Below are 134,596 nucleotides of genomic sequence, written 5' to 3' on the forward strand. Positions count from 1 at the left end.
TGCTAAGAGTGAACATTTACTTCTCCAACTCAGAATCAGCTGTCTCTGAAATTTCCCTAAAATATTTTTGAAATCCTTAGTCCAATATTTTGGGAGCATTTCTGGAAACATTTTGAAGCTTTCATTTGGAATTTTCTTTAACCATCCTATTTGTTGAAACATTTATGGGACAGAATTGTCCATGGAATTATAAGGAATTTTTCCTTGAAGTTTGGGGGAACGTTATGTTGAATTCTGGAAAATTTTCCAGAAACTTTCCAAGTTTTCTTTGTGAATATTCAAAAAATGTTTAGGCAAATGGGATGGATATTTTTCGATGTTTAAAAAAATATTTTCTGGAACATTTTAGCAGAAATGTTCAGACAATTTATACACACACACACACACACACACACACACACACACACACACACACACACACACACACACACACACACACACACTTTAAATAGACACTGGGAGTTTTACACCTTGTGCTATCCTCAATTTGAATTTAAACCAATTCCCTGAAATGTTACATTAAATGTTTCTAGAGGTTTCCTGCTAATTTTCCACGAATAGTGGGGGAATTTTAGGTGAATTCTCCCAGATACTTTCCCCACAAGTTTTCATGTTTTTCATGAACCTTTTCTTGGAAATTTTACCAGAAATTTAGGGGAATTTTCCAATTCTGGAATTTTCAGAAATGATCCTGGACATCTTTGAGTATTTTACTTGAATTTTCTCTGGAATTTCACCAGGATATTTGAGGAAATGTTCTCGAGAATTTCTCCAGAAATGTGAGTCCAGACTGTTTTTCAAGAATATTCGTAGAATTTTCATTATTTTTACTATTTTCTCTCGGGAAGTCCAGCAGTTTTCCTTGGAAATGTTCCTGATATTTATTTCTGCTTCATGACTCTTCCCAGGAAATTCCTAAACTTCAGTTTTCCCAGTTTGTTTTATTTCTAGGGAATTCTTGGGATTTCTCTTACAATAAACTATAGTAACAAGACTACACTTTCAAACAAAATAATCAGTTTTACAGTAACAATATTTATGTTTAAAGCCAAGACAAAAATATTGCTTGAATTTTTACTTTTAATGGTACATTTAGATTTTGATGGAGTTGAATTTAGTGTTAAATTCAAATCCTGATAGTTAAAAAATGTAATTTAATTGTTTAAAACAGTATCCAATAATTGATAAATCATTTCAATTATCATTGACAAGTTGACTATATAGAAAGTTGCAGCCTTTACTAGCACCCATGTAAACCTGCCAGACAGTGGAAGGACTTAAAAAGACCAGAGCATATCAAAAAGCCTTCTTTTAAAGTTATCTAAAGTGAAGTAGTCAGGTACAAAACCGTGCTTCACAAATCAAACATATGAAAAGAAACTGTCAAAAACCATGGAAAACAGATTAGACTATTTGTGCCAAGGCAATCAAAGGAATCAGACAATAAAAAAAAAAAAAAAACTAGGACTCGACTAAAGCAGTTCAAAGAAAGAATATGACACCAAAGATAAAATGCCTGCAAACACCTTTATTTTGAATTTCAAAAGCAGGGATAAATGCTAGCCTTTAATGGATGGATTGCTTTTTCACTTTGAAAACCATTGTGAGGGATTTAGACTAAGAAATAGTCACTTGACTGCTTCTCAGCAGCACTCAATAAGTCACTTGCAAAGACAATATAATTGCATAATGGAAATATTATCAATATCTGCGCCTTTGCTGTGAAAAGAACATTTTCTGGGCTCAGTCAGAGCCGGCAGGATTTAGATTACTCTCCTGTTTCACCAATTCAGTTTAATGGTTCGAACTCAATAGCAGCTGAAGGTAAATGGTATTCCCAACAAAAGAAAACTTCATTTTAGATGGCTATCCTTTTTTTGCTGTACACTCTAATTCTTTACCTGTTTAACATTCTGCATCATTCACCCAAGCAGAAAGGTTTAACCACACAACAATTCTCTCAACTGACGGGGTTGACACAGTAGGGAATTGCTTTAAATTGAGCGTTCACTTGGCTGCATGTCCTGCTGGGGAAATCTGAGTCAAGTTTTGTAGAAATTTGGCAGTGATTGATTAATAGAGCTAAGTCCCTTTTAGTAGGATTCATTTGTTAAAGGACAGCAGGATTATTAAGAAGAGTTATAGAAACATTCCTCTACATTTTTAGATTTCCCACATTACTACTACTCCTGCTTTTGTTCAACTTAAAACATTTTGTCTAGCCTTAACATACAGTATGCCACACAATAGATTGTAATTTAAGAAGTGGAACTGGAGTGTGTTGTGCCTCAAAAATACAACACATTTGAAAAAATAGGCTTGGAGCTGAATAAATCACTCATATGAATACGAATTACAATCTCATTTGCTTAAAGCACAGATTCCTTTTCCGCTACTTTAGTGAAATTTTCCTTGTTAAGTATTAAATATGTATAGTATTGCAATAATATGAATATTTGTTACAAGCCAACTCAACATTTCCGAATGACAGGGCTTAACTGCTAATTGCAGTATAGATGTGTTTTCTCTTTTTTATGTATATTTTTTAATATGCTATGGTCGACAGGAACGGCCCGTTTGGAACAACTGGGAAAAATAAAACACATTTATTTCCAAACCAAAATGTATTACTCACCAACTATGCTTTATGCCACTTAATTTTCCAATAAAGTGAATCCCTTAAAAAAACAATCCTGAAAAGCTGTGACTCATTCAAGCCACAGTGATTATCACTGAAATGAGAAAGATTTATTGAATACTTTATGGAATACCTCTCAGGTAAAGCAGAATGTAGTGCGCAAAATCACAACATATCTTCAAAGATACCAAAGAGACAGACACTTCAGGTAAGTTTCATTATGGGGGTCGAGGTGGGGGTTTCATAAGATACCGACTACTGTACATTGTATAATCTTCAAAAAACAGAACATAAAGTATATGCTCAGCTAAACAAACACGATCCACCAATGTTTATCTTTTGTCTTTTATACCAGCTTACCCTTGTAAACAAAAGTGTCCAATGTCCGTTCTTGCAAAATGTTTCTTTTAGTCACTGGACACATATGGTGGATTAATATAAACATTTGCCCTCATTATTTTATTAGTCTAAACCCAAACAATAGAGCCTGGAGAGGACCTGATTACAAAGCTATATGGGCACAACTGATAAGAACTTCCAGTGTAATGTATATACAAGAAAGTCATAATATCCAGAGTTTCAATAAAAACAAAGTTGTTTAAATGTTTTGTATTTAAAACAATACAGATTAATAGAAGAGTAAAACAGACAGCTATCATCCGTTGAAGCCACTGTGAAGAGAGAAAACCCTCATTATAAAATGTTGAACAGATAAGAGACAGTACTGTTGTTGCAAGAGGATTACTCACCAGCCTGGAAAGTCAGAGAGAGCCCATGAGCTGACCAAACTGTGAGAGTGTAGGTCATTCAGGTTTCCACATACACCACACAATTTTTCTGAGTAGCAGAGAGGAGCCTTCATTGTCACCATGGTAACGCCAATTTCTACATCCAGCTCTTTCTCCATCCCAGCACCCCAGGATCACAGTGACCTCTGACTTGTCCTGGCTCACTCCTGATGTCAGAAAGACCCCAAATGGCAAAATGTGAGGGAGGGACACAAACTGTCTATTCACCGGTGGGGCACAACAGCAGAATAAAAAATTCACATAAACATAGCAGGTTTTGCAAAATGGCTTGAAGTATGTTACCATCAAAACACTTAGCAGAGTTATACCCTCACTGTGACATCCTGAATGGTGATTGATGATCCATGCAGAAGAATTTGAAACACACTGACTGGTCTGGAGCTGCCTTTGCAAGTCCCACAGTAAGACATCACACTGAACCACTGGGTGCTGGCTTCATCACACAGAGACATAAGACTGTAAGCTACCAGGGCTCCAGGATTAGCTGCTGCCCACTGACCGTGGACACCTAAGCTCACAAACTTCAGGTGTATTCTGACAGCTCCAAGAGCCATTCCTAAGAGCTCATTGCTGCCCCGAATCACAACCTGCATCCTCACAAAGCGCCCCACTGAGAGGTTGCCAGGTGTTGTTTTAGTCTAATAGTGGTGCTCAAGGGGGCGATGTCTACTGAATACTACTTAAATGTATGTTTTTAAGTGCAATCTTTCTTAGAAATGTTGGACATATTGAAAACCGTCCTGTAATACAGTAGGTTTTTGTAACACTGTTCTCTTCACAGGGTGACAAAGTTGGGACTTACTGGATGATGGACCTTCATAAGGCTAAGAAGTATTTTACCCTGTCAGTGATGGCTTCATTTCAGCTCTTGTTTACAAGTGCAGTACATCGCTTGAGGGGAATTCTCCAGATAATATCCTGCTGTGATCTCTCATTATCTCACTTTGACTTGCTGCAGAAAAAATATTAGGGGTTTGAAGGAGAAGCACCAGGTGAAGTCCAACTGAAAAATGTGGCCGTTTGCGTTCACACATTCAACTTCTCTGGCAAATATCAGGAGTTTTTCACAGGAGTTTTCTGCAAGTGTGAAAGCCCTGTGTCATGTTCATTGCTTCTTTATCTTTCAATGTTTTATTGAATCTTTGTCTATTGTCAGGATAAGTACATTATGTAAAGCACTTTGTAGCGTTGATTTTTGGTGCTTGTTTTAAAGGAGTGAGGAAGATAATGCTGGAGGAAAATCTCCAGTATGTTCCTGACAGTGAGGTGAGTTCTGTTCTTTCGCTTGAAGCTGGGATTACACATCTGGACAAGTAAATAAACCTTTTTTTTTTCTTGTCTATTCTTCTATTTAAAGATACCCTGAGTCTTTGGGACCTTCACTTCCTTGTCATGATCTCTATTTAACCAACTATATTAGAACCAGCACCAGCTTCAACTCATTTAAAAAACAAAGTATATTTTTCCTGCTTGGCCAATTAAGCAATACTCCATCATAATCATTCTTTGCTAGAAGTGCTTATGTTGTCCTTTTTTCCCTCTTCGTTAATGTTTACTCTTTCTTGTTGTGTTCTTTTACATTTTGAGTACGTTTTCTGGTTAGCTATATATATTTGCTTGGATTAGTTAATTTGTTTCTTTGTTACCCGTTAGGAGAGTCACTCAACAAGCCCTTTCGTGTTTAATTGGGTTCTCCAGCACATTTCTTCAAAACATCCTTTTTTGTATTAACCAATAATACTGTCTGTCATGTACTTTTTTCATTCGAGTTGGTTTGTTTTAAGTGCATTGAATAAATAAATAAATAAATATATTAACTGTAAAAGGGGGATGGGGCTTTTCATCAAAGATGGCATAATTCGGACGGTCAGATTCAGAGTGGGGCGACGGCCCTTATCTGGTTGCCAAGCAGATAAAATCACAGAAGGCACAGGTAAGATTTGTTGTTTTTCATAGAATGTGTTAAAGGGTGGCAGATTGACACACAAATAACAACTTTTTGACGTGTATATTGCCAGCGTAGAGACTTCCCAGGGAAAACTCGAATTCGTGGAAATATAACACGGTCAGTGTCAATCATATCGGGAACAAATTTCGGAAGATCTAAGATTGGAGGGCCGGACTCTTGAATTAGTTGAGAGCCCAGAAGCTTGGCCTTTACTCCTTGATCGGTAATGAATCTTCAAATCTATTGATGAGCCATTATTTGGACTGAATTGATTCACACGTGTATGATCTGTTTTGAACCTCATATAACTTAATAATGGCAGAAAAAGTGATTGAAAAGTGGGAGGATGGAAAGCCCAGCATGGTGGTGTTGGCATTTCTCAACAGGCAATCATGGAAACAGCAAAGATGTAAAATGTTAAGAAATGCTTATACATATTTTGAAAGCATTTTTTGCAATGTTTAAAAAACAATTAAAATATCTTTAAAACGTTAAATTTGTACATTTAAAAGCAATTTTGCACTGTTAAAAACACAAGTAAATTGTAATGAAATCTTTACATTTGCGTAAATATGTTAAAAACGTTTTAACTGTTAAAACAAGCTAAATGTCTTTAAATCTTTATATATGTATAACATTTTAAGAGCATTTTTTGCACTGTTAATATTTTGGTTTAAATTTGGTTAATTTATTTGTGTGCTTTATTTTAATCTACTCAATTTAAACAGGTTATTCTTTAGCAACTGAATTCAGTACTAATGATCAACAGGACATCACAGACCCTGCTGTCATGTGGGGATAGACTGCACTCATTACACTCTCTCTCACAGGTGTCTGTGCAGTGTTCTCCAGGAGCCAACTCTGCCCAGCTTTGCAGGAGCTCTGCAAAGCTGATGATGAGATGGCCATTCCTCAGTTCCATGTCATCATACTCTTCCTCATTGAAGTTCCCACAGAGGCCTGAAGCTAAGCCATCATATACCTGGGGTACAGTTAGCCTGAGGTATTGTGTACAGGACAAAGAGATTTCCAATCCAGATTGTGTTTCTATAATCAATCTGTGGCCTTCCTGATATGTTTAAGTTCACCATTTTCAAAAAGAATGTTGCGCTATTTATTAACCTGAAAGCAAAGCCAAAGGATTTGACATACTTTTCTTGAATAATGAAATTTGTACAACATGCAGAACTTACCTGTTCTTTCCAAAAAATTTCAGGGTCAATAGACGTCTCAAGAGAATACAAATGCTAGTCTGCTTATTGTGAAGTTTCCACTGTTTTCCCTTTCAAAGCTTATTAGAAGAGTATAGTTTGGAGTAGCCTCAGAGGAGAATGACAATAGATATGTGCAAGCTCCATGGTGAAGCAGAACAACACAATTGAATGTAATGTAGCCGAAACCAGCAAACACTTGGCTCACACCATACTGCAAGGCAAGGCCCTCCTCTTCTAAACGGTCCCCGATAGGGATGCAGGTGACTCGTCCTCTTTCACAGTTACATTTTTGGCAGCTTTTCATGAAGAGAAGGGGCCTGCGGGGTGATAGTGTCCCTCATGCATGCAGCCGCAGTCAGAAATCAGCACACACTGGCCATTGCTTAAGACGTAGCCGGGGTCACACTGGCATCCTTCCTCACATCCTCTGTTACAGTTTTCAGAGGACAGTTCTTGGCACACATCAGGACATCGAGGTCCACACAGCTCATAGTGGCTTTTTTTAGGGCATGACATATCTAGAGGGACAGCAAGTAAATAAGTTCACAACTTAACTGAATCACAAGACTTTTGAGGATCTAATGCTTCAAGTATTCAGTTCATACTTGAGCTTAAATATGAATACTACAAAAACTCATTCAACATTCTCTAAATTATCAACACATTGACCTTCAAGGGTATTCATCTTATTCTTGACCTTTTGAAATTAGTATTAAAAAAAAAAAAACTTGGGAAACCTGATTAATTTTTGTTGTTAAGTCCACTTGAGCAAAATGATTTGCCATTTTCTAATCAGCTGTATGGCTTTGTTCTCAAATCAACTGTTAATTTGATTAATGTATTCTAAAAACACACTACTCACAATAAGTTAGAGATATTGTTATTTACATGAGTGCTTTTCCTATTTGGTCTGAATTTTAATGAAATAAGTAATAGTTCCATTTGATATTAGTATTAATAAATGAGAAGAAGCACCATTTTCATTAGTGCAATATTTATTACCCCAACCATTTAGACAATAACAAAGATGGCCCCAAATAACCAAAAATGATCAAAGTCAGAAACGGGTGTTTCCACCATTTGCCGCAATGACAGCGATGTCTCATGCTCCTAACTAGCCTCATGATGTTGTTCTGAGGCAATGCGTTCCACTACTCCACAAGTGCTAAAAGCAGTTCTGCCAGGTTACGTGGAGGTGGAGTACGAGCATCCAGCCGCTGGTATAGCTGGTCCTAAGACGTGCTCTATGGGGTTCACGTCAGGGATGGCATGATGTGGTGGAGCGTTATCATCCATGAACAGACAGTCTGGGGTGTGCTGGTGGAATTGGGGGATAATGATTGGTTCTATGATTTCTCTGAGGTAAAAACGTGCAGTGACCATCTACATCTACAATCACCAAATCTGTTTTGTGCTGACTGGTGATGCCTGCCTAGACCGGACCATGTTGACCTTGGCGTAACGCTCACCTTGCTTTCTCCAGCAACGCTGACAACCAAAATTTCTGTGCAAGGTGACCCGACACCCATCAGGGAACAGGATGGTAAACCACTGATGCATTGTCCAGGTCACATGGTTTTGTACCCACCGCAAACGGTCACAGCGATGTCTTGGTGTCAGTGGAGTAACCAGCAACAGTTGTCTGGCACTCAAACCAAAGCGGTGGAGTAGGTTGAGAATGTTTTTTTCTGGACACGCTAGCAGCCCTCACTTCTCGTAAACAGGCCTGCAGCTGTGTGGCAGTAGCATAACGGTGTCTGAGTGCATAGGTCCTGAGGTATTAGTCATCATCTCTCGTGGGGCTCCACTCCTTGGTCGGTCACGAACACTGCCAGTAGTTCTGTGTCTGGCTGTCTGACACTTTGAGACACACCAAGTTAACGAGTAACATCTGACTGCCTGCTACCGAGTTGAAGGCGCTATGGCCAGGTGGCGCTGCTCGTTTGATAAGTTATGTTGTCTGTTTGTGTGTGTGCTTGAATAATGAACTGGGTATGACTTACTGACAATACTAGTTTTTTATACACCCAGAATGTTTCAATTGATACCACATTGAAATGAGTTGTCTTTTTGTATTTTTTGGTATTGGCCCCAATACTTAAGGCACACTGTAACCATTACATGGGAAACACAAAATGAGGTGCGTGTATCACCCTGATACAATTGCCTCCCTATCCTTAAAATCACTGAAGTGATACAAACACCTTATGTATGAAACCCACTGAGGACCTCACAATATCCTTAACTTATTGTGAGTAGTGTACGTTTGAACAACTGCACAGTACTTTTCTCCTCTTTTTATTCAAAGTATGTGTGTTGCCCTGTTTCAGGTAAGTGCTGCCTTCCTTTCTCTTCATGGCAGGATAAACGAAGGAGACAGCAAGTACCCATCTTGGGAAAGGGGATAAAATCTGACCAGTGACACTGCAGCTATTATTTTATGCCCTGTACTTGGTGCAATTGCCCCTTCCAACTTAACTACCAGGGTGCCTTCCCATCTTAGTTAGAAGTATGGACTATGGTCAATTTGTTGGGATTTTTCCCTGACACAAAGTTCACATGATTACTGCTTGGTATAAAATGTTCATTAAAGCCTCAGTAAACAAGTGAGCTCTCAAGTAATTGCCAATTTCACAGTGGAATAGCCCTGAACATGGACAGACATTTTAAGCATCACACATCAAATGTCTTCAGCCTCAGGCTGGACACTAATCAGTTGTGAGCTGTTAAAGCTAAAATAAAAAAAGTCACAGATGAAGACGCAGATTTAAACTATGTACTTACGACAGAAAGTGTCACTTCTTCAATGCCTTACTGGTAGTCGAGCCATTTGGCAGGCGGCTGCATAAGATGCAATGGAGCTACAGAGTGCAAAGCAGTGTTTGCTATAAGAGCAGACATCTTCTACACAACTGTGGAAGTAATTCTTGGGACTTAACTGAGGAACCGTCTGCAAAGGGCCCAAGCTCATTCAACACCCCACAGAAATCGCTGCCTTCAAACTGCTTCTCTGCCTCAACCGGACAATGCTTCAGTCTGAAGATATTGTCGTCCCTGAAGGCCTCTGCTTCCCGAGACCTCAAGCTGTGGACAAACTTCAGTTTATTTTGGGCTTGTTCTTCATCAGGCATCATCAGGTCATCCATAGGGTCAGAGTTCACATTCCCACAAAGACCAGAGACAGATGAGGCACAGCTTCTGGGAAGAATAACCATTAGAGTGCCGGTGTTTTAGATGACCAGCTGTAAGCCCACATTGCTCTGAATGACGAGCGATGAAGTTGTGTGGTAGGCATTTACATGACCTGAGGGGTGAGAGTATGGCAAGGTCTCATGAAGTCCATCAACCTGCCGATGAAAAAAAACTAAATACATTCAACTTTATATATATTTGTTGATTTGAAAGACTGAACTTAAGAGATCAAACAGTACTCACAAACCTTTCCTAGATTATGATAAATTCAGGGTCACAGAAGCAGCCCATTACACAGGGCTTTGAGACAGGCCGTGGTATTACACTTGCAGGATGGAGGACAGGCTGTGCCACAGGTCTTGTAATGACTGTTTGGTGGACAGTGCACACCTGAAATGACATTGTTTTGTAATTTAGAGATCTTATGATATTCATAATTTACAAAAAACAAAACATTCAAAACAACTACTTTCCAGCTGTCACTTAACTATGGTAGTTATCCCTGAATGCTTCACAAACTATAGAATAGGAATTTATAGCTTGGTCAACAGCTTGCAATGTTCAATGTTGCATAAGGTCGCTTAAACAGTTTTCACAGAAGGAATCAGGGGCCATCAGATTATGGCAGTAAGCCATTGGACCCCTCTTATCCTTAAGTACTTCACACAGTCTGCTGTAACTAGCAGCAATGTCAGAAACATTATCTACAGGGAAGGTGATTCTAGGATCCTGCTTACAGTTAGTGTAACAGGTGTCATCTCCATCAAAGAGCTGATAAGCCTCAGCAAACCCCACACTTAGTTAAACCACCCTTGAGTTAGTAGGAGACGAACTAGGCTTAGTAACAGTCAACTCATTTTTATGATCACCATTAAAGTTGCTACGAATACCATAGACTTGGCCCTTGTAGGCTGGGCTCAGTGTAATCACAACAGTGGAATTCCCATAAATACAACATGCAAGCCTAAGTCAGTCTTCAGCTGAGCTTTACCTTCTTTGTGAGAGACTTCGATCGTACCCTGAAGCAGGTTAATAGGAACGTAAATCAACTGACCGTTTATCTGAAAATAAAAAGTACAATTGTAAGCATTAGAAACAATACTGAGCAACTTTGTCATTCAGAAAGCTACCATTACTTACATTGACGGTACTTTTTTAACTACAAAGCTTGATGCTGAACCCATAAGCTTGAGCTGTGACTCCTCTGTGGAAGGTACAGCACTACTGCTGTTGCAGAGATTCTTCTTGGACACACTAAAGGGAGTCAGTCCACTTGCTTCCCCTTTGTTGGCTGCAAGCAGATATGTGTAACTACCCTCAAAGTTGTAGTTTAGCCAATCAAAGGTGTGGTAGTGCTGGCCTCCCTATGTCCAACACAGCTCCAGAAGGCTCTCACAAACAGGAACACCATTGCTCAGGTAACATTTCTCTTTTTCATCACATCTTTCCTCGCAAGGATCTGAGGTTTGTTCTGTAAAAGGGAAATACATTAACTCAGTATGAGTAATACGTCAAATCCCGCAATTCATCTTTCTGTATTAATAGACTTACCATCTTTGTGGCAACCCAAGACCCCATCTAAAACACCACATTGTGCAGTGGAGGACACGCGTACTGTTCACAAACTAGAGGAGGCCCACAGGTGCAGTTAACAGCACAGTTATGTAGCAGTTTGCTCTCAGCTGCCTGGAATTAAAAACAATGACATGAAAGAAGCCAATTTAAAATACTGGATTGCTACTGAAGAGGCAAAACTTTAAGCTAACTATCAAAAATAGTCCTAAGAAAATGTTAGTTTATCAAGATTTGTAATTTTACTAACTGTCCTGGACATAGAGTATTTGATCACGACCTTACCTTAAACCTCCTCCCCTCCTATATGCATTCACACTGCTCTGTTGATACACAGGTATTGCCATCATAAAGGGTTCCAATATTACACTGGCAACCTTCCTCACAGTCCTTGGGGCACTGAACTCCCTGGCTTATCTCAGGAAACAGTGAGGAGCAGACATTGGCACACTGGCTGTAGTAGCTGAATTGAGGACATTGATGAGCTGTAAAATGAAATGAACAAATTGATCTCAATCACTTTAATAATTTAAAGCACTTTATTACCACAGAAAAGCACAGGGCGGTGGGGTGGGTAGTGGAGGTTGTAGGCTTAGGTAAACAGGTAGGTTTTTAGATGGGATTTGAAGAGGGGTAGGGAGGGTAGTCCAAGGATAGGCTGGGGAGTCATGCTAAGCGAGTAGAATTTCTCTGGGTACACTTAATGCTGACAAGAAGAGAAGAGTCCCTTGGGATGGGTCAGAAGACCGCAGTACAGTTCAGAGGTGTACTCTGGCATAGGTGGCTGACATCGTTGACAGGTGCTGTAACATATGTCGCTGCAGGATGTCTTATTATTAAACAACTTCCATGAGGGCCCAACCACCTCAGGTTCAGAGATCATAGATCCACTGGGCAGCTGCAGGTCATCTGAAGGATTGTAATTATAGTTTCCACCAAGGTCACAGGTTGTCTGGTGGTGAATGTTTGTAATTTTGACCAGAATGTGGTTTTTATGGTCTGATACCATTTCAATTGACTGTGGTATCTTTATGGTTATCCACCCATTTTTTTTGGCTCAGGGTAAAATTGTTTTGGGTGAACGGCAGGTTCTCATCAACTCCATTTACCTAGACGAAATAAATCATTTTTAATCATAATATACAGTACAGTTTGTGTATACTATGAAAAATGACTAAGCAAACAATAAATCATGTTGAAGGCTGTGAAATTATCACATAAATTACCAGAATATTTTCCAGGAAAAGCTGTGGATATCTCAAAATACATTTTATCGACTTGCAAGTCGATTTGCCTCCACTTGCTGTGGTCTTGCTTTGCAGCAATGACAACAGGCTCCACATCCACCTTCTTGAGTGCATGTCTGCACCAGGGTGAAGTTACAAGAACCATGACATTTAAATGCCCGTCCATCAAACGTGGAGTATTGGGACCCATAAACAGAGCAGTGTGCTAGCTTGGGTTTGGGGTAGCAACCTTGAACGTGCCTAAAAAGCTTACACTCCTCATACTTCCTACAAAAAAAAAATATGACAAGTCATGCGTATCCCAGCATTGCATTGACAGCTTTTTTTTCACATGCTGACACCTCCTGTCCTGCCTGGAGGTATTCTCCCTGGTGAAAGCAGCCACAGTTTTTTTGCAGATGCACTGATTGCCACTGTGAACTAAACCTGCTTCACAAAGGCAGTTCTCCCCAGTGTTCGGAGGCACCTCTACCGTGTTATTCTGAAAGCCGAGGCAGAGGTGAACAGAGGCAGAACTCATGCTGCAACTGGTGCTGGAGAGACGGAGAGTCTGTAGAGAAACATAGAGACAGTTACTTAGGAACGGAAGACAGGAAAATACTGTAAAGGTTAATGTTGACCAGTGATGCATTAGTACCATCTAGTGGTCTAACGGCACCTGAAAGGTTGTGGCCTCAATAACAATAAGTCAAAGCATACAGTAGAAATTACAGATAAATCTTTTAGCTTGCAGTAGATACACAGGGAAAATAAACTTTACATTCAGCCCTTACAGGCATTTCAGGCAACTCTAGCCTCTCTTCCCCACGTTACATGATCAATATCAACAATCTAAACATGATGGAATAGCATCTGCAAACTCCACATTTCATTTGGTGTGCAATGATGCTGAACTCCAAACAGCACAGTTACAATTGTAGAGGATATTAATTTAATTCACTAGCACAACAAAGCTTGGAGCACATTAACACTCACAGCAGAATCCAGGACTCCTCCAGGCATAAACTGTAGCTCTGTGGGAGAGGCAGACAGAAGTATACACTGCCAAGGAGTGACACAGTGCAGGCTGGAGACCTCCGTGAAGACACAGGTCACTGACGCAGCGCTTGTAAAAGCTGGAGGGGTTCACTTTGCCATGACAATGTCTAAATGCTCCATTAACTTCAAGAATCTTCCCGCAAGCCTCCGGGTCAGAGAAGAGGGCCAGACGCTCAGTTGAACATTTTGGACAACTTCCTCCTAGACAGCCATCCACACACCAGGGATTCTGCCCACTCCTCCAAGCATTCCCAAACTGCTCATGACTGAGATGCTCTTCTGCACCACTTGCTGTGAGATCATCAGCAGGATCAGAGTTGAAGTTACCACACAGGCAACAACATAGCATTAGCATATTTACTGGACATCTGAATGTTGACTACGCCCTCTGTGCAGAGGCTGAATTCAAAGCCCACATCAGTGTAGATTTAAGTGTGCAACCCCAGAGAGTAGGCCAGCGCAGTAGGGCCCAGGTGATAGGGCATGTTCTTTATGACATCATCAACCTGCAGGGGGTGCCAACATTACATAAGAAACACAGCATAGGGCAACACATTTTCAACAGTAAACTGAAGTGTTGTTTATTTATTCCAACATTCAGTTTATGACTTATAACAGTGTAAAAAAATTAATTAGCATGTATCTGTACGTTCCATGTTTTTGCCGTTTAGCTCTACAAGTACACCGCTCACATTGACCTGAACATGAAGCGCTAACTCCAGGTGTCCGTCTGTCTGCACATGAAGCTGAATGGCATGTATACCCTGCTTGGTTCCACACATGCCAAGAATCTGGTATTGACAGATGACACGCAAATCATAGTCATCCTGGCCAAAGGTCGCTATGGGATGACCACTGAATATGCATGTCAGCTGTGGGTGAGATATGCAGCTTCTGACTCCATTTCCAAGAGTGCAGGATTCATCAGGGCCACAAGAATCCACATGGCACTGTATCCCGTTGGTGTGGGGGTCACAGAAACATTTTTTCAGTGCATCAGTCATCAGCCCAAAAGGTCTCGTTTCTGTGGTAATGATAGCTGTTGTGATTTCAGCCACACTGGGACAATGGGACACAGATGTCACCATCCAGGATGAAGCCTGGGTCACACTGGCAGGTCTCCACACAGGCCAGGGTGCGGACATTTGGACCTAAAGGGGCTTCACAGGTGGCGGGGCAGGCTGTGCCAGAGGACTCAAAATGACTACTTAGAGAGCATGATATGGCTGATGGGAAAGAAAAATCAGTCACCATATAAAGGAAACTGCACAAACAATTCATGACTGCAGCTGATGTAATTTAGTGGCATTTGGCGTACTTTACATGTGCGGTTAGAAACTTTTCATTAAGATTGAGGGTAGTTCTGCACATCACATAAAAGCAAAAACATACAACAAAGCAGGTTATCAGTTAAAGAAAACAAAGCTTACAGCAGTTGGTGCCTTTCTGCCACTCTTCGACCTTAATCTGGGCCTTCTGGCAGGCTGCAGCATATGCCTCCAAGATGTGGCACAGGGTCCTCTGAGGGTCATCACTAGAGTGCAGGTCAAATATGCTCACTGCTGTGAAAATCTTGGCTAACAACTTCTCTGCACAGGTAGAAGGGATTTTTGTGGTGTACAAATGTATTCATGCAAAGAGATCCACTGCCTTGCTACACATTTCTTTTGCAGCTGTTCAGCAGAGCAGCATGGGCACACATCTCCACAGTCTGCTGTACACCAGGCTTCCTTATCAGGAACTCTCCAGTGCCAACCAAAGGTGGTAGCATCCTCAACTTTACTTTGTGGGCTCCTGAGATCATCCTCTTCAATGCCATTATTATTCCCACACAAACCATTGACAGCTGTTTTATTGGGGAGGAGGATAGTGGCAAAATGAGAGCAGTCAGACTTCACTTGAATGCCCAGATTTGTCACATAACAACAAAGAAACCACTCTGGATATTTTTATGGATCCAAACTGTAGAGTCAAGGGTAGTAGTCTTTACTCTCCATTAATCTGTTGAGAGGAAGAACACATTTTGCATACATTCTAGAATGATGCTTTATTCTTTTTGAGGACAAACATTAAGAACGCATCAACTGGCTTCTTTTGTATAAAAACATGTTTATAGCAAAAATCTGACAGGAAGGTAAGGATAATAAGGATGCAAACTTGCACAAGCATGGCCTCTTTCCCCTCTGTAGATTGCAACACTGTTTAGCACACTTTGACATGAACAGCTCTAATAGAGGAGGCGTCTTTCAGGGTCCTGCCTTTTTGTATTCCGACCCAAAGTGCATCATTGCCAGTGGTGTCATTCATAACTTGCATCACAGTGTAGGTACAGTTCCCTTAAAATTCAAACATCTCTCCATCAAAAGTGTTATAGTGAGCACCTCCCAGTACCCAACACTGAGTCTGCACAAGTTGCCTCTGGCCTCCAGAAGTATCTTTCATCCGTATAGATTTGATTATCAATTTTAGCTGGGAAAGAAAGCAAAAGATTAGTCGTAATTTAGCTCAGAGCCACAAAAATCATGCTGATAAAACAGCAGTTAATAAAGTTAGGTACAAAAGGAAATACATCAATACATGACATAAACAAGTCTGATATTTGTATTTAAAAGCTATACATTTCTGAAGTATGGGATTTGAAGGGCATATTATTTGATCATATTACTTATGACTAAAAAGCAGCTAAATTCTGCTAAAACCCCTCAGTAGACAGGAGATTCTTAAGTACATAATCAACTATCCAAAATGGGGTAAGGATTTAACTGCATTTAAGGTAAAATGACAGGACACCAAAAACACCCGTTTAGCTGTCAGGGTTGTTTTACAACCCCATAAATACAAAGTGACACATGCAGTTTGACATGAATTTTCATTTGACATGAACAGATAACCTGTGAGGAAGTGTCACCTGAAGCAGCAGAACCAGCCCAGCCTACCCTTTTCCTTGCACAGCCCCAAGTATTGTTAAGGGTGCAGCTTTTTCCCTAAGGGCACGAGGCTGGCTCACAGGACATGGTGGCAGTGGCAGAGCAGTGACAGTGCTCAGAGCATCCCTCAGCCCACAAGCTTTCTCTGATCTACAGACAAAAAGTGAGTCAGTGTGGTTTGCTATGTTTTTGGGAACAGTTGGGCAACGCACGCAAACAACCCATAGAGACAAAAAGGCATAGGATTTTGTTATTAGTCATGCCATAAGTACAGGTGAGGCATATTCAATTTGCCAACACATCAATGAGTCATGTTTTGAACAGTGCATGGATTACCTTGGGCACGTCGCTCATTAAGCTCGACCGTTGCAACTTGTTTATAACTGAATGAGCACTGGGGTCACATGCAGATTTGTCATTAAAACACACACCCTAACAAACAAGTTTACATGAAGGCAAACAAAGTTCTTTTTCCCAGTGTGATCTCTTACTGAATGGATAGTTTGACTGGATTAAGAAAAATATCTATGTATTTTAAAAGGCATATGTATGAGCAAAATATTTGTTGAAACTCGCCTCATAATATTGCCCATGGTAGAAGCAGCGACATTCCTCAGCTTTAACGCAGCCATTTCCACTTTGCATGTACCCAGAGTCACACTGACATCCCTCATTACAGGCCCAAGGGCAGGGGATATCGGATAACATACCACAGGACTCAGGGCACACACTGACACATATATCGTAGTGAGCGTTTTCGGGGCATAAGAGCGATGTGGGGAGAGAAAAAGAGAAAATTTTTTTTCATATATAAGATTCATATACAGTACAAAGACATTACATCAATCTGGAAACTTCGCCAAATAGAGCCTGCCAGACTTCCAAAAGTTCAACAGAAGCTTCTGTGCAGAATCCTGATGTGCCATTGCATGAAATTCAATAAAAAAAATGACATGTACATGTTTGAGTGTCAAGGTGATATATACTTGCAGCTCTTCTCACTCCTCCATGGTTGAACGTTAGCTCTAGCCTCCTGGCATGCAAACGTGCACTCACTCAAACTATGGCAAAAGATTCCTTCTTTCCCATTTGACATATATAAGTTGTTCACACAGTTCTTAAAGAAGGGCTCTGCGTCCACAGCAGAGTGACACCCACTAAATGATCCTGCAGGAGCCAGCAGCATGCCACAAAAGTTATCAGAGGCAAACTCAGTTGCCTTGCTAGAGTTGCACACAGAACAGAGCTCACACTCTTGAGAGCAATTGGTTCCAGATTGTGAGAGCATCCAGGGTGATGCGAATATGGAAGCATCACTGGCTAGGCTTCCATTAGGGCCGTGTTTGTCATCTGTATCAACAGCATCAACAGCAGGGAGGTTTCCACATAAAGCCACACATTTTTCTATTTGAGGCAGGAATCACTACTTGTATCAGGTTAGGCCCTCCGTACATAATTACAAGTACAGTGTTGACAACCGGACAGGAAGACCTTTCAAAACACCATCAATAGGGAGACAAAAAAAAAGGAAAATGACCCACATTGAGAAACTGTGTTGGGTTTTGTTTTTTGTGTGCGCATGTGTAACCGCTTACCTTTACTTTTACAAAGTACTCCATCTCCAAGGAAATGATCACACTTTGGAAGCTTAGGTACAGATTTCCATGCTGGAAAATTACATCAGGATCAGGCCTTTCCTCATCACAAGCCGGAGACAAAACATAACGGCAGCTTCCCGGGTTAAAGAGAAAGTTACGTCCATCACAGCGCCTGCAGTGTCTGCCACCTAGGACTACACACTGATGAGGCTATGAAGTAAAACATACCCACTGGCCATCTCTGATGCTACATTTGGTTCCCTTTGGACATGTGTGGTTGGTACGCTGCACTTTGACAAGGCCTGCACAGACGGCGCTTCTGGCAGGAGTCATCAGGGTGGAAGTCTTCATGGAGCTCATGGTAAACACCATCATGAACACAGCCACACTCAGAGTTTGGTACACACTTCCCAGCAATGTTAAAAAAAACTCAGGTTTGCAGAAACAGCCCTCATTACAGTTCACTGTCATAAGACTTGGGTTTTCTACGCAGTCAGAGATGAGTTGCACACAGGTGATATTCATTATTAAGACGGGCAGGTGAGATGTAAGACATGAAGGCAAAAATAGGTCATCAGAAATATTCCTTTGCAATACGCGTCAAACATAAAGCTACAAGATTTAAGTATGGTTACTTACTACAAAAAGTCTGAATCCCTCCATTCATCCACCATAGCTCCCATTTCTTGGCACACAGCAACATAACGGGACAGAATCTGACACGGAGTGGTCTGGTTATTATAACAGAAGTCATGAACACAGTTTTCATAGAAATCTCATGGATCAACTGTTTTGTGGCAGCTCTGGAAAGCTCCCTCTCTATCCAGTAACCTTCCACAGAAATCTTTCCCTGCTAAAGACTCCTATCTTGTGAAACGCATCCGTTGGCATCAATAGGCACATCCACACATTCATGTTCACTGCTGACTTTACAGTCTCTCACAGCCTGAAAAATATCTGATTCGTTATCATTTATTAAATCATCTTCTGGATTACCATTGAAGTTCCCACACACTTGCTATGTGGTACACACTTTCTACCACTCAGTTGAAACCCTCCGTTGCATTGGCATGATTCCACACAGGCCAAGGTACAGATACGATGCACGTCTGGATCATCAAAGGTAGCAGGACATGCAGAACCACAGATCTCTTAGTGACTGTTCAGAGGACAGGCCATGACTGTGGAACAAAAACAAAAGAAAACCTAACATGAGGTGCTGAAAAACTAACATTTCCCAATGGACAGCCAATAATACTCAAAATAAAAAAAAATAAAAAATATTTTTATCTCGCAGCACTCTGCCATGGTCCTCCAGTTATGGACCCTTACCCCAAGCCTCTGGCACACAGTAGCATAGGCCGTCAAGATCTTGCACACTGAAGTGGCATCATTATTGATACACAGGTTGTTCACACAACTACGAACAAACGGCTGCAGCAGAGTGCACTCTGTTATGAAGGAGTGGCCTTCAGTGGCAGAAAAAGATTTGGTTTCACTTTGAGTGCACACTGGATATGAGGCACCATCACCAGCACAATTCTCAACACAAACCAGCATCATTGTTCACCACCCATTGGAGGGTTAAATCCACATGTAGGTTCAAGGTTCAAGGTTCAAGGTTCTTTATTTGTCAAATATGCCACATGTTAAACATACAGCACAGATGAAATTGCATTCCCCCCCCCCCAGTGCAAACCTGCAGTGCATAAAAGAGCACTAAAGAAAAAAACTAGCAATACTGTACAACAAATAACTTAACTAAAGACATTTGGACAACAAATAACGAACAACAGACAACAAATAACTTAACTAAAGACATTTGGACAACAAATAACGAACAACAGACAATCGACAGACAAGGCACTTGTGAGTGTTTCGCTTTGAGGTCGAATGTGGATAAGTTACTATGAGGTAGATAAATTACAGTATTAACAATATAAACAGAGTGCAGATTAAAATACGAAGTTAAAAGTGAGGTAGTGTGCAATAGTGCAAATAGCAAATTACTATGAGGTAGATAAATTACAGTATTAACAATATAGACAGAGTGCAGATTAAAAATACAAAGTTAAAGTGAGGTAGTGTGCAATAGTGCAAGTAGCAAAATTACTATGAGGTAGATAAATTACAGTATTAACAATATAAACAGAGTGCAGATTAAAAATACAAAGATGTAGGTCTCCATCAGTGTGATAAGAGGCAATGCTTCCATCTGATGAGCTGTGATTAGCATTTCCACACAAACCACACAGTTTCCCATACAGCTCTGGGTCAACTTCAACCTCGACATGGTGTCTCCAATCATAATGCATGGTCATGCCAAAGGTGGTTTCTAAAACACTGGATCCACTTTGATGAAAGGACAGGGTTTCATCTCCCAGGGTAAAAGGCAGGTTCCTCTTACGTCCGTTAATCTGAAAGTTTAAAAACAAGAACATTCAATAAAAGTCTCCGTCTGCAAAGAGCATATTGATAGCTACATAATGGGTACATTTATTTTTAACGTGTGCAAAACATCAATCAATCAAATTTTATTTGTATAGCACCTTCCAGTACCAAATGGTAAAAACAAGAACAAAAGCAATACTACTAAAACATAATTAAAACACAATGGTGACATGAAAGAGCAGCAGACACAGCTGCACCACAAAAAAGGTGCACAAACTGCATTTAAGTGTAAAAACAAGATTAAAAGCAGGACTACTAAAACATAATTAAAACACAACAGCAAAATGAAAATAAAAATAAAAGTAAAAGGGCAACAGTCCAATTAGTGGCTATGTTTGAAATGCGAGCCTGAATAAATGGGTTTTTAACTCGGACCTAAAAGTTGTGAGCTCGGTGGCGGATTGGATGTGAGCTGGGAGAGCGTCTCACTCGAACATGATTTTTGTCTTCTTTAACCATGGAGATATTAAAGCCCAGGATTCTTATCTCTCCTGAACGGATGTTGGAGTGTCACTGTTCAAATATGCTTGAGCTATATCAATCTGAAGTGGAGTAGAAGCATTTAATCCTGGACAGGTGTCATGAACAGTTTCCCTGTAGGACAAAATCTCTTCCATTAAAAAGGTACGATAATAAGAGTCCCCCCCCCCCCCATGCTGAGCATATTTTAGTTTGCAAAGAACAGACTGGTTTTCTATCTTCCATTGAGCACTCCTCTTTGGGACCACAGTGCACCTCTGCACAAGAAGATGAAGCTGGGATAGAGAGAGAGAATTAGTCCACATTTACATGCAAATGTCACACAATATACAGGCAATGCTGAAATGTAAATGCACAACCAAACATTCTCTCACATAGGTTTAGTATGCATGCAGATGGAATAAAGATACCTCTCATTTAACACTGTACAAATCTCAAACTACAAGAAACCGACCGACTTCGATTATAATAATGCTACACAAATCTATCAAAAAACTGCACTTATGGCTTGATACCTCAGAGATTGTCCCAGCTCTTGACTTGAGGTCAAATCTCAAATACTTTGTCTAAGATTTATATTTTAACCATTGCATCAACCCTAAAAATACTTGTTTCAAAAGTTTTTTATAAAGCTCAACTTTCATCGAGACTTTGATTCTAATAAAGTTTTAATTCCACAAATAGAGAGCAAATTATAAATCCCATTGTGTTACTAATCAAAAAGTCTTAAAACAGCCCTTTTTGACACTGCTGTATAAAGTTGTTGGTCAATGACACCCAGATAGTGTCCCACATCTGTGTCCTTGTGAAGAGAACCAAACTCTGTATTTTCAGAAATCTGAGGATAGTTTGGCCTCTGGGAGACTTTAACACCAGACTTTAAATCTCCTGTGCTGTAACTGTTATCTTGCTGCTCACTCGTATCACCTGAATCAAACCTATGTTCAGTCCTGCCGATATCATCAACAGATGGCAGCACTGTTAAAGTTGAAGGGCGGTGTTTGCTGTAATGCCTGAAGTAAACAAGCTGAAGAGGGCCGTCACTCGTAATCTGGATTTTATCTGATGTATCAACTGCAATGACCGTCATCACACCACCAACAAGAGACATGTTTGTTTCCCTGGTGCTGACGTCAAGTTGCGAGTTGATAGATGCCATTGCCAACAGGGAACTGTAGCTCATTTCAGTGTTTGCCAAAGGTGGCACAATGTAATCAAAACTCCACAGAGACACAGGTTTCAGTTCAGCAAATCCATACAGGCAATGCCCCACTGTGTCTTTATAGCAGGTAAAACCAACCACAACACCTACAGCTTCCTGGGAGTTTAACTCTGAGCCAGAGAGGCAAGAGTTACTCTTGATGTAAACACTCTGCAGCGCACCTAAATGGACATTTAGGACACTTCCCTTGGGATGCACATTGCCTTTGAAGAGCACGTCTCCCGAGAGGAAGACATCAACTGATGTCTCATGGTCTGAGTTTGTGATAACCATTTGACTGACAGCGTTCTCATTGTGGATGTAAGGAGTGCTGGCGAAGTAGTGTGTCCCACAGGAGGACACATCATGAAGAACACGGTCTTGCAGTGTTCTTCATGATGTTCTTCACTGTGATTGGCTTGCAGAGAGGAAGATAAGTTTCATGAAGCTGCTTTTCAAGACCCGGACAATAACGGAGGTCCAAACCCCAGTGGCTGTAATGGTCACTTGATAGGTGAGATTTTATGTTGGGCCATAATGTGGATGAAACCTCATCAAGATCACCTGGCGTGGCCCAAGTTACACATTGAGTTGACTATTGTATGAGGCTCCCACATGATAACAGCAGAAAAAACAAATCAAACATTGGGAGTGAACAATAGCTTGATTGACATAAAGATCGACTTCTCTGCCAACATGAAAAACAACACACCTGCACTGTTGTGATTATATCTTTCTATTGCGAGTACTGGGATAATGCCCCAGTGTGCTCAAGAAGCACTGTTGTGTAACAGATATGATTGGTGGTGTCATATTTCCACAAGCTCAGCAGCCAATGAAGAACTTAGTTCCTGGTTCCAGGCTGAGTTCACCTGTGTTAACTGTGCACCCTTACGCTGGCAGTTTCCAAGATAACAAGGATCTCTGGCGTGGGAGCAACGACATACAAGCAGTGTCCAGAAACAACTCAACAGCTTTTTGAAATGTAAGTGCAGCTTCCAGACACTTTTTTAAATGAGTAAGAAGATACTGACTACTACATTTTATTTCATGTAGCTCAACTCTGTGGTTAAGTTTATGCATGTATTTTTAACAGCAAGTAACAAAGCTAATATGAAAGAGAAAAAAAAAAATCAACATTTATTTTCTTTAAAAAACAAACATTGTAACATAGCAGGTGTGTGGGGAGTTGCTTTTCTTCAAACTCCTGGCTTAAGCATTGCAGCATGAAATTTCAAACTGATGGTTGATGCAGTTTGCTTCCGTTATAGCTTCTAAACGCACCCAAATGTGAAGAAAAAAAAGCAGAAAACGCGATGTCTTAACCCCATAATTCTCTTTAGCAGTACACAGACAAGTATCTCATGTTGTTCTAGGGGCTGACAAACTACCACCACGCCCCATTCATCACTCAAAACTAGACAAATAAAAGTTCTTAAAGTAGACAGCAGAACGGTTGAAACTTGAGTGCTGCAGGTGAAAAGGGAACAACCGCATGCTTTTGCTAAATGTGTTCCAGTTTTGAGACTGGCTGTAGAAAGGACCAGGCTTAGGCTACACACCAGTAAGGTTTGTGCACATAATGACCTTTTAAATCGAATTTACGCTTGTAAAAAAAGAAAGAAAAAAAGTCCAAAAATCAATGCCACTTACCAAGTATCAAGAGGCACACCTGGAGCAGCAGTACTTGCTGCATGATTGTATTGCAAAAAAAACAAAAAAAAAACGAGCACGAATGGAACTATAAGCCTATTTTAATTCTGTTTCCCCGAAATTAAAACATTTTGTGATTGCATGCCTCGGAAAAAAGACACCATCAAATGAGTGAGCTAAAGTGGTCTTCTATCACACCTGTGCCTGATTAAGCACACGAGATCACGTCAATTAACAGCCGGTTAAGTTTTGACGTCATCACTTCGCAACTCTTTTTCTACCTGATGTTAGGTAGCCTATTATTAATAGGCTATTATTAATAGGCTATATAACGTTCAGCGGGGCATTATACTTTAAAAAATATTATTGAAATACTACACATTATATGGCAACTTCTGGTCATTTTCAAATTGAATATTGTCCTCAAATTATTATAATATATATATATATATATTTTTTACGGGAAAGCTTGACATAGGCTACTGCCTACTTGTTATTCATTTGCATTGCATTTGCACAGTCACTACATGCTTTCTTATGCGTGTGAAACTCAGTTTTCAGGAAACTGTTGTCACTGTCACTTCTTAGCAGTGAAACGGGTATTTTCCGCAGCCTGAGTAGCAAAGAGCTGACTGTGAATCCCCTCGTGTTTTTGGTGAGAATAAAGCCCTCACAGAAACAAACTTATTTTCTTGTTAACTTGTCAGCGCTGCAGAGGCACCACTCATCGGCTCTACATTCAACTGTAGTGAGAAGAAACGAAGAAAGACTCTCAAGAAGGGTAGGAAATCATTTCATATTCACTAAAATAGTAAACGTTGTGACAGTAGGCATATTGACACTTTAGTGCTGTCAATACTTTGCTGTATTTAGACAATCAACTTATACGGGCATTTGTTCTAATGAGCATCAGCATGCAGCCTGCAATCTTTGCCTCCTTATTTCATTTTCTTGTATTCCCTGGCTTGCTTACCAAGTTCATGCTAGTTGATTTTTTTTGTTATCACACTTCTAGTGTAACTCATGGAGGAAGTTTTCACCCTTAAACAACCACAGTGGTTTTTTATACAGTGAGTCAATGTGACACTTGATTTCATCCATTCAAATGTGCAGACTCCTTCCTTAAGGAAGCAGGTTACAGAAGGTGTGGGTGTTAAAAAAAAAGAAAAGAAAAGAAAAAGACTAGGCAGCCCTTATCTCACTTCCTGCTTGTGTGTGTGTGTGTGTACAATTGCCATACTATTCAGTGTGCCTTTTCGACCCAAATATTGGCCTGCAAATTACAAAGTGCTCATTTGAATTCAAACTGCCTGCCCAGGCTATGTCAGAGGTGAAGCAGGGGCACCTAATCTCATTTTAGCATTTAATTTTATTTAATTTCTTTTTACCTTCTGCACTTCAGTGACTCTAGAAGTAATGAGGCTGCATGTCAGACAGAGTGCACTGCAAACCCCCTCTATGTGACAGGGATAGGTCTTGTGATAATGTTGTTAACAAAACAGAGAAGAACAGATTTGTCTCCATCTGATAAAAAAAGGATACCACAAGGTGTACATGCCTGAGTCTTGTTTTGCCCGAGTCTGTTTTTTGCTGTCTAAGTCACCCTGAAGAAACATTTGCTCTTGTATGTGTTCCCTGTATTTACAACTTTACACACACTCAGAGAGAGAGAGAGAGAGAGGGGGGGGGGGGGGGGGGGGGGTGCAGGCAAATACAGGATATGCGTCTCTGAGGCATTTGTCACATTCAGCCACGTTCTTACGTCCTCCTTTCTTCACAGTCGGCCTTATTGGCCTGATGCTCAACAAGTCATCCACACTACATTTGCATTGGAAACAACTGACCACTGTATCACTGTATCTTGATGCTGGATGTTTCCCTGTTTTGCTTTGCACCGACTAAGGTAGTGTGGGTTTGGTTAAATTTTCATTTTAACTGTAGCTTCCTTGTTACCTTTTTGTGTTCCAGTGGCAAAGCAGTTTTTATATTAGTGTTAAAGGCAGTGAGAAAACGTAAAAACTGCTCCTGTGCAGATGACAGAGTTAAGTAAACATTCCAGTAAGAATGTTTTCTCTCCTCACTGAAGCATAGTCAGCTCCCACTTTTGTAAAATTGAATGGCAATGACTAAGAAATGATCGAGGGGCATTTTTCCTCTCTTGCTCAGTAACTTGTTGTTGGACTCATTCTTTTTTTTTTTTTCAGCTGGTCAGTTTTAGCTGTGACACATCTCCACAATAATCCAAGTTTTATCTTGGTCTCATCTCTTTTATTTCTCTCTTTTTTCGTACTTATAAATGTTTTACTCTGAACTCTCTGCGGGCCAGAGCAATTCTAATATCTGTGTACGCTAGTTGTTGTTATCACTGGTGTCAAAGTTGTGCACAGTGGTTGAGCAGGGGGGTTGTTATCAGTGAAGGCAGATAAGGAAGAGATATTCTGCATCTCTGCATGTAGTTCAGTTCTTACACATGAACTGAACCTCTGTTTTGTTTGTTTGTCTGTCTGTCTGTGTGTGTTTGTTTTTAGTTTAGATTGCACTGGGTGAGTTGCAAGGAGTGGAAATTGTTCATCAATCAAAATTAAGCCTGGCGAACAAGATTTAAGTGTATCTTGGGCTGGCCTGGACAGACAGGTATGAGGTTCAGAGTTAATCCTGTTAGTGGGAAACCACATTTGGGATGATGGAACAAAAACAAGACAGGTTCACCCTGCAGCTACAGCACAGTGTATGCCTTTATTGCAGCACCACACTCCAGTGTTATGTTATGATTTGTAGATTTTCTACTTTTACCCTCTGTGATCTTTGCATCTCATGCCAGAAGGCAGCCAGCACGTCTGCTTCATAAGCAAGCCACTGGTTATTTTTATATGTTGCAAATTGGGTCTGATATTAAAGAGTAAATTCAATTGGCATTCAAATGTACAAGAATATATTACCCAATTTGAGAAATAATACAGGCGTCAGGACTGGTTTTGATACAGAGGCAGCAGACTGGGTTGATAAATATTTCCAAATTGGATCGGCTTATTATTTCACCCAAAGCGACTTTGAAAAGCAAATTGGATACAGAAGGGGATTTTATTTGCAGCTTCTAAGGTTGTTTGCGTTTGGAGATTTACTGCAACTATTCAAGAGGCCAACAGCCCACACTGCACTCCCTCTCCAATCAGCCTCAGTCGTGTGATTAACATCTTTTTCCAATATAGTCAACAGAAATGGTTCTTAATGCTGTGTTGCTAATTTAGCATGAAGATGATCTTATTGTGGAGCGGCTTGCACACATTTCAATGTGGCCCAACAGGGTGGACATTTATCTCGCATTAAAGAGTTTTTGGATATTAAAGGAGCATTTATGGATGAGATTTTTGGAGTCATTTTTGATGCCGAAGGTCCTTTCTTTAAAATGTCAAAAACCTTTTTTGAAAGAGGAACTGATGCTTAACATCTCCTGTCTCCTCTCTTTATGCCTAGACCTCTTTTCACCTCCGTTTACCATGGACTGTAATGGAGCTACTTGACATTTAGTGAATATTATCCACTTCCTTAAAGTACTTATGAGCAGTAAACCTTAATTTTCTACCTCTGTTTGAGGGTGCATTGTGGGTGCTAAGCACCTTGCTGCTGTTCCTTAGTTTTATAATCTGCATCTTAACAATGCAGGTCATCTCAGTTCTTTCTCCGTATAGTCATTAGTTACAGAGGAAACATGAACACAATAGGCATGACTAACAATGAAGAGGCACCTAAAGTAAAACTTTTGGCACATGGGGCAACACACTGACTGGTTCCTGATCCCATGCCCGCTTCAGTGGCTAAATGCGAGGCTTCATCCGGGAGCTGGACCGGAGAAGAGGTCATTCCCATGCTTTCCTACTTAAAAATATCACCATTCATACTGTATTGTGTTGGATACAGCTGGGGCTTTGTTTGGCAGGCAATGGCCATCTGTGTTTCACATTAGTTTAGTGGTGATGTGATGTGCAGAGGTTGGATTAGGTTTTTTTTGGGGGGGGGGACTTTTTGCCATGAGGAAGTAGAATGAGCTTTCTTCTGAACAATCAAGAACACACACAGGTTTATCACTAAGTTCTTGTGATAAGAGCAAAATGAAAGTCTGTTGTCACTGCATCTTTTTTTTTTACCAACAATTAGAAGAAGACAAATATGGTTTAGCAGGATAAAATGGACAAAAGAAATTGCTATGATTAATTTGATCCCTTCATCTTTTGCCAGTGGAAGTCATCAGACACTTTTTGATGCTTCACACCTGGCATAGCAGCAGGGCTTTTGCAAAGCGAAGGGGAAAATGTCGAATAGACACTTGCCGCAAGCTGACTGTGACAGACTTCTCAGAACACTAGTTTCTGCTGAGCACTATGGGAAATAAGGTTGTCTTCCACTGGCCCTCTTACCAACACCCACCTCAGATTACAATCTAGCTTCGCATGCACAGTTTTAAACTCTGTTGGCTTGGAATTCATGGTTTTCCACTGACGAGCAATATGTGATCCTGAAACTCAAAAACCGCCAGACAAGCTCCAATAATAGACAGCACCACTACTTATCATCACACCCTATCTCTGAACCAAAACACCAAGATTTTTCACACATCAGTGGCAGAATATTAATAGCAGGATAACTTTGTTTCCTCCCCCCTTCCCCTCCGCAGCATTTGAAGATGACGCGATTGCTGTTCCTGTGTCTGCTGCTGCTGCTGCCAGCTGCTTCTGGTACGTTCTCATCATCTGTGACGCTTTCAGGTGATAAACATCTAATCAGGGTCTATGCGTCCCGGAGCCAGCATCTCTTCCCTCACCTACCTACGTATGTGCACGTTAATATATGCAACCCCCGTCTTTGAATTATACAGCTACCTAAAAGAGAAGGGACTTCAGTGGAACAGGAAGTCTCTGCTCATGTAAAAATAACATGAAAGAAACAGTAGAATTAGCAGCAGTATTTTCGTTTCCATTCAGGTTTGGTAGAAAAAGCAGCAGTAGACTCTACTTGAGCAATCCTGACACTGTTTTTGCACCGCAACCGTGTTGAATATTGACCTTTAAAGTCTATGCTGAGTGGTGTGGTTGTATTTTAACTCTGATTTTTTTTCCTTGCAGCTGTTTCAGAAGACATCGAGGGATCAAGCGATGACGGTATGTAAAACAAATAAAAGCCTTTTAACCATGTTAAGATCTCATTAGTCATTTCTTTTAAAAGGACTGATCACACTGATTTATTTCTGTAGTGCTTGCTTGTTTAGACTTGTTTCTTGTACTGTTATCAGTTGTAATATTTCCCCACCGCTCAGCCTCAGCGGCTTCCTTAAGGCAGTGTATGAAGAAATCAACAGCTGTCAACAGTCATATTTGTGACATGAACAAATGTTTCTCTTCAAACTAAATTCAAACTGAAATAGAACATCTTCAAAACATGATGTAGATTAATAATGCAGCCTGCTGGACAAGAACAATGATTTTTGCTGTTTTATCTACTCAGTTCTACTTCTATTAGACAAAACCACAGTTTGGTTTGATGTAACCACCCAATCAAAATGTCCCATTTCTCACGTTGAAGTGTTTTCACATCCTTCTTTTGTGATTTCATATGTACTCACAGGCTAGGTCACATTGTTGTTTGTTTTATGCCGACAACTTTTTGTTTTGTCTTATGTGTGCAATATTTATTCTTTTTTCATGGCTTTATTTTTTAACCCCTGACCTTCTGGGCCTAAACTGACTTCACAAACCCCTCAATCAATAGTGCTGTCGAAAGATTAAAGGTGTTTCCTGTAAGCTGACTATTGTAGAGAAGGTGAACTCTTTCACTGTTATCATTTGAAGATGCCCACACTGAGAAGCATGCATTTCTATATGTTTCTTTACTCTAATCTTCTTCCTCCTTCTTTCTCAGATGTGGATGATGAGGATCTTATTGTGGACACTGGTGAGTTTATTGCTTCGGTTTCCCAGAGTAGATTGGAGGGCAGAAAGGTTTTCTACTTTCTTCTGCTTCACACCCACAAACATTGTAAAGGCAGCCGTGTAGAGGAGAGTATGTGAAGGTTATGGCCTCTTAATTGTTGTCAGTAAGTCAGCATTGTGTACAGGGTGCTCTGGTCCTCTGAGATATGTGAAGGCCTGTGGCCCCTGTTGGCTCTCCCTCTTTCAACCATTACGCCCTGAATGGAATCAATTAGCTCCCTGGAGGGGTCCTTTAGATCCTGCTGAAAGGCCAGCGAACATTTCGACATCTCTGCCATCCTACCGGTCAGCTAATCGACATTGGCATTCTCATTCTCTCTCCACCCCTCCCCCGTCACTCCTCATCTCCACTTTGATGGACGTTTGATAGAATTACAGATCTGTTTAAAACAAAGCTGCAGCTAGCAGCTTTCCTCTGCAAAGACGTACAATTCTTCTGAACCCTCAACCATCTCTCTTTCTTTACAAACATGCTCCTATATGTATCCTGTTTCATTTTGGAATATTTTTTTTATTTTCTTAAGTAAATGCTAAATAAGATAAGCAACCTGCAACCCTCAAGACGTAGGACCACATTTAGACACTCATGGGCTCATTCACGCTCTGGCTTTGCTCTTTAAAAGGATTTTAGAGGATGTGTACAACTTTCATGTATACAGAGTAAATATGAAGCTACAGCCAGAGGCTAGTCAGCATAATTTAGCATTGTGTTTGTTTTATTGATCATATTTGCAAAGTGTAAAAAGTATTGACACAAAAGTGAGTCATTTGTTATAATCATACAGTGACTTATAAATGATAAGATACCTCGGCTTTATCATTTTCACAGCTGCCTCGGTTCTAACTCAGGCCCTTCTTTATGTATCATCCCCTCTCCTAGCACCTGCCTTTCCTGTGACTCTTCAGCTTTACTTTTCTTGGGAAGGCATAAATGCCTTGAAAAAATCTTAAAAATAATAATAATAAGCTGAGATGTTTGTTGGCAGCTTTTGTAACCTTGGGGCAGAGACAGGCTAGCTGTCACCTTCTGCCTCCACTCTTTATGTTAAACTAAGCTACGCTGCTGGCTGTAACTTCTTATTTCCCTTTTAGACATGAGATTACAGTCCTTTTTTTTTAAACTTCTTTTTGGGCCATAAAAAGCAATGATTTATGGTATGGTATGGTATTTTTTACTTCACTCTAAAAAAGAACAACAACGTTTGCAATAGGATGTTTACACGTACAGTTCACCTAAGACCTGCATGACTGGTTATACTTATAATGTCTTATAAGAGGGAAAAAAAAGAAGGTTGTAAAAAAGAAGTTGGTAATTTCATTAACTCTTGTATTGTTCTCTATTTGGTGATTACAGATATTTTGAGCAGACATGCCCCTGACTCAAATGCAGATAAAACTACAGGTGTAGAGGGAAAATCAGAAGACAGTAAGTACAATTCATGGTGAACAGTGGCTGTTCCTTGATGTCATAATTCATTAAAAAAAATGTTTCATAATTTATCCTTCTTTGTAAAATGTGCTTTTATTTTGTGTTCCCTTTAGATAAGCTCACGCTCATCATCGTCATCACAGCTTTGACCGTGTTGACTCTTTCAGTCGCAGCAATAGTCAGTAAGTATTCTGCGTTTTGTTGAGACCAAATGTCATCATATGTGAAATGATGCACATTTCATTTTTACAGTTGACAAACGCACGTCTGTAATGCCTTTCGATGTTGGCCTGAATCACTGTTTTCCCCGTGTGCCTCGTAAAGCTGTTAATACCTCAGTAAATGGAAATGTTTCTCTTGTGTAGCTGTGTGACCTTTCACATTTCTTTTCTTGCAGCCATAATGTTGGTGAGACGCAAAATGCAATATCGGCAGCAAGGGTAAGTTAATTTTCCCTTAGATTTTATGTTTAGATTTAAATATGACCTTTAAAAAAAGTATATTAATAGCTTGTTGGACAGCGATGAAATACAGCCTTACTTTCACATTAAATGAAACTACACCTTTTTCATCGTCCCATGTCCTCTGTACGTACTGCAGCTATGTCTGACAGATGACCTGTTTTAAGATAAGTCAGCATGCAGGTTACAGAACCAGTCTGATGGGTAACAGCTTTTTTCTGCTGCTTTCCCACTTTGTTCTACATCATCAGACTCCTCAAAAGCAAAACTAAAGAAAAACACCCTGTTGACAGAACACTACCAGTATCCACCCATTTTTGCCCGTCTGGACTTGTATAGCAATTAGTATCTCAGCCTGAGGCCTGCCAGCAGCACCTCTGAATACACCCAACCTCTACCCACTTTGTTTCTACATCAAACAATAGCCTTAAGACAGTCAGACAGAGCCACTAAGTTTGTATGACTTCATGCAACAGGACCAAACCTGTACCAAAGCTTACCTCATGAACTGAGGCGTGAATACGCAACTCTACCCAGAAATAACACTATTCTGTAAACATGATCCTGGCGTCATGACAACTATCTGCCAGTAGCAATCAGACGGCAGAACAGCCTTAACCAGTTTTACAGCCACACTTGGCTTATTAACCTCACGTTGCTGTAGGAAGGCTTTCTGCACAGTAATCACTTTCATTTGTTCTGGGGTGCAGTAATACACGACCCGCAGGCTGGGTCAGAAGGGTTACCGAGTTCAAATTAGTCCCCAGAGATCTCTGAGCGGCAGCAGCAGAACTGCTTTCGTGGAGCAGACACCCAAGACAGTCTGCGAGGGTTAAATTCCTCTGCAGGATTACCAGCTGCCTCCTGGGGCTGCAGTCAACTCTGGCAGTGTTTGGTGCTGAGTGATCGCTCTGCTGAAAAGAGGCTTAATCACACAGCAACCTCTAGCTTGTTGGATCAACAGTGCCTTGCCATGTTTATAAGTCCCACCTGGGGATGAGCTGTGTTTTGAGGTGATGCAGTCGCCGTGCACCTGTCAGAGCCCCACAGCATGAGGCAGACATGCTTTTTCCTGGATTCAGACATGTAGGGATGTTACTATTCTTTCTGCTAACAAACTGAGAAGCAACCTAAAAATATCTGAAAGATGACATACTTTTGCTTTTTGCACTGTCTCACCCCCGTACCCCCTCTTCTCCTTTTTGCTGTCCTCCCTCTCTCTCTCTTCAGTATCTACGCCGTGCCTACAGAGCAGGGCCAGAAAGGAGCTGTTCCGTTCCTGGTGGAGTAGCAGTCCTATGAGTCATGAACAAGAAAGCAGCACATCACCAGGCTATGTCACCTCCTACTCTTTGACTCAGGACAGTTTGACTTCTATGCACAACAGCCTGCTTACCATTCCAGTTCACTCTTTACTCCTACACAAACTCCTATGAGTGCATTTGCAATATGTGTTTCACTCTTTACTTCTCTGTCCCTGCCGTTTCTGCTCCACATATACAGTTTAGTCCGGGACATTTGGAAAGCATTCAAACCTTCTAATTGGATTCTATTTGAGGAATCCAAATCAAAGCCAGTGAATATGGCTTAAAGCTTCTTTTGTTAAAAGGGATAATTTAGCACAGCCACAGCTCCCCCTTCTTTTACTACCTGAAACAAGAAATTATTCCCACCAGCTATGCAGTGAATTTGCGTTTGATTTGGTGCGAGTGGAACAAACCTGGGTGTGAAACGGTCGATGAGTGAGACAAATCATGCTAATCCACACACTGAGCCAGCCCAGTACTCACTTCATTCTCCTATTCACTCGTCTGACATCTTCTGTTCCTGGCCCATTAGGACTGACAGGAGGCAGTGTTGTAAGAAGATAAAAAGCCTGTTCCCCCCTCTGCTGAACCTCAGGAAAACTAAGAATGGAGTTGAAATAACCAGTTTGAACATATTCTTGCGAAGCAGCAAATTAATCGACCGCCATGAGTGATGATGTTTTCTTTCCCCCCCCAACCTCTTTTTCGTATTGAAAGGCTTTCACTTAAGTCTCGTAGATTGTAAATAGCTCTCTGAATGCTGTAGCGAGTTAGATTAATGCCTCAGACACTCTTTGAAAGAAGCTGGATAAAATCTCACGAATCAAAATAAGTGTTGGGGATGAATGAGAAAAAAACATGCCTTTTGTTTAATTTGTAAAAGCATGCTGGCTCCTCTGTTTTTATGTCAATGGAAATCAATCAAGTTGTATTGAAGAAAGCTCTCCATCTGAAAACCAAAGGAACCAGTTGCTTTATTTGTTGCAGAGGAAGTTTGTTTGGTAATGGGGAACGGGGAAGAGGACATGCCCCTGTTTGACATGACAGTATTTAATTTGTGACTTTTTGAGCAGCGCTTATAATGGAGTTAGAACTACTGGGAACAGTAACATGGGGTTAAACACTGGATTTGTCATAGCACTATCTCACTTTGCTCTTCCACTAAATCTTGCAGCTAATATTGTCACTGGGGGCAGGCGTTGGCTTCCTTCCAGATAGACTTGAGAGCAAAAAGCGGTTGTGCAGTCTCGTCTTCATCAGGGTGCACAGTGGTTATATGTCAGCGCTTAAGTCTCCAAAAATATGTATTCCAGTTTATTTAGCACAAACACAGTAGCACATGTCATTGTTTGTGTTTTTCCGCTGTTCTATTTGAGCACTGTGTGTACAGTTTGTGTTATTTCTCTTTAAGAGTAATCCTTCAGTGTGCGTCAGCATTTCAAAGTGAGGACAACTGAACCAAAATTGCAGTACAAAACATTTCAGGTTTTTAAAGTCTTTCCTGCCTGAGTTTTTTTTTGTGTGTGTGTATTTAGCTGTATATAGTATTTCTCAAAGACAAACAAACCACAGTGCATGGTAATTTAAACGCCGCAGAATTTTTTTTTTGAACTCTTTGCACAACTTTGTTAACTTTCTACAAAGACAATCATCCCCAGAGAAATCCAAGATGTGGTTATGCTGTTGCTCCAAGCGTAGAGTTAGTGTCAAAATAAGGAACCCAGTGTTAGGGTCATACTTGCAGCCTTAAATTACATTTTTCTTTTCCTCCTGTAACCCTCGTCTGTTTTGACACTACTAATATAAATGGAACCCTCCCCTCCTCAAAGTAATGTATTTGCAACGGTTATTTTAAAACGAGCTGATTCTTTTTTTCTGTCCAGGCTTAAGTATGGTGGCCCCAAAAGCTCAACACACTTCAACTTAAGAAAACATACCAAAAGAGAAAGTCTAATATTATTAAATCCACTATTACAAAAATACTTGGTTTGGTATGGGAATGTGGGATGGAGCCCACAAGATCTGAGGGTTCTGTCTGTTTGAGATATATTATAAAGTTGAAATGTGTTGGGCTTTTAGAGACATGGTCCTAAAGACAATACCTTTTGCAATGATCCTTATTTCTTTTTTTTGGTATTATGAGTTGTATAAAAATGTGTACTGAGCTTTCATGTGCCGTGTCCCTTGTTCATAAAAAAATGTATTTGGCTAAATGTTCTTTTTATATACCTTTTGAATTATAGGGGTGATTTCTTCTCTCCACTGCTCAGTTAAAATATGTAAAATATGTGGTGGGTTGAAGTCATGTTATTTTCAACAATAATGTATCTTCCATAAAAGTATTTTTGCATCTAATTACACCAAATACAAAACAAAAAATCTTGGACCTTGTTTTAAATTCTTGTTTATGTGTATCCAGATTGATTCATACTTTTTTTTTGCCGTGGTATGCATGATTTATTGTTAACATGAGTGTACATCTCACGGGAATATTACTAGCAGGAGGTCCATGTATGTTATGCATTTGATTCTGTCTGCACATTTGCTGTCTCCTGAATTAAAAGTTTCTGCTGTATATTATGTAGGTGTGCTGAACTCTGCATTGTGTTATTTTTTGTCATTCAATCTGTTTCAAAATGTGAATGTTTTCTCCCCGTCTGCTTCATTTAAAAGCCACCTGGATTTAACGCACTAGTGGATCCTGTTTAATGTCTGGGTTTATAAAGTCACATAAAGGATTGTGATTTTTGGCTCAGATCAGATGTTTTGTTTGTTTGGCTGTCCACATAGATTTGTAAATCCGGTATGTATCGGACTTTGGTGTGAATCCTTTTGTGAAAATGGCTCAAATCTGATTTGAAAAGATCATATTTTGTTCACACTGTGGTAAAAAAAACAGAAAAACAGATCTAAGTCTCAGAAAAAAAAAACCCAATTCAAAATCCAATTCAGTTCACTTCTGTCTGCAGTGGGAACGCAGCCGTAGAAGCCACTTACCAAACATTTTATGTTGAGATTGAAATTGTAAAGAGCGGACGGACAGTGTTTATTAGAAAGTGGCGTAACCCAGTTTTACTTTTCAAACAAACAGAACTCAAGTGTTGTGCCAAACAAGTCAATAATCAGATGTTGTTCTTCATAAACTAATAATAATCTGTGGGACATATAGAACGAAGCCTTCCTTTTGGTTATGGATGTGATAAAAATATGAATCATCTCTTCATTATTTGCCAAGACAAATAAGAACTTCACTTCGTCGCTGCACTTTTGCCAAGTATAGAAATAACATTTGACAAAGATGAAGCGGGTCATGGCTCGACTTTCCTCACTTGTCAGCATGATATATGTATTGACACTGTTCCTAGGCAGCTGACAGTCTTAGAGTCCACACACACGCACACAGCCAGGTGCTGCTCCATTGTTTTTCTCTTGACTCCTGGTTGCTTCCTTGCAGCGCTGTCTTTTTACCAATGTGCACACACTCGCTCTCTTTACCCCTGTACCACTTTATATGACCTGTAAAATAAACAGAATAAATAAAAGAATAAATCACTACAAAAAACAATTATTTATCAGGAACAAATGTACTACTCCGTTGGTTACAGTCGATCTGTATGCTTTCGGCCAACAAATAGCATCATGATAATCTTTTTGATTTATTATTCATCACAGAGGTTTTAGTCAGCATTCTGTTGAGCTATTATATGTCTGAAGTGACTGATTGTTTGCCATACATCATCCAGTAGCCTGTATTCAATGAATTGCTCAACTCATTCAGTTGCAGTTTGTCAACAGCATGAAATAAGCTCAGCTAACCCTCATGAGTATGGACTGTGATTTAGTGTAACATTGCTTTGTCAGCGTTCATTGTTTTGAATTGAACAGCAGTGTGCTAATCATGCAATGTGAAAACATTATGCAAAGAACATTCACTGGAAAAAAACAAAAACAAAAACCTTATTAACTTACTTGGATGACTTGGTTTTACACTTGGGTAGCCGACAGACTTTGCCACCTACAAAAGAGCAAAGAGTTTAACCTGCAAGTCAGACACCATCAGGAATACATATCTGAAACTTCTCAACTATTTCACGTCGAGCAATACAGCACTATTCAATCTGTTCATTTAATAAGTGCAATAACTATTCAAGCTAACGTGATTATTTCTTAGAGCTACATATCTCATATAAGTTATAAGTTTAGAACCTGAAAAACCTATCTCGATAAGCAGGCAATAAAAATCACTCTCCAATGTTGCCATTTAGCCTATTGACACGAATGGTTACAGTTGAGTACACAAGTACATTCTCCACACGCAAACAATTTGCAAACAATGGGCTGAAGATGCTTGCCGTCATATCTGCACAAAATGCGGTAATATTTTGGCTGCACTGTTACTGTCAGACGACATGGTTGACTTCTCAGAAGATTTTTGCAGGCTTGGCCAACTTCTGCTTATCAACAGATGCACATTCTCTAAGAGGGGCAGGTGTGGCTTCACTGTTTGTCTACATGTGAGTGCAGTCGCACTCAGAGACCTTCGGTTGGTGCCAAAACACACCAAACCAAATTGCTTAACATTTGTTGCAGAGAGAGAGAGAGAATAGAAGTGGCATGCATACTTGAACACAATCAAAGCTCAAACTAAGCATCAGTACACATAGAAAAAAGCATATAGCGATATAAAGCTAACTTGAAGATTGACAAGGAAAGAGAACTTTTTGGTTAACGATGGATTTATTTATTTATTTGGAACTTGGGCTTGATGACTTTCTGAAGCTGGTTAAGCTGCTAAACAGGAGACAATGATGACACTAACAACTTTGAGTCACTAAATGTTACGAATAATATCTGCAACTCTAATTTCCCTGTGAAAACAATAAAGTGTCTCTAAATCTGAGTGAGGAGGCCAGTTAAACATTACAGTTTTAAACAAAGCATTGTCCAAAGCCAAAGTGTTTATGGTTAGGGTCAAATGTAGGACCCTATCATAAGGATCATACTTACAGCAGAGCACCATGATGCCCAAGATGAAAAGCACTGCTGCGATGGATAGTCCAGCATAGCGCAGGGACGTGTAATCTGAACATATAAAATTGAAATTAACCAGAGACACAACAGATTGATAATAGCATATGAAAACACTGTTGAATGTAGCTTTCTTACCATAGGTGAAATCTTCATCCCACTTTGGATCTCCTAGAAGCAGTAGCAGAAAGAAAAGTATTGAATTAAGTTGGACAGTTGAGCACAGGGAGCATCTACAGACAGAAAAAAAGAAACAGGGATCACAGGGGAACCACATTCACAGGTAGCATGACAGATCTAGTGGCCTTTCTGACATGCTGCTGAATCTGCTGTGAGCCAGCACAGCAGGAGGACGCAAATTTCTTATCTCCTTGTGCATAAGGTACAATCAAGCATTAATCTGTTGGAAAAGGGGCAAAGCAACATGCTCTGTTCTACCACTCTGCCACGGGTTTTGTATGGGAGACAGGAGATTGTGATTCTGTCAGTTTTCCATGAGATAACAATAAAACAGCAACGCCTGTGGCATTTAAGGTAACTATAGTACGAATGCTTCTCACTTCGTGTGGGTTTCGTAGCTCTGGATGGTGAGGTTGTCACTGTGGATGCTGAAAAACAGAGCAAAAATATTAGTTTCTTTGACTTTTAGCATTTTCTGTCCTTCATTCAAACATTATCTTATCAGAAATCATTCAAATGTCTCCTACTTATTAATTTATACATAAATAAAACAGATTTATAATGCAAATGCATGATTTCTATATTAGGACCATTTTTTTCTGGGAAATGTTGAGTCCTTATCTTTGCCACATAGGACAATCCATAATTACTTCTCATAAAATTCCAGCTGCATTCCTTTCTTTAACTCTGTTTTAATTGAATTTCTGAGTATTTCAGTGGAATGACTCTCAGAGGAAATTTTGGCTGACATTTTTTAAAGCTTATCTTCACTCTCTCTCTCTCTCTCTTCTCTCTCTTTCTCCTGTGCTGGAAAACACAGCAGACTCTTCTCCTCTGTATATCTGCGCAATGCCAGGTAGTTTAACATTTAGTAATTACCTCATAATTAGCTTCAAAGCTTCCTGCGTCCTCGGTGAGGACACTAACTGTAAGCCTTTAGTATTGGTTTGAGTTATGGCCATATACAGTCTATCCAGAAGGCAAAGTCAAAGGCTTCACCAACTGGGAACTAAAATTAGGGAGGAAGAGGGTGAGACGGTTACCTTTGGTAGGCGCAACCTTAGTTTGTGGTTTTGTTGTTTCCTCTTTTGGAGCTTCAAGGACAAAAACATCAGTTAATCACATAAAGTTCTACTGAACTTATGTTTTGTATTGACAGCATTCACAGAACCAGACTACCTGTTGAAGTCTTGATTTCTGTCATGTTGGTGTTGAGTAAGACGTTGATGGTGCCAGTCGCACGGGGGCTTGTGGTTTGTTCAGCAGGTGACACTTCTGGGGTAGATTCAGAGTCTCTGGTGACTCTTCCTCTCACTCTTTCTCCTGCTAGACAGAGAGACCAACAATCCGGTATCTCTCAGAATGATTAGATATTAAACACAACAATATGAAATGGGCTCAATTGCCAATGAATGTATTTTTTTTTATAAATTAGACATTAACTCATAAAATTAATTTGGGTATGTGTGCCCACAAACCTCATGCCACCCCTGCTATCAGTGCCTCAAATGAGCCCTCCAAGCTGAAAGAGTCTGAGCACCCCTGTTTATCTGATTTAGTGTGAATATAAACATCAAGTTAAACTTATGAAAATATGAAAAAGTTGGTCAGCTCCTTTTAAAAGAGGAATAAACTTAGTGTTCTTGTTTTACATATTCTTCAAATTTTTCAGATAAACATTAATAAAATGTGCATGACCCAACCCTAGATTATTTTCCATTGGTTACAGTCGTAAGCCTCTGCTCTTTGTTGCATGTCTACCGCAGTTCATTTCCCGCACATTTCCTGTATGTTCAGCTTTACAATTCCCTGCACTTCTGAATAGGAATAGTTACTTGTAAAACTGAAATAATCTCGAGACAAACAAGGTTCCAAAGTGGCATTTCTCAGAATAGCCACATGTACTGTACCAGTGGGAGTGGGCGCAGTGGGCATCGTTACTGTGTTTGACGTGTTGCTGTTCACAGGCACCATCTGATCTGCCAATGTGGGAGGCTGAGCCCTCGTCACTGCAGGAGGAAAAAAACAGCATTTTAATCACTAAGAACCAACTCAGACGGAGCCTCAAAGAGAAGCCTCGATACAGTCCACTTTAGAGGAAGAACAAAGGACAGTGTTGTGTATTCCTGTGACTCGCACAAACAATGCTGTGATGTATTCCTTGAGAAAGTGTTTGGCCTTGCAGGCCTGCAGATGCTTTAAGAGGGTGTCACAGTAGCAGTCCTGTGAGTGGGGCAGTGCGGCACAGTTACAAAGAAGCGGCTCTTACGAAACCTCTGGCTACAACAGAGCACAATTGTTGTGTGAGTCTGCGGGACAGTGGGGCCGTTGTCTGTTTACTCACTCAGCACCTTCCAATTAAGGCTGCAGCTCTACCAAACCTCTACTTTCTTGAGCTAACACAACTTTAATGAACCCATGAGGGGTCTTGACAAAGGGTGTGATGATCTACAGCAGATAGACTCAATGGTTGAGGTCTAAGGTGTTTTAGTGTGAGCTAATCCCTTATCTGGACTTAGATTGAGTTCACTGGACATTCACTGAAATATGCAGCTGCTGAGTGAGAGGTGTTAACACATTTTTCTTTATGTACGTGTGGAAATAAAAGTCCCTCAGTAGAAGCTACTTTAATGTGGTTGATACTTCTTCAGCATATTGCTGTTTCTAACTCATGGAAATCCTTTGATTTAAAGGGGAATTCCACATATTTCACATGCAAGAATTACTCATAGTGAAAACTCACGCATTAGTGTTTTGATAGAATAAACGTCATTTTCTGAGAAATGAATATTTACAGAACATGAGATAGTGTAGTTTGTTTAAAGTCAGCAGTTTTTCGACTACAGTTTCACTTGTTTCACCACAGTAGCTAAAATAGATAATGCAGGCTAATATAGATTAGCTTTAGCTGTGTAAGTGAGATTTTGAGGCAGTTATATGACTCTAAATTAACAAAGATTAAGCTATTGTAATCTTAACATCTTACAGTTTTCAATTCAAATGTGAGTTCCAAGTGAGCGTAGGATTTTATAGACCTTACCTTTTAACACTACAAACAGGACAATGGTTAAGGAAGTCAAATACTTCTGAAAGGGAAACAAACAACATTCTCAGTTAAAAAGAGGCCAAACAACAATGCAGGTCATTCAAACCAGGACACGGTTAGAACTTTTGCACTTTCAACATATTCATGTAGTGGTCTAGAGGTTAAAGTAACCATAGCTTTAAGATATGCAATTCTATATAAATACAATAAATTAATGCAGAGTTCCTCCAATTTTACAGGCGATTGCACAAGTAAAGCCAGTTCATATAAATGTGCACAAATAAATAGCTGCACAGGATTTGAACAGATACAAAACATGCAGGCAAAATGTCCGCACATTTGCAGATAAACATGCCTTTAAGATAAAACCTTATACGGTAGGTAAGGTAAACATACACTTGGTGATTATTTGAAGGATTAGCAAAGAGGACTGACACAAAGAACTGTTCACTCTGGAACATTTTGTACAGCCCAGAAACCACCATAGAGGAAGTTGTTTGACATGTGGCTACTTCTCCTTCCTCTAAGGCGCACAGACAACCTCACCCACACTCCTCATCCAGCATGACTCAAAACAGATTCTTACTTTAGATGTCAAACTGTATAATATACACACATCATAGCAAACATATTTTTTTTCTTCTTTTTTTATTTCACATTTGTCAAAAATGAGTGATCGAGGCCACATATTGTGTCTGCAATCCTCCCACACGGCTGTATTCAACTTTATGGCAATGTTGATCAAACTTTGTCTTTATTTTTTGCAAGTTTGCTTCTGTCACCAATTAAAAAATGGCATTGGTGGATGTGTCAAAACAATTCTTTTTCAGCATAATGGAAATGTTGAACGGGTGAGCAGCCTTTTCTGAATCAGTGGAAAAACATGCTCTTTCCTCCCCCTCACAACATATCGCCCCTAGCTTGAAACAAAACATTATAGACAAACAAAAGCAGACGAAAACATGTCCGCTGTTGTGTATTGTTATTTTATAGCAATACAATCTAGTGAATTGGCAGACAGGTAGAGCCAATGCGGGCAGAGTGACGGCTGGAAGTCTGGGCCAGTGGCTCAGTTTTAATCGTCCCCCAGCACAAAATGATTCTAGATCTTTGACCTATCCTGGTGGCAGCTCGTCCTCCGGGCTGGGAGCAGCGTGACAGGTGAGCGTCTGTGGCCGTCATGAGCTGTGACAGCTCAGATTAGCAGGTCATGCCAATCTTCATTTCACTCCAGAGCATATGTCAAGACGAGGCCTGTTTCCCCTGGGTTGTACAGGCGTCTCTCCCCTTCCTCTAGCCTGACCTGCCTGCCCGTATGTCACATCTAGCACTCTCACTCACTCTCCGTCTGTCTGTTCATCCGTTTGTCTGTCATCCTTCATCAATCTCTTTTTTTTCATTCCCTTTCACCCAAAACTCCCCCCAGCCCCTCTCAAATTTAGTCCATCCATCCTTTCTAGGCAATTACACTTACCTTAGTATCCATCCTGTGTGGAGTCCACAGATTCATCCTCAGCTTCATCATCCTGGCTGCTTTCCTCTTTCTGAAAGGCTGATGGAGTCGCGGCTAAACGACCACACCCATGTGCTCACAACGACTACTTCCTCATTCAGTTATCTGAAATGTTTCAGTCTCTCACTCACCCACTCTTTCTCATGACATGGCCTCCTCCTTCTTGTCGCTCTTCGGCTTCTGCAGTTCTCAGCATGGTGGCTCTTCACGCTGTTTTATGCCTCTATCCACCGCAGTATACTGCCTTTTATTGTTTCTCTGTGTTTGCCTGTCTGTCATCCTGCCTAAAGCGTACTCTTTGTCCATGGGTCCATATTTAATATTGTTCTATAATGCTGTCTTACAAAACAGACATAAATGATACTAGTGTTGTATAAAATATCCTTTGAAAACAGATATTGATGTAGTTTGAGTAGGTACTGTATGTGCCTTTAGTGGACAATATACTGTACACTTCAGATACTAACCACTTGATATCTAAAGCTAAAGAGACTATACTATATCTGGAGTGCACTTTCAAACGTTTATGTTTTTGCTTCAGAATTCTTCCATTTTATGTGATGACAGGAAAAAAATGTTTTTGCAGCCAAGCAAACATAGCCAGGCTGCTGAATTGACATTTTTGTTCTTCATACTTTTCAACTTTTGATTCAAGGTTGCAGGATTGACGTGTGTGTGTGTGTGTGTGTGTGTCTGTGTGTGTGTGCGCGCGTGTGTGTGTGTGTGTCTGTGTGTGTGTGTGTGTGTGTGTGTGTGTGTCTGTGTGTGTGTGTGTGCGCGCGTGTGTGTGTGTGTGTCTGTGTGTGTGTGTGTGTGTGTGAAAGTGAGAGACGTGACCCAACAGCATTACCCAACCAAGAAACACAAACCAAACTGTGAAAGCAGACAAAGATGGCAATTCATGCTTATAAGCTCGGTCAAGAGGCCGGTCTTTGTCCAGAGTGCTTGGGATACTTTTGGATCAGCCTGTTGTGACTCACATTTCTATAGTTTCCTTAAAAGGAAATTGTGAAAGTACATTGTTTTCCAATTTTACGAGGTTTTAAGATCATAATAATTCTGTCAAGCAGCTTATCCTTTCATTTTTCATTATTGTAGGGAGTACCCATTACATTTTAAGTGAATATATCATCTGCTTGTATGTTGATAAAACATTCTTATCCCCAGTAAAAACATTTGTATGAATGTAGACACAAAAACAAAACAAAACATTAATTTGGAGATACCTTTACTGTAGGAAAAAATACCAGGAGAGTAATGCTTGTCTTGAATTGTGTTTCATAACACCAAATTTGGTGCCCCCTGTGGACAAAGGGGTATGACTTATTGCTACCCAGATCTTCTACTTTACTTGATATAGTGGTTTCCTCCTTCCTGCTGTCTTTCAACAGTCAAATGTATCACTGTGGTAAACCTTTGCTGTGCTAAAATGTTAATGAGGTTTCTTTTCCATGGTCTAACACTGAGCTGGTCTCAGTGGCATAACAAATAACTTTAAAATAATCAATTAGGGTGCATATCAGCTAGGTCACGCCCCATGTCAGGAGGCTATCCTTCCAAGTGAGCGGCTCAGGTTCAAGTTTATTTTCTATGTATAGTTTATATTAGAGTCTGCCCTATACACAGTGACTAGGCATCATGTTATTTTTGTTCATTTGTTTTTTTGGTTGGGGCATGCTCTTTTTCGTATTCATGTGCTTTCAGCTCTGCCCTCAAGAATATTACCAATCATTGTTCATTACTTCATTATTATCTCTTATGAACTGACTTTTTTGTTGCATTTATTCAGTTGCAGTCTTTCATCCACAGGAGTGCAAATGACTTCCTTATTACCAGGAGAGCAGAGCCACAAAGTGAGCCACAATAACTGTCAGTAAAACCATGTTCTAATTTCCAGAAAACTTGTGGAAGCTTTTATTTGATTTCTATTTAGTAATAAAAATACAAAAAATCAGAATAATAAGAGCAGCGACAGGGTTTGAAGAAATTTGAATGCAAATTTGAGTTAGCTCCCCACAGGTGGCACGACCTGTTAAAAGTGACAAAGGAGTATGATTCACTTTTATATTTGTTGCTTCTGTTTTTCACACAATAAAACAACTAAACTCAACATTCAGGCAGATGATTTGCAAACATTCCTGGAGCTGAGGTAATTAAAGTCTTTTATTTGTTTCTCTTTTGACTTAATTGTGCCCTCATGCGGCTTGTACGTTTGAGCTCCCACGAGACTCTTTTCCAACACAACATATCAAAATGTTCACGAGGGGAAGAAAAATAGAAGTTGACACACACAGTAGTGAGCTGTCAATGGCTTCAGTTCTGCAGATTAATGTTCCCACCTGAGCCCAAATGATGCTTCATGAACAGGCTTTAGGTAAGAACACAGCAGTAAGCCTGACAGGAACTTAAACAATTGTTCGGTAATGAGACAAACATACCTTGACAGCTCATGATGGAGAGTAGCAAGCCTAATTGAGGGAACGCAGCTCTGTGAAACACTCAGATTAATCTCCATCCAGGCAGTCAGGCCTTATTGAGGAAACACATTTTGTAGGCTTGAAAAATGTGTTGACAAAAACAAACGAGACAGTATTTAAACATCACCTATCATAATATGTATGTGGATATTTTAATAAAATAATATCAAGGAAATTACATTGGGATAAAAAGAGTGGAGTTATGTTGTACAGCTGGACAACCATTCATGAAGCAGATCAGAGTCTCTATGTTTGTGTGTGCGTGTTTGTGCTGATGAGACTGATATGACGAATCCTGCTTAAGGGGGAAAACAGAAGCTGGGAGCCGAAACAGTGTGCACGCATGGCGGCTCAGTGTGAGACCAGCTACTGTTTGTGTAAACCACGAGGCAGCAGGAACCTAAAAGAGGTACACATTTAAGGATGTTTCTGATCTCTGCACAGTAAAGAACAAAAGACAAAGTTTCACAATGACATAGAACACACAGCCCCTTGTATAAGAAACATCCTAACCATTTTTTCTCTCCTACTTTAGCTGATCAAAAGGAGAACTCAACTGAGGCTTAAAATGAGCCAATCAAAAGATGGTAAATGTTGGTCAGATGACTGAGTCACACAGGCCTGAGTCAAGAGTTTTAAATATTTCTTCTTGAAATATAGTTTTTGCCTAGATGTTGGTCAATTAATTGCACATAAACGTGACTTTAATATAGAACACTATAGATGCTGTTTAGTTTAGTTTTTTTTTTTTTTTTTTACAATTTCTTAACCATGGCATCAACACAAGGCAATGAAAAAAGGATTTTGTGAATTTTAAAGTTTTAACACATACTTAAAATGGCAGTTGCTAAAAAGTAGCTAACTGAAACTACAGAGGTTGTCAGGGAGATTAAACGTCATCACGCCAGGAACTCTCTTACTAATCCTCTTTACAGCCTCTAGTCATGTTTTCAGTGCTCTTGTAAATATTAGGTTAATAAACAATTTATTTATCTATGGTTTCGCTAACTTGTCAAAACCGTTGATTAGATCTATGAAGCATAACGGTCGTGACATCAACCACCGACCGCGGTGGAGTTCGCTATAGCTTAACATTAGCTTTTTACTTCTCTCGACTGCATTAACTCTTCAAACTTCATAAGCACTAAAATAACTCTGATCCATCAAAATATAAATGCCTATGGTGAATGCCTAAACTAACCCATATGTTTTGGAGATTGAAAGTATACACCAGATTTACAGTATGTTAGCATACAGATGTTAGCATTTCACTCAAAACACTAGTGTGCTTCATACAGCTACTATCATGGTGTCAGACTTTCAGTCTTCGATAAACGAAGTCTTTTTTTTCTGGTTTTCATCTGTCAAATATTATGAGATTTTGGTCATCTATATTGTTAAAAATGTTGGGGTCGCCGGTGGCGCAGCGGCAGTGCGCGCGACCCCACGTATTGAGGCTCAGTCCTCGCGCGCGGGCGGCCCGGGTTCGCGTCCGGCCTGTGGCCCATTTCCCGCATGTCTCTCCCCACTCTCTCCCCCCTTTCCGACTCTATCCACCTTCCTCCCTCTATCATTAAAGGCAAAAAGGCCAAAAACAAATCTTTAAAAAAAAAAAAAAAAATGTTAATCCAGGTGTTGGCCTGGCGGTTGTGTTGCGCACCCTATGTATGGGGGCTGTGGTCCTGCAGCTGTAGGTTGGAATCCGACCACGACCCTTTGCAGCATCTCACTCCCCTCTCTCTCCTTTCCTGTCTCTTTTCAGCAGCTGTCCTATCTATTAAAGGCAAAAAAAATAATTTCAAAAACACTCCTGTTTAATAATCTGTGGATATAAATTTGACGTTTGTGAATAAAAACTTCAGTTTTGAAAAGTCTGATTTTTCCTGCCTCTACAAATTGTTCAAAAGGGAAAACCTCAGAAAACTGAAAGTAGAATTTTTGTTGCTGTAGCCACAGTTGCAGCTTAGCCTAACCCCTCTTTTCCCTTCTCTATCTTTGACTGTCCACCCTCAGTGAGACAAATTCCCTCCATGGTTCCTCTCTCTCACTTATGCTGTGAGCTGAACTTCAATCCGAGAGAAAACAGGATTAGAGTCCGGACCTAGATATGGCTTTACCTCCTGGAGTCATAACCATGCTAAATACCACTCAGTACAATCCCATTGTAGGGATTCTCAAGGACTCACTGTGAGGTCTAAAACTCTTTGTATAACACAGGGGGAGGAACAGGACACTGCTGTCAGGTACTCAACTGGTTACATGTTGAAAAAACGTTTGACATTGAAGGGGTCAAAAAGGATGATATCTACTTGGGTGGCACTAAGAGTCTGTGCTTCCTCTGCTGCAGTGCAAACCACAGCGATGTCAGTCCATCTTTGTCTCTAACTGAGTGATTCATGTCTACCTGCAGGACAAAGCAGGTGGGGGTTGTGGGTAGTGACCATGACTTGGCCCCGAGAAAGAGGGTAAGGGTGAAGGAACAAAGCATGGACAAAGGGAGGAGGTGGATGAAGTAAGATCTGAGAAGGAGTAGAAAAACAGCTGGTGGCACTTGGGAAAAGCAGCCCATGTTAGCTGAAGTAGCATATTGTAGCGTTCTGTGACAGTCTCTCATGAAGGATATTGAGGCTTTTTCCCCCCCAGATTAATCAGTTCCACTTTTATTTTGTTGTACAATATCATTCTATAGTTTAACTGAATCCATTAGGAAACACCTTCTGGTGTATACAGACAGTTAGAGCTCAAAGTGAAAGACAATACTGACTGACATCAACCGCCTCTCTATTCATGAGAAGTTCTTTCCTTCAAGTTGACTGATGTCAATGCATTTTCTAAGTAACTTCATATTCAGTGTTTGCTTTACAACATTGTGCTCAGTGACAAGTGTTGAGTCACTGGTTGGCTGTCATAGTGCGTTGATTTATGCTGACCTTCTCACTCTAGACTAGTTCACCTCGTAGATCAAGAGGAAGACCAGAGTCTCTCTGCGGCCGCTGAACATCCATGAAGTCTCCCGCTCTTTCAGTACCCTGCAGGGAGACACATGCGTCACAATTTGTTTTCACATATGCACTCCTGGAAGTATCTAGATTATTTCATGAGGATTACTCCTAAAATTCTCCTGACTTTGCTGTTCGCATGTGCAGCACAAGGCGGAGGTGGCGGACGAAACAACAGAGTCCGCCATATTATATTCTACCATACTATAAATCAATCACAATGTTGTTTAGTTATGTGCACAGAGTTCGTACCCGTTAAGCTAAAAATGTAAGTCTTTAGGTTCTATTGTTATCATTCATCATTAGGTCTTTTCCAGGAGACTTCAGAATCACTGATTTCTGTCCATTTTTGTCCCACAATTTTCAGATATTACTCTCAGTAACACGATATTTCTTGGCTGCCTGACAGCTTAATGACTCTGCTGCATTGGCAACTATTATCTTAAAATTGGCACCATAACTCCACCTCAGTCGTTGGTTAACTTCACCCACTTTTGAGCCAGTTTGTTCCAGATGATCATCATGTCTCCCCCTGGCACTGCAGCTGAGAATGACAGCTGGCCTCTGTCATGTGTTGGTACAATAACTATTCAGATAAGTGGCTCCGTCTTTCCTTGTGGCATTGGTATTTCAAAAGTCTAGACCTCACATACAAGATGATACCACCTTTTTTTTTTTAGATGTATTTTAAGTAAAAAAAAACAAAAAAAAACAAAAAACATATTTGTCTCACAGACCTGAGGGTAGGTGGGGGGAAGCCAATCGTTCCTTTGGTAGGGCAATCTATCGTCAAAGAAGGATGGATGGGAAGGAGGGGAGTAAGTCAGGACTTCCTGGTACAGACCCCCGTCTCTTACTTCTTCATACAAATGGCTTTGAGTGTCAAGGTGGGTAACATCTTGAAGAGTGAAAGGAACAAAGGACAAATGAATATGCTGTAATTCACAATAAAATGTGCTTGAATATTTAAGTAATTATGTAATTAATCATGATTGAAGATTTCATTGTCATCTTGCTTTAACTTACTGCTAACTGTTCCTTTGTGACGTGTTTGGAATGTTTACTTGTTTACTCTGAGGTGTATTTGTGTCTTACCAAGCCTGCGTGTTTCCTCTGGATGTGGACTGAGAGGCGGCCTGTAGTCACCAGTGGGGTAATAATAATAATGGGCACTTTCCTGAAATTCATGAACAAAGGCAACAGAATCAGATCAGTGTCATGGAAATGACTTTATCACATGTGTTGCTTTCCTGTGGTGGGGTTTGCAGCTAATTCCTAGAAGTTCCAGTCCTAAAATATTCTGGGATACACCCATTCCTTTAACCGTCCAACTCTGATAACCAGCTGTGATTGAGATTTATTTCCCAATATCCTTTAATGACATTAACAGAAAAGTCTATGTGAAAGTGGGCCAAATGTTATTTTACATTTCTAAGCGATAAAATTTGTCCAAAACAATAGTTTGTTAAAGTTAAGAGAGAGCGAGGTCTTTGCTGAGCTCTGCATGTGTAAGAATTTCATTAGTTTTGGTTCATACAAACGTCTGGTCAGGCTTTCTTTTCTGTGGGAGTTGTTGAAAAAAAGCTGTTTAGGCACTAGGCAGTGTGCAGATGACCCGCAGCAGCAGTTTCAGACATGAAAAATAACTGAAAAACAAATCTTCACACCAATTGGTCTCATGTTGAACATTTTTCAACATTTGTTCCAGTTTCAGAACCAGCCAGGACTCCTAACAGGAGCTTTAAAAGATCACCTTTGGAAGAGTTAAGAGGGATTCCTGCACCTCTCCAATAGATCACAGGTGACTGGCATGCTTGTGATAATTTTAAAAAATACAGAAACTACCATCTTTCATTAAAAGGAAGTCTGTTGGAAAATGTACAGTAATGGGATATGTTGCTATTTTCATTACTATTAGGACCACCCTCATTATGTTGGGCTGTAGGCAGAAATCTCAGGGGCCGATATTTGGAGCAAATACAACCAAAAATACTCGCACCGAAGGCGAAGTATCACTCCAGGTAAATAAGAAACATTTTTTTCTGGGGTAATTTGCCTGAACCAAGCCTTTCAGGTATTTGATGTTTTAAATCAGGGGAGAGATAATGTTTGTCTCTGTGGGGATTAGAATTTCCATTATACCACATCTTGACAGCACAGAGCTTTCTGTTTCTGCCTCACTCAACAGTTGTCCAATTCTTCGTTGGAAATTATGATTTCTCTGGGATCGATGAGTATTTCAAATGCTAACAGTGAGGTATTGATTGATGTTCCAGCTCTATGCACAGCTAAGGGTTTCATTTGTTTATCTATTATCCATTTTCCTTGTTCAAGCTGAATTCTTCACTTCCTTTTCTGTCAGATCCCTTTAGCCCTTGTCTAACCTCCTTTCTCCACTCATCTGTTTACCCTTCCTTCCCGGCATCTGTGTTGTATTGTTTTTTTCCCTAACTTCGTGGTGTCTCCTGTACTCACTGCTGCGTAGCTCTCGTACACATTGCTCTCTGTTTCAGATGCAGAGTCGATGAGGAGGGTGCGCTGGGCAGCCGCGTTGATCTTTTCTCTGCTCTCATATTTATTGGAGTTGCTTACTGTTGACTGACTGGACCTGCATGAAGAAATCTGATTGTTTTATCATATTTTCACATGTAGGACATTAAATCAGATCCAAAGAGTTATGTTCTAAAGTGTGCTATATCACACATAATGAATAGTTAAACTCTTAATCTAAAAAATCAAGTTTAGAATATCAACTTGTACAATCGAGTATATATATATAAAAATCAAGTATATATATATATATATATATATATATATATATATATATATATATATATATATATATATATATTCTATTGTACAAGTTGATATTCTAAACTTGATTTTTTTGTAAATATATATAATTCTAATACTTTTTGTTTTTTTGTTTTTTGTTTTTTTGCAAACAATTGAGATACCTTTTTGCTCCAGCTTGTTCATGTAGACCTGAAAAATGAACTATTTGGAGCAGCAGCCTGTCATCAAGGAATCACACCAGTGGATTTTTTTTTCTTTTTTGTGATTAATTCCATTAAACTCCTCAACCTCAATATGAACAAACAAATGTAAAAAACTTGGCACAACGAAGACATTTTTCCTGCAAAAAAAAAGTCTTCATAATGTATTTTATGTTGTATTTCAGGGTTCTGCTGGAAGTTTGATGACACTAATATAAATGGATATTGACTGAGGCTCCTTTTTTGCCTGCTTGGCTGTTTTAGTAGCTGGGTCAGCCAATGGATCAGGCCTCAGACTTCTTAGAGTGGATTGGATGTGTGTTCCTTTATTACTATACTGCAGGGTCTTAACTTACCCCTCTTCTTCAGTCTTCTTCCCATCGAGGACACTGCCTTCTCCATCCCCTGCAGGGAGGGACAGAAACAGGAGGAAAGAAGCTTAGTGTTAAGAAATTAGAACTGAAGAGGGACAAATCATCTGACGAGGATCTCATTGATCAGAGCAGTAAAAAGAGCCAGAGAGTAAGAATGAAAGCTGTGAGAAATGAAAAAAGAAAAACAAAAAAGATGGGCAAAGAAGAACCTGACAGTCAGACTGAAAGGGAAATAGAAAGAGACAGAAGGAGAGATAGAAGAAGGACATAAAACCTGTAAATGAGATAAAAGATATGGATAAAACACAGAAGTGACAGCTTTGAAGGATGAATGTGGCAGGAGGTAGAGGCTGAAAAAATGAGCAGAGTAAGAGGAGACAGGATGGACAAAAGGACATAGAGTGAGGAAAAGAGAGCGAGTGTCTGTGCTGACAATTACATCATGGGTCAGACATTCTCAGGGTTGAGTTAAAGAATCAGGACATTATGATGACAGAGTGTGATGGAGGAAGTACTTTTACATACATGGATGAAAGATTATTTCAGTCACCTGTTTCTCCTCGCCTCCTTTTCCACCTCAATCCAAAGTAGCAACCCAAAGAGTTTAAGACCAGCAGGACTCCAAACACCACTGTGAAAACTACAGTCAAATAGGCCGGCACTCCTCGTGCGCCTGGATCACACAGCAACAGAAACATCGGCTTATTTCATACAAATGGAAGTTAAAGACGAAGTAATATGGAAATTGGGAAAGATAAAAACTGACTGAGACAGACTAAACCGCTCACTCAATTGTCTTTATTGATTAAAGACTAGCAGAGGGGAAAAAGTAAGGGGTGGCTGCCATGACAACCACTACTCTTGTCGAGCAAACATTAGCAGCCTTGGAGGTGCATACATTAACATGATTTAGCCAAATGAAGCTAGCTGCTGTGCAAACAGCAATTTCCAACTGCCCTGAAGAGCTTTTTCAGAGAGTTGTGATAAAAAGACTTACTCGGTGAGACTGAGTCATCGTCTGGTGGAAGTTTTTCTTCTTCTGGTCTCTCTGTTGAGTAAAAAAAAGAGAAAAACTTACTGAGCATAGCCTATGTTTAATGTTTTGTGGTTTTTTTAGATTAAGTGAATATTCCACAGTAGAGTCATTTCAATGTCAGGCAGGGATTACTCCAAACTGACCCTTGGTGGTGACCGTCAGAACTGCATTATTGTCGGCATAGCCACTCTCTCCCATTGCATTGAGAGAATTGACAGAGAAGTTATAGGTGGTGGCAGGCTGCAGGTTAGTGACAGTGAAGATGCTAGCACTGGGAGGAAAGACGTCCACGTATAGAAAGCTGGCAGACAGTTCCCAGCGGTATCTGTCAGCCAAAACAAATACTGTCAAGTACAACATGTTATTTTTAAAAGGATGTCATTCTTCAACCAGTGTTCTGTCTTGGAGTCGCACCTTATACGAAATCTCTGCCGCAAGCCACCATTAAAGCCGGGGATCCACTCCAGAGTGACTGAGTCGTGGGTGACACTGACTTGGCGAAACAATGAAGGAGGATCTGGGTGACCTGAGAATGGACAAAAAAAAAAAAAAAAGAATGTGGACAAATAAATGAGCTCGAAGAGAAGAAGTAAATGTGTGTTACTTTAAACTGAAGAAAAAACACAAGAAAAAGATTCTGCTCCTCATCAGGTGGCTATTTGAAAACGCAAGGAGGCGTGTATCTGCAGTGTAAGAAATAAGACAGAAGGCCCTGTTGTCCTTTAGGGTTGATTCTTCCCTACAGCCTCTGTGCCGCGAGGTGGTAATAAATAGATAAAATAAGACTGAAAGTAAGCGCAGGGCTGATGTTCTAGTCGATAGAAATAGAAGAAGTCAAACAACTGAATATGTTCTTACTTTCCCATTGATCATACAGTTGAATTGTAAACATGATTATTCTCATGAGGTGTATCTGTATCAAAAGGGCAAGTGTTTACTGTTGAACTCCGAGCATTTACTTTATAGATTTACTCCAACTTAATGATTGCAGTTCTGTCACACTGATCTTATATTTATAAGAACTACATTTTTAAAGACTGGAAGATAGGAACTCAACGGCTGATGATGAGAAATGAAAAAATAAAAGAGGGATAAATGTTCAACATGGTTTTTGTCACTGAGCTTGCAGCCTCTTGGTTTTTACACAGTTGATCTATTCTCTCAGTTTTTTTTTCACAGGCTTCCGCAGAACATCGTTTTGACAGCAAGAGCTTTGCATTTTTGAACAATGCATAACTCTTGATCTGCGTTTTCTAAAGGTTGAGCTTTGTTGTTTGTATGAATGATAAAGATAAAAAAAAACAAAAAAACATGGACAGAGCGCCGGTTGATTGTTGCAATTTGTCCAATCCAGACATCCAGAGTCGTGCAATGAAGGAAGAAGCCTTTTGATTACTATCAATATTGTGGACAAAGATCAAAGCAGACTAACCAGGCCTTCAGTCTGACATGAGGCACTTCTTCAGTCAGGGTAGTGAAGGGAAAAGTGGATTATTTTGCATTTAGAGCATGGAAAAAAAAGAAGGAGAAGAAGGGTGGTTTTGGGGGCAGAGGGAGAGATAGTGAAGGAGAGGAGGAGGAGGAGAGATATTTGAGGAGCAACATGAGAAGGGGATGCTCTTCTCGTCTTTGGCTCCGGGCTGCAGCCCAGTTTGCAGAGTAAATAATTCCCACTATCAGCTCCAGTCATAAGATTCTGGGGCAAAGAGGTCAGCCATATTTGGATCTCGTCTCCTTCAAATCCAAAAAGCACCATACAGAGGGAAAAAAAACACTCTTCCTCTTGGGCTCTCAAATGATAAGGAAGCATATAAAATTTATTATCACTGCGTCAGATTAATTATGAATATTCACAGCACTGAAAAAACAACTGAGGAAAAACAGGGCCAATATTGGATTGTATTTTATGCTTTTTATAGTAAACATTTAATGTTCCCAATGATGGCTGTGGGCCTTTGCTGAGAGCTGAACTGTGTTGATAGTGACGGTGGTGGAAGGATACACTTGGAGGCAGAGAAGTCTAAGCACGCCGGAGAGAGCAAAGCGTATCACTGCAGCATTATCTAAGGGAGAAGTGAAGTAGCGCTGAGGGCTAAATGATAAGGTAGAGATAGAGCGCTGGAATAAGTTCCTTAAAGGGCCGACACTCAAGAAGCAACAACTCTCCCCAGTTTCCTGCATGTTCAATGGCACTCCTACACTATTGTTACATTGCTGTAAAAGGCTGATAAAACCTTGGACAAAGCACAACAGACACAATTATTCTGAGATGCTGCCAAAATTAAACCAATGGAAAATTTAGTGCACCACTGCCAAGTACGTGATATGCATAATCCCTACATGTTGTGTGCCCTAACAACTGACTTTGAACATTTGCCACTGATTTAAAGCTGCATTAGACATTTTTTTAACCACTAGAGGGTAGAAAGACTCAAACAGATAGTGAGGGAACGAGGGCCTTAAGTAGAAGATTGTATGTTTTATTGTGTTGCTTTAGCGTTCAATAACTAACACACACACACACACACACACACACACACACACACACACACACACACACACACACACACACACAAAGATGGACACTAAGGCCTAGCTGCACTTATCTAGTGGTTCGGGTTTAGTTGCTCATTCGGGGTGTTTCATCACAAGAGGCTTCACTTTTTTGTTTTTTTATTTTTTCCAGCCCGGGCTAGCAGAGCTTTAGACTCAGATGCTTGGTATTATAAGAGACAAGTTGATATAACAGCCTCTTGACTCAATCAGCTTTATTTTAGCCCTGCTATCTTTGTACTATAAATGTTTCGCTCATCTTTGATGTACTTTAACTCGTAACACTGGACACAAAAGTGATGTGTCTATGGGTAACTACTACTCTGTAACGTGTCCTTTGTGACAAATTATCCTACAATCAGGTTTGTTTGTTTTATTTTGATGTAAATATAATGGAGGAAGCCGATGGACAAACATCATTTATGACCCTGACCAGGCAGATGAGTCCAACCATGTCTCCATCTACCTTATCATCGGGGAAACACAACGGTAGACTTTTGTGGATTACACACTGACCAGGATACTGACTGTGTGTATTTTCTCTGTCAGGCATCTTGCTGACCTTCAGGCATTGGATGGTGCACAGGCCAGCCTCCATGCCAGTATCTTTGTCAGGAACACATCAGAATATTTGATATGAATAGTAGGGGGCTTTTTAAACCCTGAAATACTTGACCTCTATGGCTGAAAATGAGGCTGTTTGTAATTTAATCCACGAAAAAGGAATCTGCACTCTGACATGACTAACTGTGTTTGTTGTTTTGAGGTGCAAGTTAAGGACCACATGCCCCCCTTTTAAACTTTAACCTCTGAAGCAGAATGCATCATAAAAACACCCTAAGACATTATAAAAGGACATTATAAAAGCATATACTAAATTTATAAATAGAAAGATCTTCACCCAGACAAACACAGCCCTACACACATTAAACACAACTGTACACAGATGCAGTACTTGTGCTGACGAGCTGGATGTCTAGCTTGTCTTCTCCGAGTGAGTTGTGAGCGGTGCAGCTGAAGACAGCGTAGTCCAGAGCTGCACTCACATTCACTACTCGAACTGTGCTGGTGTGGAAGGAGCCCTCCCTCACAGTCCGCTCCTCAAACCTGCAGCACACACATAGGCACACAAACACACATTAGCGCACGAAAACAGACACACACACACACACACACACACACACACACACACACACACACACACACACACACAGAAAGACAGATAAATCCTGAGCAAGGAGACGGCAAGGATTGTGATGTCCTGCAGATTGAACTAAGTCGCCCAATTTCACACATCAAAGAAGCATTAAACAGGTATTTGCATAGTGAGAAGCAGAGAATAAAATGCACTTAATCTGGATTTAATGGTGAAATAGCAGGAAATTGCAATAGAATATATTATATTGGGGTAAAACCTTATTTAATTGTGTAGATTCATCAATCTGTAACTGAATGCTGACAGCAGCAGTGAACGCTATTATACAAGGGAAGGAACAAAAGGCAGTTCAAACTAGGAAAACCTTTTTTTTTCTGACCTGGGATTAGCAAAATCCATGCGTACACCATTTTTCTCCCAAGAGAAGTCAACACGTGGAATACCTTCTGCCTGACACAATAGTTCAGCTGTGGTTGTGCCGTCACCTCTGCTTGCTACCTTCCTCCACTGGGCTCCTTTCTGCAGTTCTGGTTTGACTACATGAGATAAGATGGGCATGGAGGTTAATCATGCAGAAAGCAGACACAACACATCAGTAAAAGTACACATGTATTTATTGACGAAAACAAGGGCACGTTACCACAGGTAAATCTCCACGCAGGTCGAAACATAAATCAAGCAGCGACCTCTAGTTTTGAAAAACAAAGCCAATGAAGATGTGCTAAAATGAGTGCACTTCCTCCACTGTCTACTTGAACTCTAATTCCTTTGACATTCGTGTTTTTAAGCAGAATTAAACATGTTTAAGCCTGGTACAAAAACAGCTATGGTCCGATTAGCTTACTTCTTCATTTATACGCACTGTACACTGAAAAGACATTCATTAAGAGTTAATGCTACATAATAAGGGGAGTGTCTTACTTGACTGACAGGCAGGTTAGTGCATTGTTACTGTTTGACACAAATAGCCAGTCAGTTAATAATAACTGTAATCAGTTCATAAAATCATAACAAAAATAAGGTTGACGGAAATGATTTAACTAATTTAAACTTAGTTTTCTTAGTTTTTTTCAAAGTAACATCAACATAAAAAATGTATTTAAAAAATGTACAATTATTGGTTGTGTGCCCACCTCTGTCTGTGGACTGATCAAAAGTTAGGTGGAGCATGGAACATTTCCATCATGGCAACGGCCATTGTAGGGCTTTATAAAGTCTCTTCAGAAACCAATGTGTGATATTACGGTGATTATGTCTATTTTTATACAGTCTATGGTATAAATCCAACAAACTCACATTGCACAATCAGCTGCACATCCACAGTAGCAGGGGAGCCTATGCCGTTATTAGCTGTGCACTGGTAAAAACCAGCATGAGCTCGTGTCACATCGTTGATGGTCAAAAGACCAGATTCGTCTTCCTGGGTCTCTTCTCCCGTCTCTACCTCCCCTTCCCCCTGTGGAATAACAGAGTGGGGGGGGGGGATAAGCAGCAGACAGCAGCCATCCCTCAATTCACAGCCCCCTTCTTTAGTGGTGAGGAAGAAGGGGGGGGGGCTGTTGAAGAGCAAAACAGGTAGACAGCTAAGCAGGAAACAATTAGGACTCAAGGAGGGGATGGGGAGAGCATTGGTGGAGTGAGCTCTAAGTACAAACAAAGATAATGCCAAGGGTTGGAGAACTCGGAGGAAAGGAGGAAAAGAAAGGGGGGGTAGTGCTGGTTGAAAGCGGGATACACAATACTGCCGGGGGGGTGGGTTACACCGGCGAAAGCATCAGTAGATACAGAGACCACGCCACATTGACAAATGTGCCCTTTAGTCACGCAGCAGTAATGAAAGCTATTTTTCTGGATTTGGGCTGAGTGTGGAGCAGGAAGAGGTGGGGTGGAAGGATAGTTAGAGCCAGTGAAATATGGTGCGTCTGTGCATTTAGAAAGGCCAGTGATAAACGGTAAGAACGGGTAAAATAATAGAAAGGAAGAGCCGGATAAAGGAAATATAATTCTGGAGATGGCTGTGTGTGTGTGTGTGTGTGTGTGTGTGTGTGTGTGTATCTTTGAGTTCTCACCCTCAATTTCCAAGAAAACATGCCGTAAATAACGGGGTTGGAATCTGCCACACAGATCAGGTCTGCTGTTTCCCCAAGGTTCACAATAACAGGGTCTTTCTCTGCTTTAACACTGGGAGCATCTGAGAGCAAGAAAACAGGAAGCGGTCAAGGCTGGACCAAAGGTTACATAGCCAACCTGGGTCAAATCTATTGTCAAACCATTAAACAGCCTTGCTGTATTGCTATATAATTACTTTGTTTTTTAACTTGTTCATGACCCTTTCTAAATTGGCCTCTGTGTTTCAGATTCAAGGCCATTAACTTGTCTATACTTTAGGGTAGGGTTAGGTTAACCAATCCTAACCCTAAAAGTTTAGTAAAAGCCTTTTTGGTTTTTAAGGAGGGTTTTAATTGCAAATTCTATAGTATTTATTAAAACCGTTGGTCCCCTGAGAGCCTGTGCCCCTGTAGTGTCCCCAAGAGGATGCTGCACTTTTACCCAAACCTAACCCTAACCCTACAGATCCTTCTGCAAAGCAAGAATTGATCATTTGCCTCAGATGGCCCCCCCATATCCTCAAATGAACTATTACATGCTGACCAACCCTCTCTCCCTTGATTACATCATCTCCTGCTCTGCACTGCACTGCTCTTTTTGTGTTTATCAGCCTCTACCTCACAATCTTTTCATTCTTCCCGTGGGTGCCATGTACTTGCAGCATTAAGGCCATTAGTGCCTACTTGTCTAAACCTATGTTCACACTTGAAGAACAGTGGTGGAAAACACTACAGAGACTCAGACCTCTGGTGTTCGGTGGGATCCACCAATGATGGCCTGCTAACCAAGACCGACAGTGTTAAGTGGGCTACACCGCCACCCATAAAGCTACTACAATACTCTATACATAATGAATATCTACAACTGTCAAGCCCAGTCAGATCAGGATGACAGAATCCATTAGGCATGTACCATGGGCTTTAGAGGAACGGGCAGACCTACATTTTCAACACTTCTATTATTAAATCATCAGTATCGGAGCAGCAGGCCTGGTGCTTCAGGCTGGGCCTGGGGCAGCTGTGGGGGTATTCAGCCTTGTATGGAGGCCTAATGAACGAGACATTTGCTGTGCAGGAGCTGAAAGTCAATGTTGGTGTTTGGGAGTGACAGTGAGTGTGGAAGTACTGATGGTTCTGACTTCAAGCCAGATTTAAAAAAGTACAAAATAGTGGCAGCAGGAGCCTACAGTTTCTATTCAAATAGATGATGTGGCCTGAGCTGCAGGTATAACTGCAATTACATGTTTTGACAGTAAATCACAAAGGGGATGTTGGATTTATTTACATTTCCTATATATATTTTTTATTTACTTATACTCAATTTGTCCTCTGATAGGTGCTCTGGGTTATATGTATTTAGTGCTATTAATAATAATCAAAATCCTTTTAAAAGGAACAAAAAGAAACACAACCCATGAAAAAGATAAACTATGAGTACTTAAAATACACAACATAGTCTAGCGAAGCCTAGGTGATTATTATTTCAGACATGCCAAAAGTGGACAAAATGTAAAAAGCAGAGACCAAAACATTTACATTTTTCTCAACAATGCACCTTTCAATCTTGTAAAAGATGAAGAAGTATGTTTAATCAAACAGTGTTGCATTTTAAATTATTTTTATTCAGCTTGTTTCTCCATTAAACAGTCTATGAAGTTCAATGGTTTAAATAAAATAGGTCTTTCTGCACTAAATGATCAAAGAGCCAGATTGAGATCATTAAAGGGCTGAATTTGGCTCACTGGGCACCAATTAAACGAGTCTGATCTACAATATTGTTATTCATTTTTTTACTTATTGCAAAATAAATAATTTACTTTGCATTCATGATTACAGAGAACAAAGCCTTTGCCGTGCAACACAAAAACTCTTGTGTTGGTTTTAGATTGTGCATAATGTGCTCCGCTGTTCTCTGTCTGCAGGTTCTTACACTGAACATCCAGCGTGATGGAGATTTGGCTGACACCCTCATCATTTGTGCACCTTACAGTGTAAACACCGGCGTCTTTTCTCGTCACATTCCCAATCTCCAGCGAGTTGTCGTCTGACCAGCGGAAGCGCAGGTCCCCTTCTTTTACAAACACATGGAAATACACAAAGAGACACACAAACATGCAAACCAATGGTAAATTAAGTATTCATTACACACTCATCAACCACATGTCCTCTGGCCACCGGTCTCCAAGTGACATCTAATCCTGCATTATTGATTGGTCTGGCTGGATTCCCACATCAAGCCAACAATAGGCTGTGTGAGCGACACCTCCTGTACCACAGCACTCAAAATGTAATAGGTGGGTTTCCGCATTAAGCACACAGTCGTTTAATGGTGGGGGCTGCATATGATAGAGCTTAGAGAGAAAGAGAGTGGGTGCAGCAGAACCCTGATGACATGGGCCTGGAGGAGAAGCAAGCTTTAGAAGCGTTGTGTTGTATTCAGAGAGACAGCAATCCTCATTTAGACTGCATACATTAGAGCCATAATGAGAATCACATTTGGCAGGGTCCCATGCTGGCTAACCTGCCATGTTTTATTCAGGCCCTGAATGGCAGAGCTGAGTGCTTACTTGCTGGCTCAGCTCAACTAGGACCTGGTTTATAGAGCCATCACATCGCCCCAGATCACCTTTGACCAGCTTCTCCCGGCGATGCAGCCAAATGCAGGAGACCTCCTCTGGGTTAGCTGAGACCAGCAGTGGGATGGCTGCCACGTCGTCCTCCACCACCTGGACCTGCGTTGGCTGCTCCGGGCGGAACTCTGGAGGGTCTAAAACACAAACAGCCCATGAACACAGCTGCACTAGGTTGGATGAAGACCAGGAAACATGAGCAGAAGTGCAAACACAAACTCAGGCCCATAGAAAGTCAAGAACCAGCGAGGAAGAACACAAAGACACAAAACATGTTGAGCATGAAAGCTGTAAGAGACAGTAATGAGAGTCAAACCAGTAGAAAGTTGACAACCCACCAATAACTCCAGATCTAACCAACTTCACACACTTCAACAACGGGGGGGGGGGGGGGGGGGGGGGGGGGAGTAGGACAGTGCGAGAGCGAGAGGGACATGCATTCAAACAACGAGTGACAGCGCTGTTGTCCAACTGCAGAGCCATACAAACACACAGTGACATTCCTTCATGCTCATACACGGCACCAAGCTTTGAAGCACTGGCTGGCTGCTGCCTGTGAAACGGCATCAAAGACAAACATGGCCATGCAGCAAAGCAAATGACAATTAGGACACAGTGCCGCAGAGCTCAACAGACCAACAAATCACAACAAAGGTTTCCAGTAAACAGAATGCACGCGCACGTTCACATTCAATACACCAGTAAACACCAGTAAAGAAGCTTCAATGTGCCCCATCATTGATCATCGTTATGCATCGTTTAAGATTTATGCAAACCACATCGCTTGGTCAGCCGCCAAGAAGAAAGAAGGAAAAAACGAAACCAAGAAATAAGTACATCTATCAACAATTCCCGCTCTACTTACAAAGCACATTAAGTTTGAAGAATGTGTTAGCGCCCTCCGCTAGCACGGAGCTGTAAGCCTGGCAAATGATCCTCTGGTTGTGATGCTGTGAACTCAGATTGAGGGATAGAGAACTGCGCACTGACACACCACCATACAGAGCCTTTCTTGGCGGCTGCTCCTCTCCCTTGAACCTGGGATACATAAGCAAAATGAACTTTATTTAACAGGATAAACTTCAGTAAGTCAGACCCAAAATTAGGAATATTCTGCTTGGCAGGAAACGGACCCCCTTAAAATGTATGATTTCCTTCTATGAGTCTTTCATGTTATGTGATGCCAAACCTGAGGGCACCCAAGCTCCAGGAGACGCTGGCCTTCGGGTTACTGCTTCCAGACTGACACTCCAGAGTCAGCAACTGACCGTGACGTAGCTCCTTTTGTTTGGTTGTGATCGTGACACTTACTGCTGGAACTGGAGAACAATGGTGTAACAGGAGTCATTATCTTAAACTGACTGACAGTGTAAAGAGTAAGTAATGATGTGTTTGAGAATCTGTATAAATTAGTTTTTATAAAATATCATTAGCTACAATCTTGCATTTTTCCTCAGTTAAGTTAAACTGGAATGAAAATCCGACTGGGTTTATGAGTACGGGGTTCAATCTAACTCACAGTGAACCATGAGTTTAGTGTAGGCAGAGATGGCCTCCTTTGCTTCATTTCTTGCGTCACAGCGGTAGGTAGCCATATTGTCACTGGCAGTCAGGACCAGAACCAGTTCTCGAGCGACACCCCGCTCAAAGGACGTCTGCTTCAGTGCTTGTGATACAACCTTTCCATCCTAAAAAATGAAAGACAGAAATTATGCGGAGAATTGTACTTGCTTTGGAAAACAGGGCGGGGCGGCTGAGGCTCAGTTGGTAGAGTCGTCCAAATTGCGGCTGCGTATGAATATGTATTAGTTAGTTCTGGGATGGGATTTTACATGGCAACCAGTGCCATCAGTGTTTCAATGGGTAGGTGTGACATGCAGTGTAAAAGTGCTTTGTGTAGTCGTAATACTAGAAAATTGCCATGCAAGCCATTTACACACACAATGACTAACCTTGAACCAGGTCAAAGATCCAGTGGGATTCCCTCCAGTCGAGAAGCATGTGAGACGGACTGTGGTCCCTGAACGAAGAGGGACATCTGGAGGTGGAGCATCTAGCCAAATCTTTTGAGGGGGGTCTGTTAAAAAAAAAGGGCCGCCAAGGATTTGAAACGTGTAGGAACGTTTTAACAAATGAAGTTAATTTTGCATTATGCAGCTCTCTTGAATGTTTTATAGACTTACTGCTAAACCTCTACTCAGTGATGAGTCACTTACCGTTAAAAAGGCTGAACTGGTCGTAAACTTTTCAGTTTTTAAAACCGTTACACAAAAATGTTTAATTTGAAAACTCACGAGTCAAAGCAGACCTGGAAAAGATTTTTTAAACGATTACTTTTGTTAAGAGCTATTGCCTTTTTACATTTCTTTGCACTCAGCTTTCTAATTACAGCTCACTCCTCCTGAACAATGAGTAATGTGATAGACAAAAAGAGCTGAATCTAATTCTCGTCTCCACAGTTATGGCAGATGCAGGTTGTGTCTGTTAAATAATACAAACGTTTCCACAGACTTGATACGAGCTCACTCACAATAGACACTGACTTTGGTGACCTGGGTCTTGGAGAAGTGTGTGCCCTTGTTGAAAGCCTCACAGGTGAGCATGAGCCCATCCTCCTCCCTGGAGACCTGGTGAGTCATGTTAGACATGGTTGTCATCCCACCATGGTCTCCCTTCAGACAGAAAGCAAATCAGCATATCAATCCAGTTCGGGGACAGACTTTTGTGGTCCAAGAAGAGAGAGAGAGCGGGAGAAAAACACCCTACGCTGGTTAGTCTCGGTGAATACAGATGGCAAATTAGCTGCTGTAATAACTGATGTTGTGCATGGTCTGTGATAAATCAGCATATTCATCTGACTCTCTGTTATAAATTGAGCAAAGCATCTTTGTGCACCTGCCTGATAGTGGTCATGCCTATGCAGCACATCTGCTTATTAAAGACATTATTGTGGTGATTACTGTAAAAGCCGCAGTCAGAAAGACTAACAAAGACAGTGGACGGGAGCGTCAGTCTTCATTAACCTCACACTGTTTCCGATGCATTAAAGCTCACACACAGCATGCCGAGTGCCTCGTGTAAGATCAAATGAAAACGCTGCTGCCAGATGAATAAAGAGCTGGTTTAATAACGCTCATCTTCTGTGTCAGCTTTTATTCACTTTGATCTTATTAACAAACACAAAAGAGGAGAAGAGCAGCAGAATACTCTTTTTGGAATCAGCTGCTGATTCATTTGCAAAAAAAAAAAAAAAAAAAAGCAGCAGCAGCAGCAGCAGGCCTATTCAGAGGCTGCTCATGGTCATAGGCTTTTTTCTTTCATCTCGAAAAGGTTCACATAGGGTCACATTTCATTTTGAAGTTTTTTTCTAATTTGATGGCAGGCATTTTAGAGTTTTTTGTTGCTTCCCTGAAGACAAACTTGACTTCAGGGCGAAGCTTTTACACTCGATCTTTGATGCCTTTTTCAGGGTTCTAACAGACGAGACAAATGTATCATCCTTTTTTTTTGCAGTCTCTTCAAAATGACCAGCATGTTCCCAAATTATAACTTTTGTGTGCACTCTGTATCTCTTTCAACTATTTATCCACCTGCTTAGATAGAATAATTGAAACTTTATGTCGCAGTAATAATATGCCATGCAGTCTCACCTCCTCCACAGTGACAGAAGTAGTGTTGAGCTCTTTGTAGCCCAGCCACCAGCGGATCTGCACAGGGGGATTACTGGACGATGTGATGCAGCACAGACTCAAGAGCTGTCCCTCTATGGCTGTGGATGAACCCAACAGTGTCACCTCTGTGGGCTCAACTGATGCACACAGGCACATGTTTGAGGGTAACATAGAAAAGAAAAGACAAGTCAGTAAAATATATCACCCCAAGAATAGTACATTCAACAGCTACCTATTCTGATCAGAGAGGCCGCGTAACTATTTCTGGATGTGAAACACAGAGAGTGTGAAGGAAAATCACTTTGAGTGGCAACTTGTTTTCTCTGGAGGTTTTTCAATGTGGTTTCAAAAGTCTGCTTCGTGTTAACCACGGGGGGAGACGAGGTACAATAGCTGCGGGCGAAGTGATGCAGCCGCATAAAGCCTTCAGGGGGGGATACAAAGACAGGGGATTGAGCTGGCAGACATGTGGAAGGAGGGGTCATGTATGTAAATGTAATATGTTTTTTTGTGTCTGTCCCACATGAGACACAGGAGAGGATGCAATCGTGCATGCCAAACACAAAGACTGTTGAAATTACACTGGTGCCTTTAGGTAATAAAGGCTTATTCATATTACACCAGTGAGACGTGTTCTGAGCCCTCAAGCCTCTACCAGACCCTGGAGCACAGTCAGGCAGTCAGCAGTGCCATTTCAACATCCTTGAACGGTTGACTGGAAGGCAAGGCACCGGGGCCTGTTTGGGGGTTTGGGCAGAGAACAGGGGCACAAGAGCATATTCAGCCACCTCAATATCAGCGAGAGATGTATGCAAGGACTTGTCCTAATTCAACGACTAATGGCATAAAATAGACGCGCCAATCCTGCAGCATTTAAAGTTCTGACTTACATTGTCTGGCTCTGTAGTGGAAATCAGGCTATAGTTAGACTCAACGCTTCACAGCTGCTGAATATTAATTCCGTATTTGTTTTATTGTTGCTGAAACAAACATTTTAAATTCAGAAAGGAGTGTATAATCTATTAAACATGGGCGTTACAGTTGCAGAGAGTGAAGGCTTTATCGCCTCAGGACTGTGCATTGAAGCAATTCGGCTGAATTAGTGTAGCAGCTATGAAAGAGCATGCAACAATTTTAATCTGGAGGCGGTCGGGAATATAGGCCGCAGCCGTAATAACCATTAGTTTCATTAATGATATTAGCATTGGAAAATATGCTGGGACAGCAAAAGAATTGGTTTTAGAGGTAAGACTCTTATTATATTCCTCTGCCTCATGTCCATAGTCTTAATAATCCAGTGCCGCCAGACCTACCAGGGCTTTTTGTGTGTATTTGAGTGTGTGTGTGTGTATGTGTTCCACAGTATTAGGCTTTATTTTCACTTACAAAGCACAGTGATTCTACGGTTGACAGACAGAGGCGATAGGGAAACCAAATTGACGCTCTCGCAGCACAGAATGGCCTGGTTATCCACGGGGCTGATCTTCAGGTTTAGGATACTGCTGGACTTTTGTGCAACAACATCCTCCTCCCAAGTCGTGGACACAACTTCCCCATTCTAACAAACAGATAAACTTTTTTTTTCTTCTTTAAAAAAAAAAAAAAAAGTCAACGTCAAGAGGATGTCTAAATAGTTGCATGGTCCCATATGGTGCAGGCAATGAAGTACAGAAGCTTAAAACAGTGGGATACTTACACTGCAAGTCCTCAAACTAAAATAGTTTTTTTTCAGTGTGATAGTGTTCTACAAAAGCCTCCTTAACAGATGGTGCAGAAGATTTTACCTTGGTCCAGTGGAGAGTGGCTAGGGGGTTTCCACCATGAGACACACACTCCAGCATGAGCGTTCTCCCCGCTTTGACTTCCTCTCTCGACAGACCGACGATGGCTGGAGGCTGAGGTGGGACTGCCGGGAAATTGGAGACAAAAATAAAAACTTTTACAAAGGGGGAGAGAAAGAGGTGAGGGGAGAGAAGGGATAGACAGGGAGACAGAATGACCATCAATTGGATAACATAAAAGAGAAACAGCACTGCAATGAGAACACTCTGGGCAATTGAGTAGGTAGCTTCACTATTTGTTCAGATGGAGCCAGTAAATTGGGTACACTCAACATGACTGTGGGATAAGAGGTTCAGATCTGATGAAAGCATTAAGCATTAAAGGAGCACTGAGCTGGGTGCAGTTCATAAAGCAAAATAACAGATGTTCAATCAGTAATAAGGCAATGTAAAATATGAACACATTTGAGCCTCTGTGCATTAAATACACACAGTAAATAAAGGAGGAGCAGGCCTTTGTTATTGCTCCAATCAGTTTCAGACAGCAGGCTGCAGACCCTGGGCCACTGTGACAAATTGCCACCTTGCTAACAATCAGCTGGCTGAAAATGGCCACCGCGCTGGCTTTGATAGGCTTGCATGCTGAGTAAGACTGCAGCGGTGGTCCTGAGTTCTGCAACATTAGCACTCACGTTGTTTAATACAGAAGACAGAGGTAGAGAGGAAAAGGGATTAGAGCTCACAGTTATTGGTGACTGTTAAAACAGCAGCAGCGGAGGAGTATAGATAGTGGCAACATTTAGGTGTCTAGTCAGCCTGTGGATAATACGGCAGCTGATCTGGAGGGAGCGCTTGCTGCTAAATGTGTCAGCAGCCCTGCTCCACTTTAATCAACAACATGATTTAAGCCTGGGAGAAGCAGGTGGGTAGATTCTCCGCCTGAAACAATCAATTACTTTTACTGATCAACACTAGAAAATACTTAAACCTACTGTGGAAAACAGTAGCTGCAGTTTCATACTGTGTGTGCATTCAAGAAAAGGGACTTTCAATCTTGCTTTGCAAAATAAGAGAAGACAAATGGCAAATGAATCAAGAGACAAGTTAGTCAGTGCGTCTCTGTGTGCCACAGAAACAGTTGCATTATATAAAGTCATGTGGTTTGTGATAATAAAAGGAAAGAAAAAAAAGCAACAGACAGCACTGTCCCTCCTGCCTCCGTGGATTCTAAATTTAATTTGAGCTGATGAGCACAAAAGTTACTGGGTTTAGTTTTGTGGGATTCATTATTATTAACTGAGATGGCCATAGCTTATTGTGTTAATCATTACAACATTGCTAAAAAATTCAGCCTTGCCGAGGATGATAATCCATCTCTGTTGGTCTAATAAAGGTTATGTTTTCTTTAACATCAGGGGAATTAGACTTAAGGTGCAATTATTTAAAGATTACTGAATAAAACAATGAATCTTAGTTAAACTCTTTAAAATTGAATTACAAGAGTTTGTGTATGATTTTATTATTCACCCACCACTGCGGACAACGTGATGCAGTTTTACAGTAAGAAAACAGCGTCCTTCTTTAGTCATATCAATCTCAGCCCACCAGGGTCAGCCTTGTGAACTGGAGGCATCCACACTCGTGTTGTCTACAAGTAGGTGTGAGTTTGCCTTCAGGTTGAATGTTTCTCCTTGGACCGCTAACACAGGCTGAGTTCACAAGGCCGGATACCCTTGGGCCTATCCAAGGTTTGGTTCCTGTGTGGTTGAGTGTTTGAACACAAAGTTGTTTTTCAAACAGCCGGTGTGTTGTCTGTCAGTTCAGAAACAGGTTGAGACACTCACAGTACACAGCCATGGTCACCGTGGTCTCCACGGGCCGGAAAAGGGCGGGGTTCCTCGCCTGACATGCCAGCTGCCTCCCGTTGTCAGAGCTCAGAGCGGTGACCCTGTGAGAGGAAACGGAAAGACAGAAGGATAAAAGACATGAGACACATAAAGCACGAAGGCTCAAAACACCACATTATGTCTATAGGCAAAGAATTGTTTTGCTGCTTTACTTACTGACATATACTAGTACTAATATGCTATATTAAACTTAATACATACAGTCCTGCAGGTAAAATCCTATTTAGAGTTACTGTAAGGAATTTAAAGCTAGTTATTTAACAGACTGTAATCAATACATACATTCCATCTAACCTGCAAATTTCAACAAGACCCTCAGCGAAAAGATTGACTAAATCTCTGTAGTTATCTTTGATGCCTGTGCAAACAGGTCAGTGCCAGACCAGGCAATGTATTACATGTACGCTAAAAGGGCCTCAGTTTACATTTTCCCAGTTAAAGCCTCACTAGCTCTATTCAGTCTGTCTTTCAAGGTGTGATATTTAAGTGCCATGTTGGATGGACGAGGTGATTCCTATGTACCGTCTGCAGAGGTAACAGAATCGTCACAGAGGTGAGACGAGATCAGCGAAGCCAGCAGGGGAGTGCAGTGCTGTGTACGAGCATGTCCAACTGTGTGCATGTAGGAGCTACCTCTGAGCTGTGTGCTTTTGCGCTTCTACATCGCCTTAAGGCAGAGGGACCAAGATTACGCTGTTACTGTATCAAAATTGATGTCTTATGTGGTAATGTCTGTTACAGTGGCAAGGAAAAACTTCCATTAAGTGGTAGAAATTTTGAGCAAAACAGGTCTTATGTGGAACAGCCATCTGCCAAAACTGAGTTAGGATTGAAAAAACAAAAAACAACAACAACAACAACAAAAAACAGTTTAATTTGTCAAAATTGTAGCCAATTGGAGATATCTGCCTTTTTTTTTTGGTTGGGAGAGTGAAACAGTTGAGATGTTCTCTTGCAGTCAGTTGCAGACTTTCCCTCTCTTCACTGTTTTACTTTAAATAGTAGTAAATAAGTAACTTGAATTAACTGATAGAGGAAGTCCTGCCTTTGGATTGTCGTTATTAAACCACAGAATAACTTGACAGGGTTGAATTCACTATTCTTTAGTCTAAAGCTAAACTGTAGCGCCTGATAAGCTAACTCTAAGCTGCTGCTAGCTAACTCTACACCTACCACCGCTACAAGCTAATCATGTTGATTGCACTTAAACTAGACAGTTTGGGCTACTTGCTACAAGAAGTAATTTTTTTACTTACCCTCTGGACCTTAAAGTGTTGGTCCTGAATCTTATTTCTTTGTTCATCTAGTTCTGCACGTATGTTTGTAGAGCTCTCTAAAGAAAAACCTTCAAATGCTTTCTTTTTCAAAGCTTACCTTCAACTCACTGTGAAACTCTGCAAAAGAAAATGTAAATAAAGGCTCACTTAAACACTGTAAGGCATTAAAAGGATATTGCTATTGTGGGTGGTATAAAGTCAATCTGCTGTGTCTTTTGAGGAGGTTGGTAAGCGTTAAAAACTCTTTACAGGGGACATTAGTACAAGAACTAGTTCTTGAGTTAATGTATCTAATTACCCTTTATCACCGTGTCAGGTTACTTGCATGGGCCATTCGACAATAATTCAAGAAATGCTCTACATCCTGATCATAGAAAGATCCACTAGTCCGTGCAATGTAGTAAATTTATTCTGAGCCTTTCAGTTTGTCTTCTATATCAAATTACAGTACAATGTCAACCGTTACAATCACACACGGCCCACTGCTGTGTACGCTCAGTGTGAATATGAGGAAGAAGCATCAATATTGCTTAAGACCTTGGCTGCTCTGCAATAGAGCTGAACAATGTTGCAGCTCCTCAGTACCAATGTTATCTCAGGATATGACAAGGGGTTATTATCTTTGACACAGTGGAGACAAGCAGGATTAAAGTAATCTATGGCCCTGTTTAATGTATAGGCACCTGGCATACCGGCAAGGATCCGATCGGTCTTGCTACTGGAATGTAATTTTGTGCATTTGACAGAAGCTAATTCAATCGCACAGTGCCAAGTAACAGTTCGCTGTGTGCCGAAATTCATTGTGCTCACCAAGACAGAGGGAGAAAATAAGAGTGGGGTGAAAACAAGGGAAACAAGTAACAAAGATAGACTTGGAGAGATTGAGCTGGTTGGGTGAGGAGAATGAGTCTGGCAGGCAGGCGAACACATACGTTACTTCAGCATGCGTGTTCAGGAGCTTATCCTTTGAGCTCGACACAGTGAACGACTCTGCACCTGTCAGCTCGACTCCATCTGAAAGACACAATGGGGGGAAGGCACCAAAAAAAAAAAAGGGGAGAATACAAAGTGTAAATGTGTTCAGGCAAAACAATAACATCAGTGTTATTCTGTCATGGAATAGTAAATACATGAATACGATAAATACTGTATGTCTATGTTTGGTTGTGTCCTTGTATATCTGCTTTTCAATTAAAATCAAATGAGTGCTAAGATAACATACCACGAGAAAAAAAAAGACAAAATACTCAATAAAACAAAGATGTTTTAACAAGCTGACCCAAAGACAGATTCACACCAGCACAAACAATACAACATCTCCTCTTCTCTACTTCACAAGCATAGAGTATAATAGGTGTGAATGGTCGGCAGAAGGCAAAAATTAGGAAATTGCAGTTTGTTTTTGTAAACAACTTGGAACTTGTGATGCATTCACTGTACACGCAATTGTAAAGTCAGTGGAAATTGGAAATTCAAATGCTTTGGCTATTTCCTCCCACACAGAGTCTGCTCATTTCAAATCTGCTGCTCGAAGACTATGAAACAAGCAATCTTTACTGAACTTTCATTTCATCCTCTGCAATGTTTTCACGTTTAAATATTCAGGTTTTGACCTATGGAGAGCCCAGGATGTGGGATTTCAGAAAGGTCTGTTGCCCTTTGTATCTATTCTGTCAGGCCAACCATCTCTGTCACTTTGAGTACGCATGAAGTGTGACTCACCTTTATAAAGTGTGATTTCAGCTGCAGGCTTCGCATCAGGCGCTATACAGGTGACAGTGTACTTTTTGCCTGCCACCCAAGGTGTTGCCATGTCCACCTCAAAATATGGCCTTGAAGGAGGAACTGAGGAATTAAAAAAACAGCTCACGTTTCAGATTAATGACATCTCATATTCATCACACTAATTTTGGGTTAGTGGAAGCAGCCTCTATCACAGATGGATATTAGTTTATGCAATGATATAATAATAGGCCCCTGTAAGATTTGGGAGTGACTGGAACGTCATGCTGTCAGCGTTTGAGTGATTTACAACAGCGAGGTTTGATGTTCTATTGAGTTAGAATACAAATTGTGGACAAGAGGAGAATTCAGGGATGAAATAGTGATGAAACCGATCCAGTGCTAATCTATCATAGCAAACACCAAACACTTTTCTTCTCAGATCAGCCCCAAGCTAAATATGTGCTTTCTGGACTGATCAAAGCCGTCTTCACTTCTCCACTGTTCTACTCCACAATCCTTTTATCTGACCATAAATAGGAATTCCAGAAAAAAAAACAGCTTTTAACACAAGGGACTGAAACTGTTTGGCAGTAACTGGAGAAATCTGTCACCAGCTAATCATCAAAGAGATTTCTGAGCCACTCTTTAAGTAGACTGTCGGTTCAATCATGTATACACAAACTACAGAAACCTGGTCGCGTATTGTGCCAGCCTTCAGCAAGTGAGTGAGCCCAAAGAATCAGAAACTATGGTTACTGTTCAGGTTGTTTGTCTTTCATCAAAGATCAAGTGCACAGGCTGCCTGAGCACAGATACAGAACGCAGAGCTGGAAAGAACAGAATGGATACATGTTTGAGAGATGGTTACATGTGGAGAAAGACATGAAAGACTGGCACAGAAGAAAAAAGATCTGGCAAGAATTGAAAGTGAGTGTGAGACAAGCTGCAGAGGGGAGCAGGGGCAGGAAGATAGCTGCTGCTGAATTCTGAGATAAATCCGCTAATGTTTGGGTAAACAGCTGGACCACAAACAGCCAAAGCAGCCAGCCATACAGCTCCTCTTCATCTCTTTGGCACAAAACAAACAATCCCCAACCACTAGGAGGAGCTATTGCTGTGTGCAGTCGCCTATTGGCCCCAGTCTGCTATTGAGACAGATGAGATGTGGCTGCAGCTTCAAACTGATTTAAAAGAAGCAATTGAATCTGTGTGGACTGTGATGGGTTACCCAGAGCACTGCAGAGGCGCGCGCTGCAATAATGAGATGCATTTGTTTGTTTTTTTCCCCCCACTCTTCCCTGAGAAGATGACTGGGCCATGCATCTATTGACAGCCCAGGCACTCTCAATCTACTTGGGCCCGCACGACTCACAGAGACGCGCCACTTGTTGTGCTTGGCTAGCGTCTGGCAGCCTAACAAATCCTAAAATAAGAATAATGATATGTTCGCAAATGAGGCAGGCAGGTATCTAATTTTTCCCTCGCTCGCTCATGCTGGCCTGTTCCTTTTATCTCCCGTTCACTCCATCATCCCTCTCTAGCAGCCCTCTCTCCCCACTGCGCCAATCCTTCTTGACCACTGCAGTTAAACTGCAGAAGTGCGGGGGAAGGTGTGTTACATGTCAGACTGGGAATTACAACCTGCCATCCATCACATCTGCAAACCATGTGACCTAATCAGCCCGCTCAGGATGAACTTAGAAGCACACACACATTTATACAAATGTGATAGCACAAGGAGACAACAAGAAAAACACACAGTCTATTCAATTTACTAGACATGCACTCAGAGGAGAGAACAGCAAACAAGCCGTTCCCTTAATTAACTCTTTCTGCCCTTCCTTTGTCTACTTGGCTGTCGGCTTTTTTCATTTCGTCTGCTATCTCTCTCTGATTTGTAGCCCTATCTGTCTTATTAGGAACATATATGAACACAAAACAGACAAGCATGCAAGGACTACTCCTGCCGTTGAGACGTGAAACAGTGAGCCGCAAAATTTGATTCATTAGACAAAATATAGATGAATGGAAGGATAAGACAGATAAGAAGCAGATAAGCAAACACTCACATCGATATGCATAGGCAGCTCTTTCCACCTATCTCTCTCATTCACATACAGATGCTCACGCTCTTTTTTTTTTTTTTCTCCTTTGCTCACAAATAGCCTGAGATAAACTCAAGTCTATTCGGTGCATGCAGATTTGCACGCACAGACACACAGGCAAGTGAGTAAATGTGCAGACAGGCTACATTCATCTCGCTTCACTCTCAAAACGGGCGCCAGTGTGTGTGCAGTTCAGTCCAACATGTGATACCAAGCTGACGCTCTGGAAATGATTGCAAAAGGCCCAGAGGATATGATAGTCTCTAAAAAGCTTATTATGACGAATTAAGAAATTAAGCAGACCAGAAGATCAGACTTCTCAACACCAGACAGACTTATCAGTTTTATCTATGGAAGAAAGGGATTAGCGAGAGTCCAAAATAGGCACATAAGCATGCACTGGGATGTATTTTTACACTCAGATGTGCATAAAAACAAAAAAAAAACTGACACACTCACGCACACTACAGGTCTCAGGTGTGTGATCTCTGGCGATGAAAGCCTTTAAAAGAGTTTTTTTTTTTTTTGTCAGCTCTACCCTCTTTTTCTCCCCCTTCCCGCCTGCGTCTCCTCTGCCCTGAGGGAGAAGTGGCGCAATACCCCCTCCCTCACCCTCACACCCTAACCTGCCAACACAGAAATACTCCTCCCTGACCCATTACTGTTGTGCTGTTTTTCTTTTTTTGGGGATTCCATTATATAACAGATACATTCCTATTTATGAACAAAAAGACTCTTTCATTCGTCCCTTTAGTGTCTCCTTTTACTATTTAGCAGAGCCTGCTTTGTTAACTCTAAAGACACTGATACTGTCATACCAGTCTAACATTGTGTGGCCCTGTAACACACACACTGCCTCACTACTGTATAACACATTGTCCTCGGATGGGGGTTGTAGCTCGGGCAACTGTCAGAACTTTTCCTGAACGAAGATGAATAAAGTCGCCGTGCTCTATGTTGCTTGTGCCCCCATTTATAAGTTGTTCCATTATTCATAACAGGGAATCACAAAATGAAGGCTCATTATATACTCTTCAAGTGCTAAACTCATTAGCTACCGCAAAAAAAACCCTCACCATAGCTCTGTTTCCTAAAATGTCCTCTAACCTCCAACCAACGCTGGTAATAAGCTTACACACACAGGCACAGGGCGCACACATACCAATCTCTGTAAGACCCGACTGAATGAGTAACACAGTCTAAAACCAGAACACATCAAATAACAGTTTTCAACATTAGCCGGGCACATCTGTATGAGCATGCACTGCGGTGAGGGAGAGAGTTGTTCATTAATAGGATTAAATGTTAAGGCTAATGGTATAAACCGAGACACAGGATGTGTCAGGTATGTGACGGGCACATTGCGGAGTAAGTTTTAGGCAGAGGGGGGGGGGGGCTTCAGCAGAGAGAGTAGAGGTTGTTATTGTCATGGATTACTCACTGCCACTTGATCTGCCTATTGCAGTAATCCCCTATCTAAGCTCCGCAGGAAGGCAAAAACACACAGGAGTTATGTAGCACCAATGGAAATGTCTTGAAAACATCTCTTTGTAAGCCCACGGATGGGGCTTATTGACATTTTTTTTTTTGCCTCCATCCACGTTACTCCCTGCCTGTGGTGATCCATCTTGAATTAGCCGGTCATGATAGCTCTCCCTCTGACCTGAGAATCCAATTATTTGACCAGCAATCTCTGTTTTGTTTTCACATGCCTCCCCTCTCCCCCTGCTGCATCTCCTCATAAAGAGTTTTATGGTGTTTTGATTTGATGCAGGGCTTGATGGGATACATCCATGGTTGAGTGGCCAGGGTGGTGTGGGGCCTTGGGAGCTGTTGTTCAGTGATGGAGAAGTCCGCGGGGAACTCATCAGAGGCAGTACTCTTCAAAAGGATGCCCAATTTCCATTCCCAGATCAGCACTAACAGAAGATTGAATTCATCAGCTCGTTATAAAGTCCGGATTAGTCACATATTTTAGATCAGTTGGGTTGGTGGGATGGAACAAATGACCCTTTAGGACCAAAACTGTGGAGTACTTTTTGAGTCAGCGGCTTCCAATCTTTGCCCTTTGTAACAGTACACCTGCAACTGTCCATCTTCAACAGACAACAGCTGAGAAGTGTTCCCAAGATACTGAACAAACACACCGGCTAAGAGGATTCGGATCCTGCATGTCAGGAACGCGGGGCAGCAGTTAGTTTCAGTAACGGCAAATACAACCCCTGATGCAACACAAGCAGAATTCCCACACATTTTGACCTTTTCAACAAAGCCAGTAGCAATTGTGTATGTGGGCGCACATGCAGTTGGCATTGTCGAGGTAATAAATGTGGGAGTCGAGCCTGCTGTGGCTGCAGGTGTAGGCCTGCAGCAGGACATGAGGCTGCTGCAGTACAGAGAACATAGGCAATATAAAAGGGAGACGTCAGTGGTCTGTGCGTCCTCCCATCCCACACCACCCGCCATCCCTCCCACTGCCTCACTGATGTCAGAAAAACCTGCTCTCTTCCCAGAGGAGTCTGGCCGCAAGGATCGCCACGGCAACCTCCCCCCCCCTCTATGGTCGCCAAAGAGAAAGCCTTAAAGCGAGGAATAGAGAGAGAGAGAGAGAGAGAGAGAGAGAGAGAGAGAGAGAGAGAGAGGAGGGGGTGGTTGTTGAAGTGCGCCTGGAGAAGAAAGGTTCTTTAGAGTCCACATATGGGCTTGTTCCCACAAGGAAGGGGGACAGGGAGAGAGAGATAGCCAGTGCAACAGAGTGACAACAGGTGGTCTAATGTAGTCACACAATTACAGCTATTCCAGCATGTCTGTGTAGGAACTTTTCAATCACTTGTGTTCTAATTCATTCCTGTGCGAGGGAGAGACATGGATCATCCCGAGGCTGCCAGGATATCCAGGCTCTGCTAATACTTTATATTGTGGGTCTGCTGGTTAAAGCCCCAGACCTGTTGAAACATGTAGGGATGACATAAAAAATACATTTTGTTTGAAAAGTTGGAAAAATTGGGACTTTCTTCATACTTCACACTTGATTCAAATGTGATTTGGTGCTTGAAGGGAAAACGCTGAGCTCCACAAGGACTCTTTAAATGTAGTTTCTAAATAGAAGTGTTTGTGCTTTCGGATTAAGAAAAAATACATCATTTTAAGTACATGACAGCTCTTTATCAATAGAAATAAATATGTAACAGCTATTTATAATTATGCTGATTACCGGTCAAGAGGTTTTTCTTAAAATATAAAGAAAAAAAAAAAAAAAACTTTATTGAAAGCTCCCTCGTCCCCTTTGTTTGGGGTTTTTGCTCACTTAGCACGTTGACCCAGGCTGTGTTGGAAATGATGGCCAGACTGCTTTCAGATCGTCCTGCTTGACATTCATAGAAGGCATCGTCTTCCAGTTGAACCTTTTCAATCTGGAGGTGATTCTGCCCTGGAATAAAAAGAGGAAGAGTGATAACTGTTTTTGATTCACATGATGTCGTTGTCGTGATGTGCTCAGTAAATACTTGTGAGTAATTATCAAGAGAAAGGTTTTATTTTTTCACTCACAGCCCACTTAATGAAAGTTATTGCACGTGTATCGATAAGTACCTCCTGCAGGCTCTATTTCTTCTTTGTGGATTTTCGAGTGTCTGAATATGAGGCAATTTTCAACATGGGAAATAGGAAAATTAACAATAAAAGCAATTTGTACAATGACACTCTGGCATTTCGATTCCACAATGTAATATACTCTTCCTCTGGTGTTTGGCTGTTTGATTTGATGATAAATAGACTATTTTTGTGTTTATGAAAAATCAAAACATCTCACTTGCTGAGAACCTCCTGCTACAGGCCTTTTCATTGACATGCAAGTGGTTGTCTATCGCCCTTGCAGAGACATTTTGTTTCAGAATGAATTTCCTGTACGGTAAATGAAATCCAATCCCAGATTCACAACACCGACTGAATAAACTGTCTATTAATTGACGCCAGACACAGTCCTTCCCTCTCTATCTCTCTTCTGATAGTCTGGCATGCCAACAGGGCCGTGATTTGTTTGATGCACTGCCATAACCTGTGGGGATTAGATGATGTTCAGTGTTGGTTCTCGAGCTCCTGATTCTCTGGCTCACAGCCTACCAACATGTGCAAAATAGTATCTTGGTCTGACAAGCACCCAGGCCTAAAAATGCACGCGTCAACTAAGCTGGCAAGATAATTAACACCAACCAGAAGCAATTTTCACATCTAAGTTATCATCGAGTGCAGAGAGAGAGAGAGAGACATTGAAGTTATTAATCATATTCCTCTTTCCTGAAATTACTCACAAATAGTGCAATCAAGCAGCAGAGAGTGTGTATTTATGGTAGGGGAGATGGTGGATGGCTGCTTCATGATTTGCGTCTTTGTCCATTACTCTGTATTTATTTCAGCAAGGGCCTCTACATGCTGAGATATATAGTACATCTACTGTATATAGCAGTTAGGCGCAGTATATGCTGTCCTCTCTGTGAATCTGCATTTGCATATTGGTCTTGTGGCTCATTGTTATGATATCTAGACTGTTGACAAGGTCAAACACCCCTTCAGAAATCCTTAAAGTGTTGTGTGTAGATCTACCTTAATAAAGTTGATACAAACTGATTCCAAGCAGAGGGAATGCTCTACAAAGGCTTCATATTAAGAATAGTAGAACTATCTTCACAATGTGAAGACAGGTGTCAACCTTCTGACATGTCTTTATCACTTTGTCGTTGTGCTGAGCTCAGCAGTGTAAAAACAACTTTTTTGCACTTGTCATAGCTTCATTCAAATTGATAACCTCATTTTGTCAACACTTATGGGCAATTATAGATTATCCTTTCTTGAAATGTTTCATTACTCAGTTGATATACAATTTATTCAACACTTTCAGAGGATGTGCTGTAATGTGACCAAAGCGTTCATTTTACTTGATTAACTGGCTGCATTCCATGATCTAAATTAAACAACACCTCGAGGACCAATCACTGAAAATAAATAAACACTGGCTTAATGTTGTGTGCCTTGAACAAGCCGTTTTATTCAATTGTCTGAGTGTCTTCACAATTCACGATGTTGCATGCAATTGCTTGTCACCTGCATGTTTTTGAACTGTTCTTTGTGAGGTAAACTGATGAGGCTACTGTAAATTCATGCTGGAATGAGTGCCCGACTCCCCTGTGTTTGTGTGAATGAGTGAAATCGAGCTTTTTTAAGCATCAGTTGATGGTTACAATCAGTGAAAAGTGGTGGAGTATCAAGTGCAGTCAAGAGTCATCTTAAATGATTTTGCTCTTTCTGTGCAGTGCAAAGTGATTGCATACATCAGTGTGCGGTCTGAAATTCCTTCTCCTGGTAAAGTGTACCTGTACTGATGGGTGTTTTATTCATGAGTGCATGTTTCAGGGCTTGGCAGTTTGTGTGCGTTTGTTTCCCTTCTGCTCATGTATAGACTGTATATCTTTTTATTTTGTTGTTCATATAAAAAGGTTTTTATTAACCTTTGATCTTCTCTCATGCTTCATGAAATTTGATTTGTTCACTGACAACTTCAGCTGACAAACAACATTTGAGAGTTTTTTTCCCCTTAAAGTTTTATGTAAACACAGGGCAGGCCATAAGCTAGCATGCAAAATGTGTGAGCATCTTTGCATCTATGAGGGTTTATGTGTTGCTGGTGGTCTCCCACACCATGCAACAGTGAAGTGCGGCTTGTCTCGTAGAAGGCTGATCAGGAACAGATGCTCTTCCCTTACACGGGATTGCCTTCTAATTGGCTATTACTTTTTATAGACTGTGGTGCAGATTCTGCAACATACTTTATTCCCTGCCACATTTCACTGATTTGCTGACACTCTGTTGCTTTAATATCTTTTTTTTTAATCTTCTTAACATGTGAGTGACAGCAAGTGGGGGGAGGGGGGGGGGGTTATGTGTGAGGCTGTTGACGATCACATCACCTCTTCTGTTCCAGATGCTCCCTCTGTTGAGAGAATGTGCGTGCCATAAGGTTCTCGAACTGTCTGTGTTGCTTTATTACAGCTCTTTGAAGCCATAGCAACAACATCATCTCATTTACTTTTAGAGTAGCCGGCACATGCTGTATGTTCGACATTTCTTGAACTGACACCAGCACTACAATTACTGTTAACCATATGGGCTACATGTCTAAGGGAAAAAACAAAGTACATAGGAAACATCTTTTATTGGCAGAATGTAATTATGTAACTTTCTGTGTCATAACATTCTCCTTCGTCCTTTTAATTTCTTTCAACATGTTTACGCTCAAGCAGGGGTTTCACTGTCATTAGACTCTCACTGTGATTGATCATATCTTAGTGATTTTCTATTCTTTGCTAAACCCATAAATGCAAGCCTAACTCTACAATGGTCAAGTTATGAAGATACATGCTTGAGGATGTTTTCTTTTTATGATAATTCTATTAAACATGTATTTATTTTGCTTCAAATGTTCGCATCAAAGCCCAGGTGGCCACAAACCTTATTCCATAGGTGTCACTGTTTACCTCTCTTGGGGTTTCCAATCATGCTGTAGCGTGGAAAGCCTGGCAGGCTTCTCTGGGGTCCCAGGAGGAGGCCATCTTTCACCCACTGCACAGTCCCTGAGGCCCGCAGCACCTCACACCTCAACACAGCTGTGGCTCCTATCCGCACGGTCAGGTTCCGGGGCTCAGACCTGAAGGCCTGCTGGGCCTGCGTGCCTGGAGAAATAACGGGAGAAGGCGGGGGTAAGAAAGGCTGTCATGGGATTAAATCTAAAAGGGGGGGGGGGGAGAACAAGAGATGAGTAAGTCTGCAGAGCAGTTTAAAGGGAGTAGTGGGAGCATGACATAAACATACACCACAGAGAATCAGTCTTGTGGTCTTTGGTCTGAGAGGGCACCCCATGGTGTCTTGCCACATTATTCATCCTGGCATATGTTTTATTGATGGGAAGCTGTAGTGATACGGCCCTTAAAATGAGTCAATAAAGTAATTACTGAGAATTAAATCCCCCCCCAACCTCTGCCTTGCTGATAGGGTACTGGGAGGAGGAAAAAACACGAGATATCAGAGACCTCGTTCACCTGCGGTTTTTCTTCAATGTCGATGTCCCACCAGCTAATTCCTCCTGGGAAGAGTAATGATTATCACTTTAATCCCCCTTGTTTGTCATAGGTGGGGTCGGCCATCCTTTAACCAGGCTCTAGGTGACATTCTGTGGTGCAGTGCACTTGACTCAGGAAGGTAACCTTACAGCAGACCACCCCCGAGCCTCTAATATTGGGGCTAGGATTATATGATTATTATACATGGGGGTTTATGAATAAATTCAGTTCAAGGAGCCTAACGCAACCAACTGCATACTCCAATTAAAGCCTAATATCTAAGCGAGGATCGTGTTTAAACAATGCCCCACAGAGAAGCCTGGCTGACTCCACTCGGCTGTTTGAATCTTGACCTTCATTGAAGCAATGACCAAGTTGTTTGTGAAGTGCATGCTCTGTTGCTTCTGACAACATGAGTGAGAGGCAGAGCTCTCAGATCAAGGCTGAACCAGTCACCTCACGTCAAAAATGAAGGGCAAGATTGGCCATTACAGTGGATGCATACAAACAACCAAACACAGGAGCACATTTGCATACAGTTTACATAAATGAATACCCAATAGTGATCTACGGGGGCTGCTCAAATGTAGGATAGTCAGATAAGAAAATGAGAAAAAAACACCATATAAATATCCAGTGATTAGATTTAGTGTCCTAAAAAGCGAGTATGTAACCTTTAAATGAATAACACATCAAACCCTCACACGTGTTTACATCCAGAAATGTTATGTTAAAAGCTAACAGGGTTAGCTAGTATTTGCAAAATTAGATACTAATGTATAGCTATTAATGAGTCTGATTATTGACCTAATTACAAGTATTTGTGTTGGTGTAAGCCTACATTGTAGCTTGACAGAGAGAACATGTTTCTTTTTGAAGATTCATGACTGTATTGTCGAGGTAGCATACAGCCTCTATACATGGGCGAGCAAACTAATCACTAGTCCACCAGCGCCACAGAGAGAACGCTTTTTTAAATGTTTTTTATTTTGTGGTTTCCTGCTTGTGCTCCCTTCTCACCACTCTCCTCTCATAGTAAGGCTGCTAAATGAGGATGTTAATGCCTCATACTGCTGAATCATCCCTACTTTTGTCACTCATAACTCGTCTATAGAACAACTTTTCTTATTTATTCCTGCCTTTTGGCCTGTAAAATTCAGACAGTTTTCTAGAGACAGGTGGTTATTTCCTGTGAGTGTGTCACTTGGATCATATCCTTTCACATTACAATCATTTCACCGACAGATGGAATGAAAATATACATTTCTCCTGCTTTGAGGAAAGGCATGGAGTATAAAGTGATGGATTTTAGTTCAGACTTTTTATTGGACAACTTTAAATAAGAACACCAAAAGGCTGCTACGCTTCATTTCAGTGCCCCAGTTGGCCATTACGGTATGCAAGCAAACACATTATCAGGGTGCAAGTCTGCAACACCGAAATGGAACACAGCCATCATTAATTAATGTCGTTAATCACACCTGCATGCCTCTCTGCTACGACCTGTCACAGTGATTTCTATTCTTTATTCAAGAGTGGACGTTAAGCTTCACTCTTACATTCATTTTTAACTGTAGCATTAGCTGGCACCCAATGAAGCAGGATTATTTAAGGAAACATCTTCTTCAGTCATTAAGAAGCAACACAAATGATTCAATGTCGACTAATTTTGTCCACTATATACATTTAATTTGATTCTAGGACTAAAGCCAGTGACTTATTCAGAAGCAGAACTGAAAAGATCTCAGTGTTATTTATTTTTTTTAAATAAAATATTTGATGCCAGAGGTTTACAATAGAAGGAAAAATATGCTGTCAAGGATAACACACAGCATTATACCACTCACACTGGAAAGATTTACCTTGCAGTAAACAGCCAAACAACAACCTGATAGTAAAGGCACCATGAGCAGGTCACAAGCAGTAACCCTGTTGGGCTTATAACACTTAAGTCAGTATTTGGATTAAATTATTTACATCAAACACTCGCATCCTGGGACTGTGCTCCCCTGCCAGCATGAATAACTGGTTTAAGAAAATATTTATTTGCAGCTCAGGCAGTGTTCATGAACATATTAAATGACATAATACAGTTTAGAGATGAAACTGTTTCTTCCCCAATTATCAACCCTGTTAATATGTTGTTCTGTTAAACACTTTGATTTGCAATCTGACATCAGATAAACTCGGAAGCTAAACGATTTAAGTGTATGTGTGTGTGTGTGTGTGTGCATGTGTGTGAGTGCGGTGTGTGTTTGTGTGTGGGGGGGCTAAGGTTAGGGGGGTTAGTTGATGAAGTTAAGTAGATGCCACAGTTAGCTCACTGATGCTGCAGTACACCTGCTTAAATAAGATCTCCTTGTAGAAGATTTAAAGGTTGTAATGAGATTAATCAGGTTATTTTAACTGATTATCATTTACACTGCATGCTCCCTTGTAAACCTTTGGGACTTGAGAAGGAGCCAGCTCGAGGAGAATGTTGCAGGTAAACAAACAGCAGCCATTATGTCATAGTAAACATTTAATTAAAGCTTCAATAAACTCAAGGTTCCACATAGATGGGCCTTGAACAGGGAGCAGTTACTGTAATAATAAAGCTTCATTGTGACATTTGATTCTCTTACTCAAGATGAGACACAGAAAGGGTAGAGTTGAAGGAGACATAATCCATGCTGACAAGAAGTCCATTTTACCGCTGACACCCGACCTTCGACAATCCTGGAACAACCAAAGAAAAAAAAAAGCAAAGCTCGGTGAAAGAAACACAGACAATAAATCTGATGTCACCGACATGATGACTACAGAAGGAATGTGCTCTTAGAGACATTTGAATACATGGTGGAATTTGGAAGATTAAGAGTCTCTTACGCTTGTATTTCTTATTTAAATTCTGTTTAACATGCACTTCATCATTAAGCCTTAACGTCTTCTTATAGCAGATAATTACCTACGTTAGAGCATATTGCTCCAATCAATTAATCCAATATAGATTATATGTAGCTTAATCAGTCCATCATTATTGTATGAGCAAGCAATGAAAACCCAAGAGAGGTCGTTTTAAAATGCTTTAATACATTTTTTTTTTTTACTAAATCAGTTTTACTAAACTGCTGAGCAGCTTTTGTATGCTACGTTTGTGGGTTACGTTTTGTGTTTCATGTTGTGATGAATACACTTTTGCTTTTCTTAACCACAAACATTGAGGAGTAGCTGAAGGAGCATGATCTCTTGTAAATCCAGAGAAATCGGATGGAGGGTTACATATGTAACTATGGTTCTATGAATTCTGATGACCGGCAGAGTTCTCTGTCACTCCAAATCTTGTCAAGAACAATCTGCAGGGTCGCCTCTCGTGAACGTCATGCATTATTCCACTTCACGTGTGAATTTGTTGATATTAAATACTCAACCTGCGTACCCAGGATACAGATGTTATCCAGAGTGAAGAACTGACTCTAGTGGTAATGAAGAATGAAATAGAAATATATTTTCCTCAATGAAAGAGAGGGCCATGTCTGAATGAGTCAATTCTTGAAAGCCAGTGGAATGAATGGAAACCAGTGACTTCATGGAAAACTGTTAACTACTGTGGCAAAGACAACAAACAGTATACATTGATTCAAAATATTTCAGAAACAACTGACGTGCAGAAAGTTGTTTTGACAGCATCTCATTCTTTTCTTTAGATATTTTAATGTCGGTGCCTTATGTGCACTTAACAATGTAGTGGGCTCTCCTGAGATTTGTGCGTGTTTGAAAAGTTCCTGAAAGTCTCCTATTCTATTTTGGACAACAATTATATAAGCAAGTTATTCCTGAACATTACAGTCAGTAGCAAAGAAGACCATATATTTGGGTATAAAGGCATTATGTAGGTGTTAAAATACAGAACAGTACAGACAAGGTCTTAAAAGAATGTCATGATATATAAATGTCAATAACCAAAGTGAACTTGTTGTTGCCGATAAGTTACAGTGCAGTGTAAAGGTAATCCTTGGTAGAGATGGTGTTTCTTGTTTTAAGTTGATCTTAGGGACAGTCTGAGATTCAGTCTGTAGGCCGTGCTGTGGCTCTGTGCCCCATTGCATCCAATACTCTTCTTTATTTGACCTGGAAGAGCAATCTGTGGATTTCAAGTCAGTCTGTAATCACTTCAATTTATCTGCTGCAGGAGTGGAACAAATAATAGTGATTTACTTAATTGAAAACTAAATATTTTCTCATCTGAATAGACAAAATGAACTGAATGCAACAGCTCTTTGACGCATCTCCCCTCAGTCGATTAGTTGCACTCCAACAGGCTTTGATAAGAATTAACTCACACTCAATTATTTTTTTTCCCACTCTCAAAACATTTGTGTATTTCAAAACCAATTACTGCCCTCTTTAATAAATAGAAATTCTTTTCTTAGGTTAAGAGTGACCTCCTTCTCTTTATCTCGGTCTCCTTTAAAGCCTCACATTGGTCACACAAACACTGATATTGAAGCCTGCCTGTGTTGTGCGGACATTTTCTTCTTTTTTTTTCATACGCATTCAAGAATTCACAGAAATTCATTGGGATTTCTTTCATTTAACGATAGCACATCAACAAAAAAGAATTAAAAAAAAGGAAAAAAGAATTTCATCTCACCTTTGGGATTTTGAGCTCAAACAACAGGTATTCCCTGAGAGGAAGAGAAGTGTTTGATCAACACACAGAGAGGTTGCTGCTGGAATCATGAGTCACCATTTTCATCTGTGCCCTTAATAAAGGCAGACACCACTCGTCTGACCTCCCACATTCCTATTACCTAGTCAAACAACAACCTTAATTGCTTTACACATACAGCCAATCACATGGATGGCATTTTAGTTTTCTTTGTGAGAAAAATCAGAGATAATGTAACGCTGTCTGCAGATTACACAGATATTTCATTTAACAGTCTGATAGAATGTGACATTTGATAAATGTGGAGACTTAATAGAGATTTAATTTGTCTTCAAATGTGCAAAATACCTGTATCTTACTACAGCAGCGCTCGTAGCGACAGATTTTCTTTTGACCTTGTTCCTTGCCAGTTTCTTACAAATGCAAATGAGAAAGTTTGATTTGAAATTTGATTCGCTTTCACAGACAAGGCTGCCACTCTTCACACATGGGCATCTGAGCTAGCTGAACCATTCAGCGTGACCCCAACAGGTAGATTTTTAATGTCGTCTTTCATAACATCATCAAACGACTCAATACACTCAATCCAGGGCCAATTTGACGTGAAACCCCGTGAAATCAGTCAATGTGCAGAAAATGAAGTTTCAACTGCCGTGCAGCCATCCAATTCAGATGTGGTCCTCCATCTTAATAGCGAGTGAACTTCTTTCCATTCTCACCAGTTGCCTGTGGGTCCAATTACTGCATCGTATAGAAGCTGCATTTTGAGCTATTGCTGCTTTAACACTGAAAAGCTGATAACGAGGCTGATAAAGAGACGAAGATTAGATGATCAACAGGATCTAAACACCACCTTGATTGAGCATTAACACGTCATATTCTTTCAGCATTTTGATTAAATCCAGGCCGGATTGAGCAGCCCTCTGCCTGGAGGAGAGACTTAATCATACAGTCTAAGCTTGGCCGTGCAGTTCAGCAGTTTGACAGCGGCATGTCCGGTTCAAATATAAGGCACTCAGAGAAACTCAGCGTGGGTGTTTGTGTGCTTTGTCTCTGCTCTTCTGCAGCTCCAAAAGTGTTCCAAGTTTACTGGATTACTCTGACTTCGCTGCACACACTCGCACTCCTGCTCTCCTCAGGATAAAGTTGAGAGACATCGAGGCAAAAACCTCCTTTCAACCTCCACCGACTCAAGCACATCTGCCTGCCTAGGGTGCGCACACAGAGAAAGAGAGAGAGGCAGACAGATACACAGAGAGAGGGGGTATCTCCTTTTTCCCCCCCAAAAAAAAGAAAAAGAAGAAAAAAAGCCAGGAATCTTTGAATAGGTGTGTGGATTTGCATGAGAGGAAAGAGAGCTGTGCTTACCTGTTGAGTGACGCCGAGGCACAGGAGCGTCTTTTTGTCTTCCTGATCTACAGATGGCTCTCTGAACACAAGTGCAGCGACAGAGATGTTAAAGAATGCCAATGGGACTCCCCCTTTCTCTCACTCCTTAGTTTGAGACAGAGACAAACATAAAGAGAGGGAGAGAGAAAGAAGCGAAGACTGAAGAATGAGGGAAGGTGTGACTATGAAGTGTTGGTGGCAGCTGTTACAAGGGGGTCACCTGAGAAGAAGAAAAAAAAACAACAAGAAGGAAACAACAAGAAAACAGTCAAGGCTGACTTAGATTCTAAGAATTTCTAATAAAGCGACACTGCAAACAAAAAAAAGTGTTTAAAAACTTTGTTTCAGCAGATTTGAATTAAATAACAATAAAAACTTAATAAAGTTGCAGTGAGGCGGTTTCGAAGAGCAGAGGAACAAGCCTGCAGTTTCTTTCCGTCTATTCTGCCTTTCTGGGGAGTATTCATGGATCCCATTATTTAGCATTTCACTGTGCTGGGTTGGAAGGAGCAGTGCAACCCTCAAAGACACAGATGCAGCATGGACGTCTTCACAGATGCTAGTTTGTAACATTTATGCTCATACATTATGAATGGAGAAAAGAGTATCCCCATAACTGTATTTCCTATACTGAATACTCCTGGGGTGATCTGCTCGGCTGCAGAGATAGAGACAGAGACAGGCCGAAGAATTCACTTTCACGCCAGAATATTAGATTTTTTCCCCCCCTGAATATTGCATCTCTCCTCTCCGTCCCTCTTTGTCAATTATATACTTCCAACTGAATGGTGGCTGGAGAATACGACAATTTGCTCAGTGGAACATATTGAAAGCTTCTCTACCAAGCAGACTTAAAGGTCACGTTTATTTTCCCTGTGCATGTATTTTTCATTTGATCTGCTGATAGTCCGGCACACAAAGTGCTGTGGCTCGTTGTGGACCATAGGTGAAGGCTATTTGCTCAGCATAAACACAAACACAGTTGTACTGCTGCATCTTTTGTCCCATTCTGGATCCCCAATGCTATTACATGACTGTAGTAATGGACAGGCACTCATACGTGTGTGTCGCCAGCAATGAAGAATGAAAACAATACACTCATAGTGTCACAAATTCAAGGACTTTTTTTGGGTAGAACTGTTCTGCTAGTAACATTTGTGTTTGTACAGGTAGTGCAAGTGTGTGTGGCCCAGATGTTAACAGCTGGGTTGTGTAGTCGGGGCTGGCCCCACAGACAGTCATTAAGCCCAGCAGCCCAGGGCTGGAAGGTTAATTCCCCCGCCTGGAGGGGGATGTAGGCGGGAGGCGGGAGGATAGGAAGGAGGGAGTTGGAGATAGAGAGAGAGAGACTATGAGGGATGGGAGGGGGGGGGGGGGGGGGGGCAATGGGAGGCGAGGGGGCTGTGAAGCTCAGCACTCAGTTCACACAAATAGCACTGTCAGCAAGAGTAGAGCCGCTCCGCTGCCAGACGAAGGAAGAGGAGGGAGAGGGATGGGGCCTGACAGAGAGGAGGTGAGGGAGGGAGGGAGGGCGATGGACAGAGGACCTGAAGATGAATGGCGAGGGGAGGAATGCAGGAAAGAGGAGGGAAATACAGAAAGAGGGTGAAAAGAATTCATGTCAGGAAGGCTGGACACGCAGAGGGTGAGATGAAGGGGACACGAACGGGTAAGGTAATGGAGCGAGAGAAACGGATGGAGGAAGGAGACAGAGAGATACTGTAAAATGGGCTGCAGAGTGATGAATAGAAGAAGAGGGAGGATCAGGGGAAGGTGGGCAGATGGGAGGGAGGGAGGAAGGAAGGCTGACATGAAGAGTTGTTTTGAAAACCAACAGGAAGTCTACAGACTCAGACCAGTGCGGAATGGAAAGCAAGGAGGAAGATTAATCAAAGAAAGCAATAAGCAACACAGAGGAAAGCAACACAATATGTGATGGGGTCATGTCCAGGAGATTGATTTCGGCAAAAACAAAAATGGATTGAGACTGCATGCTACATTTTTGAATGTCTGTGTATTTGTTTTAATGTGTACAGTATTCCTACTGAAGGTGCTAGCATTTGTATCACTGCTGTCACTCATGCTCTTTAAGAGAATGAATATAAAGGAAATCAATAACTAAATGTGTTGATCAACATGCAAAAGTCTAAAACAGATTCATCTGGAGCAATGGGAAATGTTGCAAAATGCATCCAGTGAAAAAACATTGCTGCAGAAAGCTGAAACAAATGCTTCCACAGTAAAAGAAACACATAAAGTGTTCAAAGGTAAATGACCCCACGGTACAAATCAACAGAAAATCCCTTTCTGTCCAGTTATGACAACAGAAGTGTACCAGGCCTAAGTCTGTTTCTGTTTCTACTGAATTGGATCAGAGTATTTTTTTGTATTTGTACTCCTGAATGAGATCTTTAAGGCAACTCCAAAGTGTTTTCCCATGGCCAAAACATAAATGTCTATAGGCAGTTCAATACTTTTAATGATAATCAATGTTTCTTTGTCATCAGTATAAAAGTAAAAAATGGTTAGCAGGAATGCTAATCTAAATTCGCGTTTATATGCATCTCTATAGTTCCCATCTGTGCTCTCTGGCGTATGTGTGTTAAGCATTTTTCACAACAACAGTGTAAAGTGCAGTTTCCCTTGGGATTAATAACATGTAATAAAAATAAATAAATCAATAAAATCTGTAACCCCTATGCAAACCCGGCAAAAGAGAAGGATGTCATTTGCTCAGCGCCCACAGCTTTTATGAAGCGGTTATTTAAATGGAAAAAATGGCCTATAAACCTTTCAAGACTTCTCAAGGCCCCTGCAAAGTCCTGCAAAATTGTCTCTGTGCCTGCAGCTAAAGAGTAAAACATCCATTCTCTGAGCCTGAGCATGAACTGCAGCCGTCTGACCTGATGATCTGATTGGACCGCTGGCTTCTGTAGCCTCTCCAGCTGCCATATCAGTGATGCTTCTGTGTTCTAAATCTGTAGACAAGGTCAACATGTTTTTTACTCCGGCCAATCTGGCTCCCAAGTCCACCACCAACACCATCATAGCAGATTTAAAAGGCAGCACCAGCGGATTGGGAGAATGCATCATCACAAACCAGAACAGTTAAATTGCAAACATCACTAAAGTAATGGGCGCAAACAGACATAAGAGGACTTTCAAAAGTCTGACAGCATGGATAGTTGTTGAATCCCCTTCCCCAGTGCTGTCTTCACAAGTCTGACATAAAACGTGTCTCACGGAAATACACTAACGTTTCTTTGCTTTGAGTGACCTGCACAGTGAGCGATACGAGAGCATGTGGAGGGACATGTTTCAGGGTAAAGACGGATTTGGAAAAAGCCAATTAAACACACAAACACTCTTTCCAATTTCCTTTCACTCCCCAACTCTGTGTCCCAGTACATTTTGGCAGCAACATAGACTTCAGAGCTGCTTTTGTGTGTCTGTGTGTGCGTGCGTGCGTGCATGTGTTTGTGTGTATATGGGCAAATGTGTACGTATGTGTGTGTGTGTGTGTTGGGATGGATGGAGGGGCTTGAGACAACCAGCTGTGTTGTCCAGATTGGGGAGGGATTATTTCCCAAATCTCCCCCATTTACCTCAGCTGCCTAACAAGCTCCAACATAACCATGTTAATTCACTGATACTGCAACCCTGATTCCACTGTTAACATACAAACACTGTCAGCCAATCAAGCGAGGGCTTGTTGATGAGGTTTTAAACGGATCTTTGTCTTGGTAAAGAACCACATGAGGAGAATTACTGAGATAACATCTTCATCGCACTAATAAAAAGCATTACATCTCACTGATGGCTGTATTGGATCACATTTAGATGGAATGAAAAGTGAAATGTGTTAAAGTTGCTCTGAGTGCATGGGGCCACATCAGGGCAAAAGAAGGCGGCAAAAGCTAAAAAAGTATCAGGCTTCATGAGAGAAAGTGGAACTGTTTATGGAAACAGATTTCTTGTGTGAAGTCATGAGGTCAGAGGCTGGACAGGATCGCTGAGACAATATTATTAGGTCACTGAGGGAAGAGGGGCTGGGTCACATAATAAGACTCAATCCGGCTGAGTGAAAATGCATGGGAGGGAAAGTGCTGACGCCTCCCTCGCTCATCCAATTCCCAGCGCTTACTCTGCACCGCTGATATTCATGCCGAAACTGTCCGTCCACGGCCCACAAACTTTAAAGGCTCACTGTCTCTGCCGCCCCATCTATCAACCTGGGCTGTGGTGATGGACAAATGGTGAGTGAAAGCAGAGAACATGGTGGCTGGTGGGGAGGAGGAAACTGCAGAGTCGTGAAGGGACAGTATTGAAATTTGAGGTCAGAAAAGACAATTGTTGTAGTCACTCTTGTGTGTCCCATTCACTTAGTCAGAGCCACCTCATCAACCATGTGTAATAATACACGCAGAAACATATGTACATGGAGGCACACACACACACACACACACATTTATACACACAACACCAGAGCCTTCCATCACAAGCAATTCAATAAGATACACAGAGCTCAGGCAATAACCTGATCCCGGCGAAAGATGTTATAGGTTTTGACAGGCAGGCTGAGCTACGCAGCCCAGGCTGTTCTCCCAGTGTCACTAACAAAACAGACGGATTAGAGGATGAAACTGAGCTAAATCTCAGCGAGCTTAAAACGAGGGCAAAAAACAAGGCACGGAAAGAAACAATATTGAATAGATCCAAAGCAAGCCGTTAACAAAAAGCTATTAGGCAATGAAAGGGCACTTTCATACTAAAACCTTTGTGCTCCTCTATATCTTCTGCTGTCTACAAATACACTGGACACAAACACACACACACACAAAGTTGAACTCCCACACACATCTTTGTGCTTGTAAGTGACTAGGTTCTGTCTTCGACCAACAATTAGCATAACTCACACCACTCCTGCTTTTAAATTCCGGTGCTCCTCTCCCTCACCTTTCCCTGCACTGTATTTCCTCAGGTGAATGAGTTTTTTATCACCAAAAGTCAGGTCAGGCAGTGCCTCAATGATTCAAATATAGTTTACATTATTTGTGATTAATTCCAAAGTGAGGATTGTCCTGGAGGAGTTTCCTTGCCATGACACCTCAGACAAAGCTACTAAATTCAGTGCACATAATGCATTGAATAAACAATACTTCTGAAACTGAACTTAAATTCTGCATTGTTGTCCAGGGGTAAGTCATAGTCTACTAGTCAACCTGTTGTTTTATTCAAGATGCAGTGCTGTGATTATCGAGGTGGGATGAACTCTGCTTTTTTTCCATCACAAACTGTGGCTGTGCTCGTTCCTGTAAAATGACGCTTCTGCCTTGACTGCAGCAACAAATAAGCACAAATCTGGTATGGTTTCAAATGATTTATTGATTTAGTGGCTGAATTGAACCAAAAGAGTTACAAAGAATGAGACCCGGCATGTTCTTTGAGAGATGTGGTATGGTTTGTTGATCAGCGAGCCTCACTTCACCTATAAACTCTGCTAAGTTATTACTCTAGCTAGTAGCTAAAACTGAAAACTTCAATTTTCGATTCTTATGCTTAACATAAAATCGCAGTTGAGATTTAAAGTCTCCTTTAAAAACTTGTCTTTGAACTACAAGGGAAGAACTTCAATATAGGCCACTGTAGAATGATGTATACACATTACCTACTACGGGCCAAAGTTGACCAGAAGCAAAATGCAGTGGAGATGGCTAAATGTTTGCAAACGTTTTGGTAAAGATGGTCAGATAATGTGAGATGCATATAAAGTGTATTTATAGCATGTTTAAACTAAATTTACAAGTCTATGATGCAGAGAAAATAAAGGCATTCTGTAGATCCTTGTTGTTTATACTTTTTCTTCTTATAAAAAACCCCCCTGATCACCAGCCAAAATGATCACACAAACAAAAACAGGCTCTAACATGGTTCCCACAGGGATAGAAATACAAGCGCACACAGACATTAAAAACACACACAATCAGGTCCAGATACACCTCTGCTGACAGATGGGCTTCTAAGGTGCAGTTTTTCATCCTGCCTGTTACATTCTGAGAAAATCCATTTTAATTAACATATCAGAGCTCCAAACGAGGCTAAACCCTCTTTTCTGCAAACTGTAATCTGCCCAGTTTTAACTGACCAACCGTAGAACCTCCATGATAAGGCTTGCCAGCCGAAACACGAGTATAATCCAGTTATACCTGCTTATACAGTGGACAGCCAAAAGCACTGATCTGACAGCTTGCTCTAAAAGGCATACGGCTTGCATTTTGATCAAACAAAAGTGTTTTGTTTTACCTTCTGTATATCATGTGGCTCAATCTGATAGGATTCTCTAAGCCATTTATGCAACATTAACTGGCAAGTGCTCCACAAAAAGATTAGATATATGGAGTGGTAGGGGGTGTCAGAGAAATATGCTTTTATTTTATTCTCCCCTTGTATCTTTCATCACTTTTTTTAACCACCCATACAACTTTCTCCCACACTGTCACTCTGCCCTAATCATCTCATTCTACCTCTTTGAAACTTCATCTTTCATGATATGTATATTTTTCCTTCTTTCAAGTGTACTCCCACAAATTCTGACCTCATTCTGCCCTCCTACTGAGTATCTTTTTTTTTTTTTTTTTTTAATTTTAGGTGGCACAGGAGCAATAGCAGGGTGACTGAGGTTCCCTCCACCTGCAGGCGGGATCACAAACCCCAGACGATCGTCAGGGAAAGTTGAACGGGCCAACAGATGGAGGCCATTGTGTGAGGGAGGGCACGGGGTGTAGAGTGTGGCAGGCAAAGACACAGGGACTGGTGAGAGAGTGTGTGTGTGTTTGTGCGTGTGTGTATAAGGAGTCTACACTTGTTTTGTGTGTGTGTGCAAGCATGTTTTGCGCCTTTGTGTTTGTGCATGTGTGTGTGGGTGGTGGTGGTGGTGGGGGGGTTATGGCGGTTTAACACAAGATGTTTAAAAGCTGTTGGCCTGACAGTGTTACACTGCACAGCTTGGTTAATAGAGTCTCCTGGAATGTCCTCTCCTGCAGTTTTAATGAACCCCAAGCCAAAAGGCCTAATGAAGCGTGCTCCGTTTGCCAAAACAGTCCCTCGCTTCGACCTCTCCTGACCCGCACCACTCCCACACCACTTGAGGGGTGGATCTCCATGGTGACCGGACCTAAAGAGTCTACCAGGCCAGAGTTGTCAAAGGGACAAAGGACGGAGCAAAGTTAGAGAAAAGCAAACAGTTTAGACAATGGATGACAGCACATGTGGCTGCATGTTTAAAGATGGTGGTGGTTTCCTCAGTTTAAAATATTAAATGTTGCATTTTTCCACTTCTCTTTGTTATCTTTACAAAAAAAAAGTCCAGTTAGCAAAAAGCTGCTGTTTTGCAGCCAAGAAAACATTTTTCTTAACAAGCTCTTCCCCCTTGTCAGCATCCAAAAAGATACACCAACACAAGTGCATGCACACACAAAAGTCAGCCCTCATTGCAGTTTAACTATTCTTTATTCAAGCCAAGCAAGAGCCTCATTATTCAAGACTGTAATACAGGCAGTGTTGTGTGTGTGTATCCGATAGGGATGCTGTTGTGTGTGTGTGTTTGTGTATGCATGCATGTGTGTTAAGTATGAGTTAAGGACTAATAAAGTGCAAGGCACCTAATTAAACAGTCTTTGTTTATGCTCTATAGCAGTGGTATAAACTCAGCATGAACAATGCAGGGTGGTATGCCAGGTCGCTGTGCTCTCATTTGAATAACTACAGACAAAAGCTATGAGAGGGAAGGGGGTAATCAACTTCAAAAGAAATTCTTGCTTAATTGCAAAAGTGTGAGAAAACCAGCAAAGACAAAGGAGAGTGAGCTTATCAAAGCTACAATCTTAAACAACACTGACTGATCTCTTTTCGAAGGTACGCTGAGTATCCAAAGGGGATTTAGATGTGAAATGTAATATACAGTTTGATTAACAGTCTGTATTTGGGGACCCAGGAAGAATATTTTCCTCACTTTGCTAAAGCTAATGGGGATCCAAATGCACAAACAAACAACCTCTGATTGCATCTTGGTCGTGCAGAGGGGCGAGTGAATTCTTTCAAACTGGACCACAAATAAGCTGTTTTTATGACTGAAAAACTTTTGATTAATGTTTTGTTGTTTCTATTTTTTACTTTGCTGCTGTGAACTGTTGAAGCGCAGCACGATGAAGTTGAAATAACAAGCACGGACACGCAATGGTTCCCTTCCAATGCCAAACAGATAAAGAAACAAACCGCACATAAACGGTTCGTCTTTTTTTATTTTTTTATTATTATAATGAGAATCAGTCCTGAGACCCTTCCATTACTCCCCAACAACCCCCCTTTAAGAAAACAGGGTGGGAAAACTGAATGGGCAATCATTGCTGTTCCGCCTGTGCACATTCCTCAATTCAGCACTTGAACAGCGCCATTCATTATAAGTCTTATCATAACAAACACAGACTTTATGATAAAATAACAAATAAGGCAGGCTGCACACCCTGTCATAATTGACAAAAACATTTAGAAGTGCCTGGTAACACCGTTTTACCACTGTAACCTGCCTCTTTCACTCTCTCTCCACTCCCACACAAGAAAGAAATGCATCTACTTACACAAATACACACATACGCACGAAGAAATAAAGTAATCAAGGTTATTTAAATGAGAGTGCAGGCTGCATTAACTGAGCAAACGGTAAAAAATATTACAGGCTTTTCATGCCTGAGCTCTAAGGTAGAGAGAAGGGGATGTGCTGGGTTGGTGGGTGGTTAGGGTCTATTTGCAGACACGTTCTACAGCCTCAAGTGTGGGTTTATGTTAACAGACCACATATGGCAAAGAAAGTGCACATTTCCGTCCACTCTCTCAATAAACAATATCCACTACCCATGTTGAGTTTACACTTCTTAATCTGTGCATTATTGTGATTAATTTTTAGTCCCAGTGTTGGGACTTTACAGACAGTATCCAGACAAAGGGTGAAAAAAGGGATTTAAAGATTCTGTGATTTTACTGTGTGTGTAAGGGAGGGCTGAGTGCTACCAGCTGACATACCCATGTAATCCATAGTCTAATTGATTAAAGGGTTAAGAACATGAATGAAAATGTTATTGAGTGTGCATGTCTGCATGGCAAATCTATGCCATATGGAGCAGGGATTGAACCTCAATTACTGTGAATAGGGCAAGTGTGGTACAGTATGTATCAGCACCGCCTATTTGGCTCACATGCTACATGCTTTAATCTTCACAGTCTGGCTGGGGGATATTGTAGACTACTAAACAACCACATACCAAATGATCATGTTATTGACCTATTGAGTGTTAATCTGAAACATTTGGGAAAATATAGCCTATCATTTTGGGGTTTTTTTTCTGAATGTCCAGTCTGCCAATGTATGGCAAAAATTGAGAAGAAAGATGACTTTGACTTGATATATTGAAGTATATTTGAACAATGTGTTATTAATGGAAAGGGTTAATGGTTGTCTTTGTGAAAGTGATGAAAGAGAGTCTCCTTTCTGCTCATATGAGAGAGAAAGCAGTTAGCTTAGTGTAGTTTCTGTTAGCATGAAGACAGGAAGCATGGAGAAAGCTATCTGAAATTATAATCTAGCTACTTCTGAAGTTAACGAATTTACCTTTTTATGTAATGCAATAAAATGAAGCCAACCAAGCTAACAAGCACACACTAGCAAAAACAAAACACAGCATTGCTATTCTTTCACTACAGTTTGTGTACGTATTTAAAAAGGAAAATTGTTTTGTTCACATTTGTCCAAAGACGACCAGTTGTTCTGAACTAAACTAAGCTTATGTCTTGTGTGCTGAAATTACACAGAGATTGGCTTCGATTTTCTTATCTAACTCAACAAAAATCTTGATTTTAAAAAACAACTGTTAGCTACAGAAAGTCCCCATGCAACAAAAGTGGTTTTCTAATAGGTTTAAATTAAAATGTGTGATGATTCAATAATTACTTTGATAATCAATAACTGTAAACTGAGCCACCAATATGAGGTGGTTTTGAGGCCTACATATGATCTGTAACAGAGACAAATATTTGTAAGTCTAGAAACTACCAAACAACAATGGGTTGCACATGGAGTGTATTTTAGCCTGACACAGTGGATTTATTCAATATGAAGCAGAACTTTGGTACCACTGTGAGGATTATAGCTATTGTGCTGTATTTTATTGTAGTGAGAATATGCATTAGGGGCTGCTACTGGATGAATCAACGTTACCAAATTGAACTAATTGCACTGTTGCCTGCCCAATGGACCTCGTCTGGGACTCAGGAGAGCGAGGAGCTGAGAGCAGCCGAGTACATTACTGAATCCAACTAATTGCTCACACCTGTGCCTGCCCAGTTCACTGCTGGGGATGCTACGCAAGGATAAGAGTAAAGCTGGAAACATATGGGTTATCTATCTATCCATCCATCTATCCATCCATCATATTGTGGATTGGTCATAGCTTGTTGGTCTCCAACAGGTGTTTTTAAGTTGATCAAGTGGATTGTTGTACATAGACGTGTTGGCTTGCACTCAGGTAACAGTTGGTGCCTTCAGGAGGGTATGTATTGCTCATTTTAGATCTGAAAACTGCCAAATGTACTTGTAAGTGGCCTGTTTTGTCACCAGCTAAAAAAACCCAACCTCAACTACCACCCCCGTCTTCACCCAAAGAAAATATGAAGATTGAAATCTACACGAGGGGACTGCTTGGGTGCCGCCAGAAAGAACGCATTGACTTTGGACAACTGAGTTATGTTTCAGACTGTTATCAATTTTAGCACCGTCTGCTTTTAGTTAACAAAAAAGTAAAGTAGCACATTATGGACATTAAATCGAGGTTACAGTACATAAATAATAAAGGCAGATGAATTACAAATCCTGTTAGAGTTATGGTTCATTTTTTTAGAGACCATAAACACTACCTTTACTTTGTTTTTGTGCATGTTACTTTCATGTTGTATTTATATGAACATTACAAAGGTTGATTTAATGTTGTTGAAATAGTGTTTTCTTCCGAAGTGAAACAATAGACAGGGATGCAAGAAGAGGATGTAGGAGTGGTAGAGAAGAAGTGTGCTGAGAGCTGTTTTCTGACCAGAGGCTTCCTGGGCAGAGCAGAGATGATCTCCGAGTCTCACAGCATGAATTCCACACACCCTTTACCACACAAACAGCATGAATCCTGTGCACCGCATGCTAACGCCTTGTGGCTCCCACACACCATACTCCATGCCTTGGAGACAGACACACACACACACACGCACACACGCACACACACACACACAGTCATCAAATCTTACGTAAATACATCGCTGCCCAAAGTCAGAAATATCCAAGAAACTGATATACCTCCCCCTTGTTTAAAATGCTAGGTCATTTTTCCTTCTTTTTTAGTATAATTGTGGGCCTTGTCTAGTGTTTTTTGTGACCCTACCTTTATTGTTTGTACACCTTCTGCTTGAGCCATTGGAAAGGATAACCGACCTCAGGGGGTGTGGTGTACTTTACCTTATGTACAAGATATAACAAAGAGAACACCATCTGTATGTGGTTGAAAGAAAGGTAGCTTTGTCTATATGGGTGTGTATCCGCAATATATCTGAGCATTAGGGCATAAAGCCATCCCCTTATGGCTCATTGTTTTTGGAAGGGTATGACTCCTGCACCCCTCCCTTGGATGATGGGGGAATACAGCACAGTCTGGCTAATATTTAACTAATGACTGTGCCTTCCAGTCTCGACCGCCCTCCTCTCACCAACTGCCAGACCTGAGCCATCTCTGCAGTGAATGTCACTGAAGTGTGGCTTTGTGAAATAGAATGTGGAGGGATGGGGCTGTGCACAGTATCAGGGGAGAGGGGGGTACGGGAGAAAATAACTGTTGGAGAGCCCATAAAGGAGCTGTGAGTGAGGGAGAGATGGATGCACTGTGTTGTGTGGGAGGCCAATGAGTCCAGCAGTCTGAGAGAATGCCATATGCTACCTTGAGGCAGGCAAAGTCTTAGAGAAAGCAAAAGAAAAGCTGAGTTAGACTTAAGTGGCTGGTTTCCATCAGCATTGATATTATATAGTCTGGCCTTCACATTTTTCAACAAGGAGCACATTTATAGATAGAGGCTATGCTACTGAGGGAGGAGAAAAAAGAGAAGGGTATGCCTTAAATATGCAGAGGAAAGGAGGGACAGAGAAGTGGAAATTGAGTGAAAAGGCACAATTAGGCTGTGTTTGTCAAATGGGAGAGACAGGAGAGACATACAGTACATGAGGGAAAAATAACAAGAAGAGATGAAATAAAAGGGGATGTCAGGAAGCCCGAGAGGTGGGTAGAAGGGTAGATAGCTATAAAAGATGCAGGAAGGCTGATTATTGTTATGGTGCCACCAATGTGGACTCAAGCCCCTGGTGCTGCCAGGCAAATGTAGTATTAGTCACTTCAATAATTAATCACCCTGGGAGCATGTCGTTGCAGCCATGCGCTGACCCATTTCTCGTACACTTTTCTCAACAGCAACATGCCCACAGAGCCCCTTTTTCTCCATACCTCCATTGAGTGAGGTGGGTTAGCGGGCCTGACTCCTCTGGGTCAAGCCTGGTCATTTATTAGCCACTTTTCTCAGGAGAAATAAAAGTAATCTTGCTGCTCTTCTCAAAAGCTGGAAACCATGCGGGGAGACAGAATAGCGGCCTCGGCTGTGGCCCAATGGTCCTTGCCGGCTGTCTGTCCTGGTGAAATATGAAGCCCATATGTAGGACGGCCATCTGAAAGAGGGACCCAACAGGGCTCCTTCAGGCTTTGATGCTCATCACCACAAAAGCAGATGGCTGTGTCCTGGTCTTAAAACTTTTTTGCAACAACCCCCCCACTTCTTTTATCCAATCCTATCCGGCCTATTAGCCCCCTGCCTGTCATGGTCTAGCAGCCTATGCTTAGCCCCCAGGGGGCTTACAGAGCTATGGAATGAAGTCAAGCTTCCCCATTGACACGGGTCTCACTGGATAGCTTTGAATAGAAGTCAACCGAGTGAAAAGGCATGTTTTAGAGGACAAAATGGAATAAGGTGTGGGCTGGATCAATACTGCAGGGTTGTTTGGACTTGAAATGCTTTGCTCTCTGTGTGCTCAGACAAAGCATTGCTGACTGCAGGTGGCAAAGAATTTTTCCGGACATTGGGTAAAAAGTAACAAAGGGTGTTTAATGGAAGAGAAACCTGCATGCATCTGTCTGAAAGATTGTGATCAAAGCAGAGCGATAACCTGCTGTGCCGGCTCTATATGTATCCTTGCCCTCTTCACTTAAACAGGCAGAATCTGTCTCCAAGGCCCTATCACAACCTGTGTGCTGCTCGCACCCAGGCAATTTCTAAACTAGGAAAGGCAATCAAGGACTTAAAGTCAGACACAATGCAAATAGGACTGAGAGCCCATCTGTAGTAATCCAGCAGTCCCTCCTGCACCAGTCTGCTCTACGTCTCAGCCTCTCTGTGGCACAAGCCAATTAACTGTTTGATTCAGAGCCGGGGATGAACACCCTAATTGATTACATGGCGATAGTCAATTCAATTATCAATTTAGGCACAAAAAGCTGAGCAGGGCTGCAGAAGCCCGGAAGTTTGCTGAACGAGTTCTTCAGTAACTTGGCAGCACAATCGCTGCGTGTGTTTGTTTAAGTGCAGAGGATGGGAAGTAAAGAAGGAGGCGAGGCAGGAAGACTGACACAAGCTGTAGCTACTGCAGGTTGTTTACTCACAGTCTCTGACATATACCTCTCCTCCGCTTCTTCTTTCTCCTCAACACAGTCATTCTCCACTGCCTGAAGCACACACACAAACACACACAAATATTTGCATTATTACAAACATCCCAACACAGAAATCGATTATATAATATATATCAATATGGACACATTGTTTACAGGTGCATTGCATGCATAAAGTTATATTTACATATAAAATACCCTCATAAAGACACACACACACACACACACACACACACACACAAGCAATATACAGTACATTCATAGTTAAAAGAAAAAAATTGTATGTACCGGTACTTCCACTTGTGCTTTTCACTTTGCATAGCCTCATGGGAGTTTATTATACACAAAACCACAAGAGAATTGAGGGATTTGCAGCATTTGAATCAGATAAAGAAAGCACTTCCTTTTGCTCATCATGCCCATGATTCTGCTTTGTTTACTCTGTCATGGAGAGTTGCTCTGTTCGAACAGGCTGGAGAAGTACTAGGTTGGGTGGTTGTGCTAACGAAGTCTCAATGTGCCGTCTGTCGACGGGGTAATTTCCCAGGATAGCTCTGTGTTCTAACTCCTTGTGGTTCTGCTGGTAAAGATAGAAGGAGATCAGCACCTGAGTCATTGGAGAGGAGAAACTAACTGGGGGGCAGATTTGTACCACTATCTGTTGTCGTCCTTCAAGACTCAGTACAACTATTTCACTCGTCTGTGTGGTATACCACCTTTTTTGTGTGCCTGAGTCAAGACCTTAAATGTTGACATGCTGCAAGGCGTTAAAGCTTACAGGACATGCACTGTTGTCTTGTAAAGTTTGCACTTTAGATACAGATCTTCCAATATTCTTTCCATGACATTTGCAATACTTAGACTTGAATTTCCCTCGGGATCAATTACGTATCTGTCTGTCTGTCTGTCTGTCTGTCTGTCTGTCTGTCTGTCTGTCTGTCTGTCTGTCTGTCTGTCCGTCTGTCCGTCCGTCCGTCCGTCCGTCCGTCCGTCCGTCCGTCCGTCCGTCCGTCCGATCTGCTGGTATCCCTTTATAGCAGTGAATAATCATTTCATTCTTAGAGCTTTCATAACACTATGTTATGGCCTCACAAAATCCTTACAGAAAAATGAGCTGAGCAGCTGCAAAAAAAAAAGCTAACAATGGCAGCAGTGTCTGTCTTTGCTCGCAAATTACCTGAAATCAGTTGTTGTACATGGATGCCTTACTTTAAATTAGTTATTGGTAGATTTCTGTTTAAGAGAAGATGAAATTCAGTCTGAAAACTCTAGAAATGTGTTTCATATTGTCTAGAAAATCTCACAACTGCTATAGTCAAAACTATAAACGACTTCAATAACGAAGACCTTATAACGCATTTCAATCACTCCAGATGAGATGGAACGTGAGAGTCACACCTCTGCATCTGGTTGAGGATTGTAAAATGTAAATGAATAATCATATATTAAGGGTGGGTTTTCTTACCCACACTGAATAAGTAGATATGAATAAGAAAGCTTCTTGTCGAAAGAGCAAACTCTCTCTCTCTTTTGGATTGTGTGGATACAATTCTCTACTGATGGTTTGATGCATAATCAAGACTGAGTGAACTAGTCTACCGAGGGTCTTCATCTAAGATTTACAAATCAGTGCTGTCTGGGGAAAAATATAGCAAAAAGAAAAGCACATAGTCTACAAGGGAGAGCAAAAAGATTGGTTTTAGTGAAAAATGCAAACCATGTTGTATAATATATAGAGAGGCATGCACACGCCTCATTTGCAGCATAGTTGCTCACGCTTACTTGCACCACTATATTCACCAAAACAAGAGGAATGTGGAAGTGCATGCCCCCAGATCCTTCTGTTCACTTATAAAGTCTTACTGACACAAGAAAACCATCTTTGTGTCATTATGGAACCCTGACAGGCTCTGATGGCTGTTCTCACAATGACAAATAAGTTACAGCGCCCTTTACATCAACAAGGAACGGCCCAGGAACAATGTGCTGCTCATGTTGTGCAGGCTTGAGGTGGTGGTGAAACACAGCTGGGACAGATAGGAGGGGTCTGTTTTGAATTTGTTTTTGTAAAAGTGGTTGAAGACAAAAAGTGTGCCATGTGGACGTCTCCATCAATCTGACACTGTCCTCCTTTGCCCAGCCCTTCTAAGGATGCTATGTGTGGGTGAATACAAGGGTGTGCAACAGGGGGTCACATGGATATAAGGCACTGCAAGTGGTCCTCCCAGATGGTTGTGTTCAACTGCTGGTAGGAGGTCTGCAGCCTTTATCTATGACAGGCAGTAGTTCTTAACATCCTGCACACACTCTGCCCTGCTTCAAGCCTGAGGCCCACAGGGCTGAAGCTGAGAAAGGCAGTGTCCCACTGCAGCGACAATTCCCTGTTTCCCCTCAGTCTTTTTTCTTTTTTTCAGAAGAGAGAGAAAAGACCTCTACGACAGCCACCACTCTGTTAACAGGGGAGAAAGGATGCTTACTCTGTCCTTTGGCAAAGCTTATCTTCCACACACTCTCACAAACACAATCATGCTTGCATGCGCATACATGCATGCACAAATGCCACAACATGGCTTCTTCTTCCTCTGAGCGTTGAAGCGGGTTCAGAGTAGCAGCATTGTTGAAGAGGCTTAGTGAGTGCGTTTACATGGACTTGAGTATCCCGGTTATGATTGGGGTTTTAAGTATCCCATTTTTTTATTGTGCATGTAAACATCATATCCCGGTTTCAGAAACAGGGATACTGCAGTATCCTGTTTTCTGAGAAACCCGGTTTTGCTACCTTGAGAACTCCGATAGAAAACTGGATACTGTGGTATGTATACGCCTTTCTCAGGTTTCTGGCAGCTGCCAACACCTGCACAGGCGCAGACTCATCCAAGTGACGTACATGTAAAACAAACATGACAGAGCCAATGAGAGCGTCTTATTCTGGAGAGAGGAATAACTTCTATGTTTTGCTAATAAAACATAAAATATAATTGAAGATGGGCTATAATATAGAGCATGCGGGCAAAATAAATGTGGCCCCATCAAGCACGCATCCTGGTGAGATTGCTTCTTTTTTACTCTGGTATATCAGTGATTGACCTTTGTTGGACTACTTTTATTTACTTTGTAGATGGACTGAGTTTGTTTTGGATGAGCAAACGGCCGTGTTGGTGGATGTCTTCCTTCTGTTTCTGTGGACTAAAAATACAATTTAAACGGAATTTTCACAGATCATCGTTTGTTTGGGACTTTGAGTTTATTTTGGATTCATAAAGGGGTAAATTGAAGTGATATTTTTGTTACAAGCCACAGTGTTTTCATGTCTTTTATATTTCTGAATGTCCGCGGTGTTGTGTTGTAAAAAATAAACATCATGTGCGCTTGTGCAAATAAGATGCAGTAATCAGAAACCGGGATACTATTATTGATCATGTATACAGGAATATAAATAAATAGGTTTCTCTGTGAGCATGGAAACGTCATATCCCGAATATGATCAAAACCGGGATAAGGCTCATAACTGGGATACTCAAGTCCATGTAGCTAAATGCACTAAGTGAGAGAATGAAGGAAAGTCTACTGGAGAAGGAGAGAACAGCTGTGTGAGAGCAATGGAGAGACAGACACAGTTGGCCAAGGAGACACTAAGCCACATTGCATTCCTAATCAACTTGCTGCCAACCTGCAAATCCAGCATTCTCATCTGGTCCATGCAAGGTCACTGGTTTGATGTGCTGAAACAAACTGATAGAGACAGGAGAAAGGGGATGAGGGTGGGTAGTACCTGATGTAAAGAGAAATTCCTGTAAACAGAGAGGTGACAGGATCTAGATTTAGGACAGTGTATCACTGCAACATACTGTAAGGTGAATTTAAAAGTTGTGTCCTCCACAATGCCAGCCTTGTCACCACTCAAACCTCCAGGAAGTCATTTCTCACAGAGATCAGTGTGTCATGGTGGGTTTGTGTGTGCAGATGGGGTTATTCTTTTAGACTTTGACCCAGATTTGAGTGAGAACTGAACAGGGGATATGAAAGACACAGACCTCCCTGTAGAGACAGGGTCATGTGCAACCTGAACACAGGCGCTTACCGGAACAGCCAGCTGAGCAGAAAACACTATTATACATACACACAAGTGCATGCAGAGATACAGAGCACACGTGGTTTAAAAAAAAATGTGCATGCACACACATCTTCAAAAACATTTTAAAAAAGCCCATGGGATCAAGATCCTTTAGAACATGACTTCCCACGTGGAAATTCAGCCAAACACCTGCTACAGCTCCCACGACAAGCTTTACCGTTCTTCCCTCTGCACCTGACACATATTAGTTCTAATGAGGAAACATACGATCACGTGTAATCACTGGTGATCACTGGCAAAACAAATGGCACAAAATCTAACACACACATATTAGTTATAAAGCATGTGGACAAGTTTAGCTGTAACCATGGCAAAGGTGTTGCAGGACATATTGTTGTTCTTAATCAGCAAATGCTATAATGACAGTGAGGTGAAAGGGAACAGAAACTGGCATGACAGCAAAACAAAAGTGAGTGCATGTAGGGAAAATAAGAGAAAAAAGACATATCAGAAAATATTACATTGTTAAAACAGCAGAGAATAGCAGTTTGTTTGTTAATAACAGGGTTTTCATGACAATAGATTTTTAAACTTTTATAACATTGTGTTAAAAACACATAATACCAATACCGGTTTCCATACTACAGTTATAACAATACAAGTCTTAAAGTCTTTTTTTTTTTTTTTTATAAAACAGGAAAAGTCCTTCAAAATTATTTTGAAAACACATTATTAAAACATTTGCCAATCAATAATTTTAGTTGTAAAAATGCTCTTTCTCTTTGGTTTGTGGCAGCTTGTATCCCGTCAAGTGCACCGCAACGTCTTGCTAGAACTTGGGTTTAGCTCTCCCGGGGACATCGGAGAGAAATCTGTACTTTGAAAAGAAACATCCAACAATTTGGGCTTGACAGGTGTATTTAAAACAGCATAAATGTGTGTTAACTTCAGAAAAGTTCATAACAGAGCACTGCACCCAAGTTGAACATTGTTAAATTTTAGTCTGCAACAACAGCCAGCAAGACCTAGCTTGCACTGCACTCACCTCGAAGTGGCGTACATGCTCTCTTTCCCTGAGCAACACTTAGACAATGCATTGGCTGACAGCAGGGCATCAATCACTGCCTATCTGAAAAGCCCTTAAGGAATTCAAATATGATGAATATTGGGTGCAAACACATGTTCAGACTGCACAGAGAAAAATGTGAGATTTGATTTGATTTTTTTATATTGGAAAATTTACGAGCAGCAACCTGGATGCACCAGCGACACAATACTGGGTTTCGGTCACAGGTAAATATGGTCCCACACCTACAACCAGATGGTTCCTCACTTGACATCGTCACAGCTCTTTCCCTCCCCCTCTCTACACTTTTGTCTTCCCAACAGTCTCTCACCTCTCCCTCAGGGAGGGTAATAGCTAAATGCTGCCATATCTGCAGCTCAACTTGGTCCCACAACCGATTGTACTGTCAAAAAAAGAAAAGAACTGTCTTAACTGTGGCTATGAGTGACAGTCTTTGGCTGGGCTCCTATGACTTCGCCTTATGACCACTAAAATCCCTTCAGGTGCACTTCTTGTTAGAGGTGACAAGTAAGCTTGAGAAGAAAGCCATTACCAGAGAAAAAGGGTATGAGGCAGCCTCCTGCTGGTATAAATTGAAATCAAATACAATGGCTCTGAGCCAAGGAAGTGTTCGGGGAAATCTAATATTGCCATTTCCTTGCGCTGCCTTGCAGGTAATTCTAGAGAAGTTTTCTCTGCCTCTTATAAGAAATGTCTTTGGCAGGGGTTTGTTTTGTTTTTTTTAAGGAAAGAAAATTTTTCCATAGTTTTTTTCATTTTATTTGTAAAGCATCTATAAAAGAGCAATTCCCCATAGAATGTCTTGCCAATATTTCTATGACGTTTTATTTTCTCTTTGAAATCCCTTGTTACCTACTTATTAACTGCAGTCTCCTCTCTTCCTCCTCTTGTCACAGTAAAGCCTGGGAGCTTGGCCACATGGTTCAGGGCTGGGCTACAATGCACAAGGACAAGGGGGGATGAGGAAACTAGTGGGGGTTCAGAGGCATAAAAGTTCCTTTCTTCTCCACTCTTGCCTCTTTCTTTGAGCCAGAACAGAGGGTTGCCACGGCGATGAGGTTGGTCTGTCTCCCACGGCGTGGTCTGGGAAGAGCAGCAGCTTGGGCTGACATTTACTCAGGCTGGAGAAGGAAACAGAGACGATAGAGGAAAGAAACACACAGACAAACACAGGCACACACACACACACACACAAACGAAGACTGGGAAAGAAGAGGGAGGCATGTTAGCAACTGGCGCAAGCAGAAAGTGGACGGATTAAACGATAACACCTGTAACATCAGAGAGCTGACACGCACATGCAGGACCGGAAGTCACTGCATTCATATAAACCTTTTATCTCCTTCACAGTGTCCATTCATTCCCAACTTCTATTCCTGGCCTCCTTTTTCATTTGTTCTCATTTAGATCTTGCCAGCAAGTCAGCTAGCCAACACATATTTCCATCCTAATCACAGTCACTGCCAAACACATGCACACAACCAGGGAACACACATAAACACAAACAAACACACAAACACACAAAACCATGGACATCCTACTGAGAGGCATACTACCAACGATGCCAACCAGTTCTGCAGTCAACACTAGGAAATTTGGCTGGAGATTCGATTGAACCCAGCTCGATAGATTTTGTTTCAAATTTTAAGTCAGGAAAAATTGACCCAGGAAAATAGCTATCTAACTTGTTCCTTTGTATCGCTTATTGATTGGCGCCTGTCTGCATCCGTTAATATTCTTGAAAACGCCCGCTGTGAAATGCACACATTTGATGAAAATCTGTTCAAACATGGAGTCTGATTAAAGGAGAAAAGGCAGCCAGACCAGGAAATACAAGCAAGAAAATAGAGGTAAGAAGGAAATGACTGATGTGATGTGGGTTTAAAAGATAAGCCAGAGTACAACATACTGCCACATTTACAGTCAAAATATAGTGCTTTTTCCCTGATGGATCAGTTAGCAGTCAACGCACAAGAGGCGGAAAAAAAAGGAGGAGAGGCACACAATGCAAGTCATGCAACATTCACCACCCTGCTGATAGAGTTGGCAGCGTTTTTACATCCATATGTGCCACTTTAGGGAACTTCAGTATGAATATGCTAATGCACACTTTTCTCTCTGACTCGGAAATACACAAGGCCCTCTGTCAGTCGTCAATGAGCTTTGTATTCCCTCAGACTTGAGCTCCAGTGGAAATGTTCACTTTTAGCCTCTTTCTGATTCTTCTGAATCTCAATAAAGGGAACTTTAATGGGGATAGTCTTTGTTACCGTTACCCGCATGAACTGAGATTCATAAAGATACAGTGCTGCCAACATGACAACAAAAACTTTTTCCTTTTCTCTGAGAATTTGTTTTGTTCATTTTCTTGTAAGATACCCAAGTACAGTGGTCTATGCTGCTTCAAGCATGGGAGCATGAAAAGCTCAACAGCAAAACTTTTTGAAAACTAAAAATGTGAAATGATGATAACACTTCCTGCCAACGTTTCATCTCCATGCAGAAGCAACAACTGTCCATAACAAGGTTTGTGGGTTATCATGAGGAACTGAGTCACTATATTGGCAAAGACACTTCGGCTTGTGGCAAATTTCCAACAGACACATTGGGAAAAGTATAACTCAAAATGCCAGGTTTTTTTTTATATAGAAGTGCCATTTATATATTTTCATTTTAATGCTCTTCGTGATTTATCCTAGAAAATGAAAGAGGGTTGAAAAACATACCAACCATGAAACTCTCTATCAAAACCTTTTCTTTCTAACCGTTGAATACAATACAAGAATAAATATTTGTTATAGAGTTTGGCAAGATGTTCTGCCTGCTCGAGAGAAACATATAGGTATAGCTTTACCACTTTTTATAATGCAACAAGCTGAGGACACTGGCTGCAAAGTTAAAAAATACTACTTGTAATAACATGGTGCTGAACACAAGAGTTAAGCATCATGGATATACAATCTCAAGTAAGTCATACTTTTGTTCAATTATCCAGATAATGGTTCAGAGAGTTAAAGAGTAGCCTATTAAACATGATGTACATTAAAGCCGATAAATTGTTTTGAGTTAGGCCTACATCCTCTGTAATTATAACACTTTGAGTTGCCCATGTAAACAATACCGATCATTATAGAGTTGTAAAGTAAATAATGAATAATTACAATAAGCTGTTAGTGTCGTGTTTTATAGATTTAAATCCCTCTGAAGTTTGATTTGTCTATTGTTATTGTATTTTGATATTCTATTCTAGATGCTAATGAGGTGGCCTTCCAATCGAAGGAGAGGAGATTGAAATAGAAAAGAACTCCATCACCGTCTGAGAAACCACAAATGTCCACACCAGCTATCTACAGCAACAGAGGAGGAGCGGTCCCCTCAGAGACGAGTGGACGGCTTCCTGATCTCCCAGAATCCACAAGAGAAATTTTTAACCCTTTGGGGCATTCATTGAAATACTTTGAAATTAAAAAAAACCCAACAACATCAGAGGGTTATTGGGGGACATAACATAATTTTATTTCCGTTAAAAAAAAATTCCAAATATTTTAATTTCATTTAGAAAAATAAGCATTGACAAAGTTACCATATTTGATTCAAATGCCACAATAGAAACATCAGTAACATAAGATGATCTCTTCTGATTGGCTGAGTGAGGATCACATGCTTCTCGACCTTACTGAGGTGCAGAAGGGTGGCCATATGTAATGTGTACAGAAATTGCCAAAAATAGTCACTTGCCAGATAAAGGGTTAAATCTCCCAATAGTCAGCGCTTGGATAAATCTATTGCATGCATGCCAATGGACCCAGAGTGACTTTTTAATATTAACTATCATGTATACAGATGCACATCAACATAAAGAAAAAGATCATTTATGCACACAGGCCAAAATCAGTGGGTATAGAATAATTAATGGAAAAAAACAACTGCTACAACTTACTTCATACATTATAAGTATTGTAAGCAAGATTGTTTTAAAACTCTGTTTTACAGCGGTGTTTTGAATAAAATACTCAACAATTCAAGGTCTTTTTCTTCAAAAATGTCATTCAGTGACCCCCCCTCACTTGTGAACCAATCCAAGTACAGTTCCCCCAGTAAAAGGTCCATTTTAACTACAGCCTGGAACTAAAATAATGAAGGGCATGCATGTGCAAAAGGGTCTGTAAGCCATGTATCTTTTGATTTTGATCATAAATCATTCAAACATTTTCTGACCTGAAACACATTTTCTTTCGTAGATGTCTTGGCTTTGAACCGTGAACAATGCATTTAAGTTTAGTCTTCAGAAACAAGAAACAAGAACAGCTACTAGGTCCACTATACTGACCTCTCAGTTTGACCCCATGGATCCCACTGAATTTGTTTAAAATGTTATTACTAACCAATTTTGGATTTATTGCTCTTTCTTTCAAGGAATGTCAAATTATGGACATAATACAGTTAACTCCAATCATTTATGTGGGATGATAAATTATTCTACAACAAGCCGGAAATACACATCCTCACATTCTCAGACATTGAGGTGAAAATACTTTGTGCGTCCTTTTTTTTCTGGAGCTTGTTTCAAATTGAAGATTTTATGACAACGTCGGACAATGCCTCTATTTATAGATATACAAATACATCCAGTATTGAATTCAAACATTTCTGTCAGCTTACTGTACAGGTTGGCCTGGTTTTCAACTGCATAGTAAAACAGTTTACTCTGAGCATCTCATATTTCGATGGCGATGGTCATGACTTCATCTGTATGCTTTTGTGTCAGTCATTTCATCTGAAATGAAGCGTTTACCTTCCAACGTACAGGAGTGCAGGACAAGTGTACCATTACTTCTTTCAAGTCAGAATTTATCTAATATGAAAATCTGAACTTAACATGTAAAGCTTCTACATATCCTGGCATGTTAATATAGAACTCAAATAATCTTCAAAACTATTGCTATGACCTCTGTGCTGGTAAAACATATAGAAGGGCTACAAACAGAATAGGTACAAAATAAATCATACATTGAACATTTTAATTCAGATATGTGTTCCTCTCGCTTGTAAACTTGGACTTGTCCCGATGAACACACGCTGACTTATTTCCATATTTATTCGCACATTCTCATCAGTACATGTGGTCACTCATGCAGCGATATCAACTTCAAAAAAGACCTCACAACACTTTGTAGCGGATGTATCCATCTTTGTGTATGATGTTATCACTTGCCCAAGGCACTTTGCTTCAAACCAACGGGGGTCTTGAACTTGTTCCTCTCTGCTACGTGTCCCATCTCTCTCTCAGTCTCAGGGGGTCAGTCATTCTGCAGAGGCTGAACTCAGGGGATATGAGCAGAAGGAGTGAGATGAGCCTAGAGGGGATCTTCTAACCCTGAGACGAGTGATTACTTCGCTGGGACTAAGTTATGCTAATGCATTCATCTCCAAAAGCACCGTGATTATTTAGAGTTCCTCACCAACTGTTTTAGATTTTGCTCGCTTGCTATTTTATGCAAAGATGCCTTTTTTCCCCCCAACGCTCTGTTGGCACAGTGCTCGCTTAGCTGAGGGAGATAAGAGGGGTGAGAATTCAGAAGACTGTTGAATTCTTTGCCCTTATTTTAATATGCCCTTGATGTGAGAACAAATGCAAATCAAAAATATGTCCGCTCCTTTTTCCTCCTGAAAGTATAGAATGTTGCAATTTGAGAAAATGACAGTTGAGTGGAATAGAGCAGATGGTATTGCTCGCAGTATATCATTTCCGTTGTTTCTCTGGCCCTTTAGATTTCCTTATGTTTTATTTAAAGGTTTCAACGTTTTTGCTTTAATTCAAACAAACTTGGTGTATTTCCTTCCTGTCTCTGCCCTAGAACTGAACTCCCAGTCGTCCTATTTAGGGCGTTTTGATTCAATATTCCACCTGGTGCACTGCATGGCGTGTGTGGTGAGGCAGCGTCCCGATCTGGCAGTGCAGTTCCTGCGAAGCAGCGTCAGGGGATATCAGAATAATACCAGACTGAATATGTTAGAGCATATTCTCTCTAATCCTAAACACACTGTAATCAGAGGGGGATTGGCTTCCTACCTCTGTGACCGCACAAACACATGCCATTGGTCTGCTAAAGCTATGCAAAGGTGTGTGGCTGTGGGAGGAGGTGAGGAGTTGGGAGGGAGAGGAAGTGGAGGTACATGGGTCCGGGGAGTTGAAGGACTTTTTGCGGGGAAGAAAAAAAAAAAAAAAAAAAGGCAAATGAGAAGACAGGGCAGGAGAGGATAAAATGCTGTATCAGATGTGGTGGAATAAATGTTTCAAGAGTCTGGAGGAGGTGATGGTCAAGAAACAAGGGAAAATAAAGGAAGTTGCAAGGGGATTTAAAAGGATTCTGAAGGCCTGTGGGGATTTGCAGAGAAATCGGAGGAGATTTCTTGAAATGAGAGCACTGCCCAGATGCGCTGCAGAAAGCAGCATCTGCAGCATTAATTACAATAGCCCCCCTCCCTCACCCCCGCTGTACTGTGCCACCTGTTTCCTTTCAATGGCCCTGCTATACGTGAGTGAAATCCAGGAATCCACATTCAGCACTCTGGCTGATGCAATCTCATACAACCTGCATCTCTCTCTTTCTCTCTCCCCCCCCCACCCCCCCCCCCCCTCCCTCCCCATCTCCACCCATTCAGCCACACATACACAGACTCACACCACCACAAACAATTCCCTGCGGGTATCTTGATGTCTTATCTATTAGGAAGTGAAAGTGAGAAAGAGAGCAAATAAAGGCTCTCTGTCACCTAAGATGTCTTGTCCAATGTGGTTCGTTTCTTCCTCGCTGCTGAATTGATTTGGCGAGTCAACCGCTTCACTGATGGAGAGATTGTCAGCCCCAAGAGGACCGAAGCGCACTCTTGTTTGCAGCGTGTCGTGCATTGCCATGTCTGAGCTGTGTTGTGCCAGTGTTGTGGCGCGCTACATATTGCTGCTATCTGAATCCAAAGATTACATCTGCTCAGCTGGGATTGTTTTCACGCTGCTCTCATGGAATGATGGTGAAATTGTATCACAGATTAAGCTCAACCTATTTCACAACCCTCTGACCAGCAACGAGCTAAGATGTGGGTCGACCTTAACCTTGTAAGGTCTCGGGGTGAGAGTAAGGCCGTGTTTAAAAAGGGACAGGGATCATAATAAAGTATGTCATATGTCTCTTAAAGAAAGATCTACAAAGAGGATTTGGATAAAACTGGGGAAAAAAAGCGCTTGAGTTGAACTCAGAATCGACAGATTTCTAACATAAGAAGGAGTGGTAAAGGCCCTGGCTTATCTGATTGGAGGTAAAGGATTGATGGGGGGGATGCAAAGGCAGTACAAGCCTCTTATAATTGAAGCTCTCTTGCAGAGAGAAAACTGGTCATGTGACAGACGGCATGCACCTCCCGTTTAACCTGCAGGCTGTCAGCTCTGTCGCCCTTCTGGCCCACAAACCCCTGGGCTTTTCCTACTGATTAATTAAATAATTCTGTGGCAATCCAGAAATTTGCTGGTTGAATGTTGAATCAATGGTATGGATTCTAGGAGTCAGCGTTGTATCTTACACATTGCTGTCAAAGCGCAGAAAAATCATGTGCATAGTTCCCCTGAAGGAGCCTGATTCTTTTACTCAAACAATATACAAGTACACATCCACTCGCAAAGGAGAGGGGGAGCTTCAAAAGAGAAGGAAATATAGAGTGAGACAACAGAGGAGGGAATATAAGAGTGAGCTGCAGTGAAAATAATATCGGCTGTAACAGAACTAATGAACACCAACACAGAGGCAGAATAGAGATAGAAAACTACATTTCCTTTTTTTTCCCGCTTGACCTCCTGCTGAGATTCAGAGGCTTTAATTCTCCCGGTGATGTTGGGATCCAAACAGCTACAGTGAATAAACAAGATTACCCATTTGGACATGCCAGTAAATCTTATCATATTGAAGCAGGGAGAGGGGCTGGGAAACAGGACCAAAGCAATAAGGTTGACATAGGCCAAGATGCAGGCAACCATGGTTTTGAACACAATTCCTTTTCCAAACAAATCTCCCCATTTCCTTTTGTGACTAACTGAAGATCTTTTTTCTTTGCTTGTGGAGAGACTGCAATGTTTCATATGATCACTCTTCATAGGCGTGACGCATGTACCGCAGTGTATCAAATATTATTCTCTGTCAGATATTAATCATGATTGGATTTGCAGCAAGGCTTTATTATACAACCAGCCTTTTTTTTCTACTTCCCCTCCCTTATTTCAGTCCAAAACATAAAGTCCTTGCTGCATAAAACGCTGCAGGTTGCTGATGTCAGAAAAAATACTTATAGAGGCTCTCTTTAGTTGTAATCAAATTCAGTGCAGATGTTTATATGCTCATGATTCTAGCCTATAACTGCTAAACGTGAAGCAACACAGCCTCTTCAAAGTCCCTTGTTAAGCTGCCATGTGCCAGTTTTGGCTTTTAGGGTAAAACAGACAGAAATGGGCTATAGATCTGGTGGTGATGAAGGTCGGCAGCATGCACCAGACTCCATCAGACAGACACAGAGGCGGCTGTTGGAGCTATGCCACAGACAGGTTAGTCAGGGAGTGAGTCCTGATTCCATCATAAACGTCATGCCTCTTTATGATGAATTCCTGTGACTGAGATCATCAGAGGCAGTTTTTATGGAAGCATAACCTGTAAATAAGATGATTACTAGAGCAAACAGTTTGTGGGCTGGATGGGGTTGGGGGGTGGGGGTGGAGGGGGTTCGGGGCTGGGCGAGACACATCACTGCACTAAGCATACATGACAACAACACTGATAAAGGATTTAGGAGCTTATGAGTGCAAAAAGATGTGGGACTTGTTAGCACAATATACTTGACATGAACATGCAAAAAAAGATTATAAAAAAAAAAAATGCAGCACCCCTCGACACACAAACACAACTACAATGATGACAAAAAGAGGGGAGCCGAGAGATTTTTTTCTTCTTCTCTGTCTCTGAGCAGACGCTGATCTTTACAAATCCCTGTGTATCTCATGTTAAATCCCTGTAATGTGGATTAAGACCTGTTGAAACATATATATAGAATTATATCTTAGGAACAGATTGGGGCGGACTTCTCTGCTAAATCCTTACTTCTTTGCCCTGGAAAAATGTGAAAATTACTGATAAAGAATGGCAATAGGAAGTTGTATTTGTAACATATTGGTTCGTCACAAATCTGAAGAGAAATGTCCTCATGGGTGTTAAGGTCACTTCAGGAGTATTAATGGTCATGGTTGTTTTTTTGGCAATTTTTAGTATGATTTTTTTCAGGTTTTTTTGGAGTTTAAAGCTGACAATGAAATGGATCAAATTGAACACTGATGTCTTAAAATAACCTAAAATAGCAAACCAGACCATCACTGTTGAGACTGATAATCTCTATAGTTTTGCCTTCTGCAAAGGATAAATGAGCTTATCGTCAATGTACTGCCAAAACCGTCTATGAAAAAAAGAAATTTCTTCCTGCTGAGGATTCATTTTGAGTTGCGTGTTAGCCATTTAAGATAAATAAGGATTCGATTATTTTGTCAGAAAACGTACACAAACACAAAGAAATAAGTCTTTCCACTGTGTCCACAGGGGTTTCCATAATCAATACAACCCAAGTTCCTCACAGCAGCTTAAATACTCCCTGCTATACAGGACAAAGCAACTATTTATTTTTCTCCTCTTTCACGATTTCTTGTGAATTTCTTGAGTTTTAATAAGGACAATTTAAATATAATAAAATCATAAATGTACATAAACATACATTGTATCGCATTTAAATGAAGAGAAACAGCCGGACAGTGGAACTGAGACTTAGGCAATATATTCACTTGCAGATATAACAGATTTATCCCTGACGCACACCCTCACAACCAACCACACACATACGTCTGGGATGTCTCTTAATCCCTGTTCTGTGCACTCCGTGTCATCCACTGTCCATTAGGCTGAGCTTTTCTCATAACAGTCCACCAAATCCTCTTTTTTATTTCAGTGCTAAAAAAAGATGTGGCTACTTCATGTTTCCTTATCACTGTCCAATGGCCTTTACCCCTCTTCTATCTCACTCACTCACCCTTTTTAATTTCAACAGTAATCAATGGTGTAGCATGAGGAAAATGAATAATTATACAAAATCAAATAGAAGGGCACACAGAGAAATAAATGAATGACAGACAGGTATGCTAAAATTAGGAAAATAAAGTGTCAAAGAAAAAAAATATATAAATAATAACTGTAGAAAAAATGTAAGAAATGCCAAATAACACTAAATGCTGCTGACCTCCTGCATCAAAAGTACTCTGAAACTCACTGAATGATAATTAGACAGACAGTGACAACAACATACCCCTGCATCAAATACAGCAGCATAGCTCTGGAAATATATTCCTTGCCAGTAAAATGAGTACATAAGCAGGTCGCCTTTTTGATAACATGTTTAGAACTTCTGCTAGATGCTGTGATGTTTTAATCCCACAGATAAATAGCAGGTGAAATTGGTGTTTTCCTGCGACTCGACCAGGAGATCAGACTCAACTCACAGAGGAGCTAGCAGCTGTTGGCTGCAAGTGAGCATAAGGCTGCAAAGCTTTTGTAGTGATGAACATGGCATATAAGATGAGAGAAATACACAATATTTGGTTCATGAGAACAAGACAACGAAGAACAATTTTAAAGAACAAATATAATATAATAATATAAAAAATCTAAATGCAGTTTTTTTCTCTATATAGTCATTGCTACAACTGCCTTTTTGTAATCTTCTTATTTTGTGATTTATTTTTTGTGTCATGATGAGCTTTTACAGTTTAGGTAACACACCCATTGTATTTATTTTGTGGCTGTGTGTGTTAGGGCTGTGCAGCTTCACTCGTCTCACGACTAAATTGGATTAGGATTATCCTGTCACCGATGTGATTCAATTCGATTTCACGATGCATCAAAATGCATCCTCAATTTTCTGTTTCAAGGCACATGGCTACTTTTTAAGTAAATGAACATAAGCTGAAAGATAAATATGAACTCCTTATCCATTATCTAGAATAGTCTTACGACATCAGTGTCAGGATAATTTTCTTTACATTGTAAATAAAAATAAATAAATGTATAATAAATGTATAAAAAAGTATAGGTAATAATCACAAGTCACTTTTGTTCAGTTTATTCGACCAGACAGATGTTTTTTGAAGTCACAGTGTGTTCACTTCTCAGGTTATTGTTGCTGCTGTGAGGTTTGTGAAGTTTAGTTTCTCTCCTGCATCCTAGTTGTGTAAATTTGTTAAAACACCTCCTTTCCTGATATTCATGTTTCAGATTAAAATCACTAATATGACATATAGCTCTGGACATAATATTTACATTTAAATTATGTATATTTTATGTAATTGTTACAGTGAGTCAGGAAGACCATTAGTGCAACTGGGCACACCTGGGTCCATCAGGACTCGGCTTTATGAGTGGCTTGCACTCCAATTTGTCCTCCCCTCTCTTGTTCTTAGGCCACCACCAACTGGTTTGCTATGGTTTGCACTTTACAACACTACACCCATCCATACATTGAATTCATGACTGATTTGATTGATTACATTGATTGTTTGAGCTTTAATTTTACTAATATATGTGTTTCCTTTAAACCTTGTTTCATGTGTGATACCCTTCTTTTGTCAAATACTTTAAGTCAGCTGTGATCTGCTTCACCACTAGCTGCCACACAAACCATTTAAAAGTGGCTTGGGCGTCTTCTTTGGTAATTTCTAGTTCAACATCAGAGTCCGCCATGATGGCTGCTGCTCTGCGTCTTATGTACTTGTGTCGCAAGACAGTTTTCAACTCAATGAGGAATATTGTCACAGCCTTACTAGGAATATTTGATGAGAATGTCTGATCCCGCTCCCAGGGACGCTCTCCTCCATATCGATAAAGTGTTGTATATGTCCTTTATTACATGTCATTGCACATACAGAACAAGAACAGTACTGTACTTGTGAATATATATATTTGTTTGAGCAGGGAGGTGGTAAATGAATTCCCTTTTTTTTTTAAATACAACCACTGATCCAGTCTTAGCATGGAGAATGACCATGCTTATTGAATGACTGCCTGAGTACTCTAATGAGGTAATATAACCTCAGAAATGATGAAAAATTCATGCTACAAGTTGATTTTGGTGCAGACGGCTCTCAGGAATTTCATTTGCTGTTTGATATTCTTACTTGCCAGCTCAGCAGGCACTATTGTATGATTGGAAGAGAAAAAACACACTTAGAGCTGAAAGCCCAAGCTATTACCCTGAATAGCCTGTAGACACAGCAACACAAGTGCTAAAGTGTGTTTGTGCCTCCATGCTTTGTGTATGAGCACAGCTGCTGTAGCTGTATATGTGTATGTGTTTCTCTGTTTATCTGTGGGCAGCACAGGTGAAGTTATGCACGCTGAATGCTAAGTGATTTTCTTGGCCATCTCATTGGCATTGGAGAGCTTGTACAGCGTCGATAAGTGCATTTATGGAAAAGTCAGCACAGCTTTACTCATCATTGCAGGTTAGATCACAGATAAAAGGATTGGAGTCCAAAAGGTAAATAGAAAAAATCAAGCCTGAGATAAGACAACAGCTTCTAAGCTACAGCAGCTTGCTTCAGACTCACACTGCAGGGTGACTGCTCATCAGTATAGCCCCAGTCACTAACCCAGGGCTCTGCATGGGTCCTCACTGAGATCACCAAGGACGCTTCAGATAACATTTGACTGAAAAAGCCATTGATGTTGGATAGTGCTGCTTATAGTTGCCTTGTGTTAATTTTTTTGAAGTCTCATGGAAAGGCTTTCCACCCAAGGCAAGAGTTGAACCATCACCCTGGTTTAGAGTTAGCTGGTATGTAGATACGGACAGCCATACCTTCAAAGGATTTATTCTGACTCTAACTTTATTTTATATTGTGTCTGTTTTCATTCTTTATTTCCCCTCCTTGCCATTCTCTACATCTGTTCTCCTCTAAGTTTCGTTGATACTCTCATTCACTTTATAAAAAAAATGTCTCTCTCTCTCTCTCTCTCTCTCTCTCTCTAATACTCCCTTTCCTTTCTATGCCCCCCAACCTCTCTGTCCCTGTTCTCCTCTACGTGTCGGCAAGATAAGACTCCAACAGTGGACCCTTAGGGTGATGGTAATGGAATGTATTTGGGGGGCCAGCAGCTTTCTCTCTCCAACCTGCATGCAAAATCATCCCAATGGGGAATCACTGGCTCCTGTTTACAACACCAAGAAGGGGATGCAAGCACCATGGTAACACCATTGCTTTCCCTAAAACCCTTGGCAGATAGGTCTGCACAATCACCCACGGTTATAATAGTTTACTGTTGGATAAGAGAAAAAGAGCTGAAGAGAAGACCAAATTGGCTGACCAAAGTGTGCTGGCGCAAATCATGCCACAGTAAAAGTCTGTTTTATAATCCCTGTTTCATGTTTCTTGAATTAGAAATTAAATTTATGAGCATAACAGAATGAAAGATGCCTTTATAGTTGTGGAAACGTGTGCTTAAACCTACTGGATTCAAGTCTGTCCTACACTGTGCACACAAATTAAAAGTACAGTGAGCAGTGCAAAAGACACAACAAGGGGCTCCGACAGAAAACAAGAATTCAAATGTGCAGCCATCATACAAACACACACACATATACACTTACTTCTGTCAGGACTAGCAGCATTTTCTCCGAAGAGGAATGTTCAAGAGATTAAGCTCAGGGTAATTCATAGTTGTTTTTAGCTAGACTAAATGCTTTGCCCAGGTTTCCATTTAAAAAACCAATTTATTGATTTCCACAGTAGGATTTTTTGCCGACTGACCCTGGCAGTTAAATATTCATAAGCCATTAAAAATAAAAGATGCACATTTTGTAAGTTTGACCTGCTGTTATGTACAGCACACTCTGTAATCTGTTCAATCCGGCATACTGTCCCACTCAGAGGTGAAGCGGGTGCTGTTTTGCAAAGAGAAAAACACCATTAGTTTCCCACATGTTCAGCGTTGATTAGAACTGGATGAGTGAGACAGAAATCTCCTCATTTGGCAGATAGAAAGAGCCTACAAATATCTTCATAACATTATGCTGTTGGCTGTTGTCTTTCGAAAATGCATTTTTCTCTCGTTCAGATGTGGAATGTTTCCTTCCATTATAGCATTTAGATAAGATAAGCAGAGAGGAATACAAAATGAAACTTGGGAAGGACATAAAACCTTTAATTAAGCTCTGGATAAGTTTGAGAAGAGAGTGGATTGCAGAGTGGATTCTTTAGCATCCCTTTATGGAGAGTGAGGGAGACGAGGGAGAAGACAGGAGGATTTGGAGAGCAGGTGAAACAAGAGATGGAAGTAAAAGGGAAACTTTTTTCCCAGTATGATGGTAAATGAAATATCCACCTCAATCTTATCCAATAATGAGCTTTAACATAGAATTTTTACAAACTGGAAAGGACAGATCTTTTCTTTATACTCAACACTTTTTTATATATATATAAATAAGCTTTTCACATTTTTGCCTTGGTAGGATTGGGACTCTCTGGCCCAGTGTGAGTCCCGCAATCTTGAGAAATTATGCATTGGCTACGATGCTCCCTGCTGAATCCCTGCTGGGGCTGAGCGGTGTTCTGGGATGCAACCCAAGTCTAATCATCCGATACAAGTTTAAAAGTAGCCATGGGTTTTTTCACTGGTGGGGGAGGCAGGACCACCATGAGGGGTTGATGCAGAGATGCAGCTCCATCCAACTGCCTTCTCATGAAGCAGGGCAGTTACTGAAAGGCAGACACAAAAGATGACACATGACTCCACATGACATTCGTAGCATTTGCTAAACATGTTCCAGCTGTGCCTTGACTTTGAGTTTAGCATCCTTCCACAGTTGAACATCTTAAGGCTTCATTTATTTGTTTCGTTAGGATTGTAATTGAATGATTTCTTTTTTCCCTTTTTTGAAGATTTCTTTTTGAGACTTGCAAGCCTTTATTCAGAGATAGGACAGTGGATGGAGTCAGAAATCGTGGAGAGAGAGAGCAGTGAATGACATGCGAGAAAGCGTCCATAAATTAAATTCGAACCTTGGCTTCGGGGTCTAAGGCCTCCGAACGTAAGCACACTCACCACTAGGTTATACTGGCACCCTTTGAATGGGAAGAGCATTCAAATAAAGTAGTCGTTGAATATACCATATTGTTGTCCTGGTTATACTGTGACAACGGATTAGTGGCCTTGAAAATGCATTGGTACGGCTTGGTGGTTGACACCAGTGTCGACCACTGATTAATATGGATGTTTAGTGCTTAGCCTATGTTATTGTCACACCCCCTCAACATCCTTCTTATATTTTTATTTTGGAATGAGCAAGATCAAATTCAGTAGTATCCTTTGGTCAAGCGTTGTCATGATATAGTAACAGGTTTTTAATCTCACCCAGTATTGGGTCATTTCTTGTTTTTGAACCCGACATCCTCAGGATCACTCTTAGCTCATTGCCATCTAAATAATCACTCTCCCTGCCTGCAGCAAGATGGGAAGCAGAACACCCTCCTCCTATCTCCTATTCCTTTATCCGCTTGTCATTTACTCCTGATCCCTGATTTCTTTTGTAAGCCGACTTCAGCGGGATAACCTTGTAAAAGCTTTGGGATTGTATGAGGTTATCACTCCTGAATATGCTTAATTACAGGCAAGGCAGTTGAAAACATGGATGTGTTTACACTACGTCAGTCCAAAAAACACAAGGACAGATAAAGAATGACAACAGAGGGCAAATGAATAATGACTCAAGATGGGCCAAATCTGTTTTCAGCCTGTCACTTAACAAACAAAAAAAAGACAGCATGGAGCGGCAACACATTAATGCATGATATTCTATCAAAAAAACTTTAATCAACAACATATTTTTTCCCCTTGTGGTGTGTTTTATAGTGACTGTTATTTGGAAGAAGAGATTACTGTTGACTCCTGATGGACTACCAAGCAATTTCCATATTTTTCTTGTAAGTAAGCAGTAAACACAAATTTGAACACCAAGGCTTTGGGCACCTACATGGTGTGCATTTGCTCAGAAATGTTATTACAACAAACATCAAATGCACAGAGATGTGTTAAGAGAGAAAGATTTGTGATTGACCCCTACTGTATGAGCTGCTTGCTGTTTTCCTACACACGTTGCCATTGTTTGTAGTGTGAGTAGATCTTGGAGACGACATGCAGGAGGTTGAAGACAGGATCAAATCATTTTTCTCTTTGCCAATAAAGCTTAACACATTCTGTTTTTTTTGTTTTGTAATCTAGAAATGCCATTTCCAGCCTAAACCTTCTCTAGACTGTTTGTTATTCTCAGTCAACAAGAGAATGAGGGGCTGTAAACACAATGCCTTTCAGGTGTATAAATAAATTCAACCCTTTCTGATAACACAAAAGAAAATGTCGTGTTGTGGTGGCACAGTTGATGGTAAAAAGTCGAAATGGATTCTAAAAGTGAAGGTAACGTCACTGCAACTCCCTTGCCTGGACAATTAATTCCACCTTTAGTTTCTTTAACGCTACATATACAGCTGCTCAGTTCATTTGGGCATCCCAACAAGATATTCACTCTTTTAGTGACTTGCGTTCTTTTTTTCTTTTTGTGGCTCTGACATATGGAGCTATGCGAGGGAGAACTAACAGAAAGTTAATCTGCCCCTGATTCCCATGGCTTGGACAAACTCCCCCTTTTAATAAACTAGGTCACAACTAAGCGGAGCCAATATAGGAGAAGAAAAAGGCCCACAAACTAAAAATAAAAAGTGTGGTACATGACAGGGAAGAAAACAAAAAACACCAACATTAAGGAATAAAATCTGGATCTCTTTGTTCTGAATTTAGATCATTGGCAATGTAATTCTTGCTTTGCGTCTTGAAGGGGTGGAAACTGCTCTCGGGCCAAGAACACCATTGTCTTTGGACGAGACAATAAAAGAATAAAGCCCTGCATAGCCTACAAACACGAGTCAACCCACCCGCCTTATACATAAATGCCAAGCTGGTGTAATCGACTATAGACATAAGCTGCAGGTTGTAATTGAAACAGTGCTGACAGCAGTGCAAAAGACAAAACACAGAGCCAGTTGAAAGGGGGTTAAAGTGGCAGCAGATGGTAATTTCTGTGTGGTTTGTGATGCAGTGAGAAGCTTGTGTTTACTTTTCCTGGGTCATCTGTTTTGTTGAAAATATGGTGGACACATCTTACTCTGTCATCTCTGATAACACAGTCGTTAGACTTCTGTCCATCGGGCTGGTAGCTACCTCTTTTCTCCACTTCTATCCTTTACTTTCCTCTCCCGGGTCTTTGCTGCACTTTGTGGTGGCAACCCTGCAGGCATGCTGTCTCTCCTCCTGAGCTCAAAGATTCTGCAGCATCTTGGATGTGCACCTCATGGGAAAGAAGACAACAAAGAGAGCCTAAGAGCGGGAGAAAAAAGTAGTGTAGCAGAGGCAAAAGATGGGATAGATGGTGGAAAAATGAGTTGTGTTTTCATGTTCACAGCCTGTCCTTTTGATGTACACACCAAAACAACCTGAGGCCCACAGCAGCCAATCCCAGTGGCTAACATGACAGTCGGCTTGGCAGCCATTCTCCACGCAAGAGACTCCACTCCGCCTCTCTTCCCGCCCTGTCCTGCCGTTCCTGCTACCACCTCCTCCTCTATCCTCTACCTTCATGGGGTCCCTCACTTCCCACTACCCAGCCCTCCATCTCACATGCCAAAGCACATTTGGCACCCCCGGATGAAGCCTTCCATTTCTGCCAGCCAGTCTCTCCCTATGATGCCAATGGTTTTGGAAACAACTCGGCACCATGAATCTGGCACATCTCAAGCAACAGAAAACACTTAGCCCCAACTTTCTAAATAAAAATGAGAGAAGGGGAGAATTCTCTTTGTCTCAGAGATCTCCATTGGACTGATCCAGAAATGAGAAGATGAGGAACTTTGGAGATTGCAGACACAGCTGCAACACACTTGAACAAACCAATATTAGTAGTATTTTATCTATTATTATTAATTTTCATTACAGGAATTATTATGTTAAGGCCTGTGCCAAATATAAATAATTTCAACAAAGAAAAGGATTCTAATTAGGATATGGAAAATCATTACATACATTGCCAGCAGTGGTGTGATCATCACTGTTATTGTGTTTTATTGTCTTTTATCTCTGTTAAGAGGCGATGAGAATCAATGGCAGGCTCTCCCCGCGGCTTGGCAACCGACTGAAGAGGATGAAGATGGCTCTCTATTATAACTCTCTCCTTCACTACACACACAGGCAGTCAGGCGCATCCACATGTGTCCTGACATACTGTACACATACACACACAGACACACAAACTTCACCCAACATTGGCTGCTGCGAAGGGAGATTGCTATCAGGGTGAGGCAGGGTTTTAATTGATCTTGGTCACAGTTTAATGTGAAGCGAGGATTAGCCGTTATCGGTGGAAGGGAAGAGGCAGAAGGAAGGGTTTGGGGAGGAGATATCACAGTCCCTGACGTTAAAACCCACCGCCCTTGATGACAAGAATTCTGCGATGTGACCCACTAAGATGTGAGAGTGCTGCTGGGAAAGTGCAAGTGGAAATCTGGGCAGCGGAGAGACGGCCAACATCAAGCTGAACTTAATCCCAATTTCCCTGTGACGTTTTGGGCTATTTCTATCCCTATGTAGAGTGAGGAATAGAGCTGGTGCCAGGGTTGGGCCTGTGCTATTTAAATCCACAACTAGTTTTTAAGCTCTATTGGAGCATACAAGACATGAAAGTGAGCCACGTTTGATTATTGGTAGGTGAATCATCAGAGAGCTAAAGGGCATAAAGGAGCAGTCTGTAAGAGGGATGGGAGTCCCTTTGCATCACACTCCTGCATTTCTGACACCCAGAGTCTGAGTTTCTGCCGTCTTTGTGATTCCCCATGGTTCAATAAAAGAGGAGATAAATAAGGTACAGGGCAGACGGGGTCAACATTAATCATCAAATTACACAGCAGTACCAACATAGCGACGTGTCCTGTGACCGTCACACATCATCGGGGACGCACATACGTTTTAAAAAAAATAAATAAAAATTGAGCCACAGATTTTAAAGAGTGCTTAAATGCCAGGGCAGTATGAAAAAAAGCAGCAGAGGCTGCCAGTTGGTGAAGCTTCAAACTGAATGGGGGAGAAAAACATCACAGCTGAATAGGGATGGCTGTTTTAGTAGTTGTTGTTGTGTTTTTTTTTCACCAAAGAGAACGTTGTGAAATTCCTAATCAGACAAAAAGAAACACTGAACTAAGGAACAGAGACTGTAAACAACACAGTGCAGAAAAGCTTCATAGCAAGTGGTAAAACAGCTTTTACCCTCCCATTCCATCCTATGACTTTTTTTTCTACATGGCATGAAGCTATGCTTGGTTTTTGCTCAAGTGTATTTCATTGATAGTGGAGGCAGGCAGCTTGAGGGGGTGTAGACAAGCAAAACAAATCATCCCAGCCATGAATCTGCTGCTTCTTCTGCTTCTCTTTTCTCCTTTTGGACAGTTTTCTCATTCAGCACTCTCCACTGACAGTAGACTATAGTTCAAGAGCCTCTTAACAGTCTCCCTCACCCCACTCCACCCCCAGCCGCCTGCTTTTCTCTGAGTTCCCAAGACAACACTTAACCCAAAGGATGGATGAAAAATCAGAGGCAGCAGAATGTTCAATTTCACTACTGAGGATCGAGTAAACGAGCCAGAATTTGATTTCAGAGTGTTGCGTTGCGTTAGATGCATTTGTAACTTTGTAGTACAAACGGTCAACACACTAATAGCATCCTCGACAAGACAATCAAATCCTTTTCTTCTACTGAAATCCTGATTTATGTAACACCTTAAGCTATGATTGACACGGTATTGATTTTCAAACTGTATAAGCTAATTAAATGAGGAGTATTTTATAACCTTCTGTTTTTAGTATTATTATGTACAATCGAACACACACACACACACACCTTTATGAGCACCTAACATCTCCATGCCCCAACTCATTCAGGGCCATAAAAACATATTTATGAGAGTATCAGGCCATTGAACCACAGCAATGTTTGCCATTTTCTCTGCGCTCTATGATTCCATCCAGCGTCGAGATTGATTCTGAGAGCGCCCACTGTGTCACCCTCCATAAGGAATATGTATAATTCAAAAGCCTGTTTTTTTTTCACTCTTTTTTTTTTTTAGATAAACATACGCTCATAGTATTACCATCCATTCAGCAACGAAGCCATCCAAGGAAAAAAGAGGATTGTCAGCTTGGGGGACAGAGCACAGGGGTAGTGGGGGGGTCGCTGGTGCAGCTTTTTATTCCCCTCAATGACCACAGTGCTGGGAACACAATTCCCATGATGTCCTCTGTGCAGACACTAACAGACTGTCACATGGTAGGACACTGCCAGCTGAATAATCACCAACACCAATCCTGCCTGGAAATTGTCAACTTGTCACTTCTAATGGCCATAGTGGGCCAGATGCTCGGAGAATAGGACACACAAGCCTTGGCTTTGTACCTGAGCCCGGTAGGGGAACCACTGCTGTGTCTTTGTAATGTTTTTGTGGGTCTCTGTGTGTAGGACCTAGTGTGTGCCATCCTCTTTAGGGGGAACGACTACTGTAAATGTGATAAATGTGTCTTTTCTTTGTGCAGTTGTGCAAGCAGCATGCATGATTCAACGCGTACATCAACATGGTTGGTGTGTGGGTTTTGTGTGACTCTGTGGGCCAAGTTTGTCTGCGTATCTGTCAATCGCCTTTCCCAGCAACCAAGGCCTCACAAGGCTAGGCAGGACTACAGTCATTACATCCACGCTCTTGCACAAGCAGATGGCAAAACAGATGATCCTCGCTCATCTCACTCATGACCATCCATATTTATTTCATGGTTGCTGGCCCACAGTCTCTCCATGCCTATCACTTCTCCATGAATGCCTTGGCAGACAGAGCGCTGCCGACGCACACAAGTGTTTGGAAAACAAAACAGGCATGAAAAAGGAAACAAGTGTGAAAGAAAGCAAGCAAGAGCAACCAAAAGGAAGAAGTAGTGAAAACCTAAAAAGGGAAACAATGGTACTTGCCGATGGTTGCCCATCAAAGCTGTTAAATAACTTCACATTTATCATAGACAGCAGCAAATCCATGTGTTGCTGTGAGCTACTGTTCACGACTAAGGCTGTGGTCGATGCTGGTTGACGTGATTTATACTGCTTCTTGGTGTGCCAATAAAGAAAAGGTCTGATTGGCCCTGTGTGCAAGTGGACAGAATACCTCTTTACTCACTGCCTTTGATCTCCTGCTACTTACTGTAGAAAGGAGAAGCCTATCCCAAGACTAACTTACAGAACGCCCCATACATTGCTTTCCTATCCCCTGGAGCTAGGCCAGGGCTAAAAAGCCCAAATTGGTCGGCACCAATACTGTTTAATGGAACTTGCAATGACAAGAAGCCATTTTTATATCCACTTGAACAGCTCAATGGAGACTAGGTAACATCGATGCAGTATAGTTTTTGCTGTGGCAGGGAAAATGGACCTTTTACCAGGTATCCTAATTGCCTTCATCTTCACTTCTCTGTTTTATGTATAGATGTGTACATTAGTGGGTGGATTTATTCTGCCACCCTCATCAAATTATACCTTGGCCTTCTGCTCACCCCCTTCGTCTTCCTCTCCTTGCTCTTTTACTGTGGATGTCTTAACACATACTTCATGGCCTTACCAGATCTGGCAGCAGTCGTGGACGATGGATGAAATTTAGGTTAATCATAGGAAGTGACACAGAGGTGTCCCCCAAGGGCCAGTGGCTGAGTGAGCAACTCAATTAAGAGCAAACAGCCTCAGACAGGGCCACCCATGCAGGCTTGATCTCTTGAGCTCCAGGGGAGAGGAAGGGGAGATCTCAACAGAGTCTTGCCTGCCCTCTCTTTACTCTCCCTGGGTAAGGCAATGGAATCAGCTCTGGCACTAGCAAGGCAGAGCCAGGGGGATGAGTGACCGTGTGCTCCAGTTACTCTGTCGCAGATGATTCACCATAACTAAGGGGGACTTCAAGCAGGACATGTGACACACACAGATGAGTGGACAGCAGCTTTGTTCCATTATCAGTCAGCCATGGGATTCAGGGTATGGGAGGGTGGGAGCAGGAAAGGGCAGCCTGAGCGGGAATCACAAACATGATACGAAACCACCATTCCCCCCTTTCCCTTGAGCCAGACTCCGGGAGGGGACCATGTTGAGGTTAGTGATAAGGGCAGACTGTGGCCATACGCTTCGCAGCAGTATTGGAAGAGCCAAGAGGCTCAGGAAAGATAGCTAGGTCTATCAAGGCTAAAAAGGGCCCTTGAGTGTAAGTGCCATCATTTCCAATAGCAACAAGCAGATAAAAACAGTTGGTGCCTGTCGAAGAACTCTGCGGCTGATTTGTTTTATCCAAGGACAGAAGACAGGTGAAATACAAAGGAGCTGTGTTGCTAGAGTAACATGAAATCATTATTTTCATTTCCCATCAATGAACATGTACAGTATTAAACAACCCATTTAAGATGCAGTGTCAGTGTTATAGTATGCTTCAAATTACTAATCTAAGACTATCTAGTTGTGTTCATATGAGCCTGGGTATAAGCAGAACTTTAGGGCATCAAGGACCAGAGACTCATAAAGCTCTATGGTCGTGAGTCAAAACAACATAAATAACAATCAAAGTCAGCAACCACAAGCCTATAAAGTTGGTGGACATGAGAGGGGCTTGTAGGCCTGACTGTGGCTTAAATATGACACAGAATACCTCAAAGCATAAAAGCCTCGGAATGTGCTTTGGTACGTAGATTATAAAGACCTTGCAGCCTGTCCATTACAGTCTTTCTTTTCATCATCCATATGACCATAATATTAAGTTCGTCTGTGTGTGGGCGAGACACTAGGGAGCTTTATCAGACCTCTCACAACCATTACAGTCATAAACATGCTCACAAAGTAGAGCTCCACAGGGGCAAGCATCCTGAAGTCGGCTGGAGTCAGAGTCTGGCTTTTATCTGATTCTGTTACTCTCGCTCTTTGCTTCATACCAAGATCATAGGAGGTCTGGATAACAAGAGCAGATAAAATGGAACACTATTTGTTGTGATTGGGATGCCCCAGGCAAATTAATTTTTCAATATGACTACTTGTGCAAATGTATATGTATTCAATTTAATGTCTGAACAACAGAAAAAGTTTGAAGTCCAAAGACTCATGTTGTGAAATTAAAACTTTCTTAATTTTAGCCTTATAAATTAAACGTTACCATCTAGGCCTACAACTAAACTGCTAACTATTCTGATTATGAGAATTCACATTTTTTTTGATTTTTTCAACACAGTGTAATATTCTCCCTCTTATGACTCCATCATCTTTAGCTAACAAGCAGTTTAGGTTAACATGATAAATTAACCTTGGCCCAATACTAAACCCCAATACTTAGCCTGAATTGAAGCTATTGCAGTCAGAGTATTTTGTGAAGAATGGTGATGTTGCTTATAACTGTACTTGAACCTGAGCTGGAAACTTTTTTCAGACCACTGTTGCTTAACAATACATGTGTTAAATCCTTTTGTTTTTCTCACTGCAACCTTACACACTGAACATTCAATAACAAAGCAGTCACACAACATTGCATTAATATGCTGACCAAAAGACTACCGTCCTTAAATATCTGAATGTAACACTAACGATCCAGAACAAAATACTTCTTTCAGTATAGTAATTTTAATGACCTCTGCGCTCTGCCACATGGTTAAATTCAGTCAAAGGGATTTACAGCACTTAGAGTTAATGAGGTTATGCTGTTCAAAGGGTCCACCAAAATCAACACAAAACAAAAGTTTCTAGCAGTTGCACTGAAGAGGAATACTAAGCCGTTACTTGCAACAGATTTTTCTGGAAAAGGCACAGTTCCTAAAAGAAGTTAGGGGTTGTTATTTTTACAAATCACTAAAGAAAACTGAAGAACTTTGATAACTACCTCTTTGGTCACTTTTTTTTTTTTTTGCAACCCTGACACTGAAGGACTGAGAAATCTCTACATTGTTATTGTGGCTTTTATCTGCTCTTACTTTGATTTCCTTTTCATGTTGTTGTCCCTGAGGGTCTAAATAAAATAACCCATCTACAGTACTATCAACTTGAAAAATGTCTTCTGTCAACCAAACCAAAAATAATAAGAGTGCCCCTTTTAAATTGAATGAGGCAGACGAGTATTTTAGTGGATACAATTTAATGACAAGGTTAACAAAACATAAGAGTGCATTTTTTTCAATGTAAGCAAAACATTTTCATGAAGCTGTGAACGGCAAGACCTTCAAGGGCAAAACCTTTAAAAACCAAATAATTTGTGATGCAGATTTCCCTGTACTGATTGCACACCACCGTCAATCAAAAAAGTTCATAATGACTGTTGACTGTCAGGTGTAGCCTCTTCTCATTTAATCCATGTCATCTGGTAGGGTCGTTGGCTGCCTTGCAAATACAATAACAGCAAAAGAGCGTACTGTGCTTTCTGACGTCACCTTGGAGTTCTGAGGCTCTTGTTGCTGTGGCGATTGTGCAGGGCAAGTTGCTGTGCCCTGACCTGTAGTCTCTCAAAAAGGATAATGAGCCTCATGGCTCCCCAAATGAATGGCGTGGGCGGCTGAGGTTCAGTCTGTTTCCCGATAATGAGCTTCCAACCTTTTAACGAAAAGTCATGGGGCTTTTTTAGTCTTTTTAATTTCATCCCCATACCAACTGATTCTATAAGAAACAGCCATTGACAAGAAAGCAGAGTTCAAATATGCAAAGAGCCTTGAGCGTGATCATGCACACCAGCGCCTGGAACAATGAGAGTAAACAATAAGAAATGCAACACCAGCTGACATTTTGAGGTCAGCATCATTCTGCTCTTCATCTCTGGCTCCTCAGCAATCCTGATTAGCTCGAGTGGCTTTGAGGGGGGAACATTCTAAGTGTTTGTCCATGGAGCTAATTAAGACCGACATACAAAGCAACAAACAAAACAACATATCAGCTACATTAAATCTCTTCTGAAGGCGCTGAGCATTACAAACATGCCACTCACACACTCACTAAACCATCCCCACTCTACTCTCTGGCCTCCATCCTCACCCTCAGGGTATGGTGTGCTTGCTGCTGAGGAGACAGCAAAAGGTAGACAGTGTGGAGATTTTGGCCATCAAACACATGTCATCTTCCCTGTGTGGGCAGGGAACAGAGGTGGCTGAGGGAGACTGTTGTTGCAGCAGCAGTATTGTGAGATGGGTGAGGAAACGTGGTGTGTGTGTGTGTGTGTGTGTGTGTGTGTGTGCGTGTGTGTGGGTGTGTGTTTGTGTGTGTGTGTGTGTGTGTGTGTGTGTGTGTGTGTGTCGGGGGCTGAGGGAAGCTGATAAGGGGTAGACAGGAGAGAGGACAGTCACTGGGACTTTTTCGAGTGCGGGCCTGTCAAGCATGGACTCCTGTGACAGCCACAAACTGAACTCCTGGTGAGCTGCTATTTCCCCCAACTATGGTCAAGATTGCAATGATTGTCCTCACTGCACAGGCCACCCATACAGACGCAGACACAGATGTTTAGACAGACTGACTGGGTAAGGCTGAAATTCCACTGTGTGTCTTTGTAATATGGACAGGAACTCTCTAAAATCAGCATGTGGAGCTGTGTGACACCTAACTCTCCTGTGGTGAATTATACAGGAATGTTTTTATATCTATCTCATTCAGCTTTGCCCATGGATTTGGTAGTGCCAATAGCAGAAGTTCAACCTAATCTCTACTATTGGAGTTAACTATAATATTGTTTAGATATCATACTTGCACCTTTATAGGAAAGGTATATTTTAGTTATCATTTTCTCTGAGACATCATTAGATCTCCTGCTGAGGAGAGGAAATGTGCTAGTGCTAGTTTCATTATAGAGATAAAGGCACCCATGGAGCTGTGATTTAAACAGCCTCTTTGATACCATCAGGAATTCAACACAACTCCCTCCTTCACCTTATTGTTTGCTAATTAGTGACATGAACCAGTGTGAGCCTGGACCACTCGAATAAATACTGAGCACCATTTCTCCATAGAGCACTGTGGTATCGAAAGAGATCTGGAACTTGGCCCTGCAGACTGTCAAACAGCCATATAATGACAGCTCTCAGCAAGACTCTGATTTCATTGAGGCTTTGATGTGACCGCTAATGGCTGCTGACAGAAAGGCTCACACCCAGCTCATCACGTTGCTTCTTATTATGTTTTCCCAGCTTTGCCAGGGCGGAGCTCTGGCTTTACCAAGAATTGATTTAATCTGACCTTTGTGTTAAATCCACATTAACCTGTCTCGGATTAATGAAGAGAGTAGTAAAGGACCTATTTGTTATAGACATCCAACGAAGATGGCCCGAGCTGATGACGTAAAATCTGAACATGACATCCTGTGTACCTTAAGATCCCCCCCCCCCCCCCCCCCCCCCCGGTTCCTTTCCTTCAGTAATCCACAGGATGCAGCCTTGTCTGGCCCGATTTGCACAATGCCATGTTTGTTTAAAACGTGTAAACAGATGTTGAGGAGCACTCCGCTACTGTCATGTTGTATTATATTTCATGTCAACCAAGAAAAAATACAGCCCATCGTGTCACACATGTAACATAGGAATACAGACACATGTACACACAGGCATACCCTGCCAAACATGGGTATGCTCTCACACACACTCTCATTCCCAGACTGTTCGGTTAAATACCTCCTATAGTCTTGAACTGCAGTAGTCAGCCAAACATATTATTTGCCATGTGGCAGTCACAACAGGTTTGACTCTTCATCCGGCCAAGTTCGTGCCCAACAGGTTTCAGCTGCAGTGAGGGCATGTCAACCCAAGAATGCACTAATCAATCATATTTCACTTGAAGCACACACTGGCCTTACCACAAACGTACCGTGGCCTTCCCTTCCTCCTATACAGCTCTGGTTTCTTTGCTTTCTCTGTGTCTCCTGAGCACACAGTGAGGGGAACACTTAATGAATCAGACAAGCTGTTCACATGCACAATAATGAGCCGGTTTTGGTTGAGGGGAACCACAATTTCTGGTTTCCACTTAGGTACTTGAGTTGGCATTGCAAGATTAATGACTAGTACCACAGGGATCTCTATTAACAATACTCTTATTAAAAGGTCAGTTCTCCACCACACTTTTGTGACAGGAAGTGTTTACATTTTGTGTTACTAACTTGACAAGCTTGAAGTTAAAAGTATTTTGAATTGAAAGGCAGACTCTTTTCAGGGATTCCTTTTAGCAAACTAAATGAGATTATGCAATGTAAACAATGTAAAAGCACATCTGTAGCAATAAGCCACTTTAAAAGTGCTTTGATGTATTCATGGATAATTTGCTGTATCCCCCCCCCCCCCTGCACAGGCCCTCAGGACAACATCTTAACTGATGTAAATCAACTCTACTACAACTGGTCAAAGTTTACTTATTCACATCACAAAGCTTTCAAGTGATCATCTATCAGCAAAACTAATCTATTTTCCTCTCAAAAGGGGCCCTTTTTCTTACCATTCATGGGACCACTTAATTTGAGCACAAGCTGCTTTAATATGACACGTATTATGTGGAACGGCTGTACCCTTGAGCAATGTACTTTACCTGTGTTTCTCTGGTGCAAAGCTCAGCAGTACAAATGAGATCTAGAATTTGTGAGTCACCTGGGATGAAAGTCTGTGCCAAACCATGAAATAATAACACTAATAATTACTTAAGGTCTCAGTTTTTCCTGACACTTTCATTTTCGAAGGGGTGTAACAGTTTGGTAATGCTGATCGGCAATTCACGTAATCCATGTATTGTTAGTTGTGGTTTGACTGACACAGGGCTACAAGATTGGCTTTACGACCTCTGGAGTAAAATGTTATTTAATTAACATTATTTAATTAATTCTGCAAGGTAAATGGGGTGTGTTCCAGCAGAGGTTTGGGGCTTGTTGCTTTGGTGAGACAAAGGCATGATGAACTTCCTTTCAGATTGTATTTTCTAAAAACAGTCCTAATCATGTTGAGGATATGGCTTTTTACAGGAACTGCCAGGGAAAGTACGCTGCACACAAGAAATGGGGAGGCACTTGAGACAGAGATGAAAAATGCAATCAGGAAATACTGGAAGGAAGGCAACTGCAGGGAGCGAGTGGCCGGCTAATAATAGTGCTGATAAGACAGCAGTGTAACCCAAACAAGACGCAGACTAACTGCTTTGAATCTGGTCTCGCAGGAAAATGAGTTCATCATTTACACGATTCTAGTTGTCCCCTTGAGCTTAATGCACAGATGCAGATGACATTTTACCAATACTATTACGTTTTAAACATATTTAGATAGACAAAAAGATCATCTTTGAAACTCATTTAGTTTGACATTATTAAAATAGTCAGAGGAACACTGAAAGCTCGTTTATTATTGCCAAAAAAACAACAACATATTTTGCAATTTTGGCTGACAATAACAAATTTGGTGTTTTACACTAATCCTTTCGTAACTACAGTCCTCCAACTCTGTCTCTGCTGAAAATCATAATTTGTTATCCCCTCCACCAGGCGAGGTCAGGAGACTAACAGGAAGCCTATGTGGGAAATCACACCTCCTCTTTGAATC

The 134,596-nt window shown here is 41.1% G+C and overlaps 4 protein-coding genes, 1 long non-coding RNA gene and 1 pseudogene across 11 annotated transcripts; 1 reads left to right on the top strand and 5 right to left on the bottom strand.

Annotated features, from left to right (window-relative positions):
• Positions 1 to 6,909: 6,909 nt before the first annotated feature.
• On the bottom strand, positions 6,910 to 15,691 carry fcgbp (Fc gamma binding protein; the record flags this gene model as incomplete). Its single annotated transcript, XM_079342785.1, is given in 14 exon segments — positions 6,910 to 7,127; positions 9,394 to 9,412; positions 9,416 to 9,551; positions 9,553 to 9,839; positions 9,843 to 9,956; positions 13,103 to 13,170; positions 13,596 to 13,998; positions 14,000 to 14,057; positions 14,100 to 14,164; positions 14,351 to 14,449; positions 14,558 to 14,697; positions 14,744 to 14,884; positions 15,089 to 15,247; positions 15,649 to 15,691. Coding segments are annotated over 14 exon segments (1,950 nt in total).
• On the bottom strand, positions 15,691 to 17,315 carry LOC306823374. Its single transcript, XR_013778989.1, has 3 exons — positions 17,162 to 17,315; positions 16,567 to 16,735; positions 15,691 to 16,127 (listed from the first exon to the last, which is right to left on the bottom strand). It is a non-coding gene; the product is annotated as an uncharacterized lncRNA (long non-coding RNA).
• Positions 17,316 to 18,430: 1,115 nt separating this feature from the next.
• On the bottom strand, positions 18,431 to 19,301 carry LOC306823274 (alpha-tectorin-like; annotated as a pseudogene). The gene is made up of 3 exons: positions 19,284 to 19,301; positions 18,826 to 19,201; positions 18,431 to 18,732 (listed from the first exon to the last, which is right to left on the bottom strand). The product of its transcript is annotated as an alpha-tectorin-like (transcript).
• Positions 19,302 to 23,164: 3,863 nt separating this feature from the next.
• On the top strand, positions 23,165 to 35,836 carry LOC306823372 (uncharacterized protein). 5 transcript variants are annotated; one of them, XM_079342846.1, is made up of 10 exons: positions 23,165 to 23,300; positions 24,676 to 24,749; positions 26,497 to 26,602; positions 28,641 to 28,701; positions 29,089 to 29,124; positions 29,882 to 29,914; positions 31,307 to 31,378; positions 31,495 to 31,563; positions 31,779 to 31,821; positions 33,073 to 35,836. In XM_079342846.1, the coding sequence occupies exons 4-10, from the start codon at positions 28,650 to 28,652 to the stop codon at positions 33,131 to 33,133; spliced, it is 366 nt and encodes a 121-aa protein (XP_079198972.1). In that variant the 5' UTR covers positions 23,165 to 23,300; positions 24,676 to 24,749; positions 26,497 to 26,602; positions 28,641 to 28,649; the 3' UTR covers positions 33,134 to 35,836. The 5 variants fall into 5 exon arrangements, with proteins under 5 accessions (XP_079198972.1, XP_079198974.1, XP_079198971.1 ...); XM_079342845.1 differs by lacking the exon at positions 26,497 to 26,602 and having other exon boundaries at positions 23,166 to 23,300; XM_079342847.1 differs by lacking the exons at positions 23,165 to 23,300; positions 24,676 to 24,749 and adding an exon at positions 25,730 to 25,871.
• Positions 35,837 to 36,194: 358 nt separating this feature from the next.
• On the bottom strand, positions 36,195 to 43,059 carry fxyd5 (FXYD domain containing ion transport regulator 5). 2 transcript variants are annotated; one of them, XM_079344175.1, is made up of 10 exons: positions 42,878 to 43,059; positions 41,398 to 41,443; positions 40,268 to 40,366; positions 39,537 to 39,680; positions 39,401 to 39,451; positions 38,738 to 38,785; positions 38,316 to 38,348; positions 38,157 to 38,231; positions 37,119 to 37,164; positions 36,195 to 36,665 (listed from the first exon to the last, which is right to left on the bottom strand). In XM_079344175.1, exons 1-10 carry the CDS (start codon positions 42,926 to 42,928, stop codon positions 36,641 to 36,643), a joined length of 618 nt encoding a protein of 205 aa, XP_079200301.1. In that variant the 5' UTR covers positions 42,929 to 43,059; the 3' UTR covers positions 36,195 to 36,640. The 2 variants fall into 2 exon arrangements, with proteins under 2 accessions (XP_079200301.1, XP_079200300.1); XM_079344174.1 differs by having other exon boundaries at positions 39,537 to 39,683.
• Positions 43,060 to 47,174: 4,115 nt separating this feature from the next.
• Positions 47,175 to 83,541, bottom strand: nphs1 (NPHS1 adhesion molecule, nephrin). The gene is made up of 29 exons (XM_079345143.1): positions 83,448 to 83,541; positions 80,242 to 80,436; positions 77,019 to 77,141; positions 71,604 to 71,726; positions 70,814 to 70,895; positions 68,542 to 68,645; positions 66,701 to 66,822; positions 66,303 to 66,474; positions 64,896 to 65,053; positions 63,776 to 63,917; positions 63,198 to 63,322; positions 62,765 to 62,933; positions 62,435 to 62,564; positions 62,111 to 62,283; positions 61,242 to 61,382; positions 60,546 to 60,686; positions 58,577 to 58,698; positions 57,804 to 57,963; positions 56,887 to 57,043; positions 56,307 to 56,458; positions 53,213 to 53,324; positions 52,942 to 53,123; positions 52,760 to 52,810; positions 52,313 to 52,435; positions 51,745 to 51,793; positions 50,868 to 51,000; positions 49,488 to 49,569; positions 49,130 to 49,290; positions 47,175 to 48,422 (listed from the first exon to the last, which is right to left on the bottom strand). The coding sequence occupies exons 1-29, from the start codon at positions 83,509 to 83,511 to the stop codon at positions 48,333 to 48,335; spliced, it is 3,738 nt and encodes a 1,245-aa protein (XP_079201269.1). The 5' UTR covers positions 83,512 to 83,541; the 3' UTR covers positions 47,175 to 48,332.
• Positions 83,542 to 134,596: the final 51,055 nt, after the last annotated feature.

The sequence above is a fragment of the Symphodus melops genome (genome assembly GCF_947650265.1).
Source record: "Symphodus melops genome assembly, chromosome: 5".
Classification (NCBI taxonomy): domain Eukaryota; kingdom Metazoa; phylum Chordata; class Actinopteri; order Labriformes; family Labridae; genus Symphodus; species Symphodus melops.

Bases quoted from the DNA above. Each gene is read 5' to 3' on its own strand.
- LOC306823372 (XM_079342844.1), top strand. From the start codon at position 25,833: ATGCTGGATGTTTCCCTGTTTTGCTTTGCACCGACTAAG. The intron at 28,702-29,088 runs GTACGTTCTCAT...TTTTCCTTGCAG, and splicing joins GCTGCTGCCAGCTGCTTCTG to CTGTTTCAGAAGACATCGAG. The intron at 31,564-31,778 runs GTAAGTATTCTG...CTTTTCTTGCAG, and splicing joins TTCAGTCGCAGCAATAGTCA to CCATAATGTTGGTGAGACGC.
- fxyd5 (XM_079344174.1), bottom strand. From the start codon at position 42,928: ATGATGAAGCTGAGGATGAATCTGTGGACTCCACACAGGATGGATACT. The intron at 38,786-39,400 runs GTAACCGTCTCA...TCTGTTTTTCAG, and splicing joins TAAGGTTGCGCCTACCAAAG to CATCCACAGTGACAACCTCA. The intron at 38,232-38,315 runs GTAAGAAAGCTA...TTATATGTTCAG, and splicing joins GGATGAAGATTTCACCTATG to ATTACACGTCCCTGCGCTAT.
- nphs1 (XM_079345143.1), bottom strand. From the start codon at position 83,511: ATGGACTTCTTGTCAGCATGGATTATGTCTCCTTCAACTCTACCCTTT. The intron at 62,284-62,434 runs GTTTGGCATCAC...TATGTATCCCAG, and splicing joins TGGAGCTTGGGTGCCCTCAG to GTTCAAGGGAGAGGAGCAGC. The intron at 49,570-50,867 runs GTGAGTACAGGA...CATGAATTTCAG, and splicing joins TGTACGAGAGCTACGCAGCA to GAAAGTGCCCATTATTATTA.